Source organism: Protopterus annectens, chromosome 6.part0, assembly GCF_019279795.1.
Source record: "Protopterus annectens isolate FY-2018-M chromosome 6.part0, PAN1.0, whole genome shotgun sequence".
Classification (NCBI taxonomy): Eukaryota; Metazoa; Chordata; order Ceratodontiformes; family Protopteridae; genus Protopterus; species Protopterus annectens.
Window position 1 is genome coordinate 1,762,779,397 of NC_056737.1, and position 144,179 is coordinate 1,762,923,575.

The following is a 144,179-nucleotide window of genomic DNA, read 5'->3' on the forward strand; positions in this document are numbered from 1 at the left end:
GAGAAAGTTTCTGTCTGCAGATCTTAGACTTCATGAGCATGAGTAGGGAACAAGTTCCTTGAGGGCTTGGCAACTGTCAGGATGGAAGATGATATTGTGTGTGAAATTACATTGGTGGAGATGGAGAAGGTTAGGTAGCTCGAGCCAATTTAATTTATGTAGAGGAATACAATTGTGGGTTTGGTGGGGAAGGCTGGCTGCAAAGTGAGCTATTGTGTTATAGCAAGTTTCCAATTTGGTTAAGTCTGATTTTTTAAGTTGGTAAAGAGAGAGAAAGCGTATAGGAACACAGAGTGGAGAAAGGTTCTGGATATTGCTAATCTGGTATTGTCAGTGAGGAATGGCTTGCTTCTGTACAGTCAGCCAAGTTTGATGTGAACTTTCTTAATTGTGATGTCTATGTGTTGGTCAAATCTGAGTTTGTTGTTGATTGTCACACCAAGGAGTTTTGTATGCTCAAATGGTTTGATAACTGCATTGTTTGCTGAGAGAATAGTGAAAGGAGGGTTGGTTGGTGATTGTTTGCTACTGGTAAATACCATTAACTGTGTCTTTTTGAGGTTGAGGATTAGTTGTGATTTACTTAGTTATGTTTCTATATCATTAAAAGCTGGTTGGGCTACTATTTGGAGGTCTGGTAAGATATCTGCTGAGCAGATTAAAGTTGAATCATCTGCATAATGAATTACTTTAGTGTGTGCTGAGGATGAGGCTAGATCATTGGAGAAGGTTGTGAAAAGAAGGGGACCTAGTATGGACCCTTGGGGGACTCCGACTGAGACAGGCAGAAGTGGTGAGAGTTTGGATTTCCATCATACTGCTTGTTGTATGTCAGAAAGATAGCTTAGGAACCAGGAGAGGGAGGTCTTTGATAGGTTTAGTGAGGCAAGAGTACTAAGGAGATTCTGATGGGAGACAGTGTCCAATGCTTTTGACATGTCTAGGAAGATGGATGCTACTAGCTGGATTTAATTTATCAGCTGGTTAATGGTGTTAGAGAAATTAATTAGGGCTGTGGTGGTGCTGTGCTTCAATCTGAAACCATATTGAGAGGGACAGATAAGGTTGTGAGATAACAGGTATTTTAGTAATTGAGTGTGGATACATTTTTCCAGAATTTTGACACAGGGAGTAAAGAATGGCTATGGGTCTGTAATTGTTTAATTCTTTTGATGTTCCTCCTTTATGTAGAGAGGTGGTATTGGAAATTTTCCATAATTTTGGGACATATTGTTCTGCTATAGACCTATTTACCAGAATAGAGATAGGCAGAGCTATGGTATCAGCTGAAAGTTTGAAGTACTCATTGGGGAGTTGGACGTCTGCTAAAGAAGAAGGTTTCATTTTTTTTCAGAATTGTTCTTATGGCATTAGTTGGGACAGGTTTGAGGTCAAAATAGTTGTTAGTTTTCACATTAGGTGGAAGAGATGGTGGGGTGGAGTTGTTCCCTGTAACTAAGGAGAGGATGGTGTTTACAAAGTAGGCATTTATTTGTGAGGCAATACTCACGCTTTGGTTAATGGTTGTTGGTTCTGGGGTTGTAGCTTTACCTGGGTGGAGGAGTGAGTTAATTGCTTGCCAGAACTTTGTGGGATTGTTTTCATATTTGTTTTGCATAAATGTATAATATGTTTTTTGTCTAATTTGAGTTGTTTTTTTTTTTTATTGCAGAGCAGCTGGTATGCTAGAACAGTTTTATTGTCTTTTGTTTTCTGGTATTGAAACCAGGTTTTTGTCCCTTAGTTTTTGAAGTCTAATGGTTTCTTTTGATATCCAGGGCAATCTTTTATTTTTAACATGACATGTACGAGTTAGTGTAAAGGTATTAAGAATAGCTAGAAATGTGTCATTGAAGTATGTTACGGCCTGGTCATGTTGAAGATGATGGAGTGGTGTCCAATTGCATTTATTGAGCATGTCTAAGAATGCTTTTTTGGAGAAATTTTTGGTATTTCGTATGACTTTGTAAACTATGGTTCTGGGTGGGTTAAGCTGATGACAGATTAAGTAGGTAGGTCTATGGTCACTTACATTACTTGAAAGGCATCCGGAGAGATAGCTGTGGGTAGTACTGTTAATAAGTGACCAGTCTAAGATAAATTCCCCTTTTGCTATGTTTATCTAGTCGAGTGGGATTGTTTGGGAGAAGCCATGTAGATTTATGAAGGTGGAGGGGTTATCACCAGTGCAAGTGTTCTAGTCTAAGTTGAAGTCGCCTGTGATAATGGTTTCATGGGTGTAGGTAGAAGCTGTCCAGGCTATGAGTTCCTCAATAGCAGTGGGAGTATTTCTGGGAGGTAAGTAAGTGGCTGTTATGGCAATATTTTTATTTGGCATGATTCTGATCCATTTTACTAGGACTTCAAAGTTGTTATCATAAGGGTATTTGATGAGTAGATAGTCTATGCTTAGCTTATCTTTGTAAAAGATTGCAATCCCGCCACCCATCTTTTTTGTCCTGTCTAACCTGTGTATGCTGTAACATTGTGGGAGTATGCCTGGGTCTCTTATATGGAGTTTTAGCCAAGTTTCTGTTGCTGTAAGAAGGTCAAGTGAGTATTGTGCAATGATTGCATGAAAGTCTGTGATTTTGTTAACTAGGCATCTAAGGTTCATGTTAAGAATGAGAAGGTCTGTAGTTTAAATGTGAGGAAGGGGTGAAATGGTAGCCATGATGGTATGCTGTGCGGTATGTGGCCCGAGATTGGGGTGCATATCACCACTATGGAGAATTTGTGATAATATACATGCAGGTTTGTGTGACAATTTGGAGAGTATGTGAAGGTGTTTGCTGAAGTGGTTAGTGGTATTGCTGACAACTACATATTTGAAGTGGAAGTATGCAATAGGTGTGTGATTGTAGAGTTGAGAGGAGATGGAAAAGTAGGAGAGTGAGGAGTGGATGATATTAGTATAATATAGTGTGGGGCTATGGACACGTATCTGTAGGTGAGTGTAGGATATTACATAGTATGCTGATAGCAGTAGGGTATAGCGAGTGTGGGCAGGAAAAAGAGCATGGTGTGTATTCTTTTTAAAGCTTAGGTTATCTTGATGGTGTGATGAAGATGTAGGAACAGGTGGGTGTTGATGTAGTGTGGTCGAAATAGAGCGATTAAGGATGGTTGCAATTAAGTTGCATGAAGAGAAGGAGGAGTGTTACAAATAGTGTATTGGTTAATTGAAGTGTGATTGGCGGATGGATGGTGATCTTGATTGGGGGAAGTTAGAGGAATGATTAGTGTTGATATAAGTCTAGGTGATGCAGGGGTGGGTGGAAACTGTGGTAGGGTAGGGTAGGGGAGTGGAGTGAGCCCAAGCCTAGTGAGGGTGAACAGAGTGGGCTGACCCCCTTCACAGAAGAGTGCAGAGAAAAGCAATCTGTATGAGAAGTGGAAGCCTTAGAGCTGTAAGGTAAGTGAAAGTAAGGAAGTGGTAGAGGCAAAAAGGTAGGAGTGTAAGCAGATAGTTGCAGAAACACTACCTTTATGGCCTTGGTGTGAATTAAAACAAAGGAAGGCAAATCCATCTGGGGACAAAATACACAAAGTAAGTGATACAAGCCTTGCTTTACAAGTATTCAATGTAGAGGCAGATTTATTTCGGACAAGATACAGCAAGTATATTGTTAGTTGTGCCACCCAGTGGTGAGAAATGAATCTATAGTTGCCTAGGTTGGGGGTGGGGTCCTTGCAGGTGTGCATGCCGGCCAAAACAATGTTTAAAAAATAACTAGTAAAAGTAACAAATTTGCCATAAAAAGAAATGTAAATGACCAGTCACAATTTTTAAAACATACCTGTTAAGGACCAAATCTGCTAATAACAAGAACTGTAAACATCCAGTCACCTATGCAGACTTGTCTGGTAGGTATCCTTTTTAAAAAGTGTTATTCTTGGCTTGCAATAACTGTAGGGAGAAACCAGACTGTAGTAGCGTTTTTATCTGGCAATGTTGCAGTTGCGGGGGGGGGGGGGCAAGCTGCGATGATACAGGCAGACCAAGTGTGCTATTAAGGATCAAATCTGCTAATAACAAGAAGTGTAATTTTGACATGCAGGGTATTGAACATAACCCTAACTAATTCTAAGTTAGCCCCTGAGTGACTGCGATGGCTTGTGTGGTGACCCACCTTTATTTTCACTCTCAACCTCCACTTGCTGGCCTTCTGCTCATAAAATGTTTAATTTCTCCTAGTCATTTGGGTTTCTAATACCATAACAAGAAAGGACCCCATTCCTAAGTTAGGGTACAATTAACGTTCATGCAATTAGTATTCTTTCAGTCTTTGACGTTAGCCAAGAGTGCTCTTCTAAGCACCTGCAATGTGCCCAGAATTGCATTCTTCTATAAATCATACTGGGTTACATGTATTGGTAGCATATTTAAATATAAATGTTAATTATTTTTTATTAGACCCATTGCTCCTGCTACTGTTGGAACTGTCTGGGTATCTTTCTTTCACATTGTTCTAGTTTCTAACTGCAAATCCTGGAATTTTATAACTTTATATTTATATACATATATTTATATATGAGTTGGGAGGGTGTCTTAATGGCTAAGGTGTTTGCCTTACAAACACAAGGTGCAGGGTTTGAGTCTCACAAGGGATAACTGGCTAGGCTTAAAATGGCTCGCAAGGACAGTTAACTTAGTACTAAACTATGAACCTATGAACCTATTTATGTTTCTCTGTATATAAAATAAAACATTGTTATAAGTGGGTAGAGCAATTTCAATGATCAGTGCTGCTTTTGCTGTTTTTTATGGACTACTATATCTGTTTTTTTCTCAAATCTGTTTGTTGAAATGTTGGTAATGGGTGATCCCATGTGATATACACTTCATCTTTCCCTATAATGCTTTGCGGTTCATATTTCCAAAGCATCTCACCTACTTCTGTATTATAGTATTTTCACTATCTCTAGTGCAATAATCTTGACATACCACATTATTGTGCCTTTCATTACATAGACCCTTTGCTATGAGTGTATCACACCAGGCAACACAGTTCATAGGTTCATGGGTTCAAAGGTATATACTAGGCTAATGACCACCAGGACCTTTATAAGACTAGCTATGCAACCCAAATCAATTGTGTCCCTATGCATCATGGGCATTTATAAAGAGGAGGTATGTTAGGACGTTTCCACAGGTTATGTGGGGCATTACTGTCAGCTTCTCTCTATCAGAGACATTAAGGATGGACTGTGATTCACATGGATGGGCAGATTTTTCCAGAGTATTAGGGTCCTCTGAGAGACATATCTGTCTCACCAACATGTCTTATTTATGTCTCTTATGTATGACTTACACCTACCTTCCTCTCACTACCACGTATACTACTCACTCAGTATCCTCTCTTACTCCTCTTTCTTTCCCTTCCATCCCATTAGCCCCTCTAGCTTGTTTCACCTTTATATGGAGCTTCTGCTTTATATCTGCTTGAGTTTAGTGTAATATTTGTTATAAGATTTAGGCATATGAGTTTAGAACAGTATCTGTTTGAGCTTAGTACTATCTGTATATACATCATGCCTTTATCCTTAGCCTTTAGATAGATATTTGTATATCTTTTCATTACTATGTTTCATATTGTATGTATAGCTAATGTTTGCAGCAGTATGTATTATTTAGGGCCTATATAAGCCTATGCAAAAAGGTACCCTGGCTTTCGACACGCAAGAAAATTATTTTCCTGTGCTCATTTCGAGCAAAGTCACAGAGGTGATCCCTGAGGTGAATTTCCTATTTCCCATCCAATCATCAAGATTTTTTTTGAATAGTGCTAATGAGGAGCTTTGTTTGATACAGATAGGTAGTTTGTTCCAGAGTATGGGAAATCTCTGGGACAGGAATCTATCCCTCCAGCATGTTCTATTTATTGTAGTGACAAGGTTTAGGTCCCTAGAGCGTATAGCTTGGAGGGATTGGGATTTTGTTAAGTGGAGCATGTCCAACAGCTCTGGGTTTGACATAGCTTTGTATGTTAGGCAGAGATCACCTCTGAGTAGGCAATATGCAATGGAGTAAACTGGAGTTTTTTGAGACGGTCTGCGTAGGGCATCTGTTTGAGGCTGGTAATCCTCTTTGTGAGGTATTTCTGTGGTCTTTCCAGTTGTTGTAGATGTCTTGTGAGGCACATACCAAAAGGGGTGTTGTACTCTATAATGGGTCTAATGAGTGATGAGTAGAGGGGAACAATGACCTCTTTTTTCCTGGATAAGAAACCGTTTGTGATGAGGTGTGCCACAAAGAAGGATTTCCTGACTACTGTGGTGATGTGATTATCAAAGGAGAGACTACTGTCCACCTGTGTCCTAAGGTCTCTTGTCACACTTTTAGTGTTAAGTAGACTAGCTCATGCATATATGGGTTTTACCAAAGGGGATGACAATGCACCTTTTGGCATTGAGCTTGAGGCCATGGCTTTGACACTAGGCATCTGTCTCTGTGAGGCCCTTTTGTAGGATGTCCACATCATTAGGAGTTTTGATTATGGCTCCTAGTTTGCAGTCATCTGCGAAATTCATTAGCTAAAGACCTTCTGTGTTAGCCTGTACTTCAGAAAACTAGATACCAAACAGGAGAGGACCCACGACTGAACCCTGTGCTACTCCACTTGTCACTGGCCTGAAGTCATTTTGGAGTCTGCTACTTTCACAGTGTGGGTTCTGTCAGTGAGCCAGTTATCAACCAGTCTTGTGACATAGGGATTTATACCTGGTTTAGTGAGTTTATCTATAATTCCAGAGTGGGGGATGGTGTCAAAAGCCTTGGTGGGATCTAGATAGGCTGTGTGAACCACCTTACTCCCGTCTATGGCTTTGGTGACTGCTTCAAAGAAGTCTATCAGGTTTAAGAGACATGATCTGCCTTTTACAAACCCGAACTGGGTGGGGTCCAGAGTTTGGAGATTGCCAATGTCATTCTGTATAAGATCCATGATGATACGTTCCATGGCCTTGCAGACAAGGCTCGTTAGGCTAATAGGGTGGTAGTTCCCAGGGTCTGTGGTGGCTCCCCCTTTGTGAAGTGGGATAAGCGTTGCTGTACGCCATTCAGTAGGCACAAAGCCTGAGGTAAGGCTATGATTGAACATGGTGCTTAGGTGGGGTGCCAGTTCGTTCGGCAGTTCATGTAGAACGCGGTTTACTATTAAAATGTCGAACAGCACTATGCCGACTGTACTATAGTCGAACACGGAAGTTCGAAAATAGTAATGTCGACGTCAAAAAAACAATCTAGGAATGGTTTTAACATGGGTCGAGGTAGGTGTTCAGTATTATTCAGAACTATAAACATCTCCCCTACCTCGACCCATGTTAAAACACAGTCCCAGATTGTTTTTTTGTCGTTGACATTACTATTTTCGAACTTCCGTGTTCGACTATAGTACAGTCGATGTAGTGCCGTTCGACATTTCAATAGTAAACCGTAGAATGCAGCCTGGGATGTTGTCAGGTCCGATGTATGCTGTGCTCTTGGCATTGGAGAGTGTGTTTTTTACCTGTGCAGCCGTAATTACAGGACCTTTTCAATCTTCATGTACTCTACTGCTCATTTATTGTTCTGTGGAGCTTTTCTCCCCAGGCCTTCACTGAAAAAAGACCTGTGTCCAGTTGGAATTTCCTGGTAAACAAATGTAAATAAATAAATAATGTCTCAAGCACAATTTAAATCTTAGGTTTAATAGTTCTGATGCTTTTCCTATTGTGGATGTGCAAAAGGTCCATCACAGCTGGTTCCAATGATGCTTTGTATGCCAGGCATAGATTGCCTCTTAGAAACCAGTAGGAGAAAAAGCATATCGATAAGGTTTTATGGTGATCTGTATAGGATAATGTGTTTACACCCTTAAATCTCATGGTTAGGAATCTTTGTGGGCATTCTGTTTCATATCTGGTCAGGTACATGCTGAAGGGGTCATTATACTCAATCATGGGTCTGGTAAAGGGTTAAATAAAGTGGAACTATGATTTCCATGGACCTGGATGCCATGCCATCACTTATAAGTTGGGTGACATGAAATACTTTTCCTACTACCTTGGTCAAATGTTGGCAAAAGGTTAGATTACTTTTTACATATGTTCCCACACCCAAGACTACCGGGTCAACTCTTAGTGATGTTTAATTGATGGAGTGATCAACCTGGGTGGCATTTTTCCCAAAAGGCACTATAATGCATTTATTGGCATTGAGTTTTAGTTCATGCCTTCAATACCAGTCATTTGTCTATCTTAGACCCTCCTGTGGGATTTTTGTGTTATGGGGATCATTATTTGTGTAAAGCCTGATGTCACATCTAATTACGCTAACATTTCCCAGGTTTGATAGCTATCACTTTTTCTTAACATTAAGGGTGTATCTAATCTTCTAAAAATTTCTCATGCCTTTTATCTGTTCCTTTCTAATGGTGGTCTGTAGTTATAATTTGAATTGTTCTTCCATTATTTAAGTTTATAGTATTAAGTAATAATCCCTTGTAGTACACAACATTAGGCAGTCTTTGACAGCTGACTGTATTCTACTATACCATGATACTACATATAACGCTAAGTGACAACAAAGTCACACCAGCTGAAACCGCACATCAGGGTGACACATAATGGGGGGAGACATATGATCATCATCATAGTGCTTGTTTGAAATTTATTAAATCATTGATAACTTTTATTAATATTAGGATTACTGGATAGAGTCATAGGTTATACAAGGTAATTTGACCGGAGGCCGTGTGTGATGTGCCAATAACCACTCTCATTCTCTACCATCCATTCAAAGAAATCAAGGCCTATAAGTCAAGGAATACACATGAAGCATAACAGGAAATCACAATAATTGTCTTTAATGCATCTTGCCACAGAATTCCAACAGCTACAGACTGCATTTTTTTGTATTAGGTAATAGCTGTATCTTACTGTATTTTTACTTGCCCTAGCGGACACTAAAATGTAATCCTGGTCAACTGTTCATCTCCAAGTACCAATGTTATATACCCCACAAACCCATGTCTGAAATGTGCTTCTGATTATTTTTAGTTAAGTAATGAAAATTAATTATCTATAGGGCTGCATTTTGATACAGATATTGACATTACTGCCTCACAATGCTTGATTTTTCCATGTTCTGTGGTTTCCTCCCACATTTCAAAGACATGCAAGAGTTGGTCTTCAATTCTAGTAGGTGTGCATATGGTGAGTGTGTGTGTGTGTGTGTGTGTGTGTGTGTGTGTGTGTGTGTGTGTGTGTGTGTGTGTGTGTGTGTGTGTGTGTGTGTGTGTGTGTGCATGTGCATGCATGCGAGTGCGCATGTGTGTTTGTGTGCATGCATTTTTGTGCGTGTGTGTGCATGTTCATGGGTTTATAAGGTCATAGGAGGTTACTAGGTTATTGGCCTTAGGGATTTTATAATCCTATCCATGTTATACCCTTGTTCCCTTATTGATCAGGTTGTATGGTCTATATTTGCAGCATGAGTCTGTGATCAGCACCGACTGACATTATCTAAGAGGGACATAGGTGACACCCCTAGGGTAAATTTACAGTCTCCCATCCAGTTGTCTAAGTTACATTTAAATAGGGTCATTGAGGTGCTCTGTTTTACATGAATTTGGAGTTTGTATAAGAGGAGTGGCAATCTCTTGGATACATATCTGTCTCTCCAGCATGTTCCGTTAATGTCGCAGGCTAGGTTAAGATCCCTAGAGTAAGTGAATTATGTCCCATTTGACTTGTGGATGTGCAGCATTTCCATTAGGCAGGGTCCCAGACTGCTCTGTAGGTCAGGCACAAGTCACCTCTCAGCAGCCTGTAAGATACAGAGTACAGTGACAGGGCCCTCAGTCTGTCCATGTAGGTCATGTGTTGAAGGCCCTGAATTTTCTTGGTGAGAAACCTCTGAGGTCTCTCCAGTTGCTGTAGGTGTCTGATGAGGTACCTACAGAAGAGAGTGCTGTACTCTATTAGTGGTCTGATGAGGGATGAGTACAAGGGAGTTATAACATCCTTAGCTCTGGATGCAATGCCCTTATTTATGAGCTGTGCAACATATTTGTAGAAAGCCTTCCTTACCATTGTAGACACATTGTGATCAATGTTAAGGTTGCTATCAACATGTGTTCCCAAATATCTCCACACAGAATTTGAGCTGGGGGGGGGGTACTGTTAATATTGTAATTTGCAGGGACTTCCCCTTTGTTGCAAGGGATGATAACACTTTTTTGTGTTTTGTTTAAGTCCATGGCTTTGACACCAATAATTTGTCTGTGCAGTCCCTTTTTGTAATATGTTAACATCATTGGGGGACTTGCACCCAGTTTGCAGTCATTGTCGAACTTGATAAGCCACAGGCAATCTATTTTCACCTGGAATTCTGAGAAATTGATTCCAAATGGTAGAGGGCCCAGCACAGATCCTTGTGATACACCACTGGTAACTGGTATGTTGATAGAGGTGGAATCCTCAAGTTTGACTGTATGCATTCTGTCAGTGAGCCAGATGGCTACCCATCTAGTGACATATGGGTTAATTCCCAGTTGGGTGAGTTTCTTAATGATGCCTTAGTGGGTAATTGTGTTAACAGCCTTGGCTAAGTCAAGATAGGCTGTATGTACCATTCTGCCTTCATCCAGGACTTTGATGACCTTCTCAAAGAATCCCACCAGGTTTAATAAGCATGATTTACCTTTAACAAAGCCTAATTGGGTCATTTAAAGAGTTTGAAGGTGACTTATGTTTTTGTTGATAAGGTCCTTGATGATTCTCTCCGTTGCCTTGCAGGTAAGGCTGGTTAGACTTATGAGCCTGTAGTTCCCAGGGTCAGTAGATGGACCCCCTTTGTGCAAAGGAATTAATGTTGCTGTTTTCCACTCTGCTGGGATAAAGCCAGTACTTAGATTGTAGTTGAAGAGAATGCCAAGTGGTTTTGCAAGTCCTGTTTTAGACCATTTAGTAGGCAGTCTGGGATGTTGTCTGGTCCCATAGAGGTTGTGTTTTTGGCCATAGAGAGTGCAGTTATGACCTGCTCTTTGGAGATACTTTGTAGAGGACTAGTTGCAGGTAAGCTTTGGTGCATGTACGATGGGGACATGGGGGTAAATTTTTCAAAAAATCTGTCTGCTGGCAGGTTGACGATGTCCTTAGAGTCAGTATGAGTGGTACCATCCACTATTAGTTTGGCAAAAAGCTGGGTCTTCCCTTTTAGATTTTTGATGTCGCAAAATAATGCTTTGTGATTATTCTTAGCTAAGGATGCTAGTTTAGCTTCATAATTGGCTTTAGAAGGCTTTACATGATATCTAATTTGCTTGTTCAAGCTGTGGAGGGTATCCTTCCTCTGCTGAGTCAGTTCCCACTTGTTCTTAGATGTTAGTTTCTTCCTCTTGTTGTATATCCTGTTTATCCTTGATGCCCACCAGAGTGGTTTGTTTTTCTTTGTGTGGACCTTGTTTTGATCCATTCAGGTGCAGCCAAGTCTATACATTTGTATAGGTGTTTATACAGGACATTTGTGTACACCTCTGTATAGGAGTCGTTATTGACTATGGTAGAGGGGGGGGGCTTGAAAGTATTTATGCCATTACTTAGGAGGCTATAGCTTTGCTTTGGAGAATGTTTTCATACTTCTTGCTCTGGGGTGGGGGTGGGGGGTCAGGTATGATTATTACTTCGAATGAGACTGATTTATGATCAGACCTTACCAGAGAAGGCAACACACACAGGAGGTGGAGCAGAGACCCACAATGTTGGTGAGTACTAAGTCTAGGACATTTGTGCCCCTTGTACGGATGCAGACTCTCTGTTCCAGAGTATTTGTATTAACAAAGTCCAGCAGCCTTAGGATGAGTGTATATGTGCTCATATATGACTCCCAATCAATGGAAGGATAGCTGAAATCACCCATGATTAAGGTGTCTGGCTGTATAGTGAGTGACTCAAGTAGGTCCAAGAAGGCAGAGTGGTTGTCGTGGTTCATAGTGGGGGGGGGGGGCTATAGCAAACAATGATATGGAAGGGGGGTTTTACCTACAGTTAGTCGGACTTGGAGTAGCTCTAGTGAGGTTCTATGTATGTATGTATGCATGTGCGTATGTGTCTGTGTCTGTGTGTGCATTTCGTGATACAACACTGCCTCATATCTAAGATTAACTTTTCAGCCTTATGCAAGTATATTATGTGGATAAAGTGATGGAAGAGAAGAAAGAGAAATGCTGAATTAAAAGAGAAGGCCACTATGTGTTAATATATTTGAGATATATGTAGCTTCTTTTGGTGGGTTAAGGTATTTAAAGGTTCACTACTGAGTCCAAGGCACTGGTGCCCTGTGAAAAATTAGGCACAAGTTAGAGTTTCCCTTTCAAATAATGTGAAAAAAAGATGTGGAAGAAGAAGAGAAAATCATGTCTAAAGTCACAGTTTACTTGTTGCAATTCAAGGGAAAATCCTGCATTACTGGTACTTTCAGATGAGTCAGATTAGGGCTAGACACATTTAATTATTAGAGACTATAGTGGAGAACTCTATATCATATCTGACATAAAATTCTATTCTGTGGTTAAAGGAAGAAGTGTGATGCAATGCGTACTGTATCTGCATTTTGCAGTAATCTGCTATGTATTTACATGTTGACCTTTTAACACTAATTTCATGAAAATTCTGTAAATAAAGTATATGTGATTTAATTTCCTACTAATATCATTCATTCAAAGTATCAGACAGTGAGTAACAAATTTAGAAAATCCTTACGTGGTTCATTTGTCATTGGACTTTTTAGTGTATTCAGCATACTTCTACTTCCTAACATTATTGAGTATGTGTCTGTTTGTTTATCTGCCTGTCTGTCATAGAAAGACTTAATATAGTGATGGAGTCCTTTCTACAGTGTGTTCTAAGATGTGAACTATCGTAAATTAAATTTGTACTGAGATGTGAAATGTTTTACATTAAACATCTGTTTTCAATATGAGCACTGCAGCACTATGGATGTGTAAAATTAACTGGGATACAACAACGACTTGCTACATTTTACTTGGTATGAATCCTAGTGATATTGCAGTATCTGTTTCTCTGCTGGTAAAATCAGAACATGTCCAATGCTAATCTACTTTCAGCCACTTTTCATGATTAAAATCAAAGCACTTAGCAATTAAAGTGCAGCATAAGCATACATTGTTTATTTTTGATTAAATTGCATTTTGTAATCATATAATTGTTACAGTCTGACACAGAGTTCCACAGTTATCTCAAGAAAATCAATGAGTCAGGACATGACCAGACACGGGAAATGGTTTGTTGGCGTGTGACTTTGCACATGTCAATTAACCTGCAGACTCTGAAACTCACCTAAGGTATCCATTTCAGAACCAGAAGGAGACTGCAGACTTTTACTATAAAAACTGCTCAGTTTCAAAGATGGAAGCATGAAGATCCTTAGGAAGAACTCCAAACTTAGCAGCACAATCGCTAAGTTACACAGATTACTATGTGATAATGCTAAATATCCTTTTTACTTTGAGGTACCAAAACGGTGATAATAGCTTGGAGGGATCTGTCTGAGACTCACTAACAAAAGTAGATAGGTTTTCATGAGATCAAGTCTTCCAATCTATATTCTTCAATATAATTTACTAAAGGTTAAGGAATAAGTTAATAAAGTAGCAAAATATAAAAGTCATTAATCATAAAACTGAAATGTAGTATCTTCAAAACAAATAGACAGTGATGAGGAAAATAATCATACCACAGGACTGAATGTGCATCTTATTTTCCAACAGAAAATATTTTTCAGTAATTATTTTAATTAGTCAAAAAAGAATAACTCATAGGATATTTGCAAAGTAAAGCAAACGCACACACACACACGATTGCACGTGTCATGCAGACATATTCACATACATATGCATACTGATCATATGAATTCCATCCAAGATGACAGAAGCCAAAGTAATGACAAAGTCTTTGGTAGTTTTAAGACTCGAATGCTTGACCTTGCTGAGTATAAGGTGTCATAACACACTGTCTCTTGTATCTCATATTGTAATATATTTCCCCAAGCTTTGCCTAATGGCTCCACTGTCTGTACTCCATTGACACATTTCTTATGCCCTAACTCTGGGCAATAGCAGTAAGCTTGGATTGGTTAAGAGACCTCTGTCTCTTTTATTCTTTACCTCCAGTGTCTTATCCCCATGGCTGGTGAGAGTTGGGTGGAAAGGAGTGTTGCAGTCTATGGATCCTGTGGACTTCACTAACTCCCATCCTTACATGAGCTTTTCAGGCTCTACAGTTCTTGTTACTTAGAGGTAGATATGCTGCACTATCGTACATTTTAGTCTGTTGAGTAGCCTAACTCTTAAGCTCCTTCTGGAGGTGATAACCTACAGAGAGGTAGGCATTCTATAGTAACACACATTCCTCTCTGGTGAGGGGGTACAGTATCATGGCAGCATGGAGTCCTAGGTTCCTTCTGCAGGCAATCTGCTCTCAGAAGTGGGCATGCTGCACTATCACACATTCCTGTCTGGTGAGGCCAGGCACTACTAGTGCAGCAAGGCCTGTAAGGTACCTCCTGCAGGTGATTACCTATTCAGAGTTAAGCATGCTGCATTATTGCACATTCTGTCTAGTGAGACCATTTACTACTAATGTGGCATGGCCTGTTAGGTACCTCCTGCAGGTGATTACCTACTCAGAGTTAAGCATGCTGCATTATTGCACATTCTGTCTAGTGAGACCATTTACTACTAATGTGGCATGGCCTGTTAGGTACCTCCTGCAGGTGATTACCTACTCAGAGTTAAGCATGCTGCATTATTGCACATTCTGTCTAGTGAGACCATTTACTACTAATGTGGCATGGCCTGTTAGGTACCTCCTGCAGGTGATTACCTATTCAGAGTTAAGCATGCTGCATTATTGCACATTCTGTCTAGTGAGACCATTTACTACTAATGTGGCATGGCCTGTTAGGTACCTCCTGCAGGTGATTACCTACTCAGAGTTAAGCATGCTGCATTATTGCACATTCTGTCTAGTGAGACCATTTACTACTAATGTGGCATGGCCTGTTAGGTACCTCCTGCAGGTGATTACCTACTCAGAGTTAAGCATGCTGCAATTTCACACATTCCTGTCTGGTGAGGCTAGGTATTACTAGTGCAGCACGGCCTGTAAGGTATCTCCTGCAGTTGATTACCTACTCAGTGTTTGGCATGCTGCTCTATTGCACATTCTGTCTAGTGAGGCCATTTACTACTAATGCGGCATGGCCTGCTAGGTACCTCCTGAAGGTGATTAACTTCTCAGAGTTAAGCATGCTGCACTTTCACACATTACTGTCTGGTGAGGCCAGGTACTATACTAGTGCAGCACAGCCTGTTATGTACCTCCTGCAGGTGATTACCTAGTCAGAGTTAAGCATGCTGCACTTTCATACATTCCAGTGTGGTGAGGCTAGGTACTACTAGTGCAGCACAACCTGTAAGGTACCTCCTGCAGTTGATTACCTACTCAGAGTTTGGCATGCTGCTCTATTGTACATTCTGTCTAGTGAGACCATTTACTGCTAATGCGGCATGGCCTGTGAAATAACTCCTGATGGTGATTTCCTACAGATATAGGCATTCTGCACTACCACAAATTCCAATTTGGTATGGCCATGCACTATCAGTGTAACATGATCAGTTAGGCTTCTTCTGCAGGTGATACTATTCCCCACTCAGGCATAATAGGTAAACTCTCACAACTAGGTATCATATATTACCAGATAGGTAGCAAATTGGCTCAATGGTAGAACCCACCTAGTCAAAATAGGGGAAGCCACCTCAAGCAGCAGACCAGTAATGAGCAGTGGACCCAGGGATTGGTCTTTGGGCCTTTGTTATTTGGGATAAGCTTTTCTGAGGATCTGGTCAAAATCAGTGGGCTACAGCTGACTACATTTTTAGATGACTGCAAGCTGGGTGCTGTCATCAATTCCCCTAGTGATATGGACATCCTGCAAGAGGGTCTCACCCAAACAAATGACTTGTGCTAGAAACATGGCCTCAAACTGAATGCCAAAAAATGCATCATCATCCCCTTTGGGGAGAGTGATATACCCAGAAATTATCACATTAATAATAAGATCCTAAGCATGCAATCAGTCATGAGGGACTTGGGCACCCAGGTAGATAGCAAATTGACCTTTAACAACCATATTGCCTCTACTGTACAGAAAGATTTCTACATGGCCCACCTCATTAAGTAAGGGTATTTCATCCAGGGACAAGGTGGTCATAACATCCCTGTATTCTTCCCTTATAAGATCCATTATTGAGTACAATGCCCATTTTTGCATGCACCTCACAAAGCACATGCAGCAGCTGGAGAGACCACAGAGTTTCCTCTCCAGGAGAATCCAGGTCCTCAAACATCTACCCTACACAGATAGGCTAAAGGCCCTGTCCCTCTACTCAGTCTCCTACAGACACCTTGGAGGTGACCTCTGTCTGGCATACAAAGCAATTTCAGGCCTGCCTTGATGGGACTGCTGCATTTCCGCAAGTCAAACTCCACTCATGTAATCCTCACGTGCAACCTCAACCTGGTCTCTGACATCAACAGGACTTGTTGGAAGGACAGATTTGTGTCCCAGAGACTCCTCTTTTGTGGAATAGACTCCCTCTCCATGTCAAGCAGGGTACTTCATTAACCCTTTTTAAGTGCAACCTGGGTAACTAGAAGGGGGACAGAAAATAAACCCCTGGGATTCCACCTTTGTCTCTGCTGGACAGCGACATCAGGTGCTCACTTGTTGGAACATGGGCTAAATTCTTGGCTAGGCTTGTAAGAGCTTCAGGGCCAATAGCTTAGTAACTTCCTATGATCCTATGATCCCATGATCACCCACTCACCATTTGGTTTCAACAGTGTGGGGAGCAGAACCTCCTTCTCTCCCCCAAAAATGTGTGAAGTGGAATTAGTTGCTCACTCCCATCGTCCTTGCACAGGCCTTCCAAAGCCCATTGCAGTATTAATACCCAGGTTGCCTAGATCATAGTCTGGGCTTTATCACTTTATGCTATCGCACAAGCATGTAATTGTAAGTTATCACAGAAAACAAAAGTAAGTAATGCAGAAGTTCTACATCAAGCAAAACACAAATAAATAATAACTTTGAAAGCTGCATTATTTCAGTCAAATGTAGAGACAGCAATGTAAGGACCTTACTGTGCATGAAGTCATGGTAACATTATAGGTGAGACAATGACAATCTTTTTAGTTCTGCTTGCCCAGAACATCACTGAAATAAATACATTACATTTTACTGTGGATTATTATTTCTGAAAATATATATTTTGCAGTGACAGCATATTTCACATTTGAACAAAGTACAGATGTGAGTCTTTTGACCTAAACCATTTTTGCTTAAGCTCTATAGAGTTTTAAAATATTTCTTTAGAAAACAAATTCACATTGTTCATTTTTGTAGCCTTTTCAAAAAGGCATATAATTGTTAATAAAATACAATGGAAAATCAGCAATAGCAAATATATTGTTCCTACAAACATCAGCAGGAGTAGAGATTTGTCCACATTGTTGTACAAACTTGAACATTTTCTCTGTGGATTAAATTAAAGAACATAAAAATATGCAAGCATTTATCACATTATTAATGAACACTATAAAGAAATGTGTAAATATGTAATTGTAAAACAAATATAAATTCTTTTGTTGTTATAATGATTTTTTTTATCCAATCAAGGAATGGAAAGTTATGTCTATAGCAGAAAATCCCAAATAAGAAATATTTGCAGTGTTTCATTACTTTTAGAATGTAGAATGTGGAAAGACTAATTCCTCACTAAATATGTAAAGTACCTAAGAATTTGGCACTCATAGGATAACCCAGATCAGAAATATTGAAAACAGTATTCCAACATACCAGCAGGTCTACCATTAAGCTAATGTGATGGATTTCTGTAAAAGAAATTCCAGTTATTTAGATTTATGTTATTTAATGGTCCTACATGTTGCCATGTAGAGTTTGAACAAGTGTTTGGATTTCCTTCCACATCCGAAAGACGTGCAGTAGGTTTATTGGCATTCTTTTAAACTGCCGATAGATGTATGTTTTATGTGAAAGTGAGTGAATGAGTATTTGTCTCCCATGATGTGTTGGAACTCTGTTCTGGATTACTTCTTCCTTGTGTCCACTGAGTCTTGGAGTAGGTTATCACCATGATTTTGAACTGGATTAAGTGGGTATTCACTCTCTCTCTCTCTCTCTCTATATATATATATATATATATATATATATGTGTGTGTGTATGTATATATATATATATATATATATATATATATATATATATATATATATATATATATACATATATATACATATATATATATATATATATATATATATATATATATATATATATATATATATATATATATATATATATATATATATATATATTGGGTTGCACGACTAGCTATTCATACAAACTACTCAGAGGTGGTAAAAGCTATGTATCGTTCTTTCTTTTGTGAAGTCATACTTATTGTGTCCCTAACTTTTTATTTCTCATTATGTAGAAACTAGTTATGTGCTTTGAATCACTGCAACCACATTGTCCCTGGCCGTACAGGGTGATGCAGCCAAGGACCTGTCAGTGGGGGCTCCTGATATACCAGATTCCCTTATTATCGTATTTTATAAAAATTGACTATACTCAACTCTCGAGCTTTATGAGTCTAAAACCTTAAGAAATTGATGTGGTCACTATGGATTAACTAAACTAATAACTAGAACTGTTAGGGTAACAAGACGTGAATACATACTTGTACTTATTTTTTTATATCAGCTGTGGAAGTGCTCATCAGTAAGGTAATTTAACTGACTGAACAGTATTATACTTAGTCTTGTTGTAACCACTCAGGGAAGCAGACAAGCTAACATTTCCCTGTCAATTCCCCTTCCCCAAAAAAAGAAAGGTCATCCAAGAATAGAGGATAAAAACAATTATTTGTCTTTGTTGACCGTGAAAAGTCCAACTGAGCAAAACCCATTTTCAGCTGGGGCCGGGGGAAAATGCTTCACTTGTAAGTTATACATGATGTACATTTATAATTGCAGGGTATAAACTTCTTTATACATGAGCTTATTTACAAGATTTTTAAATATTTCTTACATGGACATAACATTTTAACACAAAAAGAGAGAGAAATTAAGAAATTGTCTAATTACTGAATAGAGAAATAACATACAGTAACTATGTATATATGGTGGCTACAAGGAAAAGATCAAACTGGGGTGTTTTTGAGTTTAGTAATAATTTACAGACAGGCAAGTCAATTGCATACTCTTTCCTTGATATAAAGCAATACTACTGTTTCCTGCATTAACTCTTATACCTGCACCAATGCAGCATTCACAAGTTTGAGTCAGACTTCTCTACATATAGATATTCACAGAGTTAAGAAAGGAGTACTCACTGGTAAAATACCTAAGTAAAAACTACAGACCCATGGTGGATTACAGGAAAGGTAAGATGGGTGTGCTGTACATGCAGTTGAGAAATGTTGAGACTGCTTAGGCACAGCAATATCCGCTTTTGAGATGTTCCACCTTTAAACATAGGAAAGTATGGGGATCACATAGCACAATGTGTGTGGGGTTCCAGGTCCATATGCAGAGGCACTGGTACAGTGCCTAAACAGAACTGAGGTTGTGCATAGCACTGATTGCAGCTATAAACTAGGGAGCACGCATCTGTGCTTCATACTATCTTGTTCAAGTTTATATGCGCGTAACCTAATCTACATGTGCCAGGCTTTGCCTTCTTGCAGATGAATTAGGTAGTCATTCCAACAAATGTGTTTCCCCATGTCAGATTCTGTTTGCATACCCATCTATGTCAAGCAAAGTTCCTCATTAGCACTCTTCAAGAAAAATCTTGATGAGTGGATGGGAAATAGGAAATACACCCCGGGGATCATTTCTGTGGCTCTGCTCAGTAGGGGCACAATAAATTAACTTTCTTGGGTGGCATAAGCCAGGGTACCTTTTTGACTAGGTTTACTTAGGTCCTTGGGCTAATAGCCAAGTACCTACCTGTGAACCTGTGAAACTGAACACAAGGAAGAATGGAAAACAGTGGATTGCATAATACTGTGTAGTTTAAGAGTGCAAGAATGGCAAAAGAGAAGATCCTACCAGGAGTTAGAAGGAGTTACTGGTTATAAAGAAGAAAAGGAGTGGAGAAGAGCTGTCTTAAAAGACATAGCAGAAATGAAGATAACAGAATAGCAGTCTTACTAGAAGTGCCTGCAGTATTCGTACTTCTTGTGATTTTATTGAGGAAAGAAATGAACTTTGCAAAAGAAACTTGCTAGTCAGAAACAGTTCCCTGTAGATTAAGTAATATACAGTGGCAATATTTAATGTTCTCTGTGATATTACTGATGGCAAGTAACACTCCTTAGTGTGTTTGTCCAGCTGTCATCCTTCACATCATTCTATTGTTCTTCAAACACTACTAAGATGCACAGACAAATTCGATCACAAAATGAAAGCGGTACATTGAAGACACCTGAGTAAGAAAGTAGGACTTATATTTTTTATGAGAAAAAAACATTTCTGCTTGTTGTGATATCAGTTATCTGATTTCTAACAGGTCAATTCCTATAATGTTTTCTAATTTAAAAGTAGCTATTGTAATAGTAGGATACATGGGAATGCATACAATGTTTCATGTCTATGGCCAGACTACTGGGGTTAGTTTTTTACGAATAAGAATTATTGGTTAGAATCTTGGACCAGAAACATTATGCACAATCTGTCTGCACTCAAGATTTATGATTTTCTGCTACAAGTGGATGAAAGTAAAGGCACTCAGGATCAGAATCTCCAAACTGCAGTCACTTAAAAAAACTGTCAAAAAACAATTTTTAAATGTTTTTTTTTTCAGGGAACAAGTTTCCTGTGCACCCCATGAACTTATATATACCAACTCCATAGCTGTACCTATTCAAAGAAGAGGGGGAAATTCCCCCCCAAAAGGGAATCACTTCTGGCACAACTCACTGACAGTGATTTCTTATGAAGAAACTCTGCTCTTTGATAGATTAAACCTCAGTAATGGAATCATGAACATTTAATCTTCCTCTACTAGTGTGTTACAAGTGTAATGAACATGGGGGTTTGCTTCCCATCTATCAGATCACTGTTCCTCAGAGAAAGAGAGGAATGGAATTGCACACTTTAAAGTGGATTTTGTTCTTTCTTTACAATTAATTATTTCCAAATGTTCATAGCAGTTGCTCGACCATTTTTGGGATCAAGATTGTCGTCATCTATGTGATTCGGACATTTTGGATTTTTTTATATTATTGGAACTTGTCCTTGTAAATGATGGTAACTGTTTTTTGTTGCTAATTAATGTATGTTCAGGGATGGAACCGGGACTCTCCTTATATGTGTATTTAGATTTATCATGTATCAGTATGTTTACATGCCTGTTGTATCTTTTCAGCACGTGTTGTGATTATTGATACGGCTCATTTTCTGTAGCCTGTTTTCATCATTCAGGATTAGATTTTATTTGGGGATGGTTGTACAATCTCTCTTTTTACATTATTTTGGACTTTGTCTTGGTTCATTTTTTGATATGAAAATATTTAATGGACACTAGGGTTGCCCGATCGTGTTTTGGATATACACAAATACATCTTTGGCTCGGGACACTCGGAAACATATGGCATGCCATTATTTTTGATTGGATTATACAGGGACATTCAGAATTTACATTTGTTGTGTATGTCTTATTCAACATATGTTTTGTTTGGAAGTTGGTAGTATATATGGATGCTTTTACACTGTATCGGAGTTATACATTTTGGTAGGCATGCCATTTTTGATTTTACAGGCCTAATTTGTGTTTAGAGTCATTATCACAGTTTGGGTATATAACACCAATATCACTGATCTTGCTTTCAGGGCTTATATTATGATATATAGGATGCGCTTTAATATTATATGAAACTGGTAGGCTGGTTTATACATATATATTTCTTACCCCTATACTCTCACACTACATTTTTGTTATTTATTTTTGTTTTAGTTGTACTTCTTAAGGAGCTCACTTTTTCTTTTATAGATTATTGAGACACGTAGCCTTTCTATACTTATTGAGTGGTTTACACATGTATTGGTATAGGCTGCTACTGGGTCTCTGATACTTAAATATTTTCCATCTTAATATGATTTAATTTCAGGACCCGCAGCGATACCTTGGTTGTATTTTGTGGCCATTTTGGATTGTGTACAGGATACTTTTCAGTATTCTGGGGGCTAATATTGTGTCTCTGGTGTCGTATTAGATTCCACCTTTTGGGTTCACTCATTGTCCATGGTTATTATGGATGGGTGGATGGGAATTCCTTATTTATTATGTGAGTAGTTATCCATTTGATGTACAATTTTTGTCTTTGGTAGTTATTGTGTTTATTATTTATACAGTTACAGTTATGTTGTGTGTGATTTAAGAGGTCTTATATTTTGATTTTCTCTTATATGTTCCTTTTGTTTTATGGGACACATATCTATCCAGCCTATCATATCTTACATTTATTTTTGACACATTTGGTTCATATCTATTTTTATTGTTTGTACATCAATATGGATTTGAACCAGCTTTTACTTGGTCTATCTTCGGATCGTAATGATCTAAGCATTTTTGGGTTTGATAATCAGACCAATAATCTTACCACTTCTGATCAGCGCACACCTACTCCGGATTGCAATGACATATTTTTCAAAGTGTCTAAGAGCATGAAGGTTTTACGGTCTAATATTTGGCATTTGAGACTTTTTAAAACTTATATGGCCAGAAATATCAGCCCCAGGGGACTTAGGGTGCAGACAAAACCCCTAGTTCATTTAATAGATCAGGAATTGGAGGAACAATGGACCAGGGTACAGCAGCAAGCCTCTATGGGGTTTGTGGAGGCATTGGCCTCTTATGATCGTTGTATTGCTCAGAGTTTGAATGAAGTTACGTCCCTTTGTCAACAAACTACACAATTTGAGGGGCAGGCCATTTATCATTCATGCCTTCAGCAACTTGGTCAAGATTTATTATCCTTAGAAAAGCAATTGAAGGAGAAGAAACTTCACAAATTTAATAGAGATCAAATGGATTACGAGAGGGGGCAGCCTTTTGGCCCATATAAAAATGTCAAATTTGTTAACCCAATGCCCAAATTTGGAAAAAGGAACCATCTGAAATCTATTTTACAAAAATCTCCTTCTTCCTTTGGGGGTACATCTGGGAATGAGCCCTCTTCCTTCACTGACTCTGAGGCAGTACACATGCAGGTTTCACCTACCCCTAAATGTACTTACAATGATGCCCCTTTAGGGTCAGAAGAAACCGAGCAGGGCGCGAACATAAAAAACACAACACATATTCCAACCATGGAGACCTTATTATGTATGATGAGCAACAAGTGATAGATCAGAACGTGCTCAATATATCTTCATATGTTTTAACAGAGAATCTGTATGTGTTACTGAATAAAGGTTTGAATCTTGTCCTGGCCTTCTTTCTATATGAGGAAGATTTTGTGAATAATGTGTATTCTTTTGCACGTTTGTTGAATTTAAGGTTATTTTGTCAAGATGGGTCAAACAATACTCATGAGGATTTGTTTCATTTTAAAAAGTCCAATTTTATGCCCCCAATGCATCCCGCAGTACAGTTGTTTGTTCACAGGTTCTCCAAGATCTATGTGAACAATATGGTAAGAGTATTCTCAAAACACATAATCTCTCCAATCATGAATGGGAAGCCTTGCATGAACTTATGAATATTACTGATCTTGTCGTGTTGCCTGCTGACAAGGGCGGGGCGGTGGTGGTAATGGATTTGTGTCAGTATAATAGTGAAGCTCTTAGACAGCTTGAAGATCGATGATACTACATGCCCATGCCTCGTGACCCTAGTTCATCTTTTAAAGAAAAAATTGATACTTTTATCAATTTGGCAGTTAAGCAGGACATTATTTCCAAAGCCACTTTTGAACATCTGAAAGTGACGGACCCCAGTAGAGAATACCTTTATTTGCTACCAAAGATTCATAAATCTTTATCGGATCCACCAGGTAGACCCATTGTCTCAGGGAGGGGTTCCCTCACTGAGCCCTTATCAGTTTTTCTTATTAAATATCTACGACCTTTGTTAAAACATGTCTGAGCAAGAATACAAGATACAACAGAATTCTTGCAGATTCTATCTGATGCACAAACAGAACCAGAATGGTATTTATGCACACTAGATGTCACAGCCCTTTACACCGATATTCCACACTGGGCTGGTCTCATGGTTGTGGAATATTGGTTACAGATCTCTGAACTATATCCACCTGGTTTTAACACTTTTCTTGTTGGGCTTACTGAAAGAGTTCTTACTATGAACATTTTTTATTATCAGGAGGAATGTTTTTGGCAGACTCGGGGTACAGCCATGGGGGCATCTTTTGCCCCCATTTATGTAGATCTGTTTATGGCTTATTTGGAACAACAACTAATTTATGATCCTCTTCATAATATATACATATATATATATATATATATATATATATATATATATATATATATATATATATATATATACCTGAGATTGACATCTGGCGCCGTTACTTGGATAATTGCTGGTTGATTTGGAAGGGTGATTTGGAATACCTTAATGAGTTTATTCAATACATGAATGACAATAAGTGGGGTTTACAATTTACATGTCATCATGACCAAAAACAGATAACTTTTTTGGATGTTTTGGTCACTAAGAATTTGGATGGTACCCTTGATACTCAGGTCTTCCATAAATTCCCCGAATATAATTCTATTTTACACACTACCAGCTTTCATCCACCACATGTTACCTGCAACATTCCTAAACCAATATTTATTAGGCTCAAAAGGATTTGTTCTGATGTTATGGAATATGAAAACTCCAGGAGGGACATAGTTCAGAGATTCAAACATAGGGGCGATAAGCCTGGGATTATCACTATGGCTTGCCATCATGTATCTAGTAAGGATAGGTCAGAATTAATGGAATATAAGACTAAATCCAGTAATATTTCTACTCAGCTCAAGTTTACCACTACATATGGTAGGAACACAGACATGTTTGGTCAGGTTATTCATCGTAATTGGAACACACTGCACGCTGACCGTAAACTTGGTAACTTGGTTCATGACAGGTGCCACTTTACTTTCAGGAGAGGTAAAACAGTGGTTGCATACCTTAACCATTATAAGCATCAACTAACTAGAGACAGAGGGCCCATGCAGAGAAAACTAACAGGGGAGCTTGCGATGGGGTGTTATCCATGTGGTCATTGTGTCCACTGCAGTAGCATCAATTGAATTAATAGTTTTACTACTCGCAACACAGCCAAGGTGTATGATATTTGTTTTTTTGCTAAATGCTCCTTGGATTGGATGGTATATCTTGCTATTTGTTCCTGTGAGGCTTTTTATGTGAGTCAAACATCCTGGCCTTTCAAATTTCATGTTAGTCATCACTTTAGTGACATTAAGCATCAAAGGACTAGCAATGCCTTGTATAAACATGTTTTAGTATATCCTTCTGCCAGGTTTAGGTTCACTATTATTGATATTATTAAGGGCACAAGAAATAATGTCATTGGCTGGCATACAATTTTAAATAACAAGGAGAAAAAATGGATAGTCAGACTGGGGGGATTGTTCCCACCTGGACTTAATGGTCAATTATTATCAGCCAATTACAACTATTGTTTGTTATCTTGGTGCCTATTTAAACATGATTTGGTGTTAGCCTTGTTTACACTGATGAAGGCTTTGGTGTTTATGCAGAAACCGGTTTGTCTTGTTTATCTTGCTATTTTATAATTAAAATGTGGGTCTAATATACTCTCCAAGTGCTGGCTGTGTTTTTGGATCTTTTCAATTAATGTAAACTAGAATTTAACACATATAAGAAAGCAAAATGTGGATGTTAGAAAGAAAGTTTGTTCTAAAAAAAAAAAATATATATATATATATATATATATATATGTGTGTGTGTGTGTATGTACATATATATATATGTATATATGTATATATATATATATATATATATATATATATATATATATATATATATATATATATATATATGTATATGGGTTTATATCATAAGCTCAAAGGCTGATAACTCCAAAGCACAAAACTCCGAACTTCAAACCTCGAAGTTCAAAAACGTCGAACTGTAGAACAGATATCGTAATAGAGTGGGAAGGGAAGATTTCCCTTTACTGCACTGTAGTGTGATCTCAGAGTTGGTATATTTAAGTAGCGGGGGGTGTGCGGGGTGCAGAGGGGCTTGCCCCCTGCATAGAGCATTTTGTTTTTTGTTTTGGGTAATTAGCTGGGGGTTTTTTTGGTGGATTCGATGTCAGCTTTCGAGGTTTGAAGTTTGCGGTTTTGAGCTTCGGAGTTATCAGCTTTGATTATGTGATATAGACCCTATATATATATATATATATATATATATATATATATATATATATATATATATTTTTTTTTGTTTGTTTTTTTGCTTGTTCTGTGCTGTTGAGTGTTGGGATATTGATGTCTGGCATTTTATTGTGTTTTGTTCTCGGCAGGGAAAAATGTGTGTTGGAATATGCAAGTTGCAAGAGAAGGTAATTAGTGACATGCATTCCGTATGTGTGTAGCTGTTATCTGGCTGCTACTTTAGCTGAAGCTCTAACTTATATTTGGAGAGAGAAACTATGAATTTGTAGGAACACATTATTTTCAAAGGGTAAATGGGGGAGAGTGGCAGAGTACAAAAGGGCAGCAATGATGGACCCCTTGATACAAGAAGAGCACAAAGACCAGAATCAGAACTCGGAATACACTGTTGGAATCTCCTGGTTTTCTGGCTGAAGTGTGATTCTCAAACAATCTGGAAATATATCGCTGACTGATTAGTGTATTTCTTGGCATTTTAACCTTTCAGAGTTCTGCATTGTCTTAATTTTGCCTGACTGAATTGTTTTTTTTTTTTTTTTGCCTGACTGAATTATTTTATATATTTTCTGGCATTGTTTTCTGTTTTTCATCTGTCCTGAAACTGTTTTTTTTTCCTTTCCAACCATACTCTTGTGGTGTCGTTAAAGTTGATGGCTTTGCAGTTGCCCACCTCTACTGTAAATTTGATCTGGGACACCACTCCCAGTCTGGTGTTCACTCTACTTAATACAGAGAGAACATTTGAGAAGACCAACCCACTTAGGTTCTTAACCTTGGATTTTTCTTCTGCTCCTCCTTCCTCTCTCCTTGTACTTTACTAAAAAAAATGCACTTTATTTTGCTTTTGCCTCTTCTGAAAAGTACTCAATTGCATTTATTCTGCTGCATTTATTACTGCTTGGTAGTAGCCTGATTAAATTGCAACTGTTATTCTAAGCCTTTTGGTTTAAGCATTTGGGCTTCAGACCAGTTGTTTTACATTAAGAAGGTTTGTGGTCTGCACTGTTGTGGCAGGACAGGTGGCTTACATCCTTCAAAGTTGGGAATTGCTGATTGAAGGCTCAGTGTCTTTTATTCTAAAAGTGTATTAGTTCTGGATTAATCATTTGGGAGACAGGCCAGTTATTTTTCATAAGAAGGTTTGTGGTCTGCACTCTTGTGAGAGGATAGGCTAGATTCTGCCCTTCTCAGCTGGGAATTTATGGTTAAGGGCTTATTGTGCCTGCTTATTTGAACTGTTTCTTTCTGAAATTGGTGTGTCTTGTTTGCTGAAGCATAGACTAGATTCAGGCATGCTGAATCTAGCTTTGTTTGTATAACTGGAGCACTAATCCAGGCCATCTTTTTTGGAGAAGTTTCCCTTGCACCCTAGTGGCAGGAGTGTGCAGTTAGAACTTGTCTGATTGAGGACTGCTGGAACAGGGCTCAGTTTTGAGCTTTTTTACTGGTTAATTGGGTAATTTGTTTAAATTAGTTTGTTTGTGTTTCATTGTTATATAAAAATGCACTTTATTCATCTGCTTTTACTGTATTTGTGCTTCTTCCTACTTTATTACTTTATTTTGCTTTTGCTGCCTGTTCTTAAAAGTAATTAATTGCATTTATTCTGTTGCATTTATTACTGCTTGTTAGTAGCCTGATTAAATTGTAACTGTTATTCTAAACCTTTGGTTGAAGCACTTGGGCTTCAGACCAGTTGTTTTACATTAAGAAGGTTTGTGGTCTGCACTGTTGTGGCAGGACTGGTAGCTTACATCCTTCTAAGTTGGGAGTTGCTGATTGAAGGCTTAGTGTCTGTTTTTCTAAAAGTATATTAGTTCTGGTTTAAGGACTTGGGCTTCAGGCCAGTTATTTTACATTAAGAAGGTGTGGTCTGCACTCTTGTGGGAGGAGAGGTTAGATTCTGCCCTTGTAAGCTTGGAGTTTCTGTTTAAAGGCTTATTGTGCCTGCTTATTTGATCTGATTCTTTCTGAAATTGGTACACATTGTTTGCAGTAGAATAGACTAAATTTAGACCTGCTGAATCTAGCTTTGTATAACTTGAGCACTAATTCAGACCATCTTTTTTTGGAGAACGTTCACCTCCCCCCTAATGGCAGGAGTGTGCAGTTAGAACTTATCTGATCAAAGACTGCTAGAACGGGGTTCAGTTTTTAGCTTTTTATTGGTTAATTGGTACATTTGTTTAAATCAGTTTGCTCATTTGCTACTGTTATATATATAAAAAAAATACTCTTTATGCATCACTGGTTAGCTAGGGTTAAATTATTCCTGGTGTCATAAAGGCTGCTTTTCAAATTTTCCCTTAGAACTAGACAGTTTTTTTAGTTTTAGCACTCAAATCTGTTTCTTTGAGATTAGCACTTGTTCAGAACTCGTTGTAAGCACTAAATAAGCTACAAATTACTACAGTACTCAACTTTCCTCACTTGTCTAGAGGAAAACAGTTTTTAGTACTTGATAAATAAGCACCTATCCAGGCATGTCTAAGGGTCAGCTCCCGGTGTTTTCTCCTGTCTACCTGATTAATCTGGGCATCTTGGAGCAATGCAGAAATTGCCTCATGTACATAGACAACCCTCTCCTTCTACCACCCAACACTACAATCTGTGAGAGATGTACTTATATAGCCAAACTGGAAGCAAAGCTCTCTTCACCCAAGACTGGACTAGACAGTCAAGAGGAGAAGGTAAACACTTGCACCATACCACACTCATCACATAGTCCATCAAAACCTACACCACCAAAACATACACATAGCAACACAAAACACACACCTACATTTACGGAGGCTCGCACTAAAAATCTACTCAAGCAGCATAGACCTCCAAAGCAGAAACGCAAGCAATCTCCACCTCTCCAATACAAGCCAAATGAAACATAACCTACAAACTCAGTGCGCCACTCAACCACAGCCCATAAGGTATAACAATGTACCCAACACTCTAGTCATAGGTGACTCTATATTCAGGCACACTAATGTTCCACTCACTAGGCTAAACAAGGAGAAAGTTACTGTCAGCAGCCTGTCAGGTGCCAGGATCCATCAAATAATGCACACACTCAGATCACTCCACAACAAGTGCAGATATGACTCTGTCATTGTCCATGTTGATGTGAATGACCTGAGATCTACCTCCCTGGAGTACATGAAAAGAGACATGGAGGATCTCTCCGATCTTGTAGTCCAGGCATGTATGACCCTAGCCCTGAGTAGCATCCTGCCATCACCCAGAATGATACCACAGTACAAGGACAAAATGATTGGCTTCAGCAATTGGCTAAGCTTCTGGTGTCATTCTAAGGGGATCCAGTATCTATCTGCCTGGTATGACATGATCAACAGACCACAATGCTTTGCCAGAGATGGCCTCCAGGCCATCCCCATGGGATTCCAGATACTGGCTAAGGCTCTTGCTAACCCTATAGTGACTTTTTTAGGCAAGGTTCAAATGACAAATTCACCACTGTAACAGGTAAAAGCAAGCAAAATCTGAGGGTAATGCTACTCAATGCTAGAAGTCTAAACCTCAAAATGCATTCACTCGAGGCACTCCTTAAAATGGAGAACATCGACATCTGTGCAGTGACAGAGACCTAGTTCAAGGCTACAGAGTACACCACTGCATTACCAGGCTAGAATTCATACCACATGTTTCGTCCAGCTAACCTGGACTGAAACACTAAAGGCGGAGGCATGTCCATATTCAGTAAGGATATCTACACCTCCAGGCTAGTTGCTCAGCATAATGCATCCAAGATTATCCAAGTGCAACTAACTTTGGGCAAGACCGCAATCCAAATTGTAGCTTGCTACATATCCCACACCATGACTCAGGATTCCCACTCCTCATTTTTTGATACACTGGAAAATATTAGGGTACAACCCAACACCCTAATAATGGGTAATTTCAACTACCCTACCATTAACTGGGAAAACTACTCATGTACCAATTCTTTTGCTCAATGTTTTCTGGAATTCATGAATTCCAATGCCTTGGATGAACTTATCCACACCCCCACCAAGGGCAGCAATATCTTGGAACTGGTCATTAGCAACATGGGTGACTGGTGTTCCACACCAGAGGTCAATTCCTCATTGGTCAGATCCGACCACAAGCTAATCACCTTAGATATCCACATCCCACCCCCATTAGGGAAACCACCATAATAATTTCTCCAAAGCCAGCTTCACGCTTCTTAAGACAGAAGTGGCAAACTTCACAACACCCATGCAGGTGGACAATAGAGGTACGACTGCTGAATCCTACACAAATGCACTTTATAAGCACTTTCACTAGTGCGTGGATCATGCTATCCCTAACAGAAAAAAGATGCTATCCTCCAAAAAAAGGAAACCAATCTGGTGGTCTCCTGCCATAAACAAACTCTACAACAGAAGAAAGAAACTGTTGCAAAAAAGAGGAAAATCCCATGATTGGTGGAACTCCCTGGTCAGCCTCAGTAAGAAGCTGAGATCCCTCATAAATCCTCCAAAGCTAGTTACAAAAAAAAAAAAAAATCATCACTGATTCTAAAGACAACCACAAAGCATTCTATAGCTATGCCAAGAATCTCAATGGCAACACTCAGATCTGCTCTGAGTTACAGCACAATGGCACTAAATACGCAGAACCAACTGATATTGCCACCATCCTGGCAGATAGGTTCAGTGCTAACTTTACCCCCCCCCCCCCTAAAGGGTCTATCTCCATACCGGAAGAATGCTAAGTTCCTGTAGTCACGGCTGCACAGGTAAAAGCCATGCTCTCCAAGGCCAAGAACACCACATCCATGGGATCTGACAGCATCCCTGGCTGCATTCTAAATGAACTACAGAATGAAGTGGCACCCCACCTAACCACCATGTTCAATCATAGCCTCTCATCAGGCTTTGTGCCCACTGAATGGTGCATAATGATGGTTATCCCACTCCACAAAGGGGGAGCCACCATGGACCCTGGGAGCTACTGCCCCATTAGCCTAATGAGCCTGGTGTGCAAGGCCATGAAATGTATCATCATGGAACTTATAAATAAAGGCACTGGTAATCTCCAAACTCTGGACCTCACCCAGTTCAAGTTTGTAAAAGGCAGATCCTGTCTCCTAAACCTGGCAGACTTCTTTAAAGCTGTCACCAATGCCATAGACAAGAGTAAGATGGTTCACACAACCTATCTAGATCTCGCCAAGGCTTTTGACATCATCCCCCACTCTGGAATTATAGATAAACTCACTAAACTAGGTATAAATCTCTGTGTCACAAGACGGGTTGCCAACTGGCTCACTGACAGAACCCACACTGTGAAAGTAGCAAACTCCAAATCCAACTTCAAACCAGTGACAAGTGGAGTACCACAGGGGTCAGTCCTGGGTCCTCTCCTGTTCGGTGTCTACTTTTCTGAAGTACAGGCTAACACAGAAGGTCTTTGGCTAATGAAGTTTGCAGATGACTGCAAAGTAGGAGCCATAATCAAAACTCCTAACAATGTGGACATCCTACAAAAGGGCCTCACTGAGACAGATGTCTGGTGTCAAAGCCATGTCCTCAAGCTCAATGCCAAAAAAGTGCATTGTCATTCCCTTTGGTAAAAACTCTGTACCCATGAGCTACCACATAGGTGGTAGTCTACTTAACACTGAAAGTGTGATAAGAGACCTTGGGACACAGGTGAGCAGTAGTCTCTCCTTTGATACTCACATCGCCACAGTAGTCAGGAAATCCTTCTACGTGAGACACCTCATCACAAAAGGTTTCTCATCCAGGAAAAAAGAGGTCATTGTTCCCCTCTACTCATCACTCATTAGACCCATTATAGAGTATAATGCCCGTTTTGGTATGTACCTCACAAGACATCTACAACAACTGGAAAGGCCGCAGAAATTCCTCCCAAAGAGGATTGCCAGCCTCAAACAGATGCCATATGGAGACGGTATAAAAAATCTCCAGCTTTACTCCGTCACATATCATCTACTCAGAGGCGATCTCTGCTAACATACAAAGCTATGTCAAACCCAGAGCTGTTGGACATGTTCCACTTAAAGAAAACCCAATCACTCCAAGCTACAAGTTCTAGAGACCTAAACCTCATAACCACAATAAACAGAACATGCTGGAGGGATAGATTCCTGTCCCAGAGACGACCCATACTCTGGAAAAACTACCTATCTTTATCAAACAAAGCTCCTCATTAGCACTCTTCAAGAAAAATCTTGATGATTGGATGGGAAATAGAAAATTCACCCTGGGGATCACCTCTGTGGCTCTGCTTGACAGGGGCACAGGAAAATCATTTTTTTTGGGTGGCGAAAGCCAGGGTACCTTTTTGGCTAGGCGTATATAGGCCCTAGGGCCAATAGCCTAGTACCTACCTATGAACCTATGAACTTACTTATTATACTCAAGTAAGATTGCTTGCTTGTGTGTTTTAGTAAAGGATATTCCATTTTAACTCAGCTGTAGACCACCTCCTATTTTCTATTTGATTATTTTGTAGCATGTGTTTTACAGTTCGATTTTTATTAAGTGAACTAGGTGCATAATATAATTCAGGAAATGAAAATCATACCCTCCAGACTGCAAAGTTTTTTTTTGTCTTTTTTTATTAATATACAAGTCACACATACCTTAGTGTCTCATAGGATAGGTCTTCCTTAACTCCCATAGGGCTACAGATGAGACCAACACATTTCCACAGTTTTTGGATGGTATCCCTATCTACATGGTAATGGTACATAATGTCTGTGTCATGGATTTCCTGAAATGTTAACAATGGCTTGATGACCCAGCACCTCTGGGGACAGTTCTGAACATTGTTTGGTACAGCAGCAGCAGCAGTGAGAACCTATTGCAGATGCACATTTGTTAATGCAGCAGCAACCATTATCAATATTCAGCAATGCTGTTAATCTGAACAGGATCATTCAGCTGAGTTCAAATATGTTGTGGCTGCAGCTCCATTGTGCAGTATTTATACATTTCTGTATCACTATTTCATCTTGATTTGCCTTATTACCATACACTAAGAGCCTCATTTTAATAATGTTGCTCATTACCATGTTATTATCTGGCCATTAGCATGCATTACACCGAAAAGTGTTGCTTAGCCTGATCTTGTTGTAGAGCTTGTTTTTCTTAATTGCACACACACCCTGCATGTAGTAGCTCATCGAGCAAGTTTACTTAAACATAATTAGGTGAGTTTTTTTCTAAAATCCAGCTGTATTTTGCATTTTGAAAGTTATCACGAATTTCAAGAAAAAAAAGCACTGTGGAGGTAAATTTATTAGACTGTACAGACTAGTGAGATGAAAAAAGTTATTCTAAAGCAATCATTTGGTCAATCATTTGGTGACAGAGAGGCAACTTAACAGAACTAGAGTGTTTTTGTGACAAAGTAGTGCTAAGTGATTATCAGATGAAAATGCTTGCTTGGTTCTTAGTGTGCATAAGTAATGTAAATAATTGTTTTTACTTAATATTTTCATTTGGTTGATTAATTCTTAAAGCATAGTGAACATACCTCATTAGTAAGGGTATCTCATCCAGGGACAAGGTGGTCATAACATCCCTGTATTCTTCCCTTATAAGAACGATTATTGAATGAAATGCCCTTTTCGGCATGTACCTCGTAAAGCACATGCAGCAGCTGGAGAGACCATAGAGATTCTTCACCCAGAGAATCCAGGGCCTCAAACATCTACCCTACACTGATAGGCTAAAAGCCCTGTCTCTCTACTCAGTCTTCTACACACTTCTCAGAGGTGACCTCTGTCTGGCATACAAAGCAATCTCAGACTGCACCCTGATGGGACTGCTGCATATCCTCAAGTCAAGCTCCACTCGAGTAACCCAGATGTGAGAGCTCAGCCTGGTCTGTGACATCAATAGGACTTAGTGGGATAGATTTGTGTCCCAGAGACTCATTAAACCTTTTTAAGTGCAACCTGGGTAACTGGATGGGGAACAGAAAATATACCCTTGGGATTCCACTTATGCTCCTGGTGAACAGTGGCATAGCATGTTGACTTGCTGGAACATGGGCTAAATTCTTGGCTAGGCTTGCAAGGGCCTCAGGGCCAATAGCCTAGTAACTTCCTATGATCCTATGATTCTATGCACATAAGTGACTTAAGACAAGTGTTTGGTGAGGCTCCTATGTTTTTTAACAAAAACATTGTAATGTAAGCATATTATTAGAAAAGCCATTAAATAATGTGGACAGATATTCTGTTAAGTATGAGGCATTTCCCTGTAAGGACAACAAACAGTGTAGTTTTACTTTACCATATTTGGAAGTGAGTAATGTTAACAGCACAGCTGTAACTCACCTGGCACTGTTTATTTAGCTAAATGTGATTCATGCAAAGGATTCTATGCAAACCAAATAGCATTATCACAAAGAGGTTATGAACGTAATCATGAGATACAAAAGTAAGAGTTCTAGAAATGCTTTAGTCAAAGATGGCATCATTTAAAAATTGTATGTTGGGTCATTGATTGTGAATTATTAGACTTCAGAGGTAGGGACATAGACAACTGGTTGCAAAATAAGGAATTCTGGTAACAGTTAAAGTTAGGTGACAGCATTTTCCAAGGTTTAAATAGACAACCAAATGACTTGTGTTTTAAGTGTGTACAGACAAGCATTGTGAATGGTGTTTATATTTTAAGAAAATTATTTTGCATTTATCGGTAGCTTTAACAAGGTAATATGTGTATTTTAATTATTTAATGGAGCTCATAAGGATTTTTTCTTAGGAAGTGAGTTTATATTAAAAAAACACTAAAACATACCAGGTGTAGTCAATTTTTGTGTGTATTCTCATTTATATTTGTTTGATTTACACACTGCTAGCTGAATTGTGTGAAATTTTGCAGTCATGAGAACTAAATGGGGTGCTTGAAAAGTTTGAATTTTTGATGAAATAACTTAAGTACTTTTAGTAACTAGGACTAGTCGGCTATGCCAACTAAAATCCTACCTGATGTTTTTTATTCAGCTAATGTTCTTTTTTTTATTTACCTTGTTCAGAACAAGGGGTTAATTTAAAAGCATAGAATTTCCATAATTCCCCCTGAACATCACTAATCCCAAATCCACAGATTCATTGTCACAGTTATATTTAGTTTTCAAAATGGTGCTGTGAAAAGTAACTCATTCAACCAGGTATCATCTAAAAAAAGTTTCCCTAAGCTCTGATCTTCTAGATTCATGACTATTATTTAACTTAAAGGTTCATAGGTGTGTACTAGGCTAAAGATCATGGAGGCCTTTCTAAGCCAAGCCATGCATTTCAAATAGCTGGGCCTTGCAGGTCTCAAACTTGCATACCTGTATTTTAGGGTCTGATACTCTACCACTACACAACACCTGTCCACCAACATTACTCTCAATTAACTTCTGGATAGAAGTTCTCTTGGTTCCTCTGGGACAGTCTTCCAGAAACAATAGTTTCCCACTGTATTTTATGATAATGGAAATATCCACTCATTGCTATGTATGTTTTCAGTTAACAGTAAACCATTCTTCACTATATTTTTTAGCAATACCACTGTTTTATTATACTTTACATAAACTGATCTATTTAATTTTTCCAAAGTTGAAACATCTTTTCTAAGACACATTCATCTGACAATATATTTGTGCAAACCCCATGTATAATACACATAACATAAAACACATCAGCGATCAGGTGAGCCTGCCTTCTTCTCTTGTTTACAAATGAGTCCTGATTAAAATGTAGTATGTAGCGCATGTATATAGTATATATGGTTAAATTCAAACTTTCAGCAATAGAAGAATGAGCAGATTTATTATGACTTTTCTATCTGACACAATAAGCCTCAAGTCTCTATCTTATTTGCATGTGTGTTGTGTTTTTCCTACTGGATTCTTCTTTGTTTCTGCTGACAAATTCTACAGTAAAACCCTGCTTTTCAGCAACTATTTGAAGTACCCTTTTACATGAAAAGGTTGATCTAACTGACATCTTCCCTCTTCTCCAATCGTTTCAGGCTGGTTCATTTTTAATTGATTTCTCTTTTCATAATATAATTTACAGAGTGACATTGTAGTTCCTGAGACCTGCTATAAGGCTGGTCAGTTAGCACATTTGTTGTTCAAGTACTTATTTTTATTCTGGGCATATTCATGTGCTTGCATTTCATTTTTCCTAATTTTCTCAATGTTATCTTTAGTTTCTCTTTTATCTTCAGTTTTCTTGTTACTTTCTTTCTAACTATTATTACCAAAGCAATAGTAAACATATTTTCAAAACTATTTTTCAGTCCAGTTTAGTAACATAATCTCCTAAGTATTTATCATTTCTTCCTCCAGAATATTCCTTTTCAGCTTCTGTAATTCACTTTTGAACTCTACCAAGTTTTCACAGTCACAGAATATCTGATCCCATGCCACGCCTTCATTTTTGTCACATCTCCAATATCCTTCATCAGTCCTTGGGAACATTAGATGGATTTGGACAGAGATTAGAAGTATTTGTGGAGACATTCCACCCAAATATTGTAAACTTTTGTACATTTGTTGTGACCTTTACAGTTAAGCATATTTCTGCCCATTGATGAAATGTACATTCTTTCTGTATTGTATTAGGTCTACTGTACTTCTGCCCAGTTATATTATTCTTTAATGCAGCCATAATCCCCCTGCATGCCCTTGATAGTATTGTCTTCCTCTTTGAATGATTGGTTCTAGGTTCCTGTCTCTAACTGATGTGAATCTGTGCAATAATTGATCTCTGGGGCTGAAATTATATTCCTTTCTCACATCTTCCCAGTCTTTCCAAACATTGTTTATCTGAAACTGCTCCTAAAATATTGGTTCTTTGTTTCTCTTTTTCCATATTTTCTCTATCTTGCCTCCATGCCTTTCCTCTTTTCTTCTGAATTTCCACCCTATTATAGTGCTTATCTTTTTGAATCATTAACCTGATAATTTTGTAATATTCAAATTATGACTTGCCTAATATAATCTTCTGCGACAAGCATCAACAAACTGATTTTTTATCCCCAAGCATTTGGATGAAGTGATATCATTTGAAAACATGACTAAGGACTGGCGTGTCATGTGTTGCAATTCTTTCTATCTTGCTTCCTTCATCAAGTCAAAATATATTCCTTTTATTATCATTGTTAGCTGTGTTTCTCCATTTTTTTACATGAGGTTGGGTTCTTGTGTCAACTGTCAGCATCTCTCTTAATTCAATACCACTTTCCTACCATCTTCAACTGCCATGTCTGACTGTTCCAGGTCTTTTTTCATACAATCCATCCATGTTTTTGCTGGACACCCTAAATGCCTCTTGCTTTCTTCCTGTTTGTCCCAAATCTACTTTACCAGATTCTCTTCTGTATTCCTGCACATGTTGTTGTTGACCTTCTATGCAACTGGTACTAGCTGGGATTCTGTTCTGATGACTTTATCACCTCTTCTGTACCACAGTGTGCATCCTAACACATGTCTCAAGCACTTTATCACCATCACCTCTAGCTTCCTCAGCTGCTCTGCTTTCACTGCTCAGGTCTCAGTAGTACTGGTTACAGCATTATTTTTCACACCTCACATTTCAGCTTCTTTGGCATTCTTCTGCCATATACTATCCCGAATCTCAGTGCCGATTGGCTGCAGTCCCTTGGATTCCAGATTTGACCTCCTCATTCAGACTTCCTTTCTCCTCAACCACCCCTCCAAAGTACTTGAAACTGCTAACCTGTTCACTTTTTTTTCCCTTCCACCTCATTTCTAAGCTTCTTCTGATTTTGCCCCATTTGCTGCCATTACAACTGTTTTATCTCTATTCAGTTTCATCCAGTGTGCCTCCAGTTTTCATTTAATTCCTCTAGTCATTGTTGAAGTTCTTGTTCAGTGTCTGAATATAATGCCACATCATCTGCATATAGCAACTTTATTGATCTGTCCCCCTCCTATCTGTTTGCTAATGTAGTCCATCACCAATATGAACAGCAGTGGGATCAGAGTTGAAACTTGATGCACACCCATTCCCACTGGGAGCCTCTTTGAGTCTGAACATTCTTCATACTTGTGTCATCAGTTACCTGTACATTCCATGCACTATTTCTACCAATGTTTCTGGGACTTTTAACCATTGCAGGAGTGCCCAAAATATATTCCATTGATGGTCTTACTCCAGAAAAATTCACAGAGGCTAATGCATTTGTACCTTAAAGACTACATGGACTGTAATTTTTTGTAATAGTGATTGAAAACATCTATTCCAGGATTACAGAATTATTTACATTTGGAGAACATGGATACTCAACAAAAATGAGTTACCTACTATTGCTCTACACAGTTCATTCTTTATCTAAATTAGCACAACATTCAACATATGGCTAGTAATCCCATCCTTCCCACATTACATTCTTCCTAATAAAATAGTACACAAAATTATTTCATTTAAAAATTGTCACATTCTCTCTGCAAGTGTCTTAAAATAGATAAATGTGCTTTTAAGTATAATACATTGTTTGTATATCATCTAAAGCCTTGGAAAACCATATTATCTCTCATCACCAGTAGATATGATTCTTAAAAGTCTTCCAGCTTATTTTTCTTTAATTTGATTCTATCACATTATGTCAATATTTGCCTTTTATCACACCTAGTTAGCATACATATTTTATTTGTTTCTAATATTTAGGCATACTGTCTGTGTTACTACCAACCAGTGTTATAAATCTTATGTATTCACTTATTTGATAAAGTGTTCGTCTTTTTTGTTACAGTTTTTATTTAGTAGAATTGTGTTTGAATTGTTGTTGCTATTTCGTTTTACAAAAAATTATCTAGATGGGGACCTGAACCCTTGAATGAGTACATTTAAATATTCACATTTATGCAGTTTATATGTGTGTTAACTTATTGAAAGTATGTGATACATAAAATGATAAAAAATATTTGTGCAATAAGAAAACTCTTACCTTTCAACAAAGAAGGACTGCACTAAGACTTGAAACATGGGTATATACTTAATTGACTGATTGGTCCTACTGTATGTTTATTGAGCAATTAAATATGCTGACCCATAAACCTGTTCATGTGCATCTCAGGATATACACATAAGCTTCAGCACAATCTCAACACAAAACTGAAATATACAGCAGAACAAACATTTTGTGAAATTTCTGTGCGGCAACTACAGACAACATTAGTGTGATATAACAGACTAGCACATTTTGGCACAAATAATTACTTTATGATAGTTCAACATTCCTCAGAAGGTGACTTCATTTTTTTACTTTGACATTAATATCCATAACCCATCTGAATCATGGTCAACTGTAATACTAGACAAGGTTATATCCCAAGGACCCCCTACATACCAATATCCCATTACTTGGGTGTCCCTTCCCAATTTCCATAGACTACTGTTCATACTTGTCAGTGTGCTTATTATTTACTTCTTTACTTTTACAATGATCAGAGAGATTTATATTTAAAGCAAACATTGTATTTCAAATGTTTCAGCAAAACAACTGACTCATATTTGCTAAACATAGCAAAAAAATCTTATTCTGAAAACGTACTATGAGCAATTGCAATCCTGTCTTCCCTTGACACTCATGTTTATTGAAAGGGCATATGAAAATCCATTAAACTACAAGAGACAAGCTAGAATTAATAGTTAATTAGCATATACTGTAGTGCCAATTGGCCGCTATGTGGAGGGTGCAGGAATTCAAAAGATAACGAGTAACACGTTTGCTAAAATTTTGGGACAGCCTACTGGATTTTCTGGTGAAGTGATTTGGTCAGTCATACAACAGACAAGCAAAGGCCAAGGAATCATGTCCTACAGGAAGATTCTCATTAACAGTTTATATTCTAACTCCCCTAATTTAAGCGCAAGACTACCTGCTGTAGTGCAATACAATTCATTTCACACATATGTACCTGCAGAAAAACAAAGTTAAAAATGTATTTATTGTTAAAATATTAACATTAAATTCATAAATGTCATGCTGTCTAGGTTATTCACAACCATATAATAGCACACTATCAACAATCAACAAAACATGGAAGTCACAGACATGGCTCATGTATGATAATCCCATTTACTATAATGGATTCCTTCCTTCATAACACTAACTACTCTAGTATTCTGGAACCAAGTATTTAACACACATAGATATGCAAACAGACACACACACACACACACACACACACACACACACACACACACACACACACACACACACACACACATGTGGCAATCAATTATCACCCTTTACATGACTCTGTAAATTTCAGATGTTTCCTTGCGATCAAAAGACTGATCAAATATGTAAATAATGACTTACAAGTGTATTTCAATTTTCTGCTGTGAGAACTATACAGTGAAGCCCATTACACCCTATTGCACTACCAAACTCTTAGCTCAAGAATGAGATGAAGAACCAAGATCAGGAACACATTTATATATTACTTATGTATTTAGAAAGCTGCTAGTATAACAAGGTTTGCATTAGCAAGCATTTTCTGAAGAGGAAGAAGTTTATGTCTCTGTCATTATTCCACTACTGTCCACAGCACTTTATCAGAAAGCAGCAACATTTACAAATAACAGTTCACAAATATGAGGAAGAATCAGGGACAGTTGAGAACATTGCCTCCCACCCCACGTGCCTGGACATGAAGGTAGACAGACAGAGAGACAAACAGAGAAAGACAAATACCAACACAGACACACACACACACACACACACACACACACACACACACACACACACATACAAGCACACACACACACACACACACACACACACACACACACACACACACACACACACACACACACACACACACACACACACACACACACACACACACACACACACACACACACACACACACACACAATGATGTGACCATCAGTTTCAGCCAACTGTGTGACAGTCCCTACTCTGGACCAGTAATCAAGGACCCTCAATCCTCACCATTGACACAAGTGAGTGATGGCTACTAAGAACAAGAACGGATACACACAGTATTTTTAGATGCAGCTCTATGCACCAAGCACAATTTTCCTTAAGAGTACACAGGGCGCACACTGTAGACCTGGGCCTGGACTCTCCCTCTCTCTCTCCAGGCCCAAAACAATACTCCACACTTACCACTTTGGAGCTCTGTTATTCTGTTCCAAGTAGCTGATACAGACACTTGGATATTTGATTTTCACACATACACACACACACACACACACACACACACACACACACACACACCTGGGAAAGGCTGGCACAGATTTACAGCTGTGCCCCCTCTTCCCAGACTATAAGGCAATTATGCTGCCACCAGTCAGCTACTCTAAGGCTCTTACAAGGGTACCCAATTATACTGAGTAAAAGTAATGATAATACAAATACTACAGTTTGACCAATGCATAAAAGTAGTCTCTAAAAGACCTGCCACAATAAAAGATATAGAAATATTTAATAATAAATAATAAAATAAAAACATGAGAATACTGAATATCAGGTTTCAGTGAATACAAGAGTTTCAATCACAGGAGAGAAAAAACCACAGTTGGATAGATTCACACAGATGCAGAAAAACAATACTTAATTAATCTCACTATATTATTCTGACTAATGAATTACTGTTGCCTAGTTAAGTTACTTACTACAGCAAGGCAAAATGATGAGTGTTGATTTACTTACTACAACAAGGCAAAATGAGGTTTGTGGTTGTGTGAGATATCTGTGAGAGATCTTTCCTGTCAGGTTCCATAAAACAAAGTGCTGCTGTGACAGTTCCATCATATCGCTCAATAATATCTAAAGAATCATTTTAGTACTGGTTATAGAATGACATCACATCTGGTCACCTAAATCTGGTACAATACACACCCAGAATTTTGCTAAGATCTGTTGCAACATCTGAAATCTATAAAACAATTTCAAAATCTTCCACCTTTCCAGGATAGCAATTAGTTCACCCCTAAATGCAGTGAGATTTCTAGTCCTGTTTTTTCCCAGACATTTTTTTTGTCTCTGGCTGCAATCAGACCTGTAAGATAATATTTTTATGGCTTAAACCAACCCATCTGATTTTCAACCTATTTTTTCACAATTAGCTGGACTGAGGTTAATTAATGTCTTCCCTTCCAGAATTCTCTGTTAAAATTTATACATTTAATCAGTTATAGTAATACTGTCTGACATACATGCATATCTCTTTTCTGTCCAGCATGACCCACAGTTAATGCATTTTTAACACAAGCAACTTTACAAATACATTTTAACACAATCATCTGTACAAATCAGTGTGATAATCAAATGACATAAAATCCTTTACAAACATCCAGCTAGCTATACTGGCATATGTTACACATGCACTGCCCTACTTTTCCTGGCACAGATGATACTACCTCATATCATCACAACTTGTATGACTGTCCACTTCAGGTATTTGTTTGAGATCAAGCAAATTAATAAATACATAAATAAAGGCTTAGAAATGTATCTCGGCTTGCTTTAGTCGCAGCCTTACAGTGCAACCCATTGCAATTCTCCTCTGCCCTCATGGCTTCCTAGCTCAAGAATCCAAGGCAAAGACCCCACATCAGGAACAGATTTTGACTATTTCTCTTATATAATTTGAAAGTTGCTAGAATTACAAACTTTATATTAACAAGCATTTTCTGAAAAATCCAAGGTTTGAAACTAACATCCCTGTTATTATTCAATGATTGAAATCCAGAACAATTTCCCTGAAAGTTATGTATTTTACAAGGGACAGACCAAAATACGTCACAATGTCTTTGTTAAAAAATTCTATACAAAGGCAAAAATAATGAGTGGTCAAAGGTCCAAACCGGGACAAATTTTAAATATGTTTTTATCTATGTTTTAACTCATTTCAGCATTTATCACCTTTTTGTATACTTCCAGTTAGTTATTGCCTATAGCTCCTTATGAGGCCAGATCTTTTTTGAGTCTGGCTTCTTTAACTAAGTGATTTACCAGCTGATAATAGACAGTATCAAAAGGTACAAGCAGTCGTTAACAAATTAACAGTAAGTTGTTAATCTAGAATGTCCTACAGTAGAGAAATGAATCATTATTGCCACCTATTATTCATATTTTCATATTTATATTCATATTTTCATAATTGATAGAACTACATGCTATTGAAGGATATGGTATGAAATGCCATGGTGGAAGACAGAAGAATTCATTGTCAATGTTCATATATATCTATTTATATATGTGGTCCAGTGGTGTAAGATATGATTCCCTCAGTCTCCATTGTCTAACTATGTGAGAAGTTACTTAACCAGACACCACTTACAGGCTGAGTCTGAAAAAGGTCCATGGAGATCAGTGGTCTAACCCAGAAAACAAATAAAATAAAATAAAATATCCACTGCACTGAAGATAATGCTAGTTGTCTGTTAGTAATTATGAAAATAAACTATATTCCAATATGTTGTTCAATAGATCAGAAACCAAGTTACTTACAAAGTATTGCATGGCATAAGTTAAACCCTTAGATATTGTTGAAAAAAGCTGGCCCTGATATTTGAAATGAAAGTTACAGTTCTTCTTGAGAGATATTCAGTTTTACTTATATTGCCAATTATAAAGTTACGCATAGGTTTCTGTATATATATCTGTGCATATATCAATAAACATGCACCTAGAGAGGAATTTCTTGCTTTCACATGAAAGTTTATATCTGGCTAACAAAAGTGTTCTAATAATGCATGACAGTTTCCAGTACGTACCAGTTTTTCATGAAAGTTTGGTCAAAAGTATAACTCTGGGTTTTTGAAAAAAATATTATATCATTATAGCATTTCTGGAAAAAACTATGAATTAACTATTATCACTGTAAAGAATACTTCTTCCTGATAACATTGCTATTTCTACAGTTTTAATAACTTTTATTGTTCACAAATTATTTACACTTGTTTGTCTTCTGTTTTTTAAGTTGAGATTTCAGGAGATACTCATGAATGTTAAGATATGTATTTGTTTCTAGAAGCTTGACATTCCACACCAAAAAGGAAGTAAATCCACTGGACAAAGTGTGCTTATTAAGGGGCATGTCAGAAAGCATTGGTTGGTTAAGTGATTTGCTCAAAGTCACTCAGTAGGCAAATGAGGGAAGAAAGAACCAACGCTGTACTTTTCAATACAGGAAACAGTTTGTTAGCACAGAAGCTTAAGTGCCAGACAATTATAATTTAAGTTAAAAGTTAACAGGAGAAGAGGTATTGCATTGACATACATTTTCTGAACAATAACAACTATAAAATTCTAATATCTGACAATATAGATTGACTATAATTCTCACTGATTTACCAGAAAATTCTGAAGTTAATGAGGAACTTGCCACAAATATAAGGTAATATCAGAGACATTCTTCAAACTCATGGGCAGATAAGAAACAGACAACTTTAATTCACTTAAACCGTTAACATAACAAAAGATGTTGCATCACTATGCATTTTCTGAATAGTAAGAACATCAACACTCTAATCACTGGAATTATTGACTGACTGTAGTCCTTAGAGATTTATCAGTAAATGAAAGACTTTAGGTGGAGAAGCCTAATATATGAACTAAAATCAGGGATAGTATGTAAAACTCTGCATGAGCATGTGCCCACTGACTCACACACAGGCACAGGTGCGCGCGTGCACGCACGCGCACACACACACACACACACACACACACACACACACACACACACACACACACACACACACACACACACACACACACACACACACACACACAGACACACACGCGCACAAACACACACACACACACACACACACACACACACACACACACACACACACACACACACACTTACAAACACAGACACACACACTCTTTCATTGCATTGCAGAATTATTTGCCAGATCCACAGTAAACCTGGTAATGTAGTAATGTCTTAAGCACTGTACTAACTTTTCCACAACTACTGCTCTAGTACAGGCTTGCCTGCTACTGGTCCATTTTGACCGTGAAAATCTCCTGGAAGTCTTTCTCTCAATGGAGCTACAGTTGTGCCATCATAAAAAAATGGAACTGCTACATGCAAAAACAGAGTAGCCAAGCAGACCCAGGTAATTGGTGGATGAGCGATACACATGGGGCAATTCATTTTCTTTTCCTTTTTGTTTTTCCTTTTCTTTCATTACTTTTTTTATGTTTATGGAGCCAGTATCTAGTACTTCGATATAGCAGCTGTCGATGATGTCTTTTGCTGGATAGTGCCCTGAGTTCAGTAGAGGACAGCATCACCACACTATTTTGAATGCAAGTTGGTTAATGGTAAAGCAAAGAGAAAAACTTCTTCTAGCCTCACTTGTCCTTAAATATCTCTAGCTCAATATGTCTTGAATTATTAAATCTTGTTATGTATTTATCAGTCATGCACTTAGACAAATATTTGATGAGTCATGAGTTCACATCTTTACACTGATGAATTGTAAGTCAACAAAGAAATGCATCATGCTCCCAGCTTAGCTCAGTATGGTGGGTTGGATTACATAAGAAGGTAGCAAAAGTAGTTCAGAAAGCTGCATTGACTCCCATGATTTTATTGTTGCTGTTTTCTTTCAGAGAAAAAAATGTGCAAGAAAGACTCAAATAAAAGAAATGGGTGCAAAATTATGTAATTGCAGAAGAGAAGTAGGAGGAATTGTGTAGAAATAATAAGGGTATAATAGCGTTAAGGTGAGGTAGACAAATAGTTTGTGCAATAAAAGTAAAAAATGAGAAGAAAGAAAGAAAGAAAAAAGACTGAGGGAAAGCAGTGATAAAGTGTTTTATATATTTAGGATTTATACTGCAATATATGCATGACAGGACAAGTAATAAATTGATTAACTGAACTACACGCCACTCAGTTTGTTTTTTTTTTGTGAAGGATGACTCCTGCCTCCTAGTCCTAATACACTTGTTTGAGAAGGTTTGCAGAAGATGTGGAAAGTGGTCATTCTTTGCACACTGCTTATCTTGACCTGGCTAAGACCTTTGATACTATTCAACATGATTGAATTATTGTAGAATCATACAAATTTCATGTAAAGCCCTGCTTTGTCTATTAGATTCTAAATTGGATAGCTAACAGATTTCAAGTTGTGAAAGTCATTGGTACACTATCTGAATTTAAACTTGTAATGCGTGGGTGCCATATCTGTACTAGGACCTCTTCTGTTTGGCATTGATTTTGCAGACATCCAAGCAAATATCCTAGAAGTATAGTTGACCAAGTTTGCTAATGACTACAAGATGGTTATTGTCATCTGCTCCTCCACAAATACTAAATAGCTCCAGCAAGGTTTGGAATATGCACATACCTGGTGAACTGAAACAGTGTAAACTTAAATGTAAAAAATTGCAGCCTAGAAGCATTCAGCAAAATGCTTTTCTCACCTCATAATTTATAAATATACTTTTCTTTAGATATAGTCACAAGAAACCTTCAAGTTATGTGTCCATCTTGCTCTCTCTCATTCAGTTATCATGTTTCCAACATAGTCAGGAAATCCACCTATCTGGTCCAATTAATTAGCAAGGAAATATCTTCAACAGACAAGCTCTTCCCTTAGCCAAACATGTCATTCAATTTGAAAGGCCATAAAGAACACTAAGAAAATTAAGTGCCTTATATCCTTCAACTATGCTGAAAGATTAGCACAACTATCTTAATACCCAGAAGCCTACTACCTCCCCTGAGCTGACCTCTCTTTAGCTTTTTGAGCCACGAAAACCCAGTCTTATTTTACCTATTTCTTTTTTAAAACTAGTGCATTTACAAACAAATGAAGTCAAGACCTAAATGTATACCAAAACATAAACAAGGCTGTCTGGAGTGGCAGGTGCCTAACACAGCATATTCCAAGCCTATGGAATAAGTTGCCAGTCCTGGTTAAATAAAATATTACCTTGGTGACCTTTAAGGCTGGTTTTGATGACTGGCTGGGTAGACACAAATGATATCAGCCGCTGCTTGCTTTGGGAGGTAAGCAGTATTAAGTGCTTGACAAGATTTGCAAAAAGTTTTACATTTGTCTGCATAAAGGTGTATATGGATAGAAATGTTGTGACTCCTGAGATCACTTGCCTAATGTTATTCCTATGTTCCTGTGTTCCTAATTACTAAGAAAATCATAATAAGAATTATTAATGAAAAAAAAATGTTAGCATATGGGAGATTTAGTTTGGTTGTATTTTCATGAGAAAGAAAAGTTGAATGGAAATTTGAAATATAACAGCATGGTTGGCAGGTTATGCGTTAGAAGAGAATGCACATATAATAAAAAAAAAATCATATATGATTTACTAGTTTGATGTTGTCACATGAATACGTTTTGGTCAAAGGCACTATCCAGTCTAGGTTATTTGTTTTTACAAAGTCTATGAATCTTTACAATTGCAAATTTGGATTCATGTAGGTTTCCTAGTTTATAGAGGAATAATAAAATGTTCTCCGTGAGCATGGCATTTGGTTGAAGGGTCATTGTCTCCAGTAGGTCTAAGTATGAGCACTGGGTTTCACAGGATGTATAGTTTACTAGGATATTGTATGGGAATATGTCTATGGTAATCTGGACATTGAGGAACTCCAGTGTGTTCATAACATCACAGAGTTTCACATTTGCCATGTTGGGGATTAAAACTCCTACCTAGCTAGTACATCACACTATAGCATTACACAGTTATAACACGTGCCACAGAGCATGGCACTGTCATCCTGTTTAACCATCCTAGAGATATGCTTGTTATTGATGTAGATCAAGACATATCCACCTTTAGTCCATGTCTTTGTAGTTGCTGGCATAAATGTTTGAGAGGCACTGAAGCCTTGCAGAGTTGTAGTGCTCACTGTGGCTTTAAACCATGTCTCAGTAACTGCACAGATATCCACATTCTCCAAGGTGAGGAGCACTTGCAGGGAGTGGAGCTTCTTGTTTAGACCCCTGGCATTGAGCAGTAACACCTTTAAATTTAGGTGGGTAGATTTTGCTATGTTGGAACATTTGTCAATTTGGCATTGCTTATAAAAGGCTCAATGAAGTAGGACAATGTTTTAGTCAATATTCAAAAGCCTAGAGGGGGCAGGTGCAGACCATACTTGGCAAAGCAAAATGGCTTGTTAACCATGTCCTCCCTCACTGACAAATATTGTATCCCCCTAGAATAACATCAAAAATTAAGGCAATTATTAAAGTCAATCATCTTCTCTTCATATTGTGGCATCATACTTGGTGAAGGTAGAATGTTGCTCAGTGCTAAGTACATTACCAACCTTTGACATATAGTCTGAGAGCTCCATAATACCTCTCTTTATAGAATCTAGGGAGATATATCCCAGGTCATTTACACCTACATGGACTATGACTGAATCATACTGGTACCTGTGGTGTAATAATCTGTGTGCATGTATAACTTGGATCATGGTCTCTGAATGGCAACTTGACTATTATTTTCTTCTTGTGCAGCCTGGTGAGTAGAGCTTCAGTATGTCATACAATGGAGTTCCATATGACTAGAGTTCTGGGAAGTGTATTGGCATGTCTTATGAGCTTGGTAGTTCACACACACACACACACACACACACACACACACACACATATTATATATATATATATATATATATATATATATATATATATATATATATATATATATATATACATACAGTGTTAGCTGCTGTTTCTGTTGAGTATCTTTGGGTTTGCTAAGGATAAATTTTGAAAGTGGGATGTCTGGGAGATCTTTGGGGTTTTAGGAAGGTTGTATTTAAGTGTCTGTGTGGAATGTGTACTATGTTTGGAGGTCATAGCATTTGTGTTGCTAACAACCAGATTGTTATTATAAAGATTTCTGGCTCCAGACACATTGTGTATATACATCGATCACATACTATAGTTGTTTCTTTGAGGATTAAATAGTTGTCTGTGAACATTAGACTATTAATACATTGTTTGAATATACCCACAGCCATCAAACTGGTTGCAGAGAAATTGGGAAAGTGTATATCTATGATGTCCTTTCTTGGGTGACCTGCAAGGGTCCAGTGCATGAGGGATTAATAGTGGCTGACTAATGATGCTTTTGGGGCTAAAGATGAAACTATGTGATAATGCTAAATTCAAGGGGCAGTACTCCTCAACTTGCAGACTAGCTGCTCTGTGTTAATCAACATGCAAAGTAGTTGATCTACCCTTCACTGAGTTAGTGGTACAGTTTCATCTGTGGTTTTACTTAAGGTAATTGTATTGCAAAATATATATTTACATCCCGGGGAAGATGGAAGCATTATGAATGTACTTTTTAAAAAGGAATCTGTTTACATTTTTAAATATGTTGTCTTAGTACCAGGGAGTTTGAAATTGGAGTGTAATTGGAAGTATTTGATGTAATGATTGCTTAATTAGTGTAAGTGATATTTAAGTTGTATTTATTTTTGTTTGTGTGCCCTCCTCTGAAGGCTTTGCTGAGGCACTGGAGGATTAATAACATTTTTTGAGTATGTTGTTTTTTATTTATATATTGTACATTCTTTGTGGTTTGATAAAAATTGGTTTCTAGGTGTCTGTGTCTATACAGGATAATACTAATGACTGTTGCATTATGGGCAGCAGTGCTCAAAAGCGCCAAATGTATACAGGCACTTAAAACACAGGATACTGGCTTCTAAGTCATCTGGCCAATAAAATGATTACATTTACAACTTTCTTATGTGTTTCCCAACTCATATTGACCAGGCCTCCACCTACTGCCATTTCGTGGTCTACCCTAGGTCTTTTAATGTAAAAACACAAAAAAATTTCTTGAGAGTGTAGTGCTACTCAAAATAACTTAAACAAACCACCTGGACAAGATAATTTCTAGCAGTAGGGACCTTTAAAATGATTTAAAGCAAAAATTCAATACATAAAGCAAAAATGAAGCAGTAGTACTCTAAAACAGTTGACTGGAGTGCAAAATAATTAAATAAAGCTCTTATCTGCCAAGGATGCATTTTATCAGATATATGAGCTCCAACCATTCAAAAAAACATGGCTTCCATGACATCAAACAGCACTGTATATCTTCATGTATTAATGACATCACCATTGAAAATACTGATATCACTTGTGAGTATACAGTAAACAAATAAATGTAAGGTAACTCAGGACAGGCATAAAGGATCTAGACTTATACAATCAAAGCCACAGCCCTTAAGCCCTTAAGAACCTGTTCCCATCATAACATGTATGAATATGCAGGACATACTTAAACTCATGATCACGTATAAGCCCTCTTCAAATCTTTGATGAAGAAGGAAGTCCAGATGAAAGTCAATGGCACAGCTCATCCACTCAATTTTGCTCATGCTTAAGAATACTCATAACACATCTGAAATCAGACACACTGTGCCCAAGTAAACAATGTAGGTACCGGTGCCACCCTTCAACAAAATACTGTCTATATGTCTGTGGGGGGTAAACCCAATTCATTTAATTCTGAAACATTCCAAAAATCATTGGAAAATAGGAGGGAATCTTGATGTTCCAGCTGAATGGACAGAAAACTTAAATGATTTATTAAAAACGTATACTTTCTAGAAATATAGCAATAAATTACAAGCCTCATGCTAAACACTCCAGAGAGCTCAGTAAACACACCAGAAATATCTTTCCCAAGCAGGAAACCTAAATCATTCAATGTCTTCATGCACATCTGAAAGTTTATTGATGAGCCATGGAGTAATAATGCATCCAAATGTTGTATGTTATACCTATTTTGGGGGCAAAATGGGGAAAAAACTTTGCTCCTTGTCCCAGGAACATATTTTGAAATACTTTTCACTGCAGCTGGCTAAGAGTCACAGAGTATATAATACACAGTGGCAACTAAAAGAAAAGAACATCATTACTCATATCATCCCTGCTATTTCAAATTATGTATTCTATAAGACTTCTTAGACATTAAACAGTCATGCCACAGCATTGTATAAACCCACGCAGACTATAAAGTTGACTGCATAAAGTACCTTTAGTTAGGAAAGTAGCATCCGTTCAACACATTAGAGCAAACATAGACCAATTCAGTATTTAACTTTTTCTGCACCAATGACTGCATTTTGAATATCTGCATATTGAAACTTATGAAGGTGATCCATACATAAATTTATGGGGAGTGGGGGGTGCAGAGGGTGATTTAATCAGAGTTTCAGGGAAATTAGCAATTTATTGATATGAATTTGTGACATGGGAATGGAACCTTTCAGACTTCAGAAGCTATTTTGGAAGCCAAATGGGGGAACATGCAACATTAAGATGAAGACAGTGTGACTGCATTTTAGAAAGCTGGAAATATCTTCTCCTGCACTGATTTGACATATTTTGGAGGATTATATGAGCAACTAAGTCAGGTATCAGGAATTTCCCCAGTGGAACAGATAGAACGGATCCCTTTATTGGATTACTTACTTTAACTAGGTAGAATATCTTAAACTTCATGGCCTTAAAGACTAATGAGGAACTGAAGATGTGTTTGAGGAAGAATGAAAGTAGAAAAGTTCTTTACCATGGTGCTTTTGCTCCAGTTTCTCAGGGCAATCAATCAGTGAATCACCCATCCATATGACCATATCCAGTCATTTGTCCTAGTTCAGAACTCTGAGAAGTATCATGTGTTACTAGATGCATGTCACCAGATTTCCATCACAAATGCTTATTACAGCTCTTTCAGTGTGACATTTCCTGATAGAATGGAAAGTTTGGTCCTGTGAGTTATACTTTTGGAGCAAAGCAGATTTGTAAAGCTTAATTCTGGATTAGTTGAGGTGTGGTAGGTTGCTGTTTTTCAGTTGTACCATGTGGCATGGTCAATTTTCAGTGAAGATATGCATCTAAATATGCATAATCCATTCATAAGGTTTGCTGGTTGTAACCACTTAATAAATTGCAGGTGTCTAATTTTACCTAATGTTTTACTGACCTACTGGAAAGACTATACTAACCAGTAAATAATTTGTAAAGCAGCAGATAACTGACTATTAAATCAACCAATATGGAACTTGACATAGGGATGGAGAGGTATTGTCCTCATATTTCTACTTTTTCCATAATTTAACTGTGAGTGTTTTATACTGGAAAGGGTGAAAATGCAACTCTATGCAAATGAAGCACTATACTCTTGTATTTTGGTGACCTCTTCTTCCTAAGAGTCTAAATTGTTACTAAATGAGATGGGTCTCTTGGGTTATTCATGCAACAATTTAAAACTACATTTACTGAATGTTAATTGCTCCCATCAAGGGAAGTACATTGTTTGACAACATTTAAATGGCTGCATTTTAGTGAGACTGTTTGGAGTGCAAAAGACACATAAGTCTCAGTATTTGCAGGCAACAAACAGTGAATTTTAGTTACTTATTTATTTATTTATCTAATTTTATTCTGTTCTACTTCTTTCATTCATGTATTGATTTATTTATTTATTTGTTTATTTATTTATGCATGTTAGGGAGACCAGTAGAGGCTGGGGGTTATTTGAGTCCTGGTGGCTGCTGTATATAGTGTAATGATGGAAAAGCAGCAACTCCTTTGCTGATGCTTTACCATACGTGCATTGAACATTGAAGTTTTGGCTGCTTATTTGATGACTGGGAAATAGTCTGTAAGTTGTGCTGTTTCTGATGTCCTTTGTTGGTAATATATGTACTGGAGGAAATGGATGCATGTGTAGCAGTTCTCTAATGCATGGGGGAAGTGGAATTTTCACATCATGCATCATACATTCTAACCTGCTATTTGTGGTAGCCAACAACTGGCTGACCTTTGAAAACTGAGGGGGCAATTGGCCCTGGAATTACAATTTATTTTTAATTTAGCTGCATTTTCTTTTCTTTTATTTTATTTTACTTACTAAACAAATAAACTCTACAGATACAAGTACCTCTTAGTAGATGCAATGATAAAGCAATGTCTTCCTAAGTGGCTTGTTTAGTGTCAGACAGTCATTTATAGGCCTTTACTCCAGTATGACTACAATGGTAAATGTGAATAATTCACTTATTATACTTAGAGTTGCAGTATGCTTCTTCTGCATTCTTCTGGAATAACCTTTAGGTTCATAGGTTCATACTAGGCTATCTGCCCTAGGGCATTTATAAGCTTAGCCAGAATGTGTTTGGCTTTCGCCACCCATTTTAAATTTATTTTGCTATGCCCTTTTTCAAGGTTAGTATACTGTGCCTCTGTCTAACAGTGACACAGAAGTGATACCTGAGGTAAACCTACGATCTCCCATCCACTCATCAAGATTCCTCTTGAAGAGAGTCAATGAGGGACTCTGCCTAACCTGGACTGGGATTTTATTCCAGAGTGAAGGGAGCCTCTGGGTTATGAATCTGTCCCTCCAGCATGTCCTATTTATTCCAGTGCTGAGGTTCAAGTCTCTCAAGCGCGTAGCTCGATGGGATTTGGATTTTCTAAGATGCAGCATGTCCATTAATTCAGGGTTGGACATGGCTTTATATGTCAGGCACAGATTGCCTCTGAACAGGCGGTATGCCACTGAGTAGAGCTGGAGTTTCTTTAACCGGGCAGCATATGGCATCTGTTTGAGCCCTGTGATCCTCTTGGTGAGGTACTTTTGGGGTCTTTCCAGTTGCTGCAGGTGTCTGGTAAGGTACATCCCAAAATGGGCATTGTACTCAATTATGGGCCTGATGAGGGATGAGTAAAGAGGCACGATGACCTCCCCTGATCTAGATGTGAATCCCTTCATGATTAGGTGGGCTATATAAAATGTTTTTCTAACCACTTTGGCTACGTGGTTGTCAAATGAGAGATTGCTATCAACTTGGGTCCCCAGGTCCCTAAGTACTTCTTCTGTACTTAATGGATTACCACCTATGTGGTAATTTGTGGGCACTTTGTTTTTGCCAAAGGGGATGACTATACACTTTTTGGCATTTAGCTTGAGGCCATGGCTATGGCACCAGTTGTCTGTTTCTATGAGGCCCTTTTGGAGGATGCTTGTGTCGGCTGGAGAGTCGATTATGGCACCCAGTTTGCAGTCATCTGCGAACTTGGTCAGCCACAGTCCTTCCGTGTTGGCCTGTACCTCCGAGAAATATATACCGAACAAGAGAGGTCCCAGGACTGAGCCTTGTGGGACACCACTTGTAACTGGTTTAGAGTCTGACATGGCTCCAGCAATTCTAACCATGTGGGTTCTGTCCTTGAGCCAGTTTGCAATCCATCTAGTGACATAGGGGTTTATATTTAAGCTGGTGAGCTTATCTATAATGCCCGAGTGGGGTATTGTATCGAAGGCTTTGCGAGGTCCAGGTTGGCTGTGTGGACCACCTTCCCTCGTCAATGGCCTTGGTGACTGTTTCAAAGAAATCAACCAGATTTAAGAGGCAGGATCTGCCCTTAACAAAGCCAAACTGGGTAGGATCCAGTGTCTGTAGGTCCCCAATATCTTTATTTATGAGGTCCATGATGATCCTTTCCATAGCTTTGCAGACCAAGCTAGTCAGGCTTATGGGGCGATAGTTTCCAGGATCCGTTGAGGCACCACCTTTATGGAGAGGGACCACTGTTGCTGTACGCCACTCTTTGGGCACATATCCTGTAGTAAGGCTGAGACTGAACAGTAGTTTTATGTTTGGGTTTAGCTCTTCTTGGAGTTTATGTAGGATGCAGCCGGGACACCATCTGGTCCCATTGATGCTGTGTTTTTGCTTTGGAGTGGGCGGCTCTTACCTGAGCATCTGAGATGTCAGGGGGGCAGCACTCTGCTGGGATAGATATTTGCACTTTTGGTGGGGGGGGGAGAAGTTTGCGCTGAACCTGTCAGCTAGGATGTTGGCAATGTCTGTGGGTTCAGTGTATTTTTTGTCATTTTGGACTAATTCTGAGCATATCTGGGAATTACCACCCAGGTTCCTAACATAACTAAAGAAAGCCTTGTGATTATCCTTAGTGTCCTGTGCAATTTTTCTCTCGAAGCTGGCCTTAGACAATTTTATGAGTGCTCGTAGTTTTTTGCTAATACTGATCAGTGATGCCTTCCCTTTTTGGGATTTTGCTCTATCATTTAGTAGCTTCCTCCTTCTATTATATAGTTTGTTTATGGCTGGGGTCCACCAGACAGGACGTCTGCCTTTGGAGGATTGGGTCTTGGTTTTATTTGGGATCGCATGATCCATGCATTCCTGAAAGGTGTTCATAGAATGCATTTATAAAGGATTCTGCGGTCTGGGCCATATTTTCCACAGGCTCGGGGGCTTTGAAGGATTCCACCTCGGTTTTGAGGAGTGTGAAATTTGCTTTAGAGAAGTTTTTCACTGTGGTTTTCTGGGCAGGGGGTGGGGTCGGGATGTGAATATCCAGTGAGATTAGTTTATGGCCTGATCTTACCAGTGAGGGATACACTTCTGGTCTGGAGCATAGAGTCCCCATGTTGGTGATGATCAGGTCCAGTATGTTTTCTCCTCTTGTGGGAGTGGTAACAAGTTGTTCCATAGCATTTAAGTTTATAAATTCTAGGAACCTTTGGGCTAGGGTGTTGGAGCTAGAGTAATGCTCCCAGTCTATGTTTGGGTAGTTGAAGTCACCCAATATAATGGTGTTTGGAGAGACCTTCATATTTTCCAGTGTTCTCAGGAAGGCCGAGTGGGGTTCCTGGGTTTGGGAGGGTGGTCTGTAGCAGGCTATAAACTGGAAGGCAGTTTTACCCACTGTTAGTTGCACATGGATAGTCTCTGATGCTTTGTGCTTTGCCACCAACCTGGAGGTGTGGGTATCTTTGATGAGTATCGATACTCCCCCTCCTTTTGTGGTTCGGTCCAAGTTTTGGGGCCGAAAAGCATGGTATGAGGTATAACCTGGTAGTGCTGGGGTGCTCTCGGGAGCCCTGAACCAGGTTTCTGTTACTGCACAGATATCGATGTTCTCCATGCTAAGGAGAGTTTCGGGTGCATGCATCTTGAGGTTTAGACTTCTGGCGTTGAGTCGCATTACTCTTAGTTTCTTATCCCTTGTGATACCTATGGAGGTGGGTTTGTCTTCTGAGCCTTGCCTAAAAAAGGCACTATGGGGGTAGCAAGAGCCTTTGCCAATATCCAAAAGCCCAGGGGTGACAGGTGCAAGCAGTCCCTAGCGAAGCATCGTGGCTTGTCGAGCATATCATCCCAAGCTGACAGGCATTGGATCCCCTTTGAATGACACCAGTACTTAAGCCAATTGTTGAAATTGATCATCTTGTCTTCATATTGTGGCATCATTCTTGGTGAGGGTAAGATGCTACTCAAGGTCAGGGTCATACCGGCCTGGGCTACATGCTCAGAGAGCTCCTCTATGTCTCTTTTCATGTAGTCCAGGGAGGTACATTTCAGGTCATTCACACCAGCATGGACAATGACTGAGTCATATTTGTACTTGCCTTGGAGTGACCTGAGTGCTTGTGTTATGTGGCGGATCCTAGCACCCGACAGGCTGCTCACTGTGACCCTCTCCTTGTTCAGCCTGGTGAGTGGGACGTCAGTGCGCCTGACAATAGAGTCACCTATTACAAGTGTATCAGGTGTGTTGTTTAGTCTTAAGGGCTGTGACTGTTCGGCACACTGGCTTTGTGAGATATGTGTTGCACGTGTTTTGTTTTGGGGTATCGGTTGCTTGGGTGTCTGCTTTGGAGGTCTCTGCTGCTTAGGCAGATCTTTATTTAGAGCCTCCAAGTATGTTTTTGTGTGATTATGTGTTTGGTTTGCTGTCGTGGTAGGTCTATGTGAGACTGGAATTGTAGTGAGTGTGGTTTCCTTCTCCTCCTGACTGGTTATGCCAGTACTGAGTTGAGAGAGCTTAGCCTCCAGTTTGGCTATATGGTTGCATCTCTCACATGTGTTGGAATTTGTTGGGAGGAGGAGAGGGTTGTCTGTGTACATGAGGCAGTTGTAACATTGCCTCAAGATTCCCAGATTCACCGGCTGGACCGGAGAGGAGATTGACAACTGACCTTTGGACACGCTAGAATAATATTGGGAATTCCTTAATAATTGAAAACAAGGAAAGAAAGTTTCAGAAACTATTAGAAACTATTCCTTCTAGTTTGCATTTAAGGTGCTAAAGAAACAATACCTAACCACCATAAAAATGTATATGTTGGAAAAAAATGAACCACAAGCCCTACTAAAGCCAATATTTAGCTATCACTTTCCTCCATATTCAGCATAGATCTAGCCTAGATCTACTGACTTATTTGAATTAGTTATCCATTCACTCATCCATCCATAACCCACAACCTACATTTTTCCATTTTTTCTACATGATATCAGGGTGTCACATCAACAATGCCATCATTTAGATCCGATGTTCCAAACACCAGATGGCTAGCCCTGTCATGCTTGATTTTAATGAATTATAACTGCCTATTAATTTACTGTTTCATTTTTCTTTCTTCTTTGATTATCTCTACCCATTGTACCTACCCCTTTATCATTACTGTGCACATCTTGCTTGTTACACTAAATGGCACATTCATTAGAGTGCAATGTCATAATGAGCCAGTATCCAGTAATGAAGTGCATTGTTAAATTATTTATAATCTCTGCTGTACTTGTTTTACTGCTCTTGGATTAACTCTCTCTGTTATGTACAACCTAACTATTGTATACAAAGTAGCACTGATATATCTCATCTTTTGCAAGATGTAGTCTTAACTAGTGTTAATTAAAGTCAAATCTATGACGATTTTATGGACTGATGTAATATTGAAATGTGTGCTCCCATTCACGTTTGCATGGCACTTTTCTCCCCAGGACTCCAATGAAAATGGGATATTCTGTGTTGGATTTTCCTCGTAAACAAAGCAAATAAATAAAATAAATCAGCAAGGCTGTTTGATGCTAAGTAAGACACACTATATTGGGTGAATTGTTAGGTAATAGAAGAAGTTGATTGGGTGTACAAAGAAAACTGTGTAAACAAATATATGAAAAGGAGTCTCAAGTATAGAGTTAAACTAGAAACCTATCTTAGCTCTTTACTGGGAGGGCAAAAGAGATTTCTACCAGGGGAAAATTATTTCATGCAAATAATGGCTAGTCATTGGATCCGTGGCAGGGCTAGCCACCTGGCAGTGTAAACTTTGGCTGTAGATGATTATCTTTGTTAAAGTGACACCTCAACCTCATGTGTAAAAGTGGGAACATTTGGTTGTGGTTGGATGGATGAATGGCTAGACACTGGATAAGAAAAAACAAACATATCCAGTCAAAAGAAAGAAAAAAGAATGTGGTACTCATCTCTGCAGAATTTATTGAGAAAAAAATCATATTAATGGTATAAAAAGAGGAATTAATTTGCTTAAAGATATGAAAGGATGTTAAGGGAGTTTAATGGGCTCTTGAAAATAAATTTGATTCTGGAAGTCTGATCTCGGGCATATTATTATGTCCAAGTATAGGCAAATAAGCATGAGTACTAAAGAAATCACAGATGGAAGATACATTTAAATAATTCAGAGCTAAGAGTACCTCTGAAATTTATAACATTATTACTACATTAAGTTAATTGATTATTACTACATTAAGTTACTTGACTGGCCTCACCGTCTTCTTCTTTCATCTCTTGTTTACTTCTTTTTCCCAGTTAGTCTTCTTTCTGCCATACATTATATTTTATATGTTTACCTTAGTAATGATCTGTCCTGTGGGTTCACTTTCCTACCTTTTACTGAAAATACTTTACCTTATCTATAATCCACTTCCAAAAAGGATTCATTTTAATTGTCCAATGGTTCAATCACTACTATATGTAAAAAGCAAAGGTGGGTAAGAAAGAATAAAAGATGAAAATGAAAAATTAAAATATTGAAAAAAAATGGAATACAGGCTGAGAAACCAAGGTTCTTATCCTTCTGATTCCCACTTGTCTCCAGTTATTTCTTCTTTTTCATAATCAAGTACAAGGCGAAAAGACTGAGTCATGGTTAGCAGCCAAGGAAGATGATTTAGGACTGAAAACAGAAACTGCTTTTTCATTAGATGAATCTGAATGTATAAAGTTGTGTAAACTTTAACTAATGCATATGCAAGTGCCTAATGTAAGTTCTCTGCACTGATATAATGATATGCAGAAACAAATGATGACAAAATCTGCTATCCTTCTACTAGTTTGTAACATTGAACTATGTGCCATTTGCATCTATTGCAAATATTTATTTATTTATTTATTTATTTATTTATTTATTTATTTAAGTTTGATGACCAGGGAAGTCCACTGGGCCAAGAAGAGGTTGTTTTCAGTGGAGGTCCAGGGAGAAAAGCTCTACAATAATTTCAAGTTACATTTCAAATGTTACAAAAAGACATACAGCTAGTTAAACATTTGCAGATAAGCTCCATGATATTTGCAAATTGGCTTGTCACAATGTTACAACAATGAAAGACATAATTCAATACTGAAATTTCAACATTTACATAAAGTGAATATTTTGTTATAAACACAGTTGTAGGTTTAACATTTCAAAATATCTGGCTACTAGCCATTAGTAGGTTAGGAAAATATTATGCATGGAGAGGGTAATAGCATATTTGAGACTGGAGAGTATAGTACAATAGATATTAGAAAGAAAATTAGTTTTTGGTAGAGTAGGGATTGTTCTGGGTGGGATGAAGTAATATTGATGTAGTTGGATGAGTCAGGGCAAGGTGGAATGAGGGGGGAGGGGGGGGTTAATTTGGAGCATGGCAAGGGCATTCCCATTTGGAAGAAAGATGAGAGAGTAGCTGAGATTTGAAATTTGAATGGTTAGGTAGGTTGCGTAGGTGTGTGGGGAGAGAGCTCCACTGTTTAGCTAAGAAGTGGGACAGCAGTAGATTGCCAGGAGGTCATGCAGGTTTGTGGACCTGAAAGAGATTTTGGTTTGTGGATCTGAGTGAGTGGTTGGTAATGTAAGGTTTTAAGGAAGTAGTGAGAGCTGGGCAGTTGGCAGGTTTAAAGATAAACTTGTGGGCAATGTTGAGTTGCAGGTAACTGGGGTAGTTGGGTAATTCAAGCCACTTAAGGGTGAGGAGGGAGTGGCAGTGGTGGGATGAGTTTTTTTAATTGGTTGCAAATTTGGAGATCTTGTGGTAGCAGGATTCAAGTTTGGACCAAAGGCCTAAGTGAAGACTAGTTAAAAGAGGGGCATCATACATAAGGGAGAGGGTTAGGAAGGTGGATGCAAATGTTTGACGGGTAGAGAGGCTTAGGAAGCGGTTGTGCCTGTAGAAGAGACCTAACTTTTGGAGGGTTTTCTTGATTGCGGAGTGGATGTGGATGTCAAATTTTAGCTCTTCATCAATAATGATGCCAAGAAGCTTGGTGCTAGGAATGATTTCAAGGAAGGTGTTGTTTTGGCTCTGTATGGTAAATGTGGATTTGTCAATGATGGAGTTTTTGGTAGGGAAAAAAACATTAATATTGTTTTATTTCCATTTAGTGCCAGATGGTTAGACTGCATCCAGGTTTCTGTTTTGGAGGATGCTAGTTGGGTTTTTGCTAGGATTTCAAATGGGGAGAAGGCTGAGCAGATGATTGTTGAGTCATCTGCATATTGGATGATAGATGAGTGTGGGATGGATTGGTGAAAGTTGTTAATGAATAGGTTGAAGAGAAGAGGGCCAAGAACAGAACCTTGTGGGACACCTGTGGGTGTGGGAAGGAAGGGGGAGGTTGAAGTTTTCCATTGGACAGCTTGTTGGCAGTTGGACAAGTAGCTGGAAAAACAGGCGATGGTGGTGGGAGAGAGGTATAGGGTGGAGAGTTGGGATATAAGTAGGGTGTGTGAGACAGTGTCAAAGGCCTTTGACAGATCTAGTAATAGTGTGGATACGAACATGCCTGAGTCACATTCGAGGTTTATGGTTAAAAGAAAGGAAAGAAGGGCAGCCATGGTACTGTGGCCAGGGTGGAAGCTGTGTTGGGTAGGGGAGAGGAGATTGTTTAGTGTTAGGTGTGTCATGAGTTGTGCTTGTATTGTTTTCTCTAGTATTTTAGAAAGAGGGGAAAGGATGGCAATAGGTCTGAAGTTGGTGGTATCCGTATTTTTGCCGCCTTTGTGGAAGGGGATGATGTAAGCATGGAGCAGATAGAAGGAACGTCTGATTCTTGTATGGATCTATTTATAAGAATAGAGATGGGATAGGCAATGCTGTCTGCAGATTGTTTGAGGAAGCTGGGTGGAAGGTTGTCTGGTGCATTGCGGCAGGGTTTGAGTTTGAGGAGAAGTCTTTTTATAGTGCTTGTGGGGATGGGCTTGAGGCAGAAGGATGTGGAGGAAAGTTGATGATTGGGGTGGTGGTTGGGGCAGGTGGGGTGGTGGTGGAGGAGGGGGGTGGGAAGGAGGCTGATACTTTAGCTATGCAGTCTATGAAGAATGAGTTTTAAGCTGTCTTTCTATTATTTTACGCAATAAGGTCAAGGATGAAAATGATCCCTTACTCAATCTACCTATCCTAAATACACAAGTATATAAATAAATAAATGTGACATGTTGCTAGACCAATCTAGTCTGAACTGACTTATCAGAACATAAACCTGAATCACCAATACTGTATTTTTCAATGTAAAAAAATGGAATTTTATCAAAAATACTGTTCAGACTCCTAGATGAAACAGCCTCCTTACTTAACTGGCAAAGAGAGAGGCACAACACACATATATATGGAAAACCCATCCAAATACACAAAAAAGACAGAGTGATCTAAAATGCCCTGCTGCAGAGCAGTGTCAGTCTGATTTAATACATCTGAAATGCAACAGACAGAATTATTAAACTGTCAAATAAATCAAATGACTGTATCACACGAAAAACTTTAAAACTTCATCATTCATATACATTTTATTTTAATTTAATGCAGAGAGAGAAACAGATGCTGATTACAAGCTAGTGCAGTGGGGCAGCAGTTAACATTGTTGTCTCACAGCAGGAGTTTCTGTGGTTTGATTCTTGGCTAGGGTGCCTTCTTTGTGGAGTCTGCATGTCCTCCCTTGCTTTTTGCATGGGTTTCCTTCCTCATTCCAAAGCCTTCACCTGGAGCGTTTCTCCCCAGGCCTCTGCTGAAAATAGGCTCTGCCCTAGTCGGACTTTCCCAGTAAACAAATGTTAAATAAATAAATAAAACTTCAGTAAAAAGTGCTCCAGCTAAATAACTTCCTTGGTATACATGTTAACCACTGTTGCTTGAAGAAGTATAGCAGCTTGCTTTATTTCCTCTGAACACACAATACAATGCAATTATCTTATCAAGCTAGTTACTGCTCAAGACATGTTTAATCGTCCAATGGGACTTAAGACACTATTATGTTAACTAGTTAATTTAATAGGTTTATTATGTATTGTGACAGCCTGTACAATTTTTTCAGTGCCACCATTCTAAATGGACAAAAGTAGCAAAAAATGGATGAATAATATTAATTTTATGCTGAAGTAGTCACTGTTGATACATTTAATTTCTGATATTGTCCATGTCAACAACTAAAGGTACACTTAACTATGGATCTTGTATCCAGTGTGCAAACTTCTCCCAGTGTGTGCGCACACATACATACACACACACACACACACACACATACACATATACACACACACACACACACACACACACACACACACACACACACACACACACACACACACACACACACACACACACACACACACATGCATGCAGACAAACACTGAAAGACACACACATGCACATGCATCTTTCTTTCCTTTAACAAAAGGTGCTTATATCATTTCACAGTCAGGAATGACAGATGCAAACACAGGACAAAATAAGTGATCCATATCACACCTTTAAAGACACAACTATAGAATATTATGTTGAGAGATGGTTTTAAGCATATACGAATTCAAGAGTAAGGGGGTTGCTCAATATGGAAGAGTTAAAATGTTCTCCATTTCATTACAATTGGCATTTGTAAGACTAGAGTGGGATATAGTGCCTTTAATAATGTTTTTACACCAAAGGCTTTAATATCTCTTAAGTGTTTGGAAGGCTTGTGGCTGTCTGGGGGAGTTTAGGAATGAATGCAATAAAATTTCTACTAATAGAGAGTTTGGCACAAAACATGAAACTCCCAGCTGGGGAAAGGAGCATTTCTGAGACAGATCCCCTTCCAAACATAACAATTTAAAGTACTGGGGTCAGAATATTATTGAACATATTTTGGTTAGTGCTTCCTGCTGTTAAACAAGTGTATGCTTGTGGGTTTGGGCTGGCAGAGATGAGTGTTCAGTTTCAGGCCTGCAAACAGAGGTGCCAGTAATAAAAGCTCTTTAGGAGAGCAAATCACTCCTGAGAGTTTATGTAGCACATTTTCATATATTAACTGTCAATAAAAGCTTAATTGTATTATCCAGGAACAAAGCCATCAAAGATTCAATTGTGCAGCAAATTAAAGACAGAAACTGTAAAAAAGCAATGTGAACTTTGAACAACTGTGGAATGTAGAAGATGTGGAGGCCTTCTTTGAGTCTGTGTGTGTGTTTGTGTGTGTGTACATTTTAAATCATATGTTAAGACCCATACTGTAAGTATTGTAAGCTGGTTGAGCTAATTTTAGTTAAAGCATGAGAAGTTAAAAGAAGTGATTCGTTTGAGGCCCACTTGAACAGATTTCATCAGGAGAATAACAATCTTCATGACCAGGGTTTGCCACCAGCAGCTACTGAAGTGTTAAGGTCTCAGCTTCCCAGATCTGTAAGAAACAAGTTAAGGCCCACATTGTATGACTATTGAACCAAATTTTAATTAAACCATGATGTGCTAAAAGCAGTGACTCAAGCAGGTTTTAGCAGGAGAATAACAATCATGGCCAGTGTTTACCATTAGCAATCAATTAAACTAAGGAGGGCCCCAGCTTAAAGAAGCCGGCCCAGTGGGAGCTTTTTCATGCAAAAATGAGTATGAATAACTGCAATGTTTTGCCATTAATAATTTTGATTATCAATGAACATGATGTGATGAAGAACTTCAGTGACTAGTGTTTATTACTGATCCCTTAAAATGTAAATGTATCTTCTTTACTGAAAAATAAATTCAGATTTCTAAGCACACAGGACAAGCTCAAGTATGAATGAAAAAGTTGTCAAAAATGTGATTTTTGATTCACTAAAAGTCCTGTGGGCCTCAAGTCTATTAATCCTAATGAGGTGCTTTGACTCCTTTTAGCCTGCTTTTTTTACCTGACTCTATCAACACTCCAGTGACTAATGTCCAAGATTTTGACAAGATTAATAAAGATGGGCACCTAGTAGAAGTAAAGAAGGACAGACCATGTCTTTTTTATTTAATTCTTTGATCCCCCTGTAGACCTCAGATCCTTAGGAACATACCTACTTACCTTAGCTTGATACTCAAAGCAACAGGAATTTCAACTGAAAAGAGCATACACCCAGCCTGCCATTAGTTGTACATACCCAGTGTACATCCACCACTCTCTTACACACTTATAGCACCTGAAGGTTTTGAATATAAATACTGTGGCAACAAGAAGTTTACCACTCACTCACTCCCTCCTCTCCCTCCCTTAAGAATAGGTGTCCTGACTTAATCTCCTCCTACTCCTACAACAGTAAATGAACTCTGGAAACAGAAGCAAGGGTAAACACCCTTCTCTATATGTTATGTGGCAGGTGACAGTTTTGTCTTTGGGGACCCAAATCTATTACACCTATCAAGGGTCCACAACACTCTAAAATGTGATGGTAATAATCACCTGAGGTTAACACCCTAATCAATATCTTGAGCAAGGCAGCCGCCTTAAGGAAAATGTTGTCATCTAATTAAAATAACACCAGATCTATGCAAGACAGAAGATAAAATTATAAATTAAATGAATCATGTGATGTATGATTGCTCTGCACAGCATCATAGTAGATGACAGTGTAAAATATAACACTAAGAACTAGATGAGAAGACAAAGGAGACTTACTTTAACTGAAATTTCAGTGACAACATGTTGCTGCCAATGAATTACATGAATACACCACCTGTGCCATATCAAAACCTTTGTGCAACAGTTAATATGACTAGTCTGGAATAAATGTTTGTAATTTCTTCCTGTCCTGGTCAGCTACACTATTTATTTTTATTTATTTATTTTATTTTACATTTGTTTACCGGGATAGTCTGACTGGATACATGTCCATTTTCAGTGGAGGCCCGGGAGAAAAGCTCCACATAGACAAACTTACATAGATTAATCAGAAGTTAGCAAACAATTATAAAAACAAAGTGATTATATACAATGGGTTAGTAGTGTTCCCTAGTAGGGACTCACAATTCTCATGCACAGACAATTAAAAGTAAGAGACATCAGATTGGAAGCAGAGCTTGGTGATGTAATTACAAGTTATGATAATTGCAGAATATGCTTTTAGTTTATAACTTAATCAGGGTTGGTACATGGGCATAGCTAATTCACTTTGAGATACTGTTTGAGGTTTTTTTAAAGAGACTTTTGGAGAATTGTAGGGTTATATAGTTTGGCAATGAATTTCAGGTTTTGCCAATGAAGTTGGCAAACAGGGATTCACCAGCAGAGTTATTAGCTTTGTGGGTTTGGACCAGTAGTTTATCGGCTGACCGTAGGGATCTTAGGTTGCTCCATGGCTTAGTAATATTTTTAAGTGAGGGGGTACCCTCAGGGTGGTACAAAATTGTGTGCGCTATTAAGAGTTGATTGAATTGAATTAAGTTGGGCTTATTTATACATTAAGAATCTCTGCTTCTAGCCATCACTGCTGGGACCACATCAATGGGGATTTGAAGAGGGGTAGTAGAACTGAGCAGCCTGCAGAGTCTCATGAGTTGGTCCTATATACCAGGGTTTTTTTGTATGCCCTGAATGGAGTTAGTGATGTCTCACATATTGGAGCCTGTAAATTCTAAGTGCATTCATAGTGCTGTAAATGATTAACTAAACCCAGATGACAACTGTTCCAGCAACTGCTATTTATTTGTCTTGCATTTTAAGGACAATGGGTTACTGTCTCTTATGTTTCATGATTGTAAAATCATTATTTATCATAAGTGAAAGCCTATAAATAAAAATGTGTGTATTTATAATTGACCTTATTCATTCTGAGTCACAAACTTATATAGAACATTCCTATATGCCCATAATTAGGATTGGTGGAATAGACATGTAGATCCAGTTGTCTAGGAGTCCTGGATTACACAAATATCATATTCCTTTTTTCCCCTCACTCTTGTTTTTTTAAGTAATTGGAGTACTCACACTCTTTTAAAACTAGCAGCTTTCTATATACATATAAATAAGTATATACAAGGTCAAAAAAAGCCAAGACAATGTGAGCAAGACATGATGTGTACTGAACAAGAATCTTTACTGAGCTGCCTACATCAGAATGCTGCATGGTGCATTAAATTGCTACTGGTAACTATTTCAAGACATAGTTGCTATTTATTTCAATTATAACTTTATACATGATAAACATTTCTAAATTGTTTAACAATTTAGTAGAGATGCAATTATGAGTGTAACTTGTTAAGAAGCCTTACACTGTAGTCTTGGCTTAATCCTCTTAGACTCTACTTGTTTACTAAGTGACTGAGTATGATACTCACCAAGTAACACTAGGAGGTCTCCTCTGAAAACAAATTGTTTTCCTATGTATCCTGCTTAAGTAAAGATTCTGGCACCACATAGACCTTTGTTTTTTAAACTAGTACTTCTAGTCTATGGTCCAAATTAATTAACGTCTACACTAAGTGCAGCTATTGTGTATGCAGAGTAGTGTGACTCATATGCAACAGCATGCGGTTCCATAGTGTAAAACTGCCAAAAAAGGTAAATGGCAAAATATGCTAATGAAAGTATAAGTAGTCAAATTACTTACTAATTGACCAATCCAATATGACAAAGTTATTCATGAAGCTATAAAGCAATCATGCACACTCAGTGTAGCCATTTGCCCTGAAATCTGAAATTTTTTGGATTACATCCTCAATTACACTTGGAAAAAAAATTTTAGCATTTGCTGCTGCCATTAGAAAGTTGTACTTGCAACAAGCTTCAATTAAATTTGCTGTTGCTGCTGCTATTGCCAGACCTCTGCCAAGAAGAAGAAGAAAAATGCTTTTTATACCCTGTTTGACTTAGTATGTACTGCAAGACTAGAAAGAGAGAAAACAGTATAGTAAATATGCAAGTGTGGAACCTATTTGCAAAAAAAAAAAAAAAAAGAAAAAAAGCTAACTATTTAGTTCCATATGCAAGTAGTTATAGATCCCTAAACTGACACATCTGTCCTGTGTATGGTAACATTATCATTAATAATGTATGGCTGTGATGTGTATATTATCTATGGACTTTGCACAATAATGAACATTAAGCATTTTGCATTCCCACACATATTTGGAACCATAACTGCATTAAAAATGTCCAGAGGCTAGTGCTAGTACACAGTCATTATCACTGGCACAGGCAAGCTGAACATCAGAGAAGTGAGTGTGAATTATTGAATTGTACTGACTACTTCTGAATTATACCCTCTATTGTTGTCCTTCATGTCAATACCAATATCAACATACACAATAAGTAAAAAATTAAAGTTCCATGTTAGTATACACAAGTAAAAAGAGTACCCCATCCAAAAAAAAAAAAGAAAACCAATGGAAAGAAAATGAAAAGCAAGTGCACAGTTCAGGTAAGGAGGACACCAGCTGTGTAAGTGAGTAGTACATTGCAACATTAATCAAAGCAATGTACATTTTTCCAGCGTTCTTGGATGTCCACTTGTGTATAAGGAGGTTAGTTATATAGCACAGACTTAACACACCCATGGGCTACAAATGTCAAACCTCTGACCATGCTATAAAGCAATACAACACTCTTCTGCAATAACTTGCCAGATGAGCATAGAAAATGTTACATAATCTCATGTTATTTCTTCACAGTTTTGTAATATAAGAAATAACTGCTTTTCATATATATGCCACCAGCAAGGGACACACAATAAATTAACTAAGCTATGGATACAGTGTGAATTGCAATCCATCATTACATTTCAGCATTTTTTTTAAAAAATCCAGCAAATTACTTTGCATCAAGATAGCTGTGACACAAGAAACATGATTTGCAAGCAATTAGCAGAATGCAGCTGTCTGGATAAATAGTCTCCCCAACATGATACACATTTCCTTGCCTAAATGACTACCTTGATATAGTGCAGATTCAGACCTATCAGCATGGTGAACATGCAAATGAACTCGTTAGCTTTCATGAATTCCAAAATCTGCACTAGCTGCAGGGGATGCAAACATGGTGTAAGGACCTACATGACTGCATGCATATATCCTACCTCTTTAAGGACAGGCACAAAGAAGTGATACCTGCTATGTGCTTGCAGGTGTGAATGGGTAATCTGACTGCCATGTAAATCAGGGTATGTCAGAGAGAAGGAACTGACAAGAAATGTTGTGACAACTATTGACTAATTTAGGAGAGAAACATTATTAACAATGATATGGTTTATTTATGACAACAGTTTCTGCCTCTCAATAAAATTGTGAATACAATAATACAGAAGTAGATTACTCATTGAAACATATATCAAAGGAAAATCCAAGCATATAACAGTCTCATTAAAGAAGCATAAATCTTTGAATATGAGCAAAATAAAGAGAAGCAAAGACATACAGCTTTATTTTATATTATGTGTGGAAAGATTATCTGCCCTGTTGCCAGTATCACAGCCATCCACATATCTAACTGAAAAGTACACAGGACAAAGATCATGATTTTTTTCCTTTCATGTATGTAATGTCAATTATTACTATGACACATGGAGTATAGGTAACCTCTTTTTTATCTTCACAGTGTAATTTGTGGCACATAGTGATATGAATCTGAAGATGTCTTGTGACTGTCACAGTGTTCTAATCCAAACATGGTTATGCTTGTGTGAACATAGTGTAGTTTAATGAGGATATTTTCATGTTGAAACACAACCAAGTTATGGAAATATCAAAAGAACGTGTTTCATAATGTGTCCTCTATTTCATTATCCCTTTTTATTTTTTTTCTTCCTTGTTTGTTCACCATTTGGCAGTGTGCACTCTGGATGGGCAGTGGTCCCCTTCAAAGAACTAAGTTCACTCCCTAAGGAAAAAAGTGAGCATTTTCATTTAGGCAGTCTTCTGTAGCACAAACAAGCCTGTTGGCAAAACATACTCTGGATACTACCCAGTGAAAAAAAATGCACCTGTCAGGTAAATTTCTCTGTGGCACAAGATTTAAGCAGCTGATGCTGGGCTCATATCAGTGAATTTATAATTTTAAACATGGAAGGGTCAAAATATATATTTACACAAATTGTGTGACACCATTGTGTTGTTATTTGAAAAATAACTATTCACAGTATTGCTAAGAACATGTGAGCTGTTGTATAGTCCTTTTCACATTATTAGGCAGTATCTACAGTCTTGATAGTGTGTGTAATAAATTAAAGTCCAAAAGTGTCAAGGAGATGTGAGAAGGATGAATGTGCCACAGTAATGCACTTCTTCCTTTCATCATTGCTAGGTATACCCTATGCATGAATTAAGTTTTCCCTTCAGTTTTTTTTCTCTCTCATTTTTTTTTCTCAAGTCCCTTTTGTATTTGCTCTCCACTTTGCAGGATGCAAACTAGGTTCACTTCCTGAGGAAAAAAGTGAAAAAAAATTAATTTGAGTTGCCTTCTGTAGCAGAAACATGCCTGGTGCTAGTGTGTGGATGTCAGCATTCTGGATAGTATTTAGTGAATAAATTCCACCTCTCAGATAAGTATCCCTATGGCAGAACATATAAGTGATTTGAGACAAATAAGACAGGTGTTGCTGGGTTCAAAACCAGTTAATTAGAATGTTATGGGGGAGGTTTAAGTACATATTTACACAAATGTTATTGATCACTGTGTTGTGAAGACCTTATCTATTCCAAGTACTGTGTACAGTGTGCGAGCTGTTGTCTGTCCACTTTCACATTATCATTATCATTGTAGGATAATGTGTTCCACAAATTATATTTCTGATGTTGCAAGGAGATGTGAGAAAAAATGAATGTGCCACTTGAATGCACTTCTTGTTCTGGTTATTGCTAGATATACCCACTGATTTAATTCATCTTACTGTTAACTTTTTTCACATCGCTGTTTTTTTTTCTAATGCCTTTTGCACACAAACATTGTGCACTGTCTAAGGAAAAAAGTGAAAACGTTAAATTAGGCTGCTTTCTTTTGCACAAATAAGCCTGTCAATGGTAAGTGGACATCCACAGTCTGGATAGCACTATGGATAGCACTCATTGAATAAATTCAACCTGGTGGGTAACTTTACCTGTGGCATAAGATGTAAGTACAGTGATCATAAAGAGTGAAGACTACTGATGCAGGGTTTGAACCTAATTGATACATACCTTTGCAGAAGGGTCAAAATGCCATTTGTCACCAGATTTTGCTCAGTAATATCACAACAACTGCATTTCATTATCATAGCTCTTTTTATTGCAAGAAATGTGTCATTACATTGCAAAAACTCAGCTCTCAAAAACAAGTAAAAAAATAGAAAATTATGTAAATATTTCTTAACATAAGCAAATTTATCTGCCTACAGAGCAGGAAAATTTCAATTGCCAAGAATATTTTAAAACAAGTAAATATTTGTAGTCTCCAAACCCCCATAGGCATCGTAAAACTACTGCATTCAGTCTTAAAACAAGTAAATACACTAGTGCATTCAGAATTAAAACAAGTACATTTGTTTAATATAGAGAAAACAAATTTTTTATTTTCTGAATATGTAGGAAAGTTTGCTTTAATTTATAAAGTGATAGCCATTATCTGGAAACATTTTTAGGAATTATATCTTAAAACCATTGCAGCCAGACTAAAACCAAGTATTTTTAGATGCAAACCAAAAGATAAGCCCACTTGTCATACATTGTAGGAAATTTTGCTTGAATTTAACATTCAGTGCTAGCTTAAATGCCTTGAAATGAGACAAAATACATTGGAATTTACTAGAAAAGTATAGTATACTACAAATTGACTTACTGCTTAAATAATTCTTTATCCAGAGGCATGTATAGCAGAACAACATGCAAAAACAAGGCCCTTGCTCACTGTGAAAATGAGAATGCCAGCATATGCAATATATCAAGTACAGTGACCTTATGAATAGACAAGCACAAACTAAACCAACACCCTGCCAGTCAATTAAAGATTAAATCAAATTTGAAGTTTTTTATGTCTTGTACTACAAGGGACACAATAATGACCGGGAATGAAAAAAGGTTTTGCACATTTCTACTCAGCAAGGAACTTTTTCTACTCAGCCATAGCCTCTCTATATGAAGAGGTCATGTCATGGTCATGGATGTCATCTGACAGTACTTTAGTCAGCAGCACAGAGATAAGTGTTGCAATTCACTTAGGCAAAAGGTGTAATAACATGCCATGAGATATATAACACTTTCATAAATGTCCTGTTTTGGGAAGGTCATCAAAGGCATGGTTCCAATGGTCAGTAAGCAGTTGGTTTTGCAGGCAATCATGACAGAGGTGAAGAATAGCCTTATCTGAAGAAAAGTGTTGGGGGTCTTATTTACACTGACCAAAGCAAGGAAAAAATAAATAAAAAGATTATGACCACAAAAATTAGTCATTGTAATTTATCCTGAAGTAATATTTAAATTATCAAAAATTCACACATTTCTTACTCAAGAATGTGAAGCATAGCCTCACTTGCATGTAACTTTTGGGTGGAGCTACAGGTGATGGAAACATGTCTGGTAAAGCCTTCATCAAGGCAATTGAGTGCGTCACTGTTAAAAACAAAATCAGACACCTGATTTACTGTGGCCATTTGTTTCCAGAACCACTGGGTAGTTCAGATTTTTTGTATACACTTAGCAGGTTGCGATGTCATGATACAGGAAATTTTACATTTTGATGCAATACCAGTAATAGTACTGAAAGTCAAGACCATTTTCTATACTCAACGCAGTATATCTAAATCAAAGTGTATTTACACTGGAGATTTGTTTGCATGCAGTAAAGTCTTTTCAGTGATAAAGAAACACTATGATACCTATAAAGAGTTTAATTTTTGATAGGTTTGAAGTAATTACTGTGTGGTGGTAGCCCAGTCTCACTAGTCAAGACTGAACTGGAAGTGCATGTTTTAGGGTAGATGCCATGAAAACATTAATTGAAATACATGATCAAATTGATACTTTACATATATTTGACAACCCTAGCATGAGGTACTTATTATCCATACTCAGAATGTCGCCTACAGTATGATGGTATAAGCCCAAGTTTGCAGAAGCAAACAAGAACATAGACGCAAATAAGAGCGAATAATTACCTTTGTCCAGCAATGATGGGTTCATGAGCTTTCTGAATACTGCATAAAACTGTGCCTTCTCATAAAAAGGTCCCCCAGCAGGTCTACAGATCAGTTAAACAGTAGTTCCCTCAATCAAGGATCTGTTGGAGCTCATCCATAAGCTGACATGCACACACAGCCAGAGAGAGAGAGAGAGAGAGAGAGAGAGCAGTGTCAAACATATATAAAAGTTATAACTAGGCAAGTAAGGATTAGCCAGAAAAGATCAAAAGTTTTAATATTTTTGTGGGTATTCAAAAATAATACATTTTGCATCTTTCATTCTGCATTCATTATTGTGACACAGCTGATATTGCTACACCATATCTAATTTAGAATTTGGTTACATATATGTCTTCTTAAAATGAGCACAGTCGCTTACATACCCCAGTTCCCTGATGCAAGGATATGCTTGAAGAATCTTGGTAGACTTGTCCTGCCCCTTAGTAACATCAGAGTCAATGAAGGCATGTCTTGTTTGGAATTCAAGGTCCAGGAGCTGTGAAACATCCTTCTTGTTGGGTCTGACCTTGCTTTTGTACATCTCCTGTAGAGATGTATAATGTCTTGCCTGTTTCTTTAGACTATCTGTAATTGAAATTAACACATACTGTGAAATGTAATGTTTTCTTTGCAGAAGTTGCATTTATACAAAAAAACTATATTTCAGTTCCTGTACTTACCATACAACTGGTCAAGCTCTGGGATACTACATTGTGGTGATGCCTTGTAGAGTCATTGGTCTCATCAGTGGACATATCCTGGCTATTTTGAAAGCTAAGGTGTCATGTTTTCTTTCTTGAAGGGGTCACTCCCTGCTCCTTTTTGGGGGTAGTCATATTCTGAACCTTTTTCAACAGCTGCTTCTTTACTGATTTCTAAAAAGAAACAGACAAGCAAAACTGTTAGTTTCATGAATCTCATTTAATAAAATTGAATACAGAAATTAATAGATTCAGACACATGTTGGCCTGATTGAGTCTATATTATATGCTCGAAGTAACTTTGAATCTTACATGATCGACACCTTATGAGCGAAGTTTTAAAACTTCGAACAAATAATAAAAAATTAAAAAAAATGTACCTTAATGCTCCCCACACCCCCCGCTACATAAATATAGCAACTCCAAGATTGCAATACATTGAAGTAAAGGGAAATATTCCCTATGGAGATCTCCATTGAAACTTGCGACCTTTCAAAAGTTCGCTCATATGGTGTCGACCATATTAGGCTTGAACTTTTGAATGTTTGCGATTTCTAATGGAACCCAGCCTGATTTACATATAAAACACCTCCTAACCTCCTAACACCTGTGTCGGATGTTTACACTTTGGTGCATGAGTATACAGTGTTGTATTTGGAAACATGAATAGCAGCCTATTGACATACCTACTGAGTTCCACTAGGTGCAGATTTATCCTACAGCATTGGGTAGTACTCTATGAGACACGTTGCCATAACAGAAGTTCATGGCTGCATAGGTACTGTAAGTCAACACCAGATGCTCTCTTAATTATAATCATGCTTGTCACTGTATTTCTGATTAATCAGCAGTGAAGATCTTTGGAAAGGGTGTAGTCTCCTTCTTGTCCAGCACACTGCTTTTCAAAAAAGATGTTTTTTTGACTGCTCCAACTCTGGGTCTGTGTATAAGACATACCACAGGCTTAGAAGCTGTACCGTTTTGTTGATACCATGCTGGTCTCTTGGCTTTGGAGAATGTTGGGTGGATGGAGAGGGATGAAGGCTAAGAGAGGGGCTGAAATCATAGGTCCCACAGGAGGTGCCTGGTCTATAAAAGTCTAATCCTTTCCCCTGTACATGAGAAACATATATTTAATAGCAATTATAAGGCAAATAACACTGACTGTAAGAACAATGAAACATAAAAAAATACAGTCTTTAAATGTATAATGGTCATGAAATAATTATTTGATAACAGAACATACTGCATGGTTATATTAAAGGCTGTCCGATGTGAAAACTTGTCAAAAATGTGATTACCTCACTTTCACTACGAGTAAGACTCCAAATGGTTCTCCTTCTGAAAAACTACTCTGGCCCAGGAAAGAGATCACATAAATCCTCCTTAGAGAGGCTGGGAAGCATGTCTGTGGTTACATTAGCAGCAGAAAACAGATTTACTCACACAGTAAATGATTAAGCAACTTATTATTTTCAACAACTTCAGTCTTCAATTCATTTAAAAGTGAAGTTTTATAGTAATGTACATCATTATAATATCCAACATTCTAATACATTTTAATTCAACTTCTCTTAAGATGACTTTTATATCAATAATTAAAAAAGAAGTATAATGTGTCATGAAATACAAAAGCACTAAAATTAAACATTTCACCCAAGCTACCCTTTCAGTATTGTCTCTAGGTATGCACAAGCACTAAAGTCAAGCATTTCACAAAAGCATATCACAAAATACATGGAAAGATACTACATCTTTGAACCTTACTATCTGAAAGAGAAAATTTTGTTACTCATTTGCAGCATGTGAGCTGCCCAATAAACAACTCCGCACTTGCTTTTCAAATGTAGAAAACCTGCACCATCAGCTCAAAAGTTGATCTGGATTTCTTGAGTAATTGCAGTTATTTATTGCTAACAGTCTACTTTACCAATTAGCACCTAGGTAGGCCCAGTGGTGCAGCTAGAGTTTGTGCCGTGCAGTGTCGTTTTTGAGTTTGACACCCCTCCCCTCCCCCTCACAAAATAAAACATACCTTTTGTGGGGAATTTTCCGATAATACCTGTCAGTTCACAAACATTTAAAACATAAAAGAGAAGCCAAGTGCTTCGGATTATGCAGAACACTGCACAATCAACCATAAACAAACCAACTGTTATGCCTTGAACACCTTTGGCTCCACTACACAACTTTTGATTGGCTCATATACTGCAATTACTGTCAATTGGCATCAAGCCCCCCCAGAGCAGCCCCTTTTGCAGCCACACCCTACCCCTTCAAAGCAGCCTTAGCCATTCCAATGTTCATGACTTGGCTATTTCTCCACAGTTACCATAAACACTGTTTGAACCTGTTGCATACTGCTTTCTTATTTACTTCTACATTGATTACAGATATTGAAATAAAATAGCAGAAATACTGACAGCCATTAGCTAAACAAGTATTTCAGTCTCACAATGACAATGGACTTAGCATGACCAGTAAATTTATCTGCCTTGAAACTCATTGAAACAGCATTAAAACTCACATTCAAATAAAATGCATCTGGTCAGTGGAGGATTATGTTTACCTTTATCTGTTTTCAAACCATAGGCTCCTTGCACATATGCTTAGGGCCATGCATACATGTATGTGTTCTTTGAATCACCTTCCTGATTGTATTACATTATTTTCCTTGCATAATACAGCACCACTTGTTAGAATGTGTTTTCAATTTGTAGTTTTGAACATTGTTTCAGAAAGGAATGAAACAAAATGTATGAACCAATAATGACAAAACTACTCATTTCAGAAAATTTCAAAGATAAAAGGACACTCAGACATCTGTCATTACAATCCACCAATATCAGTCAATAAGTACAATCTCTGCAGAAGTAAAAATCATTTGAATAATTCCAGATTAAAAAGAACTATAAGAGGTTGCTACTGGCAAAGAACTTTAAATTTCAGTGCTTCATCTACAAATTCACTGCCTGCTGTCCTTGAAGAATTAAATTGCTGTTATTACAGTAACAAAATCGGTAAGCTGGTAATAATGCAATATGGAATGACTGACAAACCAATAATTCATAGTTAATAGGCATCTCATATAAAGGAGAGCAACTCAGGAGTGCAGAGCCATATCTCTCTTAAAAATGCACCAAATAATCAGCAATCAAAAGGGCATTGCAATAGTAGCACTCAGTCTGTATGGAGTGGGAGTAGAACTCACAGCCTTCTGCATTAAAACAGGTATACTCTCTGCTGTGCTACTAATGCTTTTGAATATTTTAGCACAATACTAGTGATATCATTGCTAAACAACAGTTGCACATCATAAACAGATGACATATAAGCAGCACTAAACTTCTATTCCCCTGAAGCTCTCAGCTCCTTGCAAAATGTACTTAGTCTCTTGCAAAATGCATTTGACACTCAGCCATATCTCTCAACTTTGTAGCACAAGACATCTGGAAAAAGCCAAAACATATGGGGGGGAACAAAGCTGCAAAACCAGGGACACATTTGAAATATTACTTGTATAACTTAGAAAGTTGCTAGAATAAAAGGTTTTTTATGACCATGCATTTCCTGAAAGTACTAATACTGTATAAGCTAACAAAGTTGTAACTAGACACAAGCTATACACAAAGAAATGCAACAAATTCGACCATCAGCCAGTTAAGTTTACAGTGTCTTTACAAGCAATACAGACAACTAGAACAGACCATTAATCTCACCATACTGTAGTGATTTGTGTAGCTAAATCAACATTTAATAAGAAAAACCTCTAAACTGATAAAACAGTTTATGCTCTCTGAGGTTTATCTGCTAGGCAGGTTATTGTATAGACACCAGAAATATTTAGCAAACTCACAAATATCCCAGAAATTATCCTGGATAGATACAATCAAAAATAAACATTACATGCAGAGCTAGAAATCACTACAGTACAACTGAATACAAATACCTGCAATGCATTGTTACTAAAGCAGATTTCAAAAAAGAAAAATACAATATTGTACATGAAATAAAGATAAAAAAATACCTTAATCTGGTAAAGTATCCAAAAACTTACAGTAAAACCACAGAAATAATAGCTCATACATACCACTAAGGCTTGCAAGGGACAGTAGAGCAGTTAAAAGTGAAAGAAAAGATGGAACCAAACACTGGCTGAGAGTGTTTGAAGGTAGCAAGGCAGTATTGGAGTAAAGAAATAAAAGTACAGGACAGGAATCTGGCCAAAAAGGCTAGGTGCAGGAATGCATACAGAAAGTGAAACCATACTGCATCTATCAGCAGAATCCTGTCATGGGAAATGTAAGTAGAGTACAATAATCAATATTTAGAGTTTTATAGAATATTTAGGGATGTAAAGGAAAGGGTAAATGGAAGAGAAATGCATGGTATTGAGCTGTAAAATAAGGTAGGGTTTACTAGATATCACAGTTAACACAAAACAGTAAGAGGGGGTTAAAAGGAAGGAAGGAAATTTAGGGGAGGGGGGACAAGTATTTGCAGAGAAATAGAGATGAACAAGAAGGCTGATAGTAAAGGTGATACCCAGTGGTGTGCAAAGAACCTTGCAAAGAATGTATAGGTTACAGGAGAATGATACAATTAATATCAAACATTTATTTTATATTTTTGTGCTGCAAACTGGAGATTTAAAGAACTGAACTTGGTGTAGGTGTTACTTAAATTCACATTGGGTGATTTGTAGACTTTTACAGCCTTAATCTGCTAAAGTAGCCAAAAAGATACAGTAAAACCACTGGAATAATGGCTCTTATACACTACTAAGGCTTGCAGGATACAGTAGAGCAGTTAAAAGTGAAAGAAAAGATCATGGCTTATTAAGTGGAGGCCACAAACCTTGCACAGGCAACTGACTTTGCAGATGCTGAAAATCTGTTTGATTTTATCTCTTATTACACAATTTGCAACAACAGCCAAACTTTGTACACATCAGATGCTCTCCTGTGGATGTAATAGAGTTGTACAACAGTTCAAATGACTCATAGTGTGTTCATACCTCTCAACCTTACTGCCAAAAATCTGGACAAAGCCTGACAAAATGGGTGGACAAAGGTGTAAAAATAGGAAAACATTTTAAATATTGTCTTAGAAACTTAGAAAGCTGTTAGAATAACAGGGCTTGTGATACCATACATTTTCTGAAGGATATGAAGTCTGAAACTCAAATAATTGTTATTATTTATTGAATTCAATGCTTAAATCATCCCAGTGATTTGTCAAAGAAACACAATTTTTATGAGGAACAGACAAAAAATATGAGGCAAGAATCTGGACATTCTATGAAAATCTATACAGTTGAGAGGTTTGTGTGTTCCCAGATATAAAGTCTCTCAATTCACACTGACTGTTACTGAGGATATTTCCCATACTCACACGCACACATGCACGCACTCACACATGCATACACACACACACACACACACACACACACACACACACACACACACACACACACACACACACACACACAATCAGATAACACTTTTTCCCATTTCAGGGTCAATGTGATCTGGAAACCATCTCCAAAGGGCATAGAGCACTGGGCAAGGTACACCCTGGACAGGGCACCAACTCATCGCAGGGTAGGGACTACAACACTCACTCACACACTATATACACAGTCAATTTCACATCACCAATTCACCTAACCTCATTTTTTGGACTGGGGAGGAAAAGAGAGTACCCAAAATAAACCCATGCAAACACGGGGAGAACATTGAAACTCCGCCCACATGGGATTTGAACCCAGAAACTCAGCAGTGGGAGCATAACTGATACCCCCTGCCCCCAACACAGTGATTCCCTAAGGATATTTTGAACACAAAAACAATGTGCAAAGTTGCTATGCTCAAGTAGAAATGGAAAAATGTAGGTACAAATGGTTGAAATGTTTTGTTTGCATGTTCTGGTGATGTCATAGTCAAAGCCACATGTTTTTCATGTCATCAGAATTGCAAGCAGATGTAGCCTTTACTGTCACAAACTGCATTTTTATTTGTGGAGATTATGATATTATTTGCGTACTTGTGCTTTTTAATGACTTTCAAAAAATGTTTACTTCAAGTTGACATGTATATTTCCAAGGTGATCCTTGAGTGGCTCGAAAGGTGGCTATAAAATGTTGTATTTCTGACTGTGTTCATGTTGACCAGATGAATGGCAAACTTTATTTTTCAAATATCTGACATCAATAAAGGCAGACTGAACAGATAAGCCTGTACTTAAAATAAATGTGCTAAATGAATGTTTGCAATAAATTAATGAAGAGGTGAAAGAAAAGTATACTTGAAATAAGAAATTCTGACTACAACAAACCAATTCTGCATGCTTGAGCATGGCTATAAATCTTATAGTTCTAGTTTTAAGCATTTATTTACTTAGAATCAGTAATAAAATTTGGTAACAAGTTAAATAATCTTATTAAGATAATTAAGGACAAAATGGCTTGAAACAAGCACACTTCTCTTACATAAAAACTAGAAAAATCATGTCAAGCAAAAAAAAACAAGCATTATTTCCTTGATTTAAGATATATAATGTTACATAGATTTCACTTTTTGCAGTGTACTGCGTGCTACAGAAGCCTAATATAATGTGCATTATTGATGAAAAACTTGACATTAATGATATTTAATGTAGAATGCATATACATAGGTACGATGTGCACAACATTTTTATTACAAGTATTGATTTCTCACTTATCAAAAGAATGGGTTGATGACATTAAAGTGTTATAAGTATGTATTTAACCTAACCCATCATGTCATACTCAGGTCATGCAACCACATGCATCCGAGATGTATTTACAAACAAAGCTTTTCACGTAGAAATGCAGTCTCATAGCTAAGTAAAGTCACGGACATATAGACATCTCTTGAGTATTTCTACAGTCAATCTTAAAGTAGTATCCCTCTAATTAGCATGTTAACAAGTAACTTCTCCTAGGACATTGACAGATAATCAGTAAAGTTTAACATTTTATCCTTTCTTTTTTCTCTTGGGTTCAATTCCTAGGTGGTAATACTCAGTCCTACCAGTGTCTAGCTCCTAACACACTAGTATATCAGAAGTCATACCATTTTCCTCCAAACAACATGATCACGACCAAAACCATAAAGCATATCAGAGTTTAACATTGGAACATTTCTCTATAGTGTGAGCATCACACATGGCCAAATGTCACTGCCATTCTCAACACCTTCTGTGCTTCTTCATGTGCTCAGTGCCAATGTGTTTGACAAGCAATTGCTGTGCTTCCAATTGTGCAAATGCAGTTGAAAAGGCTGTGCATTTTTTCACTCAGGCTGTTATATGTGAAATCTGAAATGGGCTCAATTTTAGACCCATATTTCTGGCTACACTGCAGCAGACATGGCTGGCAACAGTAGAGGTGTTGCTCCATTTAGAGCACAAAGGTGGGGTGCTGAGGAGTCAAGGATTTATGTGGCACTCCTCGTGAAGTGCTATAGCCAGAGGCTACTACAGGGGATATACAGGATCTCAGTATAAGGCTAAGTCTTGGAATAACTTGGCCAATGCTGTCTCCACTGCAACTGATATCCCATGCACTGGTGAGCAATGTTGTTGCCACTGCAGTGACATGAAGATGCACAAGAGCGACGACCTTAGCTAATGGGAGAATGAACTTAAGACTGTAAACACCCCTCAGCTGTATAGGTATACTGATTCATAACTTATGTATGATATGGCACTAATTAGCCAGTCAACACACTTATTCATTATACTCATATATATATATATATATATATATATATATATATATATATATATATATATATATATATATATACATATATATATTCACTTCATAATCTCGAAATACTGAAATATCGAATTTCAGTATCATGAGATCATGAAACTGAATCCACAAAACAACGAAACAACAAAACCCGAACGCAAAACCGCAAAATAAAACACCGAACAAACTGCACACACTACACCATACATGCACCACAACACCCACAACACAACATAAACAAACAAAACTATACGCATACACAACTCATACACACATAAGCAGGGGGGCAAGCCCCCCTGCACCCCCATGTGGGGGGCTGCACCCCCCACTTATATATACTAACTCCGAGATCACACAAACAGGAAACAATAGCAAACTCACACACACACATTCTCCAATCCCTCACGCACACATCAAACATATCAGCAGACTCACATACACTCTAACTCCCACTCAAAACCCTTACAAAACACTCGCTTACCTGACATAACACCTAGATCCACACACGGCACTGCACACCATCAACACACAATTCTACGTAGCATAAGGCCATAACCGCGAATTTGAGATATTCAAATTCGCGATTATGAATTTTCGCTATTGTAAACATTTGGCTTTATAGTCTCGAGATACTGAAATTCGACATTTCAGTACTTTGAGATTATAAAGTGCTCCTATATATATATATATATATATATATATATATATATATATATATATATATATATATATTCACCTTTTTTACTGTACAGCTGCAGCAGATATTGCAAATAAACCAACTTGCCTCCAAGAGGCATGGTGTAAGTATGCATCTTCTCTGACTGCAAGGCACAGAAGTAGTCTCAGTCTGTCACTGTATATCATCTTGATCAGACATACCTTAACTTTAATACCAAGCCTATATGCCAGGTCCAATAGCTCTTGGTTATTGAATTAGGTAATGAGTACATCAGATTAATTGTTTGTGGGTTCAGTACCGCAAACAGATTTTTGATATTTTTTTACAAGCAACTATTAGTAATATCTTTTAACTTCAATACTGCATGACATTAAAAATTCAGTATTTGGAAATACAGTTATTACCTTCAAAAGCATATCTCTGATATGGAACACTGAAATGCATGATTATATTATTCATACCATACAATTGTTATTGATTTTTATAACACATTAATGCCTTCTCATCATATCTAGAGGTGGCCAAGGTGTACTTGTGTATTCCTCTTATTGTTTTATATACTGAAATCAATAAGTAGTGTGACATGCCATTGATCTAATTATCTCTTTTTTGTCACACCACCCTTTCTCTCATTTCTTAATGCATTTCTCTGAAAACAAAATGACTAAAAACACAGGAAGGTAGACTGACCACTGAGATTTGGCCTGCCATACCTTCACAGTTAATTGTTGCAGTACCACCATAAGCAGCACAGACACCCAGTGCATCTGGGTCACATCCTGTCAGTATTGTATCCACAACTCTAGTTTCAGGTAGCTCTGCCCCAGCTGTCAGTGTAGTGACACTCTCTGTAAGCAGTAGTAGTGTAGGTGGTAATTTTGTCACCTGACAGGAACTGAGAGGGCTGGTGTAAGGCATGATGAAGAGAGGTCTCAGTTTCCAAATAGTCAGGGTTGAAAAGGTTGTGCATTGCATTGCCAAAATGATGCCATGTTTGGCACTAACTCAGATAGATGACACAGGAGACAATGATGAGGGTGTGGACTAGATTGTTATGGTTCTCAAGCTGGACATGGATATACCTTTGAGGTCCTCTACCTTTCTCTAGTCATGATGACCCCAACCTTTTGTGTGCCTCACCATCCATGTTGCATTTTATGTCCTGTATCTCTGGGACTACTTCCTAACCTACCCTACATTCCTGAGCCTCTCATTCCTAAACACTTTCACAGACATTCTCTCCCAACAAAAAAAAAATGGGCACATGCCCCATAAAAAAATTAACACTCCATACATAGCTTCCTCTTCATCCCATATCATCTTGACACACTAAATTTGATCAAATTGGCTATGCAACATTATTCTGTTGTCACCGATCCCTGGGGTAGTGATTCTCCAAGGTCAAGAAATTATGTATACAAGATTAAATGTATGTGCTGAAGAGGAGGATAGCTAGGACGCTCTCCTACCACCTTCCTGCAAATTCCTGTATTCCTTCCCGTTTCCTACTTTCTGCTTACCACCTCCACTTTCATCACTATCCCATCAACCCCTTTTTCACACATTTAATCAGATAAAAAAATAGAATCACACACTTTTCCAAAAATAGTCAATGGAAAACCCTTTACTGTTTGTACTCAGCATTTGCACAGAGATTGGCTTCATGTACCATTGCTGACTGATGGTGATTTTGCCACCCAATTTCCTCTGGTAAAAACTGTAGATTTTAATTTCAGCTGCAGTGGTATCATTACTTTTGAGCAAATGTGATTAAATCCTGTGTCACATGAGAATTGAGAATACCGATAATGGCAGACTAAAGACACTATTATGAAACACTTATTAACAGTTCTTAGGCTGCTGGATATAACAAACTAGAAGCTCCTATGTGGCATGCTAAGTTAATTCCCCTGTCTATAGACTGATGTTTTTATGTAGTATCAAGGCAATTAACTGATGCTAGCATTGTTAGTTGTGCAACAAGTAACACATTCACTTTTGGTGGAGAAGGCTGTAGGTTCTGTTCCCACAGCGAGTAGATCTATTGCTAAACACTGCAGTGTAGCATAAGGGAAGAGATGCATTCCTGAATCTACCATCCTTCAGATGAGATGTTAAGCTGAGGCCTCATCTCCTTGAGTTAGGTGGATGTAAAAGCTCTCATGGCACCTATCAACAAAGTAAGAGTCCTTTATTTATATATGTACATATTTACATATGTACAAATATATGGATATACAAATCTATTTACATATATTCATAATTTCCATTACAATCATGCTAAATTTTCATCCCTATTAGACTCCCACTCTTTTTTCAATAACCATTTACTTAATATTCATTTTAAAATCCATTTACCATTAAACATAATTTCATTTATTCTTTCATGTCATATAACCCATATGACATAAAATAACTTTCATCTATTCTTTTGACATGCCATTTACTTCTATTTTTATAATATCCATATGTAATCATATCCATGTTTATTTTATACATTTCTTATATATCTTCAAAAAATCTTCTTTACATAGCTTTCCTCATAACTTTTTACTCTTCTACTGTTCATAAACACACGGTCTGTAATTTCTTCTTATTGACAATGTAAACATATTCTATCACTTTTCTTTTCATATGGCATATTTCTTTTTAATGGCAATTAATCTACTACCAGTTACCACAAAAAATGTTGAGATTCTACTTTCTGATTACTTCATTTTCTTATTATTTTTTATAGCTTTAATTTTTTCATCTGTCAGATTTTCTCATTGTTTTACATAGTGCTGTTATATTATTACATCCTTAAACCATGCTTTTCTATCTTTTTCTATATCATCAATCTTTATTTTCCACAAAAATATGTTTTCTTGGAAATATTTTATTTCTTCATTTACATACTGTTTTCTCTTTCACTCAGTTTTGCATACCCTAAAATATACATATCTCTACAATTTTACTACTAATTTCTAATCTTTTCAATTATCCACTTTAACACTTTGCACAAATTTAATGAAGTAGAATATTTCATCCTGTTAATTAACCCTAAACCTCCAGGTCTATATTATAACATCGAAGTCTTACAACTTCGAATCTTATAATATCGAACCCATTCAATCAAAACACCAGAAAACCGAACAGTCAGAATACCAATTTTTTTTCCCAGGGAAAAAAACTGCTGTTCCGACAAACATACACACAACACAAGCACACCAAAATAAATAATCCACACACATACACTTCACAAAACCCTACACTAAACCTGACATACACCACTAACTATCCACTTACCTTAACCCAACCCTAACCCTAAGGTCACTAACTATTGCACACTCACCTTACCCGCTCCCTAACCCTAACTCACTTACCCCACCCTAACCCTCACATCCACACAATCGCACACTTACCTGACCCGCACCCTAACCCTAACTCACTTAACCCGCTCCCAATTGCACACTCACCTTCATTCGCACACTTACCTTAACCCGGTCTGTAACCTTCGCTCCACAGTTGAGGAAATAGCGAAGCTGCAGAAACTGCCCACTGAATACTTTCCCTAGAAAAGTATTCGGTGTTCTGCAGCTTTGCTATTTCCAGCATTCACTCTACTGGGTTCGATATTATAACATTCAAAGTAGTTAGACTTCGATGTTATAATATAGACCCAAACCCCCTTCCTCATTATTTATATACAAAACACTTCTTTTTTACTGGATTTAATCTAAAACCCCATATAAATGAAAAAAAAAATATTTGCAATAATCCTTTTTCAAATAGTGATGGCAACATAAATACACTTGCTAAGTATGCTATTTTCCCATCAGTACTGAATTTATCATATAGACCTTTTTTCCTGAATGTTAATTTATATGTTCTCTAGAAAAGACAGGTTTGTTTTATTTCTTCTATTGTTTTTTTTTCTTTGAATTCTACTTACATCTTTGTTCTCAATTTTTTCCTAACACAGAAATTTAATTCATTGCAAAATATATACCCCCTCACCTAAACCTTTACTTTTGACTTTATTTAAAGTCATTCCTATGACCTCTAGTCACTTATTTGTGCAAATTATTACTTCTTTTATCCAAATTTCATTTTATGTAATTATTATAATATCACCTGCATATGTTAACAGAACTGGAATTCTTAACTCATCAGGTGTTATATACCCCACCTCTTTCATTTTGTAATTTATTTCACACACTGTCACATTCATAACTAATGCAAATAGTGTATAACTCATTGGGCAGCCCTTTCTTTCACCACTGTTCATATATACATCTTGGCTTAACCAACATTTTACAAGTATTGTTACTTTATTATTACTATATGCTGACATACATAATTTCCTAATGTTCTCACTTATATTATATTCTTTCATTATTACCCATAAGATTTCATATTCAGTTGTATCAAGTGCCTTATTAAGGTCTCCTATCACGATGTTTGCTTTTTTAATTTCTATTCATAATATCATCCACAGTTTCTTTATCATTAATAATTCTTGATAACCCTTCCACTTTATACTATATATACCATCTTCCATAACATTTCCCTTTTAGTTTCAAATCACTTTTTTATTGTTTTCGTAAAGATCTTGCCATCATTACTATTCAATACTACTGGTCTCCATTTTTTTTTCTTCTTCATTTAACCATGCAGTCAAAATCTTTAAAAAATATATTTTTTTGCCAAGTCATTAAATGTTTATGCTTTTCGTGCCCCGTTCCATCTAGTCCCGTAGCTGGATCTATATTTACTTGTCCTAAGATATTCCCCCGGATTCTCTATGCCCTGCATGGCGTGCATGATTAGTCCAGGAGCTCTGACAGGAAATATGCCTGCCGTGCGATCCAGGAACAGTGTGCAGGGGTTGCATGAGAGCACCTGCACTAATCATGCACGGACTAAGCCCTGGTTGGCAAATCACCTTATTTGCAGGAGAAATTCATGCAAATGAGGTGACTTTGCAATACAGGAAGCTTGCAATAGTCTATGCAAGACTAGTGCTATCTGTAGAAATGTACTCGGTTAGTAACCAAGTACATTTCTGCAAAATCCGAAATGGAGCTATGACAGCTCCAAATGAAGGGTGCATATCATTGAGGAAGCATGTCAATGGCCAAGTATAAGGCCATTGGCATTGCAAACTGTTTAAATAATAAAAAAAAAAAAAAAAAAAGAACTTTTATTTTTTTTTTAGCCGATCTTGGCTGTTTAAGCATAGGACAGCAGCGCGCAAATGGGATCAGGGAAAAATAATAAAATGAACCTAAAATAAGCATTCTAACTAAAATATTCTGCCATGCAAGTCAATGGCAGGCAGAAGACAACCTGGCCAGTGAGTAATGGTTGCTAAGAGGGGAGGCTCAGTGTGAAACATGTAACTATGCATTAGCAGGCAAATCTATGCAAGTGAGGAAAAGGATAGTGAATCTCAGTTTTCCCCAGCATGTGAGGCAGGTCCCAACAGTGTAAGAGTATGAATAGCTGGGGGCAAGACTAGGAGATAGGTGACATCATGGGGGTGTGTGTCAGGCATACTGTAAGCAGATTGGAGTCCTGTGGCTCAGGATTGCTCCTAGCTTAGCACAGCTAAGCTAGGGGTGTGTCTAAACCTGCCTAGCACTCTTTACAAAGCCTAAGTGGGAGTGTGTACCGCGCACCGGGTTTTAAAGAAAAAAAAAGTAAACCAGGAAATAGCAGCTCTGTACACATTTGAGCACTCCGTTTGAGTGGCATGCCCCCAGGCTTAAATAGGAAGGCAATGGGAAGGGAAAACAGCAGTAGGAAGGTAATCAAGAAGAACTAGCTTAACTGGCAGGTGAAATGTATGAGAATCAGCCAATTACACAGGCAGCAGACCAGCCCAGCCCAGTACACCACTATAAACTATGTAAACACCTTTCCCCCTTGTGTTTTCCCAAAACCTCTGCACCACCGGTGTATACAAATGGGGAAATTTTACAAAACAAAAGAAATAAAAAATGTTAGAGGCTGCTTTTGCTATCATAAACCAGCATGTGCAAGAGGCTAAGGGTATTGAGGATGTAAATGCTGTCGACCAACCCACAGTGAGGAGACGGAGAAGAGTGTACAGACCCAAGGTAACCTACCAAGGGCTACATGAGTTGGAGATAGTGGAGTGCTAAAAGGTGGACAGGGACCTCCTACAGCAAATTGTTGAGCTGTACTGGCCATGCCTCACACACAGAGCTAATAGAGGGGAACCCATCCCAGTGGATACCAAGGTATGTGTAGGCCCAAGAATACTAGCTACAGGTACCTTCCAAAGGTCATCTGGGGATATGATGTGGATTTCACAGGCATCAGCATCCAGGGTACTCCACCAGTTCCTGGATGCCTTGTCAGCACATGTCGGTGAACACGTATATACCCCTAACAACTGTGAGGCATTGGCCAGCAATATGCGTCTCTTCCACCAAATAGCAGAATACCCTGATGTAGTGGGTGCAATAGACTGCAATGCACATATGCATCAAAGCACCACCTGGTGAGCGAGGTAGGGTTTACATCAACTGCAAGGGCTTCCCCTCCATCAACTGCCAAGTTGTGTGCGATGCCCAGAGCATAATAATGAATGTGTGTGCTGGCTGCCCTGGAAGCTATCACGACTCTCACATCTGGCATCTGATGCAGTAGTACCAGAGATTTGCCAGTGGGGACATCCCACATGGTCACATAGTGAGGGATGCTGGATACGCACTGGAGCCGTGGCTGATGACATCCATCAGAAATGCACACACACCCGAACAAGAACTTCACAATGAGACAAACACACAAACAAGAATCATAATATAGCGTGTGTTTGGGATGCTCAAGTCATGGTTCCAGTGTCTGGACACTTCTGGTGGAGCCTTGCCGTACTCACCAACTACATGTACCCAAATTGTCCTTGTATGTGCCATGCTACACAATATGATTCTGCAGAAACAGCTGCAGCAGGAACTACATGGGGCAGGGCCACAAAGCCCCCCCCCCACCATTGCCAAGGCCTGCACAGGCACAGAGTGACTCACAGGAAGAACAACCTGAGCCTGCCCCAGTAGACAGAAGGAGGCATGCCCAGTATGCCCTGGCCTTGGCAAACAGGTAACTCATAGCAGATGCAATGACATGGTAGGGACGCAGGGAATGATACCTCTCTTTGACTCGCACATACAGTAAAAGGGATGCCAAACATGACACTACCTGTGCTCAACCATGTATAGGGAGTGTACTATGTGCATCCAACATAGGCAGCTCTGCAGAAGCACCCTCAATACTGGGACACCCACAAGGTAAGTGACTCACACATGCCAGTCAGGGGGGTCACATACCCAACAACAGTCACAGCCAGCAGGACAGATGTAGACAAACACAAACAAATGATGTACTATGGCCTCTGAATGAGGCCTATGGGTAACCCCCCCCCCCCCGGCCAGACAAACTACAGCAGGCCAGGCAGGTGGATGTCAGTTGTGAAGGCTAGGAAGTCAGAAACTAATATGTAGGTAATTAAAAGCCAAGATCTGTAGTACACTGGTATGCCTCTATCCAGCATGATAGGTAAGACTACAGACTGAAATGGAGTATCCGACATAACAGTACAGTCCTAGCAAATGTGTACAAGAGTCAGGTGTGTGTCCCCCATCCTACGTAGACTTATAGTAACTGTCAGGTGTGCCCCCCTACTCCTGTGTAGAAATGTAGAAATAGTCAGGTATGCCCCCATCCTACATACAAATATTCTAACAGTCAGGTGTGCCCCCCCAAACCTGTGTAGAAATGTAGAAACAGTCAGGTACCAACCCCTCCCCCACTATGCAGAAATGTTGCAGCAGTCAATGCCAACTGACTGATGGATACCTTGTAGACACATCATGCTATCTGATGGTGTACAACACAAAGGTCAGCACCGCAGTACAAACTACCTAGACTTGATCCACACATGCAATACAGGTGGTCATACTGGGCATACACACACATGTAGAGAAATTAAGGCAATGTCAGTCAACATACTGAAAGTCATACTCACACACTTAAACACATGAAGGCCATGTCTGCAAACACCAATGGACCAGACATATCTAGCAGTCTCTTAGTGCAGACACATGTTAGTATGCACCACTCCTGCCTTGCACACACAGTGGATAAGAATACAGACATATAGGCTCATAGGTTCATAGATTTGTACTAAGCTAACTGCCCTTGTGAGCCATTTTAAGCCTAGCCAATTATCCCTTGTGAGAATCAAACCCTGCACCTTGTGTTGGCAAGGCAAACACCTTAACCATTAGGCCACCCTCCCAACCCAAGGACCTAGATGAGGGAAAGTCAGTATATACAGCTTACCTTGACTTTGCCAAGGCCTTTGACACAATCCCCTACTCGGGCATCATCGAAAAGCTAACACAACTTGGAGTAAATCCCTATCTCATCAGGTGGGTGGACAACTGGCTCACCAATAGGACCCACAAGGTCATAATAGGCCTCCACCTCTGACAGCAGACCTGTCACTAGTGGTGTTCCCCAGGGATCTGTCCTGGGATGCATACTGTTTGGCATCTACTTCTCAGACATCCAAAGACAAAAGGCCTGTGGCTGACCAAGTTTGCAGAGGACTGTAAGTTGGGTGCTGTCACTGATTCCCCAAATGATGTTAACATACTGCAAGATGGTCTCACAACAACAAATTACTGGTACCAAAGTCATGGCCTTAAGTTAAATGCAAAACATGTAATATTATACCATTTGGCAAAAACATGGCCCCTACTGATTACCACATTAACGGCAACCCCCTAAGCACACAACCTGTGGTGAGAGACCTGGGTACTCAGGTTGACAACAATCTCACATTCAACCGTCATGTAGCAGCAGTAGTCAGAGAACCCTTTTACTTGGTTCATCTCATAAATAGAGGGACTGGATCAAGAAAAAAAATGAGGTTATTACCTCTCTGTACTCCACCCTCATTACGCCAATAATTGAGTAAAACACCCAATTTGGTATGTACCTCTCCAAACTCCTGCACCAACTGGAAAGGCCACATAAATATCTCATAAAGAGAAGCCATGGCCTCCAACACCTGTCCTATGCAGACAGGCTCAAATCACTATCATTCTACTCGATACCATACAGATTGCTAAGAGGTGATCTGTGTCTCGCCTACAAGGGAATATCACATTGTGCCCTACTGGAGATGCTCCACATCTGTAAGTCTAACTCCTTGCACAGTTCCTGCTAGAAAGGCCTAAATCTAATATGGGACATCAACAAAACCTGCTATATGTAAGGACAACACACTATAATAAGCCAAAGACAGATGGATATAGATGTGTGGAAGAGGGTGACTGTGACAAGGAGCCATTCAACCCTGTCCCAACCAGCACACAGCCAAAGGGCCCCAAACACAAGAGGTGCAGATGTCACCCACTGCAGATAATAACCACCAGTATCTGTCAGCATTACAGACTATGTGGTGCACATGCCAGCTGTGCAACATGACTATACAAGGAAGTAGTCATGTAGCAGCTGTATACACGTACCTGTGACATATGACCCCATGTGTGCCCACATGTGGCATGTCTACCCCTAGATGAATGGGTTGTGGCCCATGCACACACTGCCCTCCCCATAGCCCTATGATGACAAGCCTTTTGAGGTTATCCAATGTGAAACACACCCTTGGGAGAGCTGTAGCCCAGCAATCTCTGTGGTGCCTCCCATGACTGTATACTGCTGTAGTGTGATAAACTAGTTAGATAGGAGTTCAAACCCCAGAATTGGTAACTGTGTGAGTGTATGTTTACGTGTGTGTCTGACTGTGTAGAGAGCAATGCTTTTTAGATAACTCGCACTCCTTACAATTCATATACTCAACTTTGTCAAGGCTGCTGATGCCACCAACCTAGAAATACACCTCTGGGAAGGCTGTAACCCAGTAATCTCTGTAGCGTTTCCTGTAACTGTGTACTGCTGTAGTGTGAAAAAGTAGTTAGCTAGGTGTTCTAACCCCAGTCGTGGCAATTGTGTAGGTGTGTTTCTGACTGTGTAGAGAGCAATGCTTTTTAGGCTACTCACACTCTTTACAATTCATATACTCAACTTTGCCAAGGCTGCTGATGTCTCCAACTTGGAAATACACCTCTGGGAAGGTTGTAGTCCAGTAATCTCTGTATTGCATCTGGTAACTATGTACAGCTGGAGTGTGGCAGTTCTGGATGTTTTGCGTGTGTTCCAATGTCTGTGTATGGAGCAATGCATTATAGGCTAGTCACACAGAGTACATTCCAAATGCCCTACTTTGGTAATCCGGCTGCTGTCATCCATTGTGAAATGCACCTTTGGGGAATGCATACTGTTGTAATCTCCGTGGTGCATCCTATAACAACTCCATATTGTAGTATGATATAGATGTCGGGCAGGGGTTCTATACCCACACATGTTAGTTATGGATGTTTTGTGTGTGTCTCACTGTTTGTGGAGGGAGCAATGCATTTTAGGCTACTCACTCACAGTACATTTGAAATGCCCTACTTTGGTAATCCTGCTGATGTCATCCATTATGAAATACACCTTTGGGGAAAGTGTACGTTTGTAATTCCTGTGGTGTGTCCTACAACAACGCCATGCTGTAGTGTGATATAGATCGCAGTCAGGGGTTCTTTACCCACACATGCCAGTTGTGGATGTGTAGTGTGTGTCTCTCTGTCTGTGTAGAGAACAATGCACTTTAGGCTACTCACTTGCAGTACACTTGAAATGCCCTACTTTGGTAATCCTGCTGATGTCATCCATTGTGAAATACACCTTTGGAGAAGGAGTACTCTAGTGATCCCCATGGTGTGTCCTATAACAGCTCTATGCTGCAGTGTAATATGAGACCTCGGTCAAGGGTTCTATACCCACACATGTTGGTTGTGGATGCTTTGTATGTGTCTCACTGTCTGTGCAGGGTGCAATGCATTTTAGGCTACTCACTCGCAGTACATTTGAAATGCCCTACTTTGATAATCCTGCTGATGTCATCCATTGTGAAATACACCTTTGGGAAAAGAGTACTCTAGTGTTCCCCGTGGTGTGTCCTATAATACTCCATCTTGTAGTGTGATATACTCTTTGGTCAGGGGTTCTATACCGATGCATGTTAGTTATGGATGATTTGTGTGTGTCTCACTGTCTGTGGAGGGAGCAATGCATTTTAGGCTACTCACTCACAGTACATGTGAAATGCCCTACTTTGGTAATCCTGCTGATGTCATCCATTGTGAAATACAGCTTTGGAGAAAGGAATGCTCCAGTAATGTCCATGGCATATACAATTTCTTTGTAGTGCTGTACTGTAATAAACTAGTTAGGTAGGAGTTCTACTCCAAGACCTAACAGGTGTGTGTGTGTGTGTGTGTGTGTGTGTGTGTGTGTGTGTGTGTGTGTGTGTGTGTGTGTGTGTGTGTGTGTGTGTGTGTGTGTGTTTAGAACTCACATCCTGTGTAGAGGTGGCTGTGAGTGTGTGACACCCGTGGCTAATGTGGAGCAGGTTTTGCATAATTCTTATATGGTGGCCCTACAATATATCACAATGTCAACCGTACTGGGATAACAGATGTAAAATAGCAGAGAGTCTAGGGTGCAAAGCCATAACCATACATGTGACATCAAGGCCAGGCAATGACAGTTAGCAGCCCCAGTTTTACCCAGACCACACTCTCTACCCATGTGCCATACACACACATGCCTAGGCAACAGCCAATATGTGGGTAGTACACTGCATATTGGCCACCGATAGTGACTATGGAGTGATAGCAGTGGGGTAAAGAGGGCTTGTCACCCTGCCAATCTGTCCAATATGCACATACATGCAGACAGCGCACCTCCCCCATGTTCCCCAATGGACACTTGCACCACCTGTTGTGCATTCACATGTGACCCACAATGGACATACCATGCCTGACTACATGGCCTGTATGGACAGATGCCACTGACACCAGGAAATGATGTTAGCATGCTGTCAATGTAGGTGCAGGGTAAACCTGCTGCCCATTACCAGTTCCTGCCACAGGTGGGCAAGACTGGCACATCTGATGATAGTCCATATTCACAACATGGGCCAGACACCCCAGGTACAGTTCCACATCTCACGGTACATGCATGTGGGAAGTGTGCACATCCTAGACACCATGTCATGGACTAAGAAACACATACATGACAGGCGGTGCACAGCATTGGACACACACAATAGTCACCTAAGAGACTGGATGGGGGATACAATACCCACCTGTGTGGGCAAATGCAGATACTACAGCACTGAGCCACAATACATACCATTGTCATGTGGCCTGATGCCAAGGTATACCCATTACCTACCCTTGTATAGCCTGCTGGCACAGTTGACCACCACACACCTGTGCAGACATGCACCCATGCATGTCAGTGCTGGCACCCAGCATGTTTGTGTGTGTGTTGTATGGTGCTTATGGTCCCATCCACACTCACTGCAACCCTCATGGGCATATTGAAGCATGCTGTCCAATGTTTGACACCTCCTCATAATCTTTGCCCTTACAACCTCTGTATGACCCATGTGGTGCATGTGATACCTGCACAATGATGTGTTGTGGCAATCCCACTACTGATGAGTTGTACTCCTGGCCATCCCTGTGAGAATGTGGCTGTGTTGACGCTGGCACCTGTTCATGCAGACAGGCACGTGGACATCACCCACCTTATATGTATTGTATCACTGTTGCAGATGTCACTCACCATCACATATATGGTCTGAGTGCTCCACAACAGGTAACCCATGTGGTGCATCCAATAACTGCATCTAACTGTAATAGCACTACATAGTTGCCTGGGGTTTGATACCCTGTACTGGTAGTTGTGTGACACAAACATGGTGCAGTTTTACTCTCCCACCCCTCCCTGACAGGTATTTGCCTCTGTCTGACACTCCCACCCCCTCTCTGGTGGATGTGAAGACCCACACCTGCTATGCTTAGGCAGCAGCATATGTAATTTTAGTGATGCTCATGATTAGCTGATGGCCTCTGCATGAATTGCAACCCTCCCCTAGCTGATTGCATGTGGAACAGCTGTGGTAACATTCCCATAGCCAATTGCATGGAAACACACTCCAATATCTGGGAACATCATGGTGGTGTTGGCCCTTTTCATTCATTGTGAGCAGGGACTAGATCTGTTGTTTGGCAAACAGCATCTCAGATGGATTGGGGATTTACATCTAACAACATACACTGTGGAAAGAGGGCAACAAACAGGAGGGGTGTGTCTCTGACCTGACTACAGACTGTAAGTGCTGCTATACTGCATTTGGAGTAATGTTGGTTTAACAGTGTTTATCTGGATATGGCTGCCATACATGTTGCAATACCTGCCATGTCAATTCCATGTTTATGAGGAATTCCCATCTGCAGGGTCATCTGCAGACTGGCCAGTGTTGTTCCTTTGGTTTCATGTTTTAGCCACGGAGAATCGATCTGTGGACTGCAGAAGGTAGTATGAGGATTGCAGTCTGTAGATGGTGAAGGCCGTGACAGTTACTGACTTCATATCCCTCATAGAGCATATGTTGCAACAAATCCTGGTACAACAGTAAATGTATGAGGGTATCACAGCAACATGTCAATATGTCAATATTGGCCCTGTGTATGTGCTTCCAGCCACACCTCTGTCATCCTTTGTGTCATGCATGAAGTGGTGCATATCTGCCATACACCATAATTAGTGTCATCATATCTGATAACAAGCCAGTGATATATCAGACTGCTACACATGTTATGTACAGTAATGGTTATATCTCATGACATAACCTGGACATTCTGTGGATGATTATACAGTACTAATGTCTGTATACTTATAGTGAATGTCGGCAGTGTGTGTATTGTTAATATGTACTTTAACCTGTGTACAGACTGTGGTAGATGCCATTGTTTTAGCTCCCCTCCTATCTGATGTTACATGCTGCCCCACTGCATGGTACCATGTTGGCATAAATATTCGTACAGTCATACACACACATGTCCCATGCCACAGACAGCCATCAGACCAAACTGTGTAGCAGCTCAGTATATGTAGGGTCATTCTGTGAGTGGCCCATATGAGGATGGTATAGAACAGATCCAGTCCATATACTGGAATGTTATGCTAGCATAACATATGAGGCTGTGTTCACATTTGTTGTGGTTATGCACTTTCACACAGGGATATCTTACCCTGTGCTGTGACATGCCTGTAGAGCCTGCTATATATGCAGGTACATGTGCATTCCCCCATAGGGGTTGTAGGCCAGTGTTGAGCCAGTCTGCCTGTAGCCTACACAATGCATTGTTACATGCCTAGCAGCTTAGTGTACTTACCCAGTGAGATGTCATGTGCAGATACTTGCCAGATGTACTGCTGCTGTGCCTCCCTTAAAAGTCTTGTATGACAGACAGAGCAGTGGGATGCTGTACAGATGTATGTCAATATCTAGTGCGTAGTATGTTACCATGGCACCCCTGCACCAGCAGTCATTATGTGTCAGGCCAGACAGGAGTGTGTGAATGCATAACTCCTGGTGGCAAATATATACCAGTCTTTATGTGTTATACCCATTTACATGGCTGTCTACATCCATATTGGCAGGCATGTTACACATGTTGTGCACTAAGGGCATATGTGTATATCTCTGGACTGTACAGGGTGTGTCAGAATATCCACATATATTGGCCAATATCTCTGCTGCAGTTGACAGGGCCATTACATGCTAGCAGTGGTACATTAAAATTATTTCCTTAGGATAGCTGTCAGTAGCCAATGGCACACATGTTAGAAGAAGATGTGACCTTCCACACACACCATGTCTGTAAAGACAATCCCAATGACAGTAGCAATACTGTAGTAATATTCCTGCTATACATTCCTGACATCCTCTTGCACTATGACTTTGGGACTATAGGGGCTGGCGTAGGGCTGCACTCCATGTCCAGGGCATATGGTGGAAATATATGTACATATACTTATCCAGATAGCCATATATATATATATATATATATATATATATATATATATATATATATATATATATATGATTACACATGTGTAGTACTCCAAATTACCACTGTCATGGCAACCACAAACTATAAATCCCTACATCATGTGGGCATGATCCCTTTACATTTCCTGTGTGATGGACATCTGACCTGTGTGTGGGCATCAGTGTTACAGACAGCAGGTAGCACTAGCTCTTACAGGAGATCCTGCACACTCAGGGGAGCTACATATCTGTAGGATGTCCAGGAACTACAGACAGAGTGTGTGTAGAGTTGTGTTATGCTTTGTATAGTACTGGTGTTACACGGTGTGTGAGTGTACAAACAACTATACCTTGGAATGCAGTCTGTCTGCATAGCTCTCAACTGTGGGCCTATCCTCTTGGTGGCCAGAGGTTTGCCTATCATGTGTTGTCTGTCCACCACACAGGTCATGTGTCAGATATGTCACTGGCAGTGTGTGTGTTGAGTGCTATCAGTACATGGCTACATCCATTTCTGTTTCTGACCTCAATACCCTGACTAAGGGTATGCTGCAGACTATCCTGTAACTTCAGCAATCTGTTTAGTGTATGGCAACAGTTCTCTACATATGTGCCTGTGTCCCAGCCTTTGTTCACCACCTACATATCAGGCTTTGCACATATGACATGCTGAGGCAGTTGTTCCATTGTGGGCTGTGAGTACATCACACTGCTATTGCTGCCAGCAGTCCACGTCTATTGTATCCTCCACACATACAGTGGGGCTTGGTCCATATATGTGTGGGCGTCACTGAAACAATACATGTGTGCTCTTATGCACTCCAGAGGCCAGTGTATGTAACAGTGGTATACGGCCCTGTATTAATGAGTCGGGGGGTGGAGCACCATAAATGACATAGGCTGTTAAAATACGTGGGGGTATCAAGGGTGAGCTGCCTTAAGATATCTGGATGTACAGTACTGTAAACTTCACCTATACTTACATTACTTACATATCCTGGGTTAATACAAGCCTACCACCTCCTGCCATACAGACTGTTCTGTTTGTCGTTGTGCATGTGATGGTCTCAGTTATGCCTTATTATGTACCAGTTACAACCCATTTGATCACATGACGTCTTTACTACCTACTTATGGTGTACAGAGTATAGATAGAGGCTGCTGAACCATACACCTACATTACATACTGTTGATTGTTTGATATCCTGTGTCACAGATTAACCTCACTATTGTACAAATCAAAGGGCATGGCCTGGACAGCAACAGTTGTGAACATTTCCAGACTATTTTAGTAGTATAACTGTTACACAGTTGCATTCCTTTGTGTATATGGATGTCAGTGTCTGAACAGCTATATGACATGGCATATATAACTGTAATAGTACACAATGAAAGGTATTACATTTCTGCAGACTTGTGTGTGGTGTTTTCCCTATGACCTCTCTGTGGGTATATGTTGCAGGCAATGAATGTCATTTGTATGGGTGGCCCATACAATGTCCAGTTGTTCAGGTGTTAACTGTATGCATAGGGGCTGTTCCATATTGTGGCCACATTCTACATATGTATCGTACTGTACATATATCTGCATGTGTATGTGTAGTCACATGTATATACATATATATGCATACATATTTATCTATACATATGTATATATATATATATATATATATATATATATATATATATATATATATATATATATCTATGGACTGCGGTGGTGGTGCTGTGGTAGCATTGTCACCTCACAGCAAGACATTGGACCGTTCGATTCTCAGCTAGAGCGTCTTCTGTGTGGAGACATGCATGAATGGGCGTACCTTCATTGAAGGTTGTGCATCAGGGCTGCCAAACTCGGCACATACTGCCAATCATTAGCGGACCGGAGTTCCGCTGTGGCGACCTCTAACCGGGAAAAGCCGAAAGACCCAAACATATATAGATATATACATATGTATATATGTAATCCGTATCCTGAGGATGTTGATGGCTTCCACAGTTTACATTTCCTATGGGAGGCAGACTGTACTGCATGATATGTCACCAATAGCAGCCTGACATCATAAAAGTGGCATGTAGTACTGTTAACATCTCGTGCCCATGCCATGTCAGGTCCTGGTTATGGGTTCTGCAACACTTTGTACTGTATCGCAGGGCAGGCATGTATGGCTGTGGGGGGCCTATTTGTAGAAGATGTATAGTGTGTGGAGCCTCCCAATACTATTAACAGTGCATGTGGACATATGTGTGTTTGTTACTCTGCCATTGCTATCTACATATGCATGGCCATATATACCGATATAGAAATATGTATCTGCTTACATATTAATAACTATGTCAGTATATACCTACATAGATGTATATCTGCATACACATATGTAACTTGCTGTGTATATGTAGATATATAGGTGTAGATACATATATGTGTCGATTTAGGCATTTGCATGTATATATGCTCATATATATTTATATAAATGTATAGAGATTTAGAAATGTTTTATATATATATATATATATATATATATATATATATATATATATATATATCTACATATTTAGATATGTTGTATTTGTTTACAGATTAATATATTTCCACACATACATCTAGATGATGGTATACATTCTCTGTACTGTTGCATTAATGGACTGGCTGATATGTTTGCGAAAACATCAGGATTATGCATATCTGACATGGCTTAGTGGTAAATCACTTTGTATATGGTTTGCAGGGTCCTTCGTTTGAGCCTTGCAGGAACTGTTTCTTTTGTTGCTGGACAGAACACGACCCATTAGATACAGACAGGTTAAGTCAATTTTTAGCAGTTGTAAGCAGGTCTGCGCTGCGCTAAGCACTGCCTACACAGGTTAAGCAATATAGAAGCTGAGTGTAAGAAACTGTAACCACAAGTTAGCAGTGCTTAGCTCAGTGCAAACCTGCTTACAACTGCTTTAAAGTGCCTTAATCACTCTTTATCCAACGACCAGTATTCTGCCCAGCAACAAAATGAACAGCTCCTGCAAGGCTCAAAACCAGGACCCTACACACATACACAAAGTGATTTACCACTAAGCCATGGCAGATATGCATAATCATGATGTTTTCACATACATATCATCTAGCCCAGGTATTCAACACTACAGGGAATTTATTCAACCATGTAGATGCATGTGTGTGAGTGTATATATTTATATTTAAATGGATATAACATATCTATATATGTAGATACAGATATAGAAATAAACACATATATATGCCAGTATATACATATATACATAGATATGCATACATCTGTAGATATATATATGTATACATCCATATGTCCACAGATATACAGCAATATATATATATATATATATATATGTGTGTGTGTATGTATATATATATATATATATATATATATATATATATATATATATATATAAGCATATATATGGTTCACCTTTCAAAGGGAGAAAATCATGTGTCTAAAAGCTGGAAAGTCAAAAGTAAGTTGTCAGCATTGCACAATCTTGGAATAAATGCATCGAATGTGCAATGAGCAAATGTCACTATGCATTCACTCATTGCAGATTCGGCATTTTGGGTGCAGATGACACTATAATGGGGATGGGGAAATGTCCCTTTCCCCACTGTAGTGCAAACTCAGAGTTAGAATATCAAAGTAAGGGAGATGTGGGTGGTGCAGGGGGGCTTGCAGAAAAAAAAAAGAGTGGGAATATATAAACCCATCCTTTTGGGTAGTCATAGATTCGGCTTCAGTATTATCAGTAATGATGTGGTTTTATCTCTAGATACTGGAGTTGGACAGAGTGAAGTGGAAGATCACTCTGACAAATAGAGATAGTAGTTGTAATGAGTTTATAAGAAGTTTCAGTACAACATTCAGTTTAGAAGCTGGTAAGTTGAGAGATATATTGTAGAGGAACTGGGATATTTTACATACAGAGAAGGGATTAATTGAGAAGTTGTGGGACTGGCCTATTTTAATTTTTAAGAGGGGTAAAAACCTTAAGAACATCATGGAAGCTGAGTATAGTAACACACACACACACACACACACACAGGATAAATGGCATGTTTAAGTGCGAGTCGTGTAACTATCGTAAGTTTATTTCAACAGGAGCAAATTTTAATGTTGGTGGCTGTGGTTTTAAAATCAGGGGAAGGTTTAGCTGTGATTCTAAGTCAGTTGTCTACTTGGCATCCTGCCAAGTGTGCCCCACGTTTTATGTGGGGAAAACTGACAGGAAGCTTAAACAATGAATATATGAACACATTTATAACATTAGGAGGAAAATCAATGTTAATGCTTTGGCTAAACATTGTGAGGAGAACTCTACCCGTAGCTTTCTATTTAGAGTTATTGATAAAGTCACTGTAGAGTTAAAAGGGGGCTCCCACCAACTTTTATTAGAGAAACGTGAATTAATTTGGCAATTGAGATTAAACTCATACAACCCTCCTGGTTTGAATGAGATTACCTTTTTGGCATGTATTTTAAAATTAAGAAGTTTGTTGCAGTAAGGCAATGGCTGTTTTTCATAGAGATGTTCTTTTTATGATGTATGCTCAGTAATTGTTACAAGATTTTTTTTAAGAAACTAACTAGAGTGTTAAGTAATTTTAGAAATTGTTTGATCAGCAGCCTGTGGTTATTGAGTTTTTGTTTTGCTGGAGCTCGATTGGTTAATTATGTGCGTACCTGTTTTAAAAGTGAGTAAAAGGATTCATTTTATGTTACTGCATATGTCTGAGGAAGTCTACCGATTGTGTAAGGTAGACAAATGGTGCAACACTACTGCATATGGCAGCACTACACATACCTGATATGTGACATATGACCTAGGCAGTCAATTGCATTACAAGCCATATGTGTCAGTTGTGCAGATGCTGATGGGGATGCATACCGTTTGTGGATGTATATGTGTACACACACATATCATGATGGTGTGTAGCAATAACTGCTATGTGTACTACTGCGGTCAAAATACCTGACAGGGATATAGTAGCAGGGGCCATCATCATGAGCCGGTAGTTGGTCAGTCAGGCCTGCAAATGTTCCCCAAACTTGCATGTTTGCATGCTAAACATGCGCACAGCCCTTGGAGGTCATACAGTACCATAACTAGTGCTGTGGAGTCAGGGTTATGTCTGTCATACTTCATGACCTTGACTGTGTGCAGATACAGCCATTCTCATTGGGTTTGTCTCTCCCCTCCAGTGCACTGTTGTGTTTCAGAATGACACACCCTCGCCATCTCCTGTTACATTGCAAATGCTCGACATCTGTGGCCTACACGTGTGTCATATTGCAGTATCCCAAACTAGGAACGCCATGTGTACTGACATATTACCTGCCAATGCAGGGCAAACATGCAGGTGTACAGTGGCACCAGCATTGTACAGATGGGGATGTCATCCTTGGGATGGGGTGAGGTGCGGATTGTGCAGCACATGCATCATAACTGCAACTTCCTGGACTTCCCCAACATGGTGCTGGTACATCAGAACACATTGCAATGCATGGCTTTGGCAATGTCCCACCATTATGCAGGTCATATCTGTATTGAGCCCTGGCTGATGCTGCCTGTGGTACACATAGGTTTATAGGTGAGTACTAGTCTATTGGTCCTGGGGCCTACATAACCCTATCCACAGGAGTTCCCAGGCATGCACCACCCAATAATGTTATTCCCCTGTGCCCCTGCCAGGCTATGACACAGACATACTACCCAGGGTGAATTTCCCATTCAGTTGTCAAGTGTTTTTCTAAAGAGGGCCAATGAGTAGCATTGCCTGACATTAATTGGTAGTCTGTTCCAGAGTGTGGGAATTCTGCAGAACAGGACCCTATCCCTCTATGTTCTGTGTAATGTGTTGATGAGGTTTAGGACCCTGAAGCATGTGTTTGCAGAGGTATTGGGATTTTTATATGTGCAGCATGTTCAACTGCTCTGTGTATGACATAGCTGTTTATGTTAGGCAGATGTCAGCTGTGCCTAGGCAATGTGCACTGGTGTGTAGGCACAGTTTTCTGAGATTGTGTATTGCATGTGTTTGAGGCTGATAATCCCATTAGTGAGGTGTGTGCTCTGTCAGTGAACATGTACAGCATGCATTATGCGCAGGTGTGTTAGATGTGTACATGGCCTACACCTTAGCTATGACATGCACAGTGTATTGCCAAGCATAACTTTAAACCATACTCACCAGTATCCAGCCACTGCCTTGCTGGTATCCCAGAGGTACCTACATTGAGATAAGATAGAGTTGATATCAGTGGCCATAGCTGTGGCATTGCTACAGCATGGATGCAATATTACAGTAAAACAACAGCTGAAATCCACAGTACTACAGATTATGCACAACTGATTATCAGTACTACACAGCAACAGACTCCACATCTCACATATGCATGATCTACCTGTACAGACGCATACACAACAGTGGTCTACTGATATGCCCTGGAACATTACCTGCATGCTCCATGTCTGGTGTGTGGGTAGCACCCACCTCCATGACTGTATATGTATGTAGTTCTTGTGGGCGGGCAGGTGTCACCAGGCTCATGAGCAGCTCCTCCACTCTGGTGAGGGGGGTGGATGTTAATGCCCTCCCCATTGCCAGGTGGTCACCTTGCACAGCAGCGACATGGCAACGTACATGGCGGAGCAGGTTACTACAATGATGGCAGACCTGCTCATACGTATGGCTGTGCATGCCCACCTCATTCACCCTGCAGACCACATTGTTCCACATGGCAGTGCGCTCATGCTGGTTATGGCTTGTCCTGGAGAACAAAAGCTGGTAGTGCTGGATGAGGCTGGTGAGTTTTATGTCATTCTCGGCAGCACTGTATGCTGGATTCCATAGGTGTGCCATTGTCCCTGAAAGACATAAAGATGAAAATATGTCTGAGCAACCCTTATGGCATGTTTACCATAATACAATACACAAATAGGAGGGTGGCTTACTGGTTAAGGTGTTTGCCTTACAAAGACAAGGTGCAGGGTTTGAGTCTCATAAGGGATAATTGGCTAGGCTTACAATGGCTCGCAAGGGCAGTTAGCCTAGTACTAACCTATGAAATCCTATGAAACATATCAGTCTCCCACCACCATATCAGCTCCAACTTAATGTTCACACAACGCAAGTGGTATGCCTCTGGTTTAACTACTATTGGGACATATATTGTATTGTACAACACTTTCTGTATCTGTTTATAGACATGCTCCCTGTGGGGACACTAGAGGTGCTGGGCTGTTGCAGGGTATTTCAGCTGAATGCCATTGTCACTGCCACTATGTTTCCACGTATGCATGTGGTATGCTTGCTATGTGATTGCTACACATCTGCCATTCTGTGTTATTGGGCATATCTATACATGCTGTTGGACATGTTCTGGGATTGTGTGGACTATTACAACCCACATATGTTCCATGACAGTGACACAACAGTATGTGTAGGGGTTATTTGCCAGCAGGAACACTGCTCCCACCTAATGTGGACATGTTACCAGTCCACATCACATCTGTGACCCACTATGAAACCTCATTATCTACTGTTCCGGCACTACTTTCATGTGGAACCACCTCAGGGGTTGGTGTCCCCACCATGGAGCACACAAAGACATATGTCTGTCACCCACAGTTAGGTCCAGGGTCTGGTGCATAGGAAGCTCCACAGAGACATGGGGTATGTGTTACATCACCTGGAGGCATGCAGTACACATACACAAGGTTAGACATGCATGTTCCTCCTGCTAAGCCCACAGCACAGGTACCTTTATGACCATGTAGATGCTGTTGTGATTGTCCATGGATGGGCACCATGTTCCCTTTGTTCCCATATTGGGGCTCAATGGCCTCCACATTCCAATCAAAACTACCCATCGACAGTGTTTACCCACCATGTGTCATATACCATCCCGGTATGCTGTCTTGTTTGTCAACCAACCAAATCTACAGACCAATATGTGCCTACTACCCTTCACCAACATATATTGCCCACCTTCTCAAACAATTGCGATGTGTTTCCAACATGGGTTACACAGCACACTTCACACTACATTTTGCAGGCCTGTACTGGTGTGTAGATATGTTCATAGGTTCATAGGTTTATAGGTAGGTACTAGGCTATCGGCCCAAGGACCTACGTAAGCCTAGCCAACAAGATTCCATGGCTTACGCCACCCAAGAAAGTTATTTTCCTGTGCCACTGTCGAGCAGAGACACAGAAGTGATCCCCAGGGTGTATTTCCTATGTCCCATCAACTGATCGAGATTTTTCTTGAAGAGTGCTAATGAAGAACTTTGCTTGAAATAGATAGGTAGCTTGTTCTAGAGTATAGGAAGTCTCTGGGACAGGAATCTATCCCTCCAGTGTGTCCTGTTTATTGTGGTGACAAGGATTAGGTCCCTAGAGTATGTAGCTCAGAGGGATTGGGATGTCTTTAGGTGTAGCATGTCCAACAGCTCTGGATTTGACATAGCTTTATATGTTTGGCAGAGATCACCTTGGAGTAGGTGATATGCTACGGAGTAAAGCTGGAGTTTTTTAAGGTGGTTAGTGTAGGGCATTTGTTTGAGGCCAGTAATCCTCTTTGTGAAGTACTTCTGTGGCCTTTCCAGCTGCTGCAGATGTCTTGTGAGGTACATTCCAAAAGGGGAAAATTACTCTATAATGGGTGTAATGAGTGTCGAGTAGAGGGGAACGATGACCTATTTTTTCCTGGATGAGAACCCTTTTATGATGAGGTGTGCCATGTAGAAGGACTTCCTAACTACTGTGGTGATGTGACTATCAAAGGAGAGACCACTGTCCACCTGGGTCCCAAGGTCTCTTATCACACATTTGGTGTTAAGTAGATTGCTGCCTATGTGGTAGTTCATGGGTACAAAGTTTTTACCAAAGGGGATGACACTGCACTTTTTGGCATTGAGCTTGAGGCCCTGGCTCTGACACCAGGCATCTGTCTCGGTGAGGCCCTTCTGTAGGATGTCCACATCATTTGGGGACTTGACTATGGCTCCTAGTTTGCAGTCATCTGTAAACCTTGTTAGCCAGAGGCCTTCTGCGTTAGCCTGTGCTTCAGAGAAGTAGATACCAAACAGGAGATGTCCCAGGACAGAGCCCTGTGGTACTCCACTTGTCACTGCTTTGATGTCAGATTTGGAGTCTGCAACGTTTACAGTGTGGGTTCTATCAGTGAGCCAGTTCTCAACCCATCTTATGACATAAGGATTTATGCCTAGTTTAGTGAGTTTAGCTATAATTTTAGAATGGAGGATGGTGTTGAAAGCCTTGGCGAGGTCAAGATAGGCTGTGTGAACCACCTTACCCTCAACCACAGCTTTGGTGACTGCGTAAAATAAGTCGATCAGGTTCAGGAGGCATGATCTGCCTTTCACAAACCCGAACTGGGTGGGATCCAGAGTTTGGAGGTTACCAATATCTTTGTTTATGAGTTCCATGATGATATGTTCCATGGCCTTGCAGACCAGGCTCATCAGGCTAATAGTTCGATAGTTCCCAGGATCAGTGGTGGCTCCCTCTTTGTGGTGTGGGATAACTGTTGCTGTGTGCCATTCACTGGGCACAAAGCCTGATGTGAGGCTATTATTGAACATCGTGCTTAAGAGGGGAGCCAGTTCATTCTGATGTTCGTGGAAAACGCAGCCTGGGATGTTGCCCAGTCTCATGGATGCTGTGTTTTTGGCTTTAGAGAGTGCAGCTTTTACCTGCGTTGTTGTGATTACAGGGACTCTATGCAGGAAGAATGCAGAGTCCCTGTAATCACAACAACATCTTTGCCATTCACTGCTGCTCTGCACAGTTGACAGGTATGTCCCACTGCCCACAGGGACAGACACTATTGTCCAGAGCAGTTGTTGAGCAGAACATCACTACAAGAACAAGTACTGATGGCACATATAAATAATTTCACATTATATATCCTATTATTTTATGCCATATACTACATGCAAGTAAATACAAATCTGTTTTACATACCTTCTGTGTTTGTTTCTGCTGTAACAAATCTCTGAACTTTGTTAATTTTATTTAATTTATATATTTTTTGTCTCTATCTCTCTCTCTCTCTCTCTTTCTCTCCAGTAAAGTGATTGAGCTGGTTTGAATAGATCACAGCATGCTTTTGTAGGTATTGCACATGATCAGGTGATGACCTCTTCACCAGTCAGTGTCCACCAGTTGTTAATTGCATGCAGCCAGCTGTGTAGTACTTCAGATAACCACTGTTATGGCAACCCAGTACTATAATTTGATGACTTCTGTGGGTGTTGTCCCTTCACCTTTCTAGTATGGAGGACATCCTTCCTGTTCATAGGTTGGTACTTCGCTATGGGCTCCAAGGCCTATGCAAGCCTAGCCATAACAATTCCCTGGATATTTCTTCCAACAATATTTACTTCTCTGGGCCCCTGTCTAGCAGGGTGACTGATACGATCCCCGGGGTGAATTTCCTAACTCCCATCCAATCATCAAGGTTCCTTTTGAAGAGGGCCAATGAGGCACTCTGCTTGACATGTATGGGCAGTCTATTCTAGAGTATGGGGAGTCTCTGGGTCAGGAACCTATACCTCCAGCATGTTTTGTTCATTGTGATGATAAGGTTTAGATCCCTGAAGCGTGCGTCTCTGAGGGATTGGGATTTCCTTAAGTGGAGCATGTCCAACAGCTCAGGGTTTGACATGGCCTTGTATGTTAAGCAGAGATCACCTCTGAGTAGACGATATGCCACAGAGTATAGCTGGAGTTTTTTTAGATGGTCAGCATAAGGCATCTGCTTTAGGCCTGTGATTCTTTTAGTGAGGTATTTCTGTGGCCTTTCCAGCTGTTGCAGATGTATTGTGAGGTACATACCAAATGGGGCATTATACTCTATAATGGGTTTAATGAGGGATGAGTGGGACAATTACCTCCTTTTTTCTGGATGAAAATCCCTTAGTGATGAGGTGTACCACATAGAAGGATTTCCTGACTGTTGTGACGATGTGGTTATCGAAAGTGAGACCACTGTCCACCTGTGTCCCTAAGTCTCTCATCACACTTTCGATGTTTAGTGTCCTGCCACCTATGTGGTAGTTCATGGGTACATGTTTTTTTCCAAAGGGGATAACTATACATTTCTTGGCATTAAGCTTGAGCCCATGGCTCTGGCATCAGGCATCTGTTTCGGTAAGGCCCTTTTGTAGAATATCCACATAATTTGGGGATTCAATAATAGCTCCCAGTTTGCAGTCAACTGCAAACTTTGGTAGCCAGAGTCCCATAGTGTTGGCCTGTATTTCAGAGAAGTAGATGCCAAACAAGAGTGGTCCCAGGACTGAACCCTGAGGTACTCCACTTGTCACTTGTCTGGAGCTGGATGTGGAGTCGGCTATTTTTACAGTCTGGGTCCTGTCAGTAAGCCAGTTGGCAACCCATCCAATAACATAGGGATTTATGCCCAGCTTAGTAAGTTTATCTATGATTCCAGTGTGGGGGATGGAGACAAAGGCCTTGGTGAGGTCCAGATAGGCTGTGTGGACTGCCTTACCCTCGTCCACAGCTCTGGAGACTGATTCAAAGATATCAATCAGATTCAGGAGACAAGATCGGCCCTTCACAAACCCAAACTGGGTGGGGTCCAGTGTTTGAAGGTTGCCAATGTCTTTGTTTATAAGTTCCATGATAATGCGTTCCATGTCCTTGCAGATCAGGCTTGTCAGACTGATGGGACGGTAGTTCCTGGGATCCAAGGTGGATCCTCCCTTGTGGAGCGCGATAACTGTAGCTGTGCGCCACTCAGTGGGCACAAAGCCTGAGGTGAGGCTATGATTTAACATGACACTTAGGTGAGGTAAAAGTTCATTTTGTAGTTCATGTAGTACACAGCCTGGGATGTCATCTGTTCCCATGGATGCTGTATTCTTAGCTTTGGACAGTGCGGTTTCTACCTGTGTGGCCGTGATTATCGGAAGTTGGTAATCTTTTGGTATTGAGATAGGCCCTTTAGGAGATGAGAGGGGGGATGAAGTTGGCACTAAACAGATCTGCCAGGATATTGGCAATATCCTTGGGATCAGTATATTTAATGCCATTCTGTTGTAGCTCAGAGCAGATCCGAGCATTGCCATTTAGATTCTTGACATAACTATAGAATGCCTTGTGGTTGTCTTTGAAATCTTTGGCAATTTTATTATCGTAACTAGCTTTTGAGGATTTTATGAGGGATCTCAGCTTCTTACTGAGGCTGGTGAGTGATTTTTTTGCATTCTGAGATGTTCCTCTTTTCTACAACAGTTTCTTCCTTCTGTTGTATAGTTTGTTTATAGCAGGGGACCACCAGATTGGCTTCCTTTTTTTGGAGAAGAGCATCTTGGTTCTATTTGGGATGGCACGATTCATGCACAAGTGGATGTGCTCATACAGTGCCTTAGTGTAGGATTCTGCAGTCAAACTTCCAGATCCCATCTGCGTGGGTGTTGTGAAGTTTGTCACTTCTGACTTCAGTAGCATGAAGTTGGCTTTGGAGAAGTTTTTTAAGGAGGTTTCCTTACTGGGGGGTGGGATGTTGATGTCAAGGGTGATTTGCTTATGGCCAGACCTGACCAATGAGGGGGTGACCACTGGTGTGGAGCATCTATCTCCCATGTTGGTAATGACCAGGTCTAGGATATTGGAGCCCCTGGTGGGACAATGGATTAGTTGATCCAAGGTGTTGGAATTTATGAATTCCAAGAACCGTTGGGAAAAGGAGTTTGTACCCGAGTAGTTTTCCCAATTAATGGCAAGGTAGTTGAAATCACCCAGTATTAGGGTGTTTGGTTGCATCTTAATATTTTCCAGTATGTTTAGAAAGGTGTAGTGAAAATCTTGGGGCATGGTGGGGGATCTGTAGCAAGTTACAATTTGGATTGCAGTCTTACCTAGTGTTAGTTGCACCTGGAGAATTCCAGATGCATTGTGTTGGGCAACTAGCCTGGAGGTGTGAATATCCTTGGTGAATATGGACACTCCTCCACCTTTAGTGTTTCGGTCTTGGTTTTTTGGCCGAAAAGTGTGGTAAAAATTGTAGCCTGGTATTGCAGGGGTGCTCTCTGGAGCCTTGAACCAGGTCTCAGTTACTGCACAGATATTGATGTTCTCCATTTTAGGAGTGCTTCGAGAGAGAGTGCATTTTGAGGTTTAGACTTCTAGCATTGAGTAGCATTACCTTCAGATTTTGCATGCTTGTATCTGTTACGGTGGTGGTTTTATCCTTTGAACCTTGCCTAAAAAGGCACTATAGGGGTGGCAAGAGCTTTAGCCAGTAACCTGAATCCCAGGGGTGACAGGTGCAGACCATCTCTGGCAAAGCATCATGGTTTGTCGATCATGTCTTCCCAGGAAGACAAATACTGGATCCTCTCTGAATGATACCAGAAGCTTAGCCAATTGTTGTAGTCAATCATTTTGTCTTTATACTGTGGTATCATTCTGGGCGAAGGCAGGATGCTACTCAGGGCTAGGGTCATACCTGCCTGGGTCACATGATCCAACAGCTCTTCCATGTCTCTTTTCATGTAGTCCAGGGAGGTACATCTCAAGTCATTTACTCCAAGATGGACAATGACAGAGTCATATTTGTACTTGTTGTCGAGTGACTTGAGTGCATGCGTTATGTGGCGGATCCTGGTACCCGACAGGCAGCTGACTGTAATTTTCTCCTTGTTCAGCCTGGTGAGAGGGACATCAGTGCGCCTGACTATAGGGTCACCTATGACTAAAGTGTTGGGTACATTGTCTTGCCTTAGGGGCTGTTGTTGGGTGGCACACTGGTGTTGTGAGCTATGTGTCACTTTGGTTGTGACTGGTGTTTGTTTGCATTTCGGCTTCGGAGGTCCTTGTTGCTTGGGCAGATTAATGTTAAGGGCCTCTGCATATGTGGGTTTAGTGTTGCTATGTGTGGGTGTTGATGGTGTGGGTTTTGAAGGGCTATGAGTTGCTTGATGTGTAATGCAGGTGTTAACCTTCTCCTCTTGACTGTCTAGCATAATCTTGGCCAGAGAGAACTTTGCTTCCAGTTTGGCTATGTAAGTGCATCTCTTGCAGGTTGTAGTGTTGGGTGGTAGGAGGAGATGATTGTCTGTGTACATGAGGCAGTTGCCACATTGCCCCAGTATGCCCAGATTCATCAGGTGGACAGGAGAAATCACCGGAAGCTGACCCTTGGACATGCCTGTTTAAGTGCTTTTTTGTAAAGTTTAAGAGCTGTTTTCCCTTACCTTTGCAAGGTACCTTGCAATTATAGGCTGTTTAGTGCCTATGATTAATTTCTCCTTATTGACAAGGAGAGCTGAGTGCTTGTATCAGTTTCAGGCTTGCTAGTGCTTTCCAGCAGGTTCTAGAGCAAGTGCTAGTCACAGGGGTTCAGATTTTAGTGCTACTACTGAGAAACCAGCTAGTTTTAAGGGAAAATTTGAAGAGCAGACTTTCTGGCACCTGGAATAGTTTAACTGTAGCCTCGAGGTGCTGAATGATGTGAAAAATGTGCAAACACAGGCGTTTTTTAAGCCAGAAAGTTGAAAGGGATAGAAATCAGCCCAAAAAGGCTAATAAAGTTACAATTTCAGAGCTGGAAACCACTCCTCTAGCATTAGATAGGCAGTACAATGCTCACCAGTCCCACTGGTAGGCAGGACTTCCCTCTACCACAGCAAGGTCTGGAAAGCTCTGAGCACAGAAAATAAAGCCCTGAGACAAACAAAGCTGAGTGTGTAGTCCTAAACAGCAAATGCAATTAAAACTCTACAAAATTAGCAATTTAAAACATTTTAAATGAAGCAAGGCAAGTGCACAACTGAAAAACAATTTAAGAGGCAGTAACACAGCAGAATAAGTAGCTAGTCTACATATACATAGAAGTTTATATATACAGAAAAGCAGCTAAAATACACAAACACTTCAGATGCAGTGCAACCCAGAGCACTTGAGTTGTATCAATATTAAGGCAATTACAGTTATAATAAATGCTCTAAAATATACTCTATATTTCCAAAATGTTTGAGAAGCACATCAGAACACAAGGAGATTCAGGCATTTTTTTTTGAAAGGGAAAAGGGAGAAACAGACGGCCTTATCAAATGTTCTCTTTGTATTAGGTAGAATGAGGTAATGACACTAGACTGGGAGGAGTGTCCCAGATCAGATTTACAGTAGGGGTGGGCAACTGCAATGCCACCAAGTATAACAGCAAGACACCAACAGGGAAGGAGGGTGGGGACAATACTAAAGCTATTAGCCTACAGACAGTAAGCACCACAGAAAGCCATAAAATTAAAGTTTTTACACAGATAAAGATTTGTAAAGATACAGAATGCTTTTAACTGCAAACAAATCAGTTACCCATGCAGATTACTTAATATCAATAAAATACACTCAACAACTAAGCAGCAGGCAATAAAAGTGCTATATATAAATTGCTAGAAACAATAATCAGTATATATAATCGAAAAAATAGGATACTTATATCTCTCAGCTGAGTTGTAGTCAACACCTCTCATCCATTCTGCTCAATGTGTATAGACAGAAACCCTCTCAAAGTTAGGGCTTAAATACCAGAAGAACAACTTTTTTTTTTTTTTTTTTTACAAAACACAAAAGAACCAGCCCCCACTAGCCAGCAGCCAATTAACACAATCTAGCCAAGATAAAGAAAGGCTTCAGCTAATTCAAGATGGCCTGTTCATGTGCTTTGAAAAATCACTGTATAAACAAACAAGCCCAGAGCCAACAATTCTGAACTAGGACAAATACTAAAGTTATTAGTCTACAGACAGTTAGCACTACAGAAGCCACAAAATGAAAGTTTTTAAACAGATAAAGATTTGTAAAGATACAGAATGCTTTTAATTGCAAACAAATCAGTTACCCGTGCAGATTACTTAATATCAATAAAATACACTCAAAAACTAAGCAGCAGGCAATAAAAGTGCTATATATAAATTGCTAGAAACAATAATCAGTATAAATAATCGAAATAAACAGGATACTTATATATCTCAGCTGAGTTGTAGTCAACACCTCTCATCCACTCTGCTCAGTGTGTATAGACAGAAACCCTCTCAAAGTTAGGGCTTAAATACCAGAAGAACAACTTTTTTTTTTGAACATCAGTGTTATAGACAGCAGGTACAATACCTCTTACAGCAAAACCTGCAGACACAGGCCAAATTCACATTTGGGTAAGGTTCCAGACCTACAGACAACGTGTGTAGTGTTGTGTGCTTTGTATCTTGCTGGTCTTACAGGGTTTCTCTGTACATGGCTCTTTTGTATGGAATGTTTTCTGTCTGCATAGCTCTCAACTGTGGGCCTATCCATATGATACCAAGAGGATTGGCTGTTAGGTTTTGTTTGTGCACCACTCAGGCATTGTTCCAGATATATCAGTGGCATTCTGTCTGTTGACTGTTATCAGTACATGGCTACATTCATTTGTATTTCAATGTCGTATTCCAGCATAAGGGTATGCTGCAATAAATCCTGTAACACCAGCAATTTCCAGGGTGTGTAACAGCAATAATGCAAATACGGCACTATGTTCCTGCCTTGGTCCTCCACATATATGCCAGTCTTTGTCCTGCTGTGATACAGAAAGGGTTTATTAGGTAATGGCCTATCATTATTTACTGCTAGCACTACTGTTATCATCCCACTCATCTCATGGACTCCCACGCCAACTGTTGGGCAATGTTCATATATATGGGGGCAACAGCTGGACAACATATATGTGCCCTTGTGCATTCCAGAGGTCAGCGTGTTGTACACAGTGTTCTTTGTCCTTGTACAGTCTTTTATGGTGGGGGGGGGGTTCAATGCCATTAACCTAGACTGTGACACCTTTTCAGGGATATAACTGTTAAGACAAGGGTGATTCAGTGTGATAGTGAAATGTTAGGTTAAACAATGTTATTTATGAGATACTGTGACATTACCCCAAGTGCTACATTCCCCTTAGGGCTGTAATTGGAGGCTGCTGAACTACATCTGTAATTGTTGACTGTTACTTATCTGGAAGGCAAATCCTGTGTCGACTGTTGTACTCATTGAAGGCCTTGGCCTGGACAGCATGGTATGGTATATATCTACATTGCTTGCATCTACAGTTTTGTGTGGGTCTTGCATTCATCACTGATTACATATTTCAAAATGTATGTGGTGTAAGTACTGGTATACATTATTGTATAGTACACAAATGAAGGCTTTCTGTGTATTCTTACCTCTATGCCGTGTCATGTCATTTGGATTGTGGGTGGGTATATGTTTAATGTAAGTACTGCCACACTACACATTTCACAAGTGGCAGTTACAGGGCTTGTGACTGAGGGATATACTCTGCACCCAGTACTTCCACACTACTTCTACATATGTATGGCTACTAATACATTTTGTCTGTGTATATGTGTATGTACCTATATATATATATATATATATATATATATATATATATATATATATATATATATCTCATATAGCTATGTATATATATATATATATATGTATCTATATCATATAGCTATGTCTATATATATGTATCTATATATGTATATATATATATATATATATATATATATATATATATATGAACATATTTATGTATCTATATACAATTGATGTTATATGATTATTTGTGAATTATATATATATATATATATATATATATATATATATATATATATATACACATGTAGCTATCTATCTGTCTAGATTTACAGATATATATCTATCCTTATGTCCATGCATGTTCAGCTCATATTTTGGCCTGTACCTCTTTCTCTTGGAAATTGACATGGATGATCACAGCATTGAAGTCAGTAACGAATGCCAACACTTTTGTGTTTCAGACTTCATCTCCTTCTATGTATGTGTTCTAATACATATAACTGTGTAACTAGCAAAATGTTAAGTGTTGACATATATCCCTATTTGTACCCACATTGTGGCATACTTTGTCCAGACTTCTTGCATTAACAGGTTGTGTGGTATGATATTACTACATTTCCTGTACTTTTGATTGATTGTGCTGGATGATATGTTTGTGAAAACATCAGGGTTATGTATATCTGCCATGGTTTAGTGGTCAATCCCTTTGTGTATGGAGTCCTGGGTTCAAGCCTTGCAGATGCAGTTTATTTTGTTGCTGTGCAGAACATGGGCCATTGGATACAGAGTGATTAAGGCACTTTAAAGCAGTTGTAAGCAGGTTTGCATGAGTTTGCACTGAGGTAAGCACTACTAACTTCCGGTTACAGTTTCTTAGACTATTTTAGCTTCTAAATTGCTTAACATGTGTAGGCATAGCTTACCCCCATGCAAACAGGCTGAAACCCACTTACTGCTGCTTAAAAGTGCCTACTCCTGCTTACCCCAGCGCTAATTTCTTTATAAGAAAAGAAAAAAAGGGTTGCGAGTAAAGTGGTGCAAAAGGGGCACAAAGAGGGTAAGACAATAGGGAAATAGCTAGGCACATGCAGGAAGGGTGTAGGAAAGGTCCGTAGCTGCCCATTTCTTCTACAGCAACAGCTGTGCATATACATTGAATTTGGAGGTAGATTTGGATCCTCAAACCCCTGGGAGAGGAGTGAGGACAACATAAATTCATTGTGATGCCAGTTAGACCAGATTACATGTGTCCAGTGGACATGTGTGCAAAATGGAGAGCTATGTATGGGGCGAGATTTTGTTTGTGGGAACAGATTGCCCTTTTTTTCAGGTGAGAGTGGGATGTTGGGGAGGGGTAGTAGGTATATTTGGGGAGGTAGGTTGGGTAGGTTAACAGACAAGGCAAACAAGATGCATACACGGGCAGTATATGACACATGTGAGGGGTAAACAGCTTGGATGGGGAGGGGTGTTTGGAAGTTGCAAGCCCATGAACCCCAAATGGAAACAGTGGGACTGAGGTCCCCACCCATGGGTGGGCAGTCACCACTGCACCTTCACAGCCCCAAAGGTAGCTGTACTGGGGGCTGTGTGGGATGGGCAGGCTCACTCTCTAATTGCGCCACTTGGCCCTCCATATCAAGCTCCCTACACACCACAGCCTGGACCTGATGGGTTACATGTTCTTCTCCATGCCTGCTCCCGGGGGATGAGCCCCATCCCCTGTGGCAGTTCCACCTGAAGATGGCACAGGGCCAACGGAGGAGGAGGTCCCAGGCTGGGCCCCAGTTGTGCTGGTGCCCGGTGCCATGGCCAGCTGAGGTGGGACAGGTGGGTCCACTGGGACTGGCCTTCCCATTCGAGCTATGCTGTAGCAGGTTTATGACAGCTATGGGTTAGTAATAGTCAACAGCATTCAGAATTAGTTATTACAGCATGCATATGTATTCCCATTAATCCAAAACACCAGATTTAAAACAGTTGCAAAGCAAGCAGAATACATGCATATATGGAACAACAGTGGCCATCACAACAGCATGCAGGTTTTATTGATGGCAACAGGCCACCAATATAGCTGTATTTTAACATGGCACGTGCAAAGAAACAAATGTGAACATGTATAAACTATTAGAACATATGCCCCAACATAGGTTTGGAGTGTACACATACCGATTGAGGTGTGTCATTGGGTTATTTTTGCACATATGGTAGGGGTGAGAGAGAGAGTTCAATTAACAACTAATATATCCTTGTAGTTTTCACAACATTCTTAGTCACTGCAGTGATCTGTCACTTACATGTATTATTACACTACCCAATGGCTTTATATTGTACACTGATATGTTTATAGATTATTATATATGTGACCTGTGTCTTACATACAGGTGTGACAAGATGCAGGTGTTAATGCAACATATGTTGAGAATTGTTCTCACACATTTTGGGTGAGGTGCTAAAATGGCAGGTTTGTTTTCATATACATTCTCTGAGTATGTACATGTCTATCAGTTATATGTCATTAATGGCTGCCTACATTTCTTGGATCATCACACTGATTTTTCAGGGGAACAGGGTACCAGGATGGTGATGTGGGTCATTTATCTGGACATGCTGGACAGATTGGAACAGTTGTGGGGTATGAATATGCATACAACTTTCTATTTAAACTTTCTAGCAGCTTCTGTACAGTTGGGTGTAATTATGAATACAGCTTTCTATCTGAACATTGCAACAAAATCTGTACAGTTGTGGGGTATGATTATGCATACAACTTACTAGCACTCCTGAGATTCAAACCCCTGCTGTGTGTGACAAAAACATTACAGTGAACATCACAGTAAACTGTGCTATCAGGGAATTGATGTGAAGCTTTCTACTGTTTTCTGTGTAAGTCTCTGTCACTTGTACAATATGACTGACCTCTTGGCACTTCCAACATTGTTATACAGAGCTTCATACACATTTTATCTGCATACCACAGTGTGGGTAACACTGCTTAATACAACAGTACTATTTATAGCATGCAACAGTTCAACAACATATGAAAGAAGAGTAAACAGAAGTACTCCAGGGGTTATACCTTTATTCACAGAATATTACACATTTATTTCTACTGGTACAACACTTTCTAAAGCTCTTATATTTATTTGTTATGACAGTACATGCTGAATAATTACTAATCTACCTCAAGACACAGCCTTTGCAACCTAGCATCATGGGCTTGCTGGTTCACAGCCCGCTCATCTGCAGCTGTCAGAGAAATACAGTGATATTTAGCCATAACTATCCATAGTATACACAAGCTAGGCAATTATTAACTACTTAGTAGAATAAGTACTTAATCAGTACTGGGCATTAGGAATCTACTGAGACTCCTGGATCCACTGTTCCAGTACATCCCTCTCTGCCACTTCAGGTCAGCATGGGGATGCCTGACCTGCTCACCAGTCCGGTGGATACCTGTGGCACTGGTGAGGTCACAGGCGGGACTGTCCCAGGCCTCTGTTTTATACTGCGAGCCCTGGTATTGGCCCTGCAGTAGTCTCTGCTCATGGTGTTTTACCAGGAGCCATACCATGATTTTGGACTCCTGGATGCCCCAGCGCTGCACTCTAAATCAACTGCCTTCACACACACCAGCCATTCTGCCTGCATTAGGAAGCTACAACCAGCTATGGGAAGTATTCCAACCTGTGAGGTTTAAATAGGGTCAATTTCCCATACTTTCCTGTGATTGGCCTGTTTTGAAAAGGCTAAGCTATGGGCACACTTGCTTATCTAAGGTTGGCACTGCTTAAAGAGGTATGCCACTAGGCAGATTGAATTGGCTCCCCTACACATTGCTTACACTTACTAAGTTGAGCTGTGCTGCGGTTAGCATTGCTTAATAGTTAATTAGCACTATATATGCCTTTTGGCAGTGATTTATTCTTCGTTACAGGTTACATATGTGTCTGGTATCAGTGATTCATGTGTACATATACTGTATGGGGAACTGGGGACTTCTACACTTTATTACAATAACACTTCAAATCTATGCTTACTGCAGTACTCCAGTTCACATATTTATGTTTTGTGGCAGGTTATACAACATCACACTGTACATAGATTCAGTTCACATGTTTGGTTTGATTTTCCTGTGGTGAAGATATGTTTGCTGATACCTCATTTGTAGGCATTGCTATGATGGCTTAGTGGTTAACTACTGTGACTGTGGTGTACAGGGCCCTCAGTTCGAGGCTTGCAGAAGCTGTTTTTTGTTTCTGGGCAGAACATGGGCCATTGGGTACAGAGCGATTAAAGCACTTTAAAATAGTTGTAAGCAGGTGTGTGTGGGTTTGCGTGGAGCTAAGCACTGCTAACCTCCGGTTACAGTTTCTTTCACTCAGTTAGTTTCTACTTTGTTTAATCTGTGTAGGCAATACTTAACCCCATGCAAACACACATAAGCACACTTACTACTGCTTACTTATGCTTACTACTGCTTATTTGTGCTTAAACCTGCTTACTAGTACCTTATTCATTATGACACTGACACTTGACATGCACATTTAATCCAGTTCACATTTAAATGTTATTTAGTAGGTTATACAGCAATAAAATGTAAAGAAATATTCATGTACAGATTTCACATGGAAAATGGTATGTGCTGCAGTGGGACTCAAACTGGGAATGCCTGCTCATTAGGTGGATGCTCTGACCACTACACTATGGCTGTGCTGCTTCATTTGTCTATATCTTCCTTGTTATCGTCTTCAACCTTTTAGGCTGCTTTAACCGTAGCTAAGTGATGGGCACAAACACGCACCTACAGTTAGCTGTACTCGGAGTTTTAAAAACAAATAAAGGGGTTTCTTTTTTATTTTTATGTCCTGTTGCTGGTGTACACATGGGGGACTGTTCGTGGACACCTATGAGTGGTCTTGCTCATTTATTTGCACTTTCTGCTTTTCTACTTTGCAGTGGTGTGTTTATTCTGAGAGTTTTGCTCTCAGACATGCCCCCTGCACTCATCCATGCTCCGTTTAGGATTAAGAGTTCAGGCAGCGCACCTTCATTAATATGCATGGTGCGCTGCTATCCTCCACCTAAACGGTCGTTTCTGTGCAGGACTAGACTAGTCCTGCATAGAAGATTAGCAAATCTGGGGGATTATCTAACCCATTTAAGGAAATGTCCTTTTGCAACTCTTTTAATCTATTTTTCTGTTAATTTTTTTACTTTCCATGTTTTTTTCACAACCTTCTTTTTCTTCTTTAAACATTTCCTGTACATATTGTACTACACTATTCATACTCTTTTCCCAAGTTATTTTTCTCCTTTTATATTTTCTTTTATTTCTTTCATTATACTACCATTTTCCTTTACTATTCTGATTAAGTAACTCAGTACTTCTTGGCTTTTTCCATGTAAAAAAATGTAATTGCTTATATAACAATTCTTGTATATTTTCTTGATTTCTGTCATATAATTATTTTTCTTTGTCAAAGTACTTTCAATCATTATGTTCTAAATCTTCCAATGCAACATTATAGGTTATTTTATATTTTTTCTTTCTCAAATTTTTTCACATCACATTGCCACTGTAAAAAAAACATTTTTTTTATATTTTTCCTTAAATATCATTCACCATTAAGACCAAGTTTTGTAAAATGCTCTTGTAGTAGTATGATCTTCCCATAACTGCATTACTGGTCTCTTTCCATCTTCATTGCATATTTTTGCATTTGTCCTTTTTATTTCCTTTCATATTTTTATATATTCCTTTTTTTCCTTTATCTCTAGCCATTTTGCAAGAAGATCAGAAAATCATGTTTCAACTACCTCCTCTTCTCCTATAGCTAAACCTTCTGATAATATAAAATAATCTATTTCAGTTCTATACATACCCCTTTTGTAAGTCCATAAATTTTTGTCCCATAGTTTTAACTTAAAACATCTTTTGACTTCCAACATTTTTCTTATATCATTACCTTTCTTTTTATGCTTACCTCTAAAGTCTTTGGTTATTATAATATTGATATTTATCACTACATAGTCTGAAGTCAAATGAAATAAACTTTCCTTTTTTTACAATGAACTTTTCCATTTTCCCTAAAGTTACATTTAATATCTTTACTGTATTTCTGCAGAATACAACTATCCCAGAAATCTCTCATTTCCCGAATTCTAGATTAGCTTTCCTCCCTTCATTAACTGGGAGCCATTATTGAATCCCCAAATGATGTGGATATTCTACAAAAGGGCCTTACAGAAACAAATGCTTGGGGCCAGAGCCATGGGCTAAAGCTCAATGCCAAGAAATATATAGTTATCCCCTTTGGGAAAAAAACATGTACCCATGAATTACCACATAGGTGGCAGTACACTAAACACCAAAGGTGTGATAAGAGATTTAGGAACACAGGTGGACAGTGGTCTCACCTTCAATAACCACAATGCCACAACAGTCAGGAAATCCTTCTATGTGGCACACCTCATCACTAAGTGCTTTTCATCCAGAAAAAACAAGGTCATTATCTCATTGTACTCATCCTTCACTAAACCCATTATAGAACACAGTGCCCCATTTTGTATGTACCTCTCAAGACATCTGCAACAACTGGAAAGGCCGCAGAAATACCTCACTAAAAGAATCACAGGCCTAAAGCATATGCCCTATGCTGACTCACTAAAAAAACTCCAACTATATGCTGTCGCATATTATCTACTCAGAGGCGATCTCTGCCCATACATGTCAAGCAGAGCGTCTCTTTGGCCCTCTTCAAAAGGAACCTTGACGATTTGATGGAGATAGGAAATTCACCCTGGGGATCACATCAGTCACCCTGCTAGACAGGGGTCCAGGGAAGTAAATATTGTGGAAAGAAATAGCCAGGGAATTGTTATGGCTAGGCTTGTATAGGCTCTAGGGCTGATAGCCAAGTACCAACCTATGAACCTGTGAGCTTATGAACCTCTCCATAGTTTATCTGTTTGTAATCTTTCTTCATTTGTTGAAAATCGTGTGTCTTCTAATACAATCACATCTATATCACATGTATTACACCACTCTAAATCCCTATTTTTCTTACTATATTCTTAATACTATTCAAATTTACAGTGCACTCTAAGATTTTAATTTTCCTTAGATTAATGGTTTCTTAAGATCATAGCTAATTACTAAACTCACTTTCTTGATAGACATTCTAAGCCTAACCAGTTTCTCCACCAAAAGTGAGAATCAAACACTGTACCGCATGTCTGTAAATCAGTGACTTTGACCATTATATCAACCTCCAATCATTAGCTTCAAATATTATTTTTCATCCATCTCCTTTTTTTTTTTTTGGTACATATCCTTTTAAATTTTCTTTTTTGGAATTTTGTTCTTTTACCAATAGAATTCTTTTTTTAATTCCTCCCAATGTATGTCTTCATCACATATTTCAAAACCTTCTTCATGTGTTCTTTATTTTTTCTCATATATTTTTTCTTCTGTTTGTATTACTTCTAAAAATTCTTCACTGTGTCCATTTTCTTCTCCTTCATTACTTTTTCATTACTCTTATTTTCTTATTTATATTTTTGCAATCTATCCATAAATCTCAATTCTGTTACATTTAGAACATTTCCTCTCACATGTTTTGCATCATGTCCCATTTCCCCATAAATATAAATTTTCTTTTGTCTCAGTTCTTTATCAAATGTTCTTCCTTTCCACAAAAAAATATGTTTTGCGTTGTCCCCCTTATTTTATGACACCCCTATTCCCCTCCATATTTATCATGCTTGGAATATGTATTTTTTTATTTTTATTTTTAACACAATATTGCAGTCCTAACCACCAGTCCATAAACCTCTTTATCAAAAACATTTACAATGTCAAGTACTTAAATATCTTTTCAAAGTCTCCCATTCCGCTTCTTTTTGAAATTGTATATAAATTTTCTTTTTTTGTTTGCCGGATATATGATTTTCTCACATAAAGATTCTATGCGTTATAGCCTTTTCCTTCATATTTTCCAAGAAATGTTTTTATCGAAAAATCTGTCTTGAATATAATATCACAAAATGTCTCTTTGCTAATAAGAGCAAATGCTCTTACCTCATATGCTTTTATACCCAAAAGAGCTATTAAATTGATTTGCACTTCATACCTGTCCACTTCTTTGTCTTCTCTACCTTGAATCCTTACCATGGACTTATGTTTTTCATTTTCTTCTGTCTTCTTTTCTGCTACTCCCCTTTTGTCATCTTTAACTTTCTCTGAATATGTTTTCTTTTCTATCTCACCACGATTCTTCAACATTGTCTCTGCCTCTTCCGCTTACATTTTCTCCATAATGTCTGGAGGAATAGTAAACATCTCCTTCATTTTCTGGCTCAGTCTGTACGACAATTTCTTTAAGTAAATCATCCAGCGACCCTCACAACTGGAGGTTTGTAATTATGCATCTATTATTTGCTGACTCATCTCCATCAAACAGGTTTACTTGAAACATTTCCTCAGAATCCTGCACACATTCTCTGGTCTCGACATTTGCTTTCTCATCCATTCCATCATCTTCTTCTCTCTCCATTAGCCTCTCTGCTTCTCTAGGCCACCTCTGCACCTGGAAAGAAAACATGAAGTAATCTTCCAAAATGGATCCTATTTGCAACAATGATGAGTAGGGGACCTTTATTAAAACTCACAAATACAATTTATATTCACATTTTATATACACTTTTACAGTGTATTTACATTATTTGCAATAACATAAACATATTGCTCAATTTTTTTCATATTTTCTATTCCCACAATCTTTTTTTCCCACAACCATAACCTTCCCCAGGATTCATGAAGCTTGACCCAGGTGCAGGCGTAGCGTAGGTGGTATAACGCCAAATATGACCGCCAAGCGATTCAGGTACGATCCAATTCCACGTGCACTACCAGAGGCAGATCTGCACAGCCCTCAGCTTAGGTATGCTAATCACCCCATGCGCAGTGCCACACCATGCAAATGAAGGTACATAGCAATTCATGAAGTGGTGCAGGCATAGCGTAAGCCCACAGAAATGTAAACCAAAAAACATGGTTTACATTTTTCCAAACAGAACATCGAAGCTATGAAAGCGGACCAGAATCATGTATTACAAAGTTAACATATGCCAATGGCTAAATATACAGCCAATGGCATAAGAAAAGATGCACAACACCTAAAAAACAACATTTAATATCATGTCCACAGTAACACAAAGTACAACCACAGGGCATGTGTACACAAATGGGAACAAAAAGAAAATATATACAAATGTCATAAAATCGCAATGTAATACAAATCATGATTTCACCATAATACTCAATGGTATGCATGGCACACCACAACCAAGCTGCAAGGGTTGCTAAGGGTCTGTGACAGTGTTCGGCATGGTAACTAGGAATTAGTAGTCAATGCCACGCAAATGAGACAAGTAATAGTGAATCGCAAATGTCCCGCCGGACTAAGGATGTACCATACAACGCAGCGCTACAACACCAAGGAGTGGTTTAAAGGTATACATGACATCAGCAGTGGGGTGTGCCACCATAGCTGTAAGCACATTGGAGCAATGCAAATCCGGCCTGGCCATTGCTAAGCAAAGCCGCAGGACAGGGGTGGGGAGGTAGGTATAGCATTGTTTAGCTGAGAGCACATATGGTGCCCGAAAGCGCATGTGTACGGGGATGAAAATGTGCCTGAAACTTGGTAAGCGGACGCACGCACAGTGCACCATAGCTCAAACAGGAAGGTCAGGGGAAGAAAATAAGGAAATGCCACAGTAGGGTAATTGGAGTACAACTGAACAATTAACACCTATTATCTCACAGCGGGCAATCGACAGCAGCTGCTCACAGAAACCTGCAAAACAGGATAGGGGAGATGTCAGATTGCAAAGAAAAGAGAACTGTCATAGTAGAGCAAAGCAAACCTGCAGTAGACTGGCCATATAACACATTATGCAAGATAAGCCAGGTTTAGGAAAGTACAAATGAAAGCAGGCTGCTGGATGCATGCCAGAAAATGGGAGGTGAAACGTTAAGAAATGTAAAGGGAAGAGCAAGAGGTAATCCATGGCAGCCAAATGTAATTCAACACCAAAGGCACCACAATAGTAGTACCTGTCGTAAAACACATAAGATACCCTGTAGCTACGATTGTACATACACACCCTATGACATCATCAGTGTTCACAGCACAATAGTATAAAGTGTGAAAGCACCTCACACACACCTGTGTATTCCCAAACACTGCACCATAGGTGTAAACAGATGGGGAACTTTTACAATGTACATGTTGGGAGCTGCCATAGCTGTGATTCATCACCATGTGTTAGAGACTGAAGGTGTTGTGGAGGATGATGCTGACAACCACCGCAGGCCCCGGAGCAGGAGAAGAGTGTTCAGACCAAGGGTAACCTACCAGTGGCTCCATGATCTGGAGATAGTAGAGCGTTACATGGTGGACAGGGACATCTTACAGCAAATAGTTGAGCTGTGCTGGCCACGCCTGAGATCCATAAGCAACAGAGGGGAACCCATCCCAGTGGACACGAAGGTATGTGTAAGCTTGTGAATACTAGCCACAGGTACCTTTCAAAGGCCAGCTGGAGAAATAATGGGGATCTCACAGGCATCAGCATCCAGGGTACTACACCAGTTCCTGGATGCCATGTTACCACATGCCAATGAACATATATACTTCCCCCGAACTCAGGAGGAGTTGGCCAGCAATATGTGTCTCTTCCACCATGTGGCACACTACCCAGAGGTACTGGGTGTGATAGACTGCATGCACATACATATCAAGTCACCACCCGGTGAGCATGGTAGGCGCTACATAAACCACAAGGGATACCACTCCATCAACTGCCAGGTCATGTGCAATGCCCAGGGCATTATCATGGATGTGTGTGCTGGCAGCCCTGGAAGCTACCATGACTCCCACATCTGGCATGCCTCACAGCTGTATCAGGTATTTGTCAGGGGGTACATCCCACATGGCCACCTTGTGGGGGATGCTGGCTATGCACTGGAGCCATGGATGATTACTCCCATCAGAAATGCACACACACCCATGCAAGAACGCCATAATGAGGCACACGCACAAACCAGAATCGTCATAGAGCATGTGTTCGGGATGCTGAAATCATGGTTCCGTTGCTTCGACATATCTGGTGGAGCCTTGCAGTACTCTCCAGGCACGTGTGCCCACATCTTCATAGTATGTGCCATGCTACATAATATGATCCTGCGGAAACAGCTGCAGCAGGGACATAATGGTGAAGGCCCTCACAGCCCACTGCAATTGTCAAGGCCATCACAGGCACAGAGGGATTCAGACCATGAACACCAGGTGCCAGTCCCAGTAGGCAGACGGAGGCATGCCCAATATGCCTACGCCTTGGCAAAGAGGGAACATATAGCACATACTCTGACAGTGTAGACCCCTATGGACTGACACACCTCTCCACCTGCACACACAGTAAAATGGATGGCACACACACACGACCACCTGTAAATTGTAATGTATAGGTGGCCTACTGTGTGAATCCTACATAGGCAGCCCTCAACCATTGCACACACAACAGCTATTGGAACAAGAAATGTCAACACCTGAACAGTACACGCACCTATCAGCATATGTTGGTACTGTATGTAAAGGTTCCTAGGTACATCGGTAGGCACACACCCGATTGGCCATTCATCAATCAAGGCAAACAGTGTCTGCTGTCACCACCACATCGAGTAACCAACTGTCCCTCAGTGGGGCAGAGCCAATTGCGGGATCCATGTTTGTAATCACTGTTCCCCACACACTCTGCATGGATTCCTTGGTGTGTTAATGAGGGGCTCCATACAATGTAATCATGGATGTAGTGGCAAAGCATGGGGTGTATCAATCGAGGCAAACAGTGTCTGCTGTTGCCACCACATCGAGTAACCAACTGTCCCTCAGTGGAGCAGAGCCAATTGCGGGATCCATGTGTGTAATCACTGTTCCCCACACACTCTGCATGGATTCCTTGGTGTGTTAATGAGGGGCTCCATACAATGTAATCATGGATGTAGTGGCAAAGCATGGGGTGTATCTGTCACCCCAGCATGCTCCACCTATGGTTGTGTGAAGGTGTAGCACATTATAGTGTGTGGCTCACTATGACATACATTCCCAATGCTGGAGCACATCCATTAAACATCACTTGGACATACCATTAATAGGTCTCATCCATATGTAAACTAACTGAGTTACCCATTTGATTGCAGTATAGAGTAACAGCTGTAGTACAGTCCACATACAAAACGCCATAACACGTGTACAAATCCTAGATGCCCAAGTGGTAAATGCACTGACTGTCGTGCATGTTCACGGTACCACGTCCTGCAAGGGACGTTACGTAATCCCGAAGGCATGAATAATGGATGTTGGATGCATGTCATCAGATCCAGTTTAGCACATATTAGTGGGAATATGCATTGCCCAGTGCTGGTAAGTGTCGTTTAAACATGACTATACGGATATGCGTGAAACAGGGCTAAGCTTCTCTGAATATTGCACAGATCATGGTCAGTGATGTCCAGAACAGGTGAAACTAGCATTATTCACACCTGTACTAATAGTGCCTGCTTTGAAGGGTAAAACAACCACTGCGAGGAGTAGAACACGCAATCATGTACACAATCACTTAACACTAAGCTACCCAAGATGTACCAACGGCAGGTGTGTAATGTGACAGTTTCAAACACAAACGTGCGGAGTCCAGGAAACAGTATACACTGACATGTACACAATGAAAGGTGTATTCTCCCTCTCACTCTCTCTCTTATATATATATATATATATATATATATATATATATATATATATATATATATATATATATATATATATATATATATATATATATATATATATATATATATACATATAATATGGATAGAAAGGGTGATAGAGCGATATATGTTGATATATACGGATTCACCTATATCTGTAAATATATAGATAGGTCAACGACATGTACACAACCATGGAGGTAGAAATAAATAGGATACTGCCAACTATGGAATGTGTCACATACCAACACATGTAATCACGAGGCTTTAAGATCAAAAGAACACAGTACTGGAACACTGGAACCGCGTGTAATATTATCATGATATTAAGGGACATTTAGTTATCACTGCTGGTGTTGCGGTCCACGTAGGTACTGTGTTCAACTGTGTTTGTGATTGCTGTAGTCTGTGTATGTGTGTATTGAGGGTGTCGTGTGCATTTCCAAGGGACTGTAATGTGTGTATGTGTGTTCGCATCATGTGTCTGTTAGTGCTAACTCGGAGGTAGATCATTACGGTAGGTGTGGTTATAGCTGGCCATAGGCATATGGTTACCACCTGTCCCACTTTAAGAGGAACAGCGCCTCCCTGGGCAGTTTTGTCCTGACAAAAAATATTAAAAACGGCAAATGTCTGAGATTGTAGGACATAATTATGTCCCAAATATTATGTAATAGTTGTATTAAATAGTTATGCCTGTATCTACAAAACGTAAATGTTACATGAAACATGATAAGTAGCTAAAGTGCTACAAGAATAAGTATGTATTCAGGATAAAAGTATGTTCTAGCCTGTGTACTGACCGTGGGTATGTGTCAGCCTGTAAACACCGATGTGTGTCCTGCAAATGTCCCACTATGCCATTTGAAAAGGTGGCAACCCATACCAAAGAGGTTCATTCACCAACACAACTGCAATAAGTGCAAATATCTGTGACAGAAATACATGAGACAGCTGTCATTTAGTAACATTCCTTTACATATCGCTGTATTTCAGGAGGTATGGAAGTATAAACCTCACCTACATACAATATAGAAACCAATTAACAATGGCTCAATGTATAAGCCTGTAACAACCATAGTTCAGTCTACTAAGTGATAGGTCTTCAATTAGGGAAGAAGCCCACATACATATATGGAATATGTAGAAATGCAGTCCCCACAAACCTGTATATGCTATGTACACCCACCTACATCTCCCAAACACCTAAAACAATTGCAATACAGACTGTAATAACATCACAAACATCCACTCACTCACTTACATCTGCAGAAGTGTTAACATACCTTGTGAGAGACACATTTGTAAAGGCACCATATGAAATCGTAGCTGTTGTATAATGGAACAGACGGCGATGTTACAGGTTTTGTTTGCAATTGTCCCTTATCAGACGGTTGAGATGACAGGTACACTCACATGTAGAACCACATATTCTAGCCGTCACACACAATCCACGGGGGACATGAATTGAAAATATCCATGTCTCTACAAATAGAAGTTGCAATTCCTCACAACAAAACACATACATGCTGTCTCCCCGAAGGTAGGGCAAAAGGGCAACGCCCAAGTGGAGAATTAAATTATACCCCCACTGTTGCCACGTAATTGGCAAATGGAGTAGCTGCACAGCTGATGTGCATGTAATAATTTACTCAGGAACACCAATTGCCAGCAGGAAACCACATGTTACAGGTATCGACGTATATAAGGATGACTTGCCATACATTCAAACCGTATGCTCATACCATAGAACCGTTTAAACAGTAAAGGTGTAAGAGAGATATTTACAAAGATTCGGAACACTAACAAGGTATGTAGAACACTCAGTATGTTACTGCATGTAGAGCCTGTTTTGTATTAATTAAAAGTGTACGCACTGCATAAAGTGGGAAAAGGTATTATGTAGTGATGTCTTGTTGAGCATAGTAACGCTTGTAGAAATTGTGTGTCCTGCTGTGGGCCACAAGGTAAACATCATATACACCACAAGGGATGTTACATGAGGGCTCTAAACAGAACAATTCCACACCATCCACCGTCAGTGGTAGGGTATGTCCAACAAGTACGTGCCATAGCAGGGGACAGTATATGTTGCTATACTGTCACAGTAGGCATGTGTATGGGCATATAACGACAATAACATGCCTAAGGTGGTCCTGCTGTGCAAGTATGCTTTGCATTATGGGATAATGTGTAAAATATGTGTAATGTACAGTATTATAGGTAGATAAGTCAGATATTCTACACAGCATAACTGTTATATCATGCAAACAAAAGGTTCCAAAAAACAAAACCACAAAAGACAAACCAACTGATGAAAGAGTAGGCGTGCTGAAACACAATAAGAGCCGGCAAATAATCCAAAAGGAACGTTTAATAAGCACTTTCGGTGTGGACTGTGCCTCACCTTCTTCAGACAAAAGAAAATCCAATTAACAATCTTTTTATAATACATTAAAAACAAGTCGATTAATTAGTGTTGCTCAATTATAAATTAAAGGGAAATAACAACAAAATTCACAAAGAGCCACAAAAGTAAAATAGTTATAAAACCTGCTCCAAAAGTATGTATATAGACACATATGTGTATTCTTTTAAGACGTTACAATAATAAATAAAAATACACATTAAATCAATAAATCAATAAAAAACAAGCATTACGGACAACTGTATATGCCCAACATGATGAGCAGTCAGCCTGAAGCCATCCAGTAAAAATAATTAAATAAAAAATGAAAAATAAAAATAAATAATAAAAATATGCAATTGTAAATGCATTTGTGTGTGCCAAGATTGTGCAATCTCATATTTCTATGTATAAACATGTCTAAAATACAAAAAAAAAAATATATATATATATATATATATTATTATCAAATAAACATCAAACTTCTACACTCTCATAAATAAAACATATTTTTTGTATTTTAGACATGTTTATACATAGAAATATGAGACTGCACAATCTTGTCACACACATATGCATTTACAAATGCGGATTTTTATTTTTCATTTTTTATTTTTCATTTTTTATTTATTTTTACTGGATGGCTTTAGGCTGACTGCTCATCATGTTGGGCATATACAGTTGTCTGTAATGCTTGTTTTTTATTGATTTATTGATTTAATGTGCATTTTTTATTTATTATTGTAATGTCTTAAAAGAATACACATGTTTCTATACACATACTTTTGGAGCAGGTTTTATAACTATCTTCACTTTTGTGGCTCTTTGGGAATTTCGTTGTTATTTCCCTTTAATTTATAATTGAGCAACACTAATTAATTGACTTGTTTTTAATGCATTATAAAAAGATTCTTAATTGGACTATCTTTTGTCTGAAGAAGGTAAGGCACAGTCCACACCGAAAGCGCTCATTAAACGTTCTTTTTGGATTATTTGCTGGCTCTTATTGTGTTTCTGCACACCTACTCTTTCATCAGTTGGTTTGTCTTTTATGCTTTTGTCTTCTAGAATCGTTTCAGCATGGCGAACGAAACCGGAGCGGCAACACAGAATTTATTTTCACAAGATGAAAATACTAATGGTAACCAAGAAAACTCTATAGATAATCTAACCACCTTTGTTCAACTGCTCCTTGGGCGTGTTGATTCCCTAATGCAACAGCTTGATGCCTCTAGCTTCAATGAAGCTCTCGCATTACAGAGAAGAACTGGGGAGGTAAATAGCAGTCAGCCTAATACTTCAGGATCTAGTACAAAGTCAGTGTGTAACTCTTCACCCTCTAACAACTCTGTCTCTGACCCCGGACCGACACTGCCTCACTCTAACCATAGGCATCCTCGTGACGATGTTCCAACAATTCAGGAAGGTATATTTCCTTCTATGGCAAGTTTCCTTAACAAAAATAACTTTTTTGGCACTGAAAACGGAAACAATGTCGGGTCCGGAGCGGACAAGGAGCCAGTGGTGAGTTCCTTGTCTAGCAATATAAACGATTTTGATTTTAAACTATATAAATGTAAAAAGTTGCAGCTAGAAGTCTCATATTTGCAAGAATGTCTAGAGAAGAAGATTATACCCAAAGGGTTGTGCCAGTGGCGCTACCCAGTAGGTCTGGTGGAAGACTCTTTATTCCATCGGGAACTATTAGCACTTTTTGACTGTCAAGGATTCGAGTTTCTGCAATCTCTTATTAATTTTTACAACACTGATATTGGGCTTTTAAAAGCCGATCTAGAGATTTTAGAGCATGTGATTAAAACTCACAGTGACTTTCCTCATTATAAATACGAGTACTGTAGAATTTACACAAGCATTGAAGCAACTATGGCTAAGTTGTTAATTACAAAAAAAGAAAAAGATAGCCAGAGACTTATATGATTATTCTAACAATAAAGCTTACCCAAGGCCCCCTTTTTATATATCGAGTGCTCCTTTTCAAACTTTGGCCACTGACAATTACAACACAGAAGCAGGGACTCACAATCCAATGCAAGAAAATCCTGCTAATGATGATGGTGAAACACAGCCCCTAAGACACAGTGAAAGACAACACAAATAATAACAACAATAGAGACAACAATTCTGGTGCCAACAACAACCATTTTGGTGGCTCTAATACGAATATAAACAGGATGCATGGATCCAACTAGCAGGGTTTTCGGTCAAATCTCAATGGGCAACAGAACAACTGGCAACCTAACCGGAATCAACCCCAAACAAAGAACAGAAAGAAACAACAGTGGAGATAATTTGTAGTGTTACACATGGATCCCCACCCTGCATTCACACAAGCTCGGAAGGGGATTTCAGTATTTACAACTACACTGCACTTGATGTCAACCAAGACATGGTTGATTTCTTCTCCAAAGGGTTGACTTTTGTCCCTGCCAAGAGAATGGACATAGCCAAAACTGTGATAGATCTGAAACTATTTGTTCGTAAACTAAACCTCAACATGTTAATTGTGGAAAGTTCTACCCTTGTCAGCTCTGTTAGGGTTTCTAGTTTATTTAACCCACCCTTACACCCAAGTCTTAGTCTTTTTGAAAGAATGTGCGATATGGATTTTAGAGCTATCTTTGACAAAAATAACATCATCCACCCGAATAATAGTAAAACTAACAACAACATCAGTATGTTAGTATATGATTTCCTTAAGCTGCTGAATGATTGTAATGTTAGGGTTATGAAGCCCGACAAAGGTGGGGGGGTTGGTGTTTATGGATTATTACGCATACATTGAAAGTATGAATAAACATCTCAATACTGACGTTTATATGCAGGTCATTATTAACGAAGTCAACTTAGCATATAAAAAGATTAGGTGCACATTAGATGACCTTTTTTTAGAAGGCTTTACAGACATAGATTTGCACCACTATTTATCTATGATTGCACCCAGGACACCAGCTCTATTTGGTACTCCTAAAATCCACAAATCTATCATCGAACCCCCTTTTAGACACATTGTGGACGGGCATGGGTGAATTACATACAGGTGTGTGAAATATATTGACAGTTTGTTAAAACCCTTGATTGAACGTGAGCCCCAAAGTTGTAAAGACTCATGGGGCTTTCTCAACAACATCAACAAGCTGAAGTACGAACCAAATGTGCGTTTTTTAACAACTGATATTAAAGATCTTTAGACTGTCACACCCCAAAGATTGGGCCTTGAGTGGATAAGGGATTTTTTGACATCTAAGAATATTGAAGACAACACCATTTATTTGATTGAAACTTTGTTAGAGATTGTTTTGGCCAACAATTTTATGTGTTTTGAGTGTCAGTTTTACTTACAAAACACAGGAGTGGCAATGGGGTCACCGTGTGGTGTCAGCTTTGACAACGCCATTATGGTCCATTGGGAAAACAACTTACTATTCTTCAACCAACTGTTTTAAGAAAATGTCTCCTGGTACGCAAGGTACCAGGATGACATGTTTTGCATTTGGAAGGGGGACAAAACCTTAGCACCAACTTTTATTAACAGCATCACTCAGATGACCAATTTTCTTGAGTTCACGTATAATTTGGATGAGAATAGTATTAACTTTCTCAACATCTTGCTGGTTAATGATAGAAGTAATATTAGATACAAAAGTGTTATATACAGGAAACCAACCTATTCTAACGCATTTTTACAACTCACTAGCAGCCATCATTACCATGAGAAAAGAGCCATTGTAAAAGGCCAGATAGTAAGGGCTGCTAGGATGATTTCAGATGACCATGATTTTGTAATGGAATGCGAACAACTGCAATGTATGTTCACCAACAGAGGCTACCCTATGAGTTTGGTTGGTAACATCAAAAAGGAAGTTTTACACAAAAGAAGCATTGGCCACTTTAAACCTTTGTTAAGGGGATGAATTGAATCAAATGAAGTACATGAACTGGATCAAGGCGAAGCCCTTATTAGGGATAATAAAAGTCTTTATAAGATTAGTTTCTTATGTACATATTCATTAGATTACCAAATCATTAGAGATATACTGAACAAAAATTGGAACATCATTATTGAGGATCAAATGCTGTCTAAGTGATTGGGGATTAACCCTAAAATTACTTACAGGAGAGGCCCTAATTTAAAGTCTTTGTTAGAAAAGAAGAAAAAGACACACTCTAACAGGCCCAATAGTATGTTTAAATGTGGGGCTTGTCCCCAGTGTAAATTTATTTTAGTAGGTGACAAGGTTTCCATTAAAAACACAGCATATAAGGTGAATTATAGGTACAATTGTGAAGCTAGAAGTGTCACCTATGTAGCTTTATGGGACCACTGTAACGCATTCTATATTGGCAAAACAGAAAGAAAAATTAAACAGCGAGTATATGAACACTGTTATGCCATAAGTAAGAAAGATACCAACAACGCATTGGCTAAACATATATTGGAATGTCCTGGGCGTGGTTTTAAATTTGCCATCCTCCAACAAAGGCATAATGACATAAGAGTGGGACCCTGGCAAATACTATTAGAGATTGATGAATTGACGTGGCAAATTAAAACAGGTGCACACATCTTTCCAGGCCTTAATGAAAACTTATCTATTAAAAACATTTTAAGACTCCTAGCTTTGAGGAAATAACTTATATCTGTATGCATTTAATATAGTTGATCAGTTATTCAAATTATATTTTTTAGTATTTCCCTGCACTTATGTACGAATTAATTGTTTTATTTATGAGAGTGTAGAAGTTTGATGTATATTTGATAATAAAACATATTTTTTGCATTTTAGACATGTTTATACATAGAAATATGAAACTGCACAATCTTGTCACACACATATGCATTTACAAATGCGGATTTTTATTTTTCATTTTTTATTTATTTTTACTGGATGGCTTTAGGCTGACTGCTCATCATGTTGGGCATATACAGTTGTCCGTAATGCTTGTTTTTTATTGATTTATTGATTTAATGTGCATTTTTTATTTATTATTGTAATGTCTTAAAAGAATACACATGTTTCTATACACATACTTTTGGAGCAGGTTTTACAACTATCTTCACTTTTGTGGCTCTTTGGGAATTTCGTTGTTATTTCCCTTTAATTTATAATTGAGCAACACTAATTAATTGACTTGTTTTTAATGCATTATAAAAAGATTCTTAATTGGACTATCTTTTGTCTGAAGAAGGTGAGGCACAGTCCACACCGAAAGCGCTCATTAAACGTTCTTTTTGGATTATTTGCTGGCTCTTATTGTGTTTCTGCACACCTACTCTTTCATCAGTTGGTTTGTCTTTTATGCTTTTGTCTTCTAGAATCGTTTCAGCATGGCGAACGAAACCGGAGCGGCAACACAGAATTTATTTTCACAAGATGAAAATACTAATGGTAACCAAGAAAACTCTATAGATAATCTAACCACCCTTGTTCAACTGCTCCTTGGGCGTGTTGATTCCCTAACGCAACAGCTTGATGCCTCTAGCTTCAATGAAGCTCTCGCATTACAGAGAAGACCTGGGGAGGTTAATAGCAGTCAGCCTAATACTTCAGGATCTAGTACAAAGTCAGTGGGTAACTCTTCACCCTCTAACAACTCTGTCTCTGACCCCAGACCGACACTGCCGCACTCTAACCATAGGCATCCTCGTGACGATGTTCCAACAATTCAGGAAGGTATATTTCCTTCTATGGCAAGTTTCCTTAACAAAAATAACTTTTTTGGCACTGAAAACGGAAACAATGTCGGGTCCGGAGCGGACAAGGAGCCAGTGGTGAGTTCCATGTCTAGCAATATAAACAATTTTGATTTTAAACTATATAAATGTAAAAAGTTGCAGCTAGAAGTCTCATATTTGCAAGAATGTCTAGAGAAGAAGATTATACCCAAAGGGTTGTGCCAGTGGCGCTACCCAGTAGGTCTGGTGGAAGACTCTTTATTCCATCGGGAACTATTAGCACTTTTTGACTGTCAAGGATTCGAGTTTCTGCAATCTCTTATTAATTTTTACAACACTGATATTGGGCTTTTAAAAGCTGATCTAGAGATTTTAGAGCATGTGATTAAAACTCACCGTGACTTTCCTCATTATAAATACGAGTACTGTAGAATTTACACAAGCATTGAAGCAACTATGGCTAAGTTGTTAATTACAAAAAAAGGAAAAGATAGCCAGAGACTTATATGATTATTCTAACAATAAAGCTTACCCAAGGCCCCCTTTTTATATATCCAGTGCTCCTTTTCAAACTTTGGCCACTGACAATTACAACACAGAAGCCAGAACTCACAATCCAATGCAAGAAAATCCTGCTAATGATGATGGTGAAACACAGCCCCTAAGACGCAGTGAAAGACAACACAAATAATAACAACAATAGAGACAACAATTCTGGTGCCAACAACAACCATTTTGGTGGCTCTAATACGAATATAAACAGGATGCATGGATCCAACTAGCAGGGTTTTCGGTCAGATCTCAATGGGCAACAGAACAACTGGCAACCAAACCAGAATCAACCCCAAACAAAGAACAGAAGGAAACAACAGTGGAGATAGTTTGTAGTGTTACACATGGATCCCCACCCCACATTTACACAAGCTCGGAAGGGGATTTCAGTATTTACAACTACACTGCACTTGATGTCAACCAAGACATGGTTGATTTCTTCTCCAAAGGGTTGACTTTTGTCCCTGCCAAGAGAATGGACATAGCCAAAACTGTGATAGATCTGAAACTATTTGTTCGTAAACTAAACCTCAACATGTTAATTGTGGAAAGTTCTACCCTTGTCAGCTCTGTTAGGGTTTCTAGTTTATTTAACCCACCCTTACACCCAAGTCTTAGTCTTTTTGAAAGAATGTGCGATATGGATTTTAGAGCTATCTTTGACAAAAATAACATCATCCACCCGAATAATAGTAAAACTAACAACAACATCAGTATGTTAGAATATGATTTCCTTAAGCTGCTGAATGATTGTAATGTTAGGGTTATGAAGCCCGACAAGGGTGGGGGGGTTGGTGTTTATGGATTATTACGCATACATTGAAAGTATGAATAAACATCTCAATACTGACGTTTATATGCAGGTCACTATTAACGAAGTCAACTTAGCATATAAAAAGATTAGGTGCACATTAGATGACCTTTTTTTAGAAGGCTTTACAGACATAGATTTGCACCACTATTTATCTATGATTGCACCCAAGACACCAGCTCTATTTGGTACTCCTAAAATCCACAAAGCTATCATCGAACCCCCTTTTAGACACATTGTGGACGGGCATGGGTGAATTACATACAGGTGTGTGAAATATATTGACAGTTTGTTAAAACCCTTGATTGAATGTGAGCCCCAAAGTTGTAAAGACTCATGGGGCTTTCTCAACAACATCAACAAGCTGAAGTATGAACCAGATGTGTGTTTTTTAACAACTGATATTAAAGATCTTTACACTGTCACACCCCAAAGATTGGGCCTTGAGTGGATAAGGGTTTTTTTGACATCTAAGAATATTGAAGACAACACCATTTATTTGATTGAAACTTTGTTAGAGATTGTTTTGGCCAACAATTTTATGTGTTTTGAGTGTCAGTTTTACTTACAAAACACAGGAGTGGCAATGGGGTCACCGTGTGGTGTCAGCTTTGCCAACGCCATTATGGTCCATTGGGAAAACAACTTACTATTCTTAAACCAACTGTTTCAAGAAAATGTCTTCTGGTACACAAGGTACCAGGATGACATGTTTTGCATTTGGAAGGGGGACAAAATCTTGGCACCAACTTTTATTAACAGCATCACTCAGATGACCAATTTTCTTGAGTTCACATATAATTTGGACGAGAATAGTATCAACTTTCTCAACATCTTGCTGGTTAATGATAGAAGTAATAGTAGATACAAAAGTGTTATATACAGGAAACCAACCTATTCTAATGCATTTCTACAACTCACTAGCAGCCAACCTTACCATGAAAAAAGAGCCATTGTAAAAGGCCAGAAGGTAAGGGCTGCTAGGATGATTTCAGATTACCATGATTTTGTAATGGAATGCGAACAACTGCAATGTATGTTCACCAACAGAGGCTACCCTATGAGTTTGGATGGTAACATCAAAAAGGAAGTTTTACACAAAAGAAGCATTGGCTACTTTAAACCTTTGTTAAGGGGACGAATTGAATCAAATGAAGTACATGAACTGGATCAAGGCGAAGCCCTTATTAGGGATAATAAAAGTCTTTATAAGATTAGTTTCTTATGTACATATTCCTTAGATTACCAAATCATTAGAGATATACTGAACAAAAATTGGAACATCATTATTGAGGATCAAATGCTGTCTAAGTGATTGGGGATTAACCCTAAAATTACTTACAGGAGAGGCCCTAATTTAAAGTCTTTGTTAGAAAAGAAGAAAAAGACACACTCTAACAGGCCCAATAGTATGTTTAAATGTGGGGCTTGTCCCCAGTGTAAATTTATTTTAGTAGGTGACAAGGTTTCCATTAAAAACACTGCATATAAGGTGAATTCTAGGTACAATTGCGAAACTAGAAGTGTCACCTATGTAGCTTTATGGGACCACTGTAACGCATTCTATATTTGCAAAACAGAAAGAAAAATTAAACAGGGAATATATGAACACTGTTATGCCATAAGTAAGAAAGATACCAACAACACATTGGCTAAACATATATTGAAATGTCCTGGGCATGGTTTTAAATTTGCCATCCTTCAACAAAGGCATAATGACATAAGAGGGGGACCCTGGCAAATATTATTAGAGATTAATAAATTGACGTGGCAAATTAAAACAGGTGCACACATCTTTCCAGGCCTTAATGAAAACTTATCTATTAAAAGCATTTTGAGACTCCTAGCTTTGAGGAGATAACTTATATCTGTATGCATTTAATATAGTTGTTCAATTATTCAAATTATATTTTTTAGTATTTCCCTGCACTTATGTATTAACTAATTGTTTTATTTATGAGAGTGTAGAAGTTTGATGTTTATTTGATAATATATATATATATATATATATATATATATATATATATATATATATATAAATAACTCAATACTCTACGACAACAAAAAAATAATACAAACACTCACACACACCATACCCGAACCGAACAGTAACTTACCGCGACACAAACCACGACGACACACACAACAAACACCAAAATAACAACACACAACCCACAAAAACACCAACTATCCAACAAAACCACACAGAACAACATCCAAAACACACACACAAACCCACCAAACACACCACAAACACAATCCACACAAACCACACACAACCCCAGCCTAACCTAACCCACTACCCCCGTCCCTAAAGCCCACTCCCCTAACCCTAAACCCCTCACCTCCTACCCTAACTAACCCATACTAACCACTAAAATTTACATACCTAGCCTAACCTAATAACCGGCGCCCCCTAACCACTTCTTAACCACTGCAGCACACTTACCCTAACAGCGCCTAACCCTAACCCACTTACTAACCCTAAGCACCTAACCCAAAAATACCACCTCGCACACTTACCCCTAACCCAACTAATAACCACCTAACTACCCCCACCCACACACACCATCACTACTCACACCTTAGTCACACCCTAAGTCACCGCACACCAACGCCTCACACCACTCTTCTTCACAGCCTTCTTTCCTGCTCGTGGGTCCTGGCCCATTAGCGTCGGTCTTCCAGTGTCGATCATCTGGCGCCAGCTCATGCGCGCGATTGTGCGTTATCGGTTATCAGCTGTCGATCTTCTAACCTACACCCATATATATATATATATATATATATATATATATATATGGATCACCTTTAGATGCCCGACAACGCGTTCCGCCGACACGAATCCGGCGACGAAAACACCGACAACGCAGATGACCGACAAGGTGAGAACCCGGCCGGACTCGGTAAGTGCGATCGGTGAGGGATTTAGTGTTAGGGAGCGGACAGGTAAGTGTGCGATAGTGAGGGACTGTGGGTTTAGGGGTGGGTTAAGTGAGTTAGGGTTAGGGTGCAGGTAGGGTGTGTGTGCGATAGTGAGGGACTGTGGGTTTAGGGGTGGGTTAAGTGAGTTAGGGTTAGGGTGCAGGTAGGGTGTGTGTGCGATAGTGAGGACTGTGGGTTTAGGGGTGGGTTAAGTGAGTTAGGGTTAGGGTGCAAGTAGGGTGAGTGCGGTAGTGTCGGATCTTGGGGTTACGGGTGGGTAAGTGAGTTAGGGTTAGGGTGCAGGTAGGGTAAGTGTGCGGTAGTGTCGGACCTTAGGGTTAGGGTTTGGGTTAGGGATAGTGCATATGTTATATAGTGTACTGTGTTGTTTACGTGTAGTGTGTTACTGTAATGGTTTTCGTGTTTAGCGTTGTCGCATTTTTTGTTGTCGGTCTTTTGGTGTCGGTTATTAGTGTGTCGTAAACGATTCGAGGTTTTAAAGGTGATCCATCTATAGATATATATATATATATATATATATATATATATATATATTGTATTTTAGACATGTTTATACATAGAAATATGAGATTGCACAATCTTGGCACACACAAATGCATTTACAATTGCGTATTTTTGTTATTTATTTTTTATTTTTCATTTTTTATTTATTTTTACTGGATGGCTTCAGGCTGACTGCTCATCATGTTGGGCATATACAGTTGTCCGTAATGCTTGTTTTTTATTTATTTATTGATTTAATGTGTATTTTTTATTTATTATTATAATGTCTTAAAAGAATACATATATGTGTCTATATACATACATTTGGAGCAGGTTTTATAACTATTTTTACTTTTGTGGCTCTTTGGGAATTTCTTTGTTATTTCCCTTTAATTTATAATTGAGCAACACTAATTAATTGACTTGTTTTAATGTATTATAAAAAGGTTCTTTATTGGATTTTCTTTTGGCTGAAGAAGGTGAGGCACAGTCCACACTGAAAGCGCTTATTAAACGTTCCTTTTGGATTATTTGCCGGCTCTTATTGTGTTTCTGCATGTCTATGCAAACAAAAGGTATCGTCTATTGGCATGTACAATACACAATAACAGGATACATATGGCTTGTAGTCACAGGACACTGTAACAGCATGATAGCTAATTGAAATAGATGAGCTACTGAATTAACTATGCACAAAGGGCATGTAATAGCTTCACAGGTTCATAGTGAGGTACTATGCTGTCTGTCAAGTCTATGTGTAAGCCCAACTACAGTGTTTATGCCGGCGGCACCTCTCTAGGGTAGTGTCCTTTCTGTGAACAGCAGAGCCATGTGATACCTGCACCTCTGTGCAGTACAGTCACTGCAGTGATCCCTGGTGTATCAGTGTGACCGCCTACAGAGTCACCTATGACTGGTGTGTTGGGTATGTTATAACACCCTATTGGCTGTACTTGATGGGCACACATGAGTCTGTGGGCTATAAGTATTTGTTGTTGTGTTTGGTAATGGGGACTGCCTCTGGTGCCTACACAGAGTATGGAGAGGTTCTGCAAATGTTGTTCTCATACTATGTGTGGCCTGTGGTGGTGGAGATCTAGGGAGACTATGTGATGAGTGGGGTGTGTTGCAAATGTTAAACATCCCCACATGAATGTCAGGTTCAGTCTGGGTTGGTGAGAGCATTACTCCTAGCATAGCTACATATGTGCATCTTCCACAGGCTGTAGTGTCGTATGTTGGGAGATGAGCATTGAGTGTGTACGTGAGACAATTGCTCTATTGCCACGTTTGCCATATTCATCATATACACAGGCAATAGCACTGGTAAGTGACACTTGGACATGCCTGTATATTCAATCATGTCTCACAAGATATGAGAGTTACGTGTGTACAACAGCTGTTGTACTGTAAGCACGCTGGAAATGTAAGAACAGACAGTGTACTTGTAAGAAATGAGTTGGAATGGGTGCTATAGAAGTTAGTAGCTCATGAAGTGCTTACATGTTCTGAACAAGTGCTGAGCATGAATATGCAATACATATAGGGTGCTGGATAATATCAACCCACTGCAACCCACAAGTGGAGACGACAGTCATAATTGGAGGCACTGCACTATTACCCTGCTGAGTATGGTCTGCAAGTCTATGAACCTTTATCAAAGTAGATGTTAGCAGTACAGAAGTAGATGACAGTACGGATGATTTCACACTGCATAGCATACCTGTGACAGGTCATAGGACATCATCACCCATACCGCGTTCCAGCTACACTGAGTATACTAGATGTACCTTCGTATGTCACAGGAGTATTCTACCAGTGACCTGTTAACAGAAGCAACACTACAAAAGGTGTCTGAGTGACATGTGTATATCACACCAGTGGCAGCTACAGTAAAACAGGGTTAATGTTGTGTACTCCCCCCTCATTGTAGCCCATACCACACAGACAAATGGGAGGCATCTGTGTATGTAAGGGTGTGAATGGCCATGACCTAGGAGCAATAGCTGTCTCAGTGTTGTGGACAACATACAGAATGGGCTTTGTGGGTGAGGTGTGTGACATATGTGCACAATCTGACAGCTGATAATAACATTGTCACCGCTAGGTGAATAACCCTGTACCCATTAACTACCACCTAGGCGGCGGTCAACATTATGGACACTGTGTAAGGGATGGTGCTGTGCAGTTCACCTTCCTGAGTTGGTGACATCTCCAGGCCTATTAGGTAGTCATATGAGGTACCCATGTCATGACAGGGTGCCATCCATGTCATGACAGGGTGCCATCCATGAGCATGGAGATCATTGGACAGGAATACTCAGCACTCAGGTGACCAGTATCAGATCACATAACACCTTTAAGGGGTATTGGCCATGTGTGGATGGGCGATACCAGCCTTCACAATCCTCACCTCCACTATGCAGAATTCTGGCTACCTTGCATAAAGACATGTGCTACACTGTGATGTTAGAAATGCTACACATACATATACTGATCTGAAAGACATACGTCATGGACAGCCACCGTCCTACTACAAGGATCGCCACATGCTGGACAGATCCCTGTGCCATACATGTTACATACCCCTGCCATACCATGCAACCCTGTCCATCAAAGCTGCACATGTCATCTCTGTCATACATGGTGTGATGACCGCATGGTAGATGTATTATTAACTGTTTGGATCAGTAATGTGGCACTGATGCACCTCACAGTGACAAAATGGCTGTCAGATACAGCTAGAAAACCTTGCCCGTACATGCTATAGTTGATAACCATCCCTGCGAATGACGTCCGGCTAGCCATTGTCCCATGTCTATCACATGTGCAACATAGGCGATACGTGGCAGGATGTTGAACTGCTGTACAGTGCCGTGTAGATGTATATGGCAAAACACATGCAAGTAAAGGTTTCCATGCATATATGTGCATTGTCACTGCTCATGTCCATTAAGGCAGTGCGTGTGTTGATATGTGACATATACACACCATCAAGGTCAACAGCATTACTGTGGACACATCCTGGCATGTGCTGATAGGTAAGAACATCAGTACAAGCAAACAGACATGCCCACATCAAGACAGCATTCACATGGAGTATAAACAATGTAATGAGGTGACACACATATATGGTGATGATATCCAATGCATAACGGGCGTAACATGTGTGCAACACAAACATGTCAGTCGTGTCAGTGTCATGACGATTTGTAAAGATAACTGTTCAGATGTACTAGATTTAATACAAATGTATGTGCAGCTGTATCTCTGTACATCTCTGTGATACTGTGACCTATCTCCATCATTATGTCTTACAGATAATGCCTCATTCACGCCTGCCAGCGTATAGCCACCTGGAGGATGATGCCCTCATCCCATACCTCCATGAGAACTATGAGGTGTTGTTCAGCCATGTGCCACAGCATGCCCAGCATTGTGATGACCTGTGGCAGGACCTTCGCAGGAGGGTTAATGATGTGGGTGGCCATAACCGCACCTACCAGCAGGTACACAGACACTGCACGGACCTGATATGACATGTGAAACAGTGTGCCAATGCAATCACCAGGGAACAAGGTGGAACAGATGGTGGGCTACCAACCCAGCCCCCACTCACACCCACCGAGGAGCTACTGGCCAGCCTGGGGACACCCTCTGAACAGCATCCACAAACACTAGCTGTCATTGTGGAGGTGGGTCTCTCCCAACCAATGAGCCTGGAGTTGCCTGGTAAGTCACTACTGCACATATGACTGTTATATCCCATTTAGTTGCATGTGTCACTGTACAATATGTAATG